This window comes from Antechinus flavipes, chromosome 1 (genome assembly GCF_016432865.1).
Source record: "Antechinus flavipes isolate AdamAnt ecotype Samford, QLD, Australia chromosome 1, AdamAnt_v2, whole genome shotgun sequence".
In the NCBI taxonomy this organism is placed as follows: Eukaryota; Metazoa; Chordata; class Mammalia; order Dasyuromorphia; family Dasyuridae; genus Antechinus; species Antechinus flavipes.
Genome location: NC_067398.1, coordinates 381,228,046 through 381,372,224, shown reverse-complemented (window position 1 = coordinate 381,372,224; position 144,179 = coordinate 381,228,046). Strand labels below are relative to the sequence as shown.

Sequence of the window (144,179 nt, the reverse complement as noted above, 5' to 3'; positions counted from 1 at the left end):
CGATATTGTATGAGGACATATTTTGATGGAAGTGGATGTCTTTGACAAAGAGACCTGAGTTTCAATTGATAAATGACGGACAAAAGCAGCTACACCCAAAGAAAGAACACTGGGAAACGAATGTGAACTATCTGCATTTTGTTTTTCTTCCCGGATTATTTATACCTTCTGAATCCAATTCTCCCTACGCAACAAGAGAACTGTTCGGTTCTGCAAACATATATTGTATCTAGGATATACTGCAACATATCCAACATATAAAGGACTGCTTGCCATCTAGGGGAGGGGGTGGAGGGAGGGAGGGGAAAAAAAATCGGAACAGAAATGAGTGTCAATATAATGTAATTATTAAATAAAAAATTAAAAAAAAAAGAAAATTATCTATGCATATGCTTTGAAAGTAAAAAGCTTTAATAATAAAAAGTTAAATAAAACAATTGGGAAGATTTATCTGCTTACAAAAATTGTACAACATAAAGCAAATGTAAATTATATGAAGGTCATTTCATTGTTAGGTTATTTATATTGCTGCTCTCTTTAATTATATAGTACCAGGTTGACTATTGAAATTCAGAGCAAAGCCAGCAATACTGATTTTTCTCTCTTTTTTATTAAAGCTTTTTCTTTTCAAAACATATGCATGGATAATTTTTCAACAATGACCCTTGCAAAACCTTGCAATACAGATTTTTCATTTGACAAATGTCATTTATATTAATAAAAGTCAGTTTTCTGTAATATATTATTAAATACAAACCTAGATTTTCCCCAATCTAGCTCTAGAGTAGACAGTAATGTTGACTTCTGGGCCACAATTAGGAAAGTTACACCTCTCTTTGAACTTACTCTAAAACCAAATTTGAAGAATTGGGTTTCTTCATTCTGGGATCTGTGTATCTGTTATTGCTACATTAAATTTTGCATCTTATATCCATCTAATACCTCTCTGTCATGGATAGCATATTTCATCATTAAAATGGAAACTGTTTTTGCAATGTTCTTCTTTTATAATTCTTCTCTTCTGGTACTTATTTGTTAAAACTTGTAAGAGTACATCATAGTTGATAAAGACCCATAATAAGTGAGCACCACTGACCTGCTGACCACAGAGTATCCCAACTTTACAGAGCCATGACTAAAGCAAAGGGGACTTTGGGCCACTTCCTCCCTTTATCAAACTTCATCTTGTGGTTTTCTGGTCTTCATAAGTGTGGGTACTTCCAGCTGCTATGCTGCCTCTAAGGCACTCCTCTCACAAGAGCTCCCTACTTCCCATCTCCTCTTGAAAAAATCTTAAGCCCTTACCACTATGGAGTAAGAAATAGCGGGAGATAAGTCCTGGGAAAAGAGTGATCCACATCCTCCCTCACTGCACTTATTGTAGGACTTCTCTATTTCTCCCTACCCCAACTTTTTAATTTGCATGTTTAATTTCAACCAGTCATAGCTCTCTGCACAGGATCCCCTGGACCTATTCTTAACTGAGGTCCTAAAACCAATATGATCCCTAAGTATAGATGCAGAGATAATGTTAAGAGCATTTTCCATTTCCTCCCACTTAAGATCTTTGGGGCATCTCCCTCAGCACCTTTCATTGAAGGTTTTGAGGGCCTAACCAACTTTTTGAAGTCTCATTGGCCAACCACTAGCTGTAATAGTTAACTCCCACAAACTATCAGTTTCAAAGTATAACTGTATTACCATTTTTCCCCTTTAACTCCACCCACGCTTTTTTCTTAGAAGGATTACTTGCTCCAGATTTTTCCAAGAAAGTCATGCCCCTCGGGGAAAATCCTACAAATCTTTAGAAAAGTTATGAGTACAAACCTGTCAGAGACTGCAACCCAAAGATAACAACCAAAAAAGTTGTAAAGTGTAAAGGCTGAAGAAAGGAGCCATTTTAAGGAGATCCAAGTGAGATGGGTCACTTCTATTAAATCTACCAGCACTTTTGCTTTCTTAAACTGAGTGATAGCTATTTATCACAATTGGTCTAGTCTTACACAACTCTTGGCTTTTTTTTTTTCTAGGAAGGATTTGGAATCCTTGATGTCAATCATCAAGGACAGAAAAAAAGAGTTTGGGGAAAAAAGAAATTTTCATTATAACTTTATTATATATTTTAAATGAATAGCAAGTTAAATGTAATCAAACTGCAGTTTAGTGTGCAATCATTATTTTTACTATACTATATTATGTAAATGTTTGTTTCATTCCATAAAATAAAAATTAATGTGGAGATGAAAGAAATTGATAGGCATATGATTATTATCAGAGAGGAGTCAGTAAGGGGAAGGGAAAGGAGAATAAAAGTAGGCAACTTATTAAAGGATCATAAACATGTCTAGGTAGGAAGGTCATCAGTGTTAGGGAAATCTACTATTAGGTTGCAGTAGTACAATTTCACAGGCTATATGAGACAGAAGGATCCCAACTTTCCAGAATCTCTGAGTTGACTCTCTTAGAGTATCTCTGCTTCCCCTATACATCTCTATGTTGCCTAGCAGTGCAGCACAATTTCTCACTAGAAAGCTGCCAAAGGAGTTGAGGGAGAGATGCTCTTAGTCATTGTTTCTCAATGTGTGGTTTAGGAACCTCTGAGAGTCCCTAACACCCTTTCAGGATATTTACAAGATCAGAACTCCTCATTTTTCATCAGTATCCATGCTTATTTGACTCCAGGGAGCATAATGCCTCTCCAACATAAGCTAAAAACCTGAAATTTCATTACCATGCAGAGTGACTCAGCTTTTGATGCTCAACACCTTTTCAGTTTCCTCAATTACCACTGTCTTCTGATTGGAGGACTGGGAGTTAGGAGCAGTAAACATTTCCCAAAGTCTTCTTTATTCAAAAGGCTTCAAAATTTCAAAACTTCCCAGGCAACTCCATTTTCCATTAGCAGTTCTGTTTGATTTTGAATCCATGGAAAATAATGCCTCTGCTCTGGCATTTTACCCCCTTTTTAAAATCTTTCTTTTGTATATTGTCTTCTTCCTTTAGATTGTAAGCTCCTTGAAGTTAAAGACAATATTTTTTTTATTTGTATATAACAATGCTTGACACATATAAAGCACATAATAAATGTTTACTGCATTGAATTGAAAACTGTTTTCACAATTATATTAAGACATTTTCATTATTAATGTTATAAATATACACACATATGTGCATGTGCATGTGAATATATTCAACATAAATAAAAGTACTAAAGTAAAGGGAAGAGGATAAAAGGTCCTCAATAAATTTTAAGCGTGTAAAAAGAGTCCTGAGATGAAAGTTTAAAAAGTGCTTTGTTGTTGTTGTTCCAAACTAATTTTTTACAGGTTTTCTTGGCAATGTACTGAAGTTGTTTGGCATTTCCTTTTTTATAGTTCATTTTATAGATAAGAAAACTAAGGCAAATAAGAGTAAGTGACTTGCCCAGGGTCACACAGTTAATTTGTGTCTGAGGCTAAATTTGAACTCAAGAAGATGAGTCTTCCTGACTATTGGTTTGGCACTTTATCTATTGTACTACATTTTGTATGGACACTCAGTTCTGGCTCAACTTCTGAGTCATCTGTCTTTTTGGTTCCTCAGCCCAAAAGAAGGCTTTATCACAGAGTATTAACCTTGAGGTATCATGGTCAAAACTGGCCCCAAAGTTACACTTATTAGATTGGTTGGCAGAAGGCAGGGAATACTGTATATATTCTTCATAATCAATTGGGAAGGACAGATCTGAGCTTCTTCTAATGACTGGCTTTCATTGGCTAGTCTCCCATTACACTGATAAAAGCCAAAATACAGGCCATGGTACTGGGATATAGGGATCAGAGCTAGGTTAGGTGCAGAAGAAAGAGAGAGCTGTGTCTCTGTCCAGGAAAGAGTGCTAATAATTGGCAAAACAAAATCCTAAAATGAATGTTCTGCAAGACCAGAAGGAAGTCTAGTGGTTGATATTTTTTGTATCTTTGTTTTTGTTTTCTTTAGGAGGAAAGGAGATTGTTTGATAATATTTGACTTTAAAAATCAGTCTTTAAAAGTTAATCATAGGTCCATTAAGCTGAGAGGCAGACTTAAAAAAAATAGGGCAATAGGTAATGGGATTTTATAAGGAAGTTTTATACTATACTATATAAATTGTACTACAGAAAGCAACATAGCATAGTGCAAAGAATACTTCCTTTAGGTCAGGAGAAATATGTTTTCAAATGGCAGGTTTGACACTCCCTGTCACTTCAACACCTGGGTCTGTGGTTTCCCACTAGCCATCACCCATTCCTGGAATTCAAACCTGCCTCACCTCTACTCCCTTTTTCTTGATTAATGCAATATAGTTGTTGAGTTTACCTTGTTTAAGGCACTCTCACAGATTCCATGGAACTACCAGGACAAGTGAGGTATAGTCTTGGGAGCCTATATTGCAGCAGGAGAGAACATGCTCAGAAGTAATTATAATGCAAAGGATTATAGACAACAGCCATAGTAGTGACAGAAATATTAAATGTTATGGAAGCACAAAGGATGAAAAAACTTATTTCTGATTTGAGTAATCAGGAGGTGTTTTATGGAGGAGAAAGGATCAGAGATGTGGCTTGAAGAATGGATAGGATTTGGATAAGCAGAAATTAAGATGACTCTTAATACATACATAAAACTATGTTTTATTTGTAACAATGTGTTAGCAATGTGTTAACTCTATATTAGTGGGAGAGAGAGAAGGCAGGAGCATACCTAGTCAGATTATTGCAATAACACAGAAGAGGTGATAATTGATGCGGACTTGGGAATATTACATAATAAAAATGGGAAGATGGATATGAGAAGCATTTTAAGAAAAGTACTGATAGATTTTAAATGATTGGGTATGGGGAATGCTTTGGAAATTCCATCTTCATTTCAAATTGTTACTTCTCCAGTCTATCAATGCATCCTGGTATAAACACTGACATGAGAGAGTCATGGGTCATGATCATAGGATCATAGATTTAAACTGGAAGAGATCTCAGAAGTCTTATTTTTATAGAGGGAGAAAATACAGTTCAGAAATGTTAAGTGGCTTTGCCAAGGTCAGATTGGGATTTGATGCACTCCAATCTTTAAACTTCAAATTCAGCATTCTTTCTACTACTCCCAGTGCTTAGCTTCAATAGGTCTTCAAATACCAAAGTTATAAACCTTTAGAGAAATATTGAAGTGAATATGAGTTAGAAGATAAAACCCAACATTATTACAAGTCATGCTAGGACTTGGAGAGCCATCATCTGTCTGTCTGTTTGTTTGTTTTCCTTCCCCTAGCCCAATTTGGTGAATAATACTGTTTCTGCCAGCAATTCTAACATATCAAGAATCAATGACACTAAGTTCACATGTTTTTTTTTTTTTTATTGGGGGCTGGAGATAGGGATTAGGGAGAGAATCTAAAACTCAAAGTTTTAAAAACAAAAATAAAAACTTTGTTTTCTATGTAACTAGAAAAAATAAAAATATTAAACTAAATTAAAAAGAAAAGAATCAATGGCAAGATATAGCTACCCTTGGTTATAGATAGTGTTCAGGGTTCTATCAATATGGCTGAGTCCTATCTCTCTTCTTTTGAAGTTGGAAGCTATGTGAACCATTTCTGCTGTTTCTTTTTCAGAAACTCCTATATTTCTGACCTATTTATCTATCTATCTACCTATCTATTTATCTATCTTTCATATAGCCAATGCCTTCATTATGCCTTTCATATAGGGTCATCTTTATATTATCTTTACACATGTGTCCAAACATAGCATTTGAGTTGTATATTCTCCTGACTTAGCTATAAAAAGAGTAGACAGAACTTCCTTTAAGTTTACTCTGCAGAATGAATTGTATACTATTAAGCTAGTTCTTATTTATTACATAGGAGATGTAAATATAATATCTGATTCAACTTACTCAGTGGGTATGGTACAAAGAATTGTCACAGCTCAAATAAAATATGTATTCTCTAACACATTTCAACTTTTTAAGTAACTTCAGGAGCAAGCAAGAAACCATTCAAGTATTACCTCTTACATGTCCCCTCTCATACTGGTCTTCCACGACCTATTTTTTATGGAAACTCAAAGGTAGATTACCTTCTCACCATGTTAGCCAACACTCCTCTATTTCAGGCCCCCCTGAAATCTCATTCTAAATATCAGGCTTCACAAGCTTTATGCCTGCAGTTTGAGATAACAAAAAAGAAAGCCATAAGCAAAAAAAAAAAAAAAAAAAAAAAAAAAAAAAAAAAAAAGCCTGTGCAACTTGCCTTCCTATCCACACTCTTATGTTCCATCCAGGGAAGAACCCTCATAGTTTGAGGCCCAATGAAATCTGACAGATGAATGTAACCCATTATAAATCTTTTGGCCATTTGACTTTTATCCATATTGTCATGGATACCTTTTCAGGATTTACTTTTGCAATACCAGCAGCCAAAGAGACAGCCCGAGTGGTCACTGAATTCCTTATACAAGCTTTTGCAGTTATGGGTGTGCCACAACCAATAAAAACAGATAATGGACCTGCATATACTTCAAATATTTCATGCACTTTTGTGCACAGTATCAGATTTCACACAACACTCGTATACCCTTCAATCCTCAGGGACAGGTAATAGTAGAGAGGAGGAACAGAGATATCAAGATGCTCCTCCAAAAACAAAAGAATGGGGGAGTCACAGATAACTCTAAAGAACTTCTAAATGTAATTCTTTATACTATTAATTTTTTTTTTATTTTTTGATGAAGATGCACTGGCTCCAACAGACAGTCTTTATAACCTGCCAAAAGGGCAGTGTCCAGTGCGAGCAGCTCCACTATCTTTAGATAATTACCAGATGATGTGGAGAAATGCAGAGAATGGCGAATGGAAGGGACCAGATAGGTTAACTGTTTGGGGCAACTGTGTCTCTACAGATGGAGAATAAATCCAATGGGTGTCAACATGCAATACCTGCCTTGTCCATTGGAGAGAGACAGAAAAAGAAAAAAAGACCCAGGAAACATCAGGTAGTTCCATCTATGTCTGCCACTGAAAAAGTATGGCTGTTAGCCCTAGGTATATGGTAATTGACTAACAAACATTACCATGACCATAAAGATATTGCTAATGAGACTGATGCAGAACTTTGAAACCTGCAGGAATCATTAGATTCCCTGACACATGAAGTGATGGACAATAGATTGGCTTTGGACTATCTCTTGGCTGCTGAAGGAGGTATATGTGTGGTTGGGAATTGATAGTTATTTTCTACACCTTCCTTCTGGGACCCATGAAAGTCTTTTATATTATCTTGTTTATTTATATTGATTGTTATATTACTGCTTGCTTGTGTGATTCCTCCCATGCTGATGGATTTAACTATGGATATATATCTGCTTCAATTAAAACAAAAGAAAGTGGGAGATGTAGAGGGTCATAGTTAGTGGGGAACTCTGGGTGAGGTATAAGAGCCTTTAGTCCAATAAAAGGAATATTGCTGACATGTCTGGTTTGGCTCCCCATCACCTCTGGGGGTGTCTCAGCCTTCCTGTGAAGTCTGGGAGCATGACAACCTATGTTGTAATTAAGGCAGAGTTATACCAAGTGGCAAGGAAACATCTGCACACAATAGCAAGTTGTTTATGTGGTTTTGCATGCTCAATGTATAGTTAGCACATGCACAGTATGCTATGGTTATATAAGTATATTAGGATATATAAGGCTGAGAGAATTTTGAATAAATGAACTCTTCATGTTTGACCATCTTCATGAGTTCCACTCCTTCACTCCTCACTCATGATCAGGATGCGGGCTGGTACCAAAATCCTCTAGTGAGCAGGTCTAGACAATCCCTTAATAAATGTTTGTGGATTGATTGACAAACATAGCCAACAAGTAGATAGGGTCTATCAGAATTGAGATGTCTGGGGAAAGGTTCATTCCACAATCAAATAGATTGTAGGAGTTCTTGAGACTAAAAAATATCTCCAGAGTCCTGGGGAGGGAGCTCTGACTCAGAGTCTAGTAGGCCATAGCTAGACACAGTATGTCTGCTCATATAAGTGCTTGTGAGAGGACTGGGAGCAGAATGTGACCTTCTGTTTAGTAATGGTTGGATTATGTAATGAATACAAATCAATAGTTCTCTACTACCACTGGGAAAGAGGGAAGAGTATTTTGAACTATCTTTTCATTCTGATCCAGAGGGGTGCATTCTCTTCATTGAAAGGTTCCATTCAAACTGACTATCCAAACTGACTGTTTATCAGCCCAGAGTGAAAGAATGTTGATTGTTTTCCTGGGCAAGGAGATATTCTATAATATTGATAGAAATCTAAAATCTACCAAAGTTGGGACATGTGGATTTGAGAGGTTGGAGAGATCATAGGAACAAAAGGAGAACTGAATGGTAGCATAGAAGAGAAATATTGAGGTTAGTTGTTCTAAAACCCTTTAGACATCATGAAATAGAGGATAAGGAAAAGGACAAAAGGAGAAAAAAAATTTATATATATATATATAATATCAGCTCTTTCCCTAACTTCCCCTCAGACACAGACAGTATAATATAATATGTTTTGTTACTCAAATGTTTACTTTAAGTTGAATTTTGCCTCAACCACAAAAAGAACCAACAAATTAACTAGAGATAGATATAAATGAAGGTTAGGCAGAGAACTGAACCCCTGCTTAGATATTAGGAATTTTTCTTTACTGAGAGCTCAGAATAACTATTATTGAACTCAGAATTTTTCCTCTAGAATAAATTCCCTAAAACTGAAGAGGGAGCCAAATGGACCTTAGGGGCCATTATAATATTTTCTGGGTTTAAAGCTATCAAATCATTGTAAATAGGATATCACAGTTATTAATTATTACCTATAATCTCTGTCAAAAATTCAGTTTTAGGGACAGGAACAGTTGGACCATGAAATGGGCTATGAGAAATGGTTGGCTTGGGGATGGATAGGTAAAAATTGCTATCATTACACCCTAATCTTTGATGACAGGTAAGCTAGCCAATAGAAAGTTTTATCCTCTCATTAATGTTTGATTATGCATACCAACCATGACTATTAAAGTTCTCCTGTTAGAGAGTTTGAATAAAGTTGTAGGACAGGGCCTTGTCAGGCTTAAAACTCACATGTACCAATAAGGACTTCTGACAGCAACAGAATGAAGCTGACTCTGAAACTTTGAAACTCAAAACCTGGACATTATCTCCTGTTAAGCTCACTTTGTGATCTTCTTATGTACTTCTAGTTTTGACTCTGGTATCACATTCTGCTTCTTGCTCTCTCATGCTTATGTATGCTTAGTTCCTAATATAAGCTCAGTGGATTGTAGCTCTAATCTTCAACCATCTTCTCTCTTAACCCTTAACCTTTAACCCTATTCTCTAAGCAGGAGGAGAGCTCATTCAATACTATGCATCCATCATAGATAACATTCTCATCAGCCCAGCCCAAACCAACCCTGTTCAGGGGCAAAGCAGTAGTGACAGTATAAGGACCTAGCCACTAAGGGCAATGGTAATTTCCCATTTCTTCCCACTCCCAGGCTACAAAGGTTTTGTTTGACTCTTGCCTCTTATCTCCACTTGTTCCAGTCCACTGAGTTACCAGTTGAGAGGAATTAGAGAACTAGTTTTCTCTATGGAAGGCAAAAATCAATACAGACCTACTGCTAAATAAGGTTAGAAAGGTGAGTGGTTACCTTAAACCAGGCTAATTCATCATGGCTAGACCTGCCATTAACTGACCCTTCAAGGCAGGAAGACTATTACAAATTGTTGCAGAATTAGGAAGGAGCTGATACATTTTGCCAGCTGGTAAGGGCCTTGTAAAATATACCATTTCAGTTAAAGGTGAAGGGCTGGAAAAATATATCAATCTTTTATCATTATATGAACCATCAAATCCAGTTTTGTCTTAAATCTAGACCATATCCATTTGAATGAGGGCTATTATCTTTTAAAAGATTGCTTTGGCAATTTAAAAAAATAAGTTATTTTGAATTCTTCCAGTCATTTGACAAACTGTTAATAATTTCTCACTGTCACTAAACTCCCAGACAACAACAACAACAAATTCCATGCACAGAGAATCTGTTTAGGCCTAGTGAGCCCAGTTATTTTATACTAGTTACTTTAAAGGCTCCACCCCCATCATCCACATAAGCCATCCTCACCCTCTGGGCCTGAAACACCCCTTTTCTTCTTTCCTTCTATCTGCCAAAAAGCTAGAAACAAGTGTGCCCCTTCTTCCCCCAGGAATCCTACTCCAGTGGGCTGTGTCAGCCTGCCCTTCTTTGCTTTGTTCCCATACAAGGAGTGAGCACATCAAACTCAGACTCCTTGAAATGTGGTCAAAGAGGTTCATGTGTACATTTGTAAGGGGCTGCATGGGTAGCATCATCTTTATTTTCTCAAATGTGATAGGCAACTTTGTCCAGATCTTGATTTGTGCTTCCATCATAAAAACTATTTCTTAATATATGGTGCTCATAGAGTGAAATTTATCTTGGAACCAACATCTAAAGTAACTGCTGGCACTCCATAATTCTCTGTACATTTTCTTTTGGTAGATGTCAACCACCGAAGCTCAGCAGCTTTCCAAATATTATGACACTACAATGGAAAGGCACTTCAGCTATACTCAAACAATAGCAACTTGATCTAGCAATGACTTCTTCATATGCAGTGAGTAAAAGATCTAGTTCTGAATGCCTAGAAACCAATTAGTATTCTTTTCTCCCATCAGTACCATTCATATGTGATTTTACAATTCAGAGACTTATAAGAGTCCTAGTGAGCAAAAGATCTGGTTCTGAATGTTTTAGATACCAATTACTATTCTTTTCTCCCATCAGTACTATTCATATGTGATTTTACATTTCAGAGACTTATAAGAGTCAAAGACCAAAATGATTACCTTAAGAAAAGTGTTAGGTTTCAGCATCTGAAAATATCTAGCCTATAGAAGGAATTCTAGACTTAAACCTGAATTGAATTTTCGCTAGTTGTTCAGTCATTTTAATCATTTTTAACCCCATTTGAGATTTTCTTGGAAAAGATATCAGAGTGATTGCCATTTCCTTCTCCAGCTCATTTTACAAATAAGGAAACTGAGGCAAAGAGGTTTAAGTAATTTTTCCCAGAATCATGCTGTTTGTAAGTATCTGAGGTCAGAATTGAACTCAGGAAGATGAGTCTTCCAGGCCTAGCACTCTGCACCACAAAAACAAACAAAAAAATTCCTGGCCCACATTTGGTCAGATACAGAAATATAGAAGTAGTTAAATAGCATAATGACTAGACTAGAGTTTAGAAAAACTGAATTTCCATCTTGCCACAGAAACTATGTACCTGCAGGCAAACAACTTAACTTCTCTAAGACTCAGTTTTCCAGTGGGAAAAACAGAAAAAAACAAGAATAAAATTCAAGTCAAAATTCAGAAGCACTATATATCCATTTGATATCATATATATCATATATAATATACACACATATACTTATACTGTGACTCCTATGTGTCCTGAAGCATAAGTGTTTGGTAAAGGCAATATAACATAGGGCTATCACTAATTTTGGAGAAAGGTTCTGGATTCCTCTGTGACTTTGGACAAGTCACAATTTTTGTGAACTCAGTTTCCTTGTCTGTAAAATGAAGGAGTTGATTTGGATAGACTATGTGGTCCTTTTAAACTGGAAATTTGTGAGCCTGACTAGAGTCTTCTGAATTCCCTTCCAGGAATATTCTTTCTCTCTTCCCAGATTTCCATTTTAATACATTTCTTATTTTTTTTCACAGGAACTGGTTTTTTTCCAGTCAAGATATTTTTACTTTTTAAAAAAATTTCAGTTTTTTCCTTCTGTGATATTTCTCACCCACATTTGACACATTGTATTTCAAAGGATTACAAATTGATTCATTGCGGCTGTTCAGAAGACACAAACTTTGAGGAGTCAGTGCAGAGCCAAAGTGAACTGTAATAATGCTTATTCAGCAATCTTGCAAATGACTTTATGTTCTGATGAGGTTTAAGGATCAACTTTCTGGGACACTTTAAGAGTAGTTATGTTAAATTGTAAAATCCTGTTTTAAGTTTTTCTATCAATTTTCATACTTAAGAAGGAAAAATTAAATGAAATCAAATAACATCTGATGATTCTCTATATACAGCAATGATGGTGTCTATGTGAACACTTAGAAATATTCCAAATAACAATTTGAGCAGCTATAGCATCAGGAAACAAGCACAGAGACTCCTGAGCCCACAAGAATACGTGTGACCTAGATGCCAAGCCTAGAATCAAGAGGACTCATCTTTCTGGTTCAAATCTAGCCTCAGACATTTACTAGCTGTATGACAGTGGATAAGTTACACCACCCTGCTTACCTCAGGTTTCTCATCTGTAAAATGAGCTAGAGAAAGACATGGCAAACCATTTTAGTATATTTGCCAAGAAAACCCCAAATAGGGTCACAAAGAGCCTTTCTCAATCCTTTGTATGTCCAGCGCCTTCTCTCTGTTATTTCTAATTTATCCCACTCATAGCTTGTTTGTAGGTAGTTATTTACATGTCAGCCTCTTCCATTAGACTGTGAGCTCCTATCGACAAGGACTATATTTTGCCTTTCTTTTTGTCTTCATGGTTTAGCACAGTACTTGACACACAGCAGAAACTTTTGTTGTTTATTTTTGTTTTGTCTTATGTTTTTGTTTGTTTTGCTTTTTAATACAATCTGGTTTAAGTGACTTGTCCAGGATCACACAGCTACTAAATGTCTGAGGTCAGATTTGAACTTAGGTACACCTGACTCCAAGGCCAGTGCTCTGTACCACCTACCTGCCCTAAAAGTAGACACTTAATAAATGCTTGTAGGTTGACTGACAATTTGTAGCACTAGAGTCCCCACCCGACATCTGAGAAATCTAGCTCAAGTTCCTCCTTTATTTATATTATGTATGCAATCAGTTTTGTGCAGCCAGATAGTTTATTCAATTTAGCAAGGCTGCCAAGAAAACTGTTAGGTGCCCTCCTCAGGGAGGACTTCACTGAATTTCTTTCTGCAGCCTGGTCCTGGCATTGGTTTTCCTGATGCTGGGGAATAGTCCCAAAGCACTTGCTGCTCTTCTTCCTCCTTGGCTTATGGAAAAACACAAATTAAGAGTTATTTAGGTATGGGACTCACCTGGAGTCATCTGGGCAAGTAAGGGAGAAATAAAAGGTAAAAAGATATATTGCTCTGTTCCGATCAATGATCACTCAGAGTCTGAAGACTGGAATAGATAACCTTTTCAACAAAAACATCCAACAACTCTCAGCCAAAAGGAAATCCAAACAACAACCCAACAACCCCAAAACAAACTAGTGTAAAAAAAAAAAAAAAGCAATCTAGGAACATAAACACAGATAAAAGCTGCCTGGAAGGAAATTAAAAATAGTCTTTGAGACAGTTTCTTGGACTCTTTTTACCAACATCCCAAGAACTTTTTTTATATTCTCTTTGAGCAGACTGACAGCTGACAGCACTTGAGGCAAAGTTAGCTCAGAATGTTCCAGGTCTGCTCCATAGCTTCTTTGTGTCCAATAGCCTTTGATGCCATTGAGAGCACAGGAGTTAACTCAAACCTTTCTGGGTGTACAGTAAATCTTCTTTGCTTTCTTAAAGGCAGGCTGGATTCTTAACAGCCAGTCTTATCCTAGACAGATCCCATTAGCCACTCAAATCTCTGGTCTTAGTTTGGTACCCCATTACACCAGTAGCTTCAGAGTATTTATCATTAGCAGTAGGGAATATCTAAAATATAGTTGCAGCAGTAGCATCCTACCAACCAATCAATAAATATTTATTAAGTTCCTACTATATGGCAGACATTGTGCTAAATGTTAGGAATTCAAAAAGAGACAAAACATAGTACTTAGCATGAAGGAACTTATAATCTAAGGGGGAAAAAATATACAAGCAAATATCTACAGGACAAACTATATATAGGATAAATAGGAAATAATTATTAATAAATAAATTTAATAATAAATAATTAAGAGAAGGCATTGGAATTAAGAGGGATTGGAGAAAGCTTCCAATACAGTCACTTTGAGGTTCCTCAGCACATCTCCCCCTTCCCTTTTACTCTCTATGCCCAAAGCAAAGATTTACTGATAGGAAATCGATTTCTCTTGGGCAGCTGCCACTACGTCCCAACAATCCTGGCTCTCCGTGTCAATGATAATAAACATACATTATTCTCAGCCCTGTTGGTTTCATGAGGCAATCACCAAATGTTCCTCGTATATATATGGTAATAATGGAGGAAAGGTTCCAATCCCAAGGACAAATGATGGGAAAAGATGGTATCCAATCTGTAGAGGGTCACAGACAGTGGGGGAACTCTGGGTGAGGTATCAGACCCCTCAGCCCAGAGGGAACCTGCTGACAACATCTAGTTCGGCTCTCATCTTCCCTTGAGGGTGTCTCAGCCTTCCTGAGAAGTCAGAGGGATGTGACAACATGTTCTACTTGAAGCAAAGATACTTGCAGTAAAAGAGGCATTTACATAATAATAGCAGGGTGTTTATAGTTAGCACACGAGCAGTGTGTTGTAGTGATGTAATCATACTAGAGTTAGCACATGCCCAGTGTGCTGTGATGATAGTTAGCACATGCTCAGTGTGCTGTGGTGATGTAATTTTACTAAAGTATTTAGGGCTGAGAGAACTTGAAATAAACAGTCTCCATGTTTGACCATCCACATGGGTCCCAGCCTCTTCACTCCTCCTCTAAGACCAAGGATTTGGGCTAGTTCTAAGATCCTCCAAAGAGCTAATCCGGGCAGTACATTTTGGCACCCCAACTTGGGGGCTCTAGAAATCATACTACACACTCATAAAGATTTTGTCACTTTTGCCTTTTCATGCAGGTACTTCTTACTAGGAGCATTTACTCATAAACTACTATCTTCCATAAGCTCCAAGGCAAGTAATAATTCAGGAGATATAAAAGCATGTAGTAGGAACATCAGTTATACTTCCAAAAAAATTCTCAATATATATAAATCTAAAGTTAATTTAAACAAATTGTGTTAAACAATCTTATGCCACAACCCCTAATTCTCCTAGTGAGCTCTTCTTTTTCATTTAGTGATTTCTTCCTTTTCCTAAATCTAGTATTCCTTTCCCTAAAGCTCTGCTGTCAGTCTTCTCTTCTCTGTAAATACTCTATTTCTTGTAGATCTCTATACAAATTCTTGCCAGCCCTGTATGTAGGATGACCCAGAGAAATGAGAGGCAGGACCCAGCTCCAAAGTATCAATCAAAGGACAGGTGGGGCATGATAGCAGCTGAGGTTACACCCAGAGAGACTTTAGAAATTCAGGACTCTGATGTCATCAACCAACAGAAAAGCAATCAGGACTACAGTTGGGAAGAATACAGGCCTTTTAAGACAACAAGGCAACATTCAGTGCAAACAGCTCCAATGTAATTACCAGATGATGAGGAGAAATCCCAAAAGTGGTAAATAGAAGGGAATTAGATGAGTTAACTGCTTGGGGAAGAGGGTCTGCTTATATTTCCACAGGTGGAGAAGGAATCAGATGGCTGACAATGAGACTGTCAAAAGAAACTTTCACCAAATACCTTCAGTAAAGAAGTCAAAACATCTCTAAGTAGTTATCAGGCAAATTTCTTATATGGCTTATAGTTTACCTTTATAGAGCAAAATAAGAGGATGATGTCATTCGGGAATGTCCAGCTCATCATGACCCCATGGATCACATCATTCTAATACTGTCCAAGGAGTTTTCTTGGCAAAGAAATTAAATGACTTACCCAGTGACACAGCTAGTAAGTTCCTGTGGTTGGATTTGAACTCATCTTCCTACCTCCAGGCCCAGCTCTCTATCCATTCCTCTCTCTATCCACCTAGCTGCCTCTGTATATTATATATGTATATTATATATATATATATACATATATATGTGTGTGTGTGTGTATAAGGAATGTATGTATTGCATAGTACAAAATATATGTATTATATAAGTAATATAGTAATATTTGTCATATGAAATATATATGTTGCAAATTATGTGCACATATAACATATATATATATATAATGTATATGCATAAGTATACGAATGTATGAGAAAGAAAGAGAAAGAGAGAGAGAGAGAGGGAAGAAAGGAGAGGAAAAGGGAGACAGAGTATGTGTGTGTGTAAGAGAGATATAGTAGGAATATCTACCATGCCCTAAAACATATTTACCCACAAAAAATCCAAGTTGAACGAATATGGGGTATAAAATATAATCTATAGACATGAGCCTAAGAAAACTATATACTAAGGCAGGAGCATCTGGGTTGATAGTTCCAAAATACTTGAAGCTATGTAATAAAGGCTTTCCTGCTGAGGGAACAAGAGGCTTCTTAACTAAGACTTCGAAGAATACAGGCAGCTTATTCAATAAAGGGGGAAATGACACCCAAATCTGAGGGGTTCCTTTGGAGCTTTTTGTTTGTTTTCTATAAAATAGGTGCTAATATGATTGGAATGTTGAGCTCATAATCAAGAAGATCTTAATTCAAATCTTGCCTCAAATACTTAATTGCCATATGATACTGGACAAGTTATTTAATCTCTCTGTACCTTCTTTTCTTTATTTGGAAAATGGAGTTGTAAATGGCAACTACTCCAAAGTGTAAGTATCAAATGAGATAATATATGTAAAGTGCTGTGTTATTTATATATAGTGCTTTAAGTGAAATATAAATGGTAGTAATTTTATTATATTTATATAACACATAGTATATACTGTAAATGTTTCATATCTACATATTTACATGTAATAAATACAAATAATTTGTATCTAAATACCAGCATAAACACATATGAATATATACCTGTATGTGTGTTACATGTGAATATAGCTTTTTATTTTACTTATTTTTTGCTGGCCTATACCTGGGGACACTGTTTTTCTAAAAGAGCTATGAAAAAAGATTCTAGCTTTGAGCCAAAAGAGAATGGAGATATTCTTATATCCAAAGACTTCATTCAAAAGCCAGAAAACTAGAGCAGCCTTCACCATAGCCAAGGAGAGCAGAGACTGTCCTTGTAGCAGACATGATACCTTTACCAGCATCCAGTGAAGCAGTGTTTTGTCAAAATTGTACATCTAACTAAGCAGAATCCTGAAAGTAAAAGAAACTAAATGTTGGCTAGAGCAACGTGAATCCAGGAAAGCAGTAGCTGGCAGACTGGCAATAAATGGGGAACAGTATGACATCTCTGTAAAATATCAGCTTTTGAAGTCTGAACTGTTCCTCTGCATGACAATTCTGACCACACATAGTCCATATGAGTGCATAACTCTACCTTGTGCTCTGGCCATATATGTTCCTTAGACAAAGTGTGCCTCAGCATTATGGGGAAAATGTTTTCTTGCTCCTTTTATTAGTATGCTATTTCATTATATACTTTTGTTTTAAACTAGCTCTGTCCCCTGATTGAGGAAGGAGAGTGGAATGAGAACAAGAAAGGGAATAAGTTTTTATATAATACCTAGCAGGAGCCAGGTTCTGTGCTAAGTACATTAATATAGTATCTTTTTTGATTCTCACAACAACCCGCTGAGATAGATGCTGTTTTTATACCCTTTTAAAGTTAAGTAAACTGGAGCAAAGGCTAATGAACTTGTCCAGGGTCATGCAGGTAGTAAGTGTCTGAGGTCACATTTGAACTCAGATTTTTCTGACTCCAATCCCAGCTTACTTTATCCACTGTACCACGTAGCCATTATTTCAGTTATATAAGCCTATCAGTGGGGGCAATTAATTATGGTTTTGAATAAATACAGATCTACCGAGTATTAAACTTGAGAATCTTCTTCTGGGAATTTGCCTTATGAGTTGGGCATACTCCCATTTGTTAAATGTTCAAGCTGTTGCTAAAAAGAAAAAAAAAAGTAACAAGATTCCTAGTATCTTTTGGGGAAAAAAATATACCTTTTAATTGATGACTTGTTTCACATTGTCATAGTTTTCCTGAATAGCCTTTCCCTCCTTTCTCTCAGACAATCATCCTATATAATAAATAGTATTTTTTTAAACAAAAAGAAAAAGGAAAACATCAGTACAACTAATCAGTGCATTGAAAAAGTTTGAAAATACATTCAGTGTACAATACCTATGGACCATTCATCTCCACAAAAAAAGTGGGTGGGAAGTTTTCTCCCATAGTTCTTCATTTGAGTCATGCTTGATCTTTAAAATTTTATTTCATTCATTTTTGTCTTTTTGGATATGGTTGTGCATTCCATATATATCTTTGTAGTCATTGTGTATTTTGTTTTTTTGGTTCTACTTACTTCACTCTATATCAGTTCACATATTTCCACACTTCTCTATATTTATCCTGTTTCATTATATCTTGAAACTCAGTAATATTCCATTACATTCATGTAGCAAATTTTATTTAGTCATTTCCCAATCAATGAATATCTACTTTATTTCTAGTTCTTTACCATCACAAAGTGTTTCTAAAAATATTTTGAAGTATATGGGGATTTTCTTATCATCAAAAGTTTTCTTGAAATAAAATCAGGAATGGAGTGTCTCTATTTACATAATTTCAAATCATTTCCAAAATAGTTATGTCATTGCTCTGCTCCACTAACAATATATTAGTGTACCTATCATCCCACAGCCTCTCCACATAGATTATTGCCAGTTTTTGTCATCTTTGCCAATTTGAAGAGTTAGATAAAACTTTAGCCTTGCTTTGATGTGCATTTCTCTCATTAATGATCTGTAGCATTCTGTCATGTGCTTGTGAAGACTCTGCAATTCTTTTTTTTTGAGGATTGTTTGTTCATCTCCTTATAAAACCAGTCATTATCATTATATCACTTAGAGGATTCTTAATTCCTTGTATGTGTGTCCTGGACCCTTTTGGTAGCCTGATGAAGCCTATGACCTCTTCTAAGAATAATGTATAAAATAAACTATAAAGGATTACAAGAAAAACCAAGGATTTGTGAAAATAAAAGTGTAATTTTTTTCCTATTAAAGTTCACAGGCCACTTGGGGATCCATGGACCTTAGGTTAAAAACCTCTGAATGAGATTCTAAATTATTGATCTAACTATTTAGGATAAATAAATAAGGAGGTCACAGAACTAATTAGCAACAGAAAAAAATAAGAATTGTTGATGCCTATTCATTTATTTTATTCCTTTTGGAGTTGATAGCATAATTTATTTTCATTTTTACTTACTACCACCCAAACCAACTTGTCAGAAAAAGCCAATGAAATATTGATTTTGTCAGCAACACAAAAGTCAAAGGAAACACATAAATTTAAATTCATCAGAAAACTGTGCTGTAATGGAGATAATACTGATTTAGAGGCAGAAGATTTACCACCTATGTAACCCTGAGCAAATAACCAAATTTTACTAGGTCTCAGTTTCTCCATCTGTAAAAGGAAGGAGTTAAACTAGGTGTTTTGTAAAGTCTCTTCCAGTTCTCAACTTATAAGAAATAATGAAGATAAATTTAAATTTAAAATAAAGTTTTTTGTGGTGTCTAGAGAAAAAAAATATAATAAGCTAATTTCTTAGAGTTAATGGTATGATTTTCTAATAATAAAAGAGATATCAATGGAAATAGCAGGTCTCCCCTTACCTGGAGTGTTCAAGCAAAGAATTATAATCACCTATCAGGAATGCTATATAGCAGATTCCTAAGTTGAAGAATTTTGTATGACAGATTCCTCAGTTATCTCTAAGGCTGGAGGACTTCAAATGCAGGCAGAGTGATATATAATGTGTCAGCTTGTTATAAAGAAAAAATTCACAAGATAATTAGGGTTGTACAAAAGTGGAATGGGGTGCCTCAGGAACTAGTGATTTCCCTATCTCTGGAGGCCTTCATGTAGAACTTGAATGGCCACTTGGGAATATAGAGGGAACAGATATTTCAAATTAGAGTTAGAATCAGATGACCCATGAGTTTTTTCTACCTTTTGATTCTATTACCAGTAAAGCTAGGTTTTAAGAAGACTCATTACTAGAAGACTGACCATTAGTTTATTATTTATATTGACTATACCAATTCCGCAAGACTTTTTTCTAAGGCATGAAAGGGTTTTAAACTGTGTTGGGGAAGGGAGTATTCACACTGATAAAATCACAGGTTTTTAATGTATTGATATGACTAATAGGGAATGGGTATCAGGAAAGAGGTGTAGTTTGGAAAACAGGACCATAGATTTCAAAACTGGACTATATGGTTGTAGTCCAACCCAGGCCATAGATGTAGTCTAAATCCATTATTTTACAGATGAGGAAATTGAGGCCTAAGTAGGTTAAAAATGATTTGTATAAAGTCACACAGTAGAAAGTAACAGAATCAGGGTCTGAACCAAGGACCTTTGATTCTCCAACAAGTGTTATTTTGACTGGTACCATGTTGTCTCTCACTACTTGCTGAACATAGCAATTTGCTCTTGGGCAATTTCCATGTGTCTCCTGGGATTTTTTTGACCCAGACTGTGTAAATAACTAGAATTTATTAAACCTCTTTAAAACTTATCATGCTATATAAGGAATGATCTTAAGTGACAATGTTTATTTTTAGCCAGCAAAATCCCTGAGTCAAAAAAGTCATATTGTTAACTGGGAACTGATTGTAGTGATCATATAGCTTTGAGTAATAAATATCTTCTCCTCTCATAAACACAAGCATGCTCAAATTCATACATAACTATCATGGCCATGAAACTAAAATAAAGAAAATAGAAGGTCTTTCATTTTGAAATTAATACATTAGGGAAAGTAATGGGAGGATTCCTCCCATATTGCTCAGTTTGAGAAGGGGAAAGAAGAAAGAAGGGAAGGATATTATTATGGCCATGATTTTATATTTATTCATTTTTTAATGGTACTTCTAACACAATTACATAAGCACAAATATGATGGCCACAGGACTGTCAAAATTCACATAGAACATGGACTCTTAGAAGTCAGTGGAAGCTGGAATTCATCAAATCTAACATATCACCTGAAACAACATACCTAGACAATGTTGAGGCAATTACTATCTTAATCTTTAACTCCCACACCCACATAGCCCACTCATTTTTTGGACAGCTCTATTTTTAGGAAAGTTCCCCGGGGTCAAGATGACATCTGCCTTCTTACACTTTCTAGTTACTCCTAATACTGCTTTGTGAGAACAAATAAGACAAATCTAATCTTTCTTTAATGTAACAGCCCTTCAAATAAGAAGATAGATAGATAGATAGATAGATAGATAGATAGATAGATAGATAGACAGACAGATAGACAAAAAAAAAAAAAAAAAAACCTTCTTATCTTGCCCTCTCCCAAATCTTTTCTCCAGGTTAGAGATTTCTAGTTCACAAGATCAATGGTCCTTGGTTACCATCTTGATCACATTACTTGGACACATCTAAGTCCAAGTACTCATTTTGAATACTTTATATGAGTGAATCTTAAAATTGAATCAACTGCTGAAATGAGTTTTCACAATGGCAAGTTCTCAGAGTTTTTTTCATATGAAATGCTTTCAAGTCATGGTTGTACTCCAGAAGGTTTGTGTGAAGATCATCTTCCCTTACTCCCACTGGAATGACCTATGAGCAATGTCACCTCAGACAAACCTGTGTCTGGGACAGGTGTCCTCCTATCTGGGACTCGCATACAAGACCTGATAAAATTTCCAAAGGTAACCCGGTCTCTACCTTTTCCTGTTTACCTAAATCTTAGGATATCAAGAGTCTGAGCAGTTACAGCAGAAAAAGCAACAGTAGCAGAGTCAGGGCCAGGTGGAGGAAGAGAGAAAGTCAGATGGCCCAAAAATAGGATTGACCACAGAAAGATAAACCACCAAAAGAGCTCATTTTGCATGATCAGGCTACAATAAGCAGGATTGGATTATAAATTAGCTAACAGATCTGTTGCAAATCAATGTCCTGCATTATTTTCTCAACTAGTGATTATTTTATGAATATTTTAAAAAATTCTTTGGCATTCCATTTCAGTGCAGAAATAAAAACTGCTTGTTTTATGCTTGATTCTTTTTTGCACTACAGGTATCTTTGAACTTCTCCCCAATGCTGGGGAGAATCATTTAGCCTAGAGGTGTTCTTGGGGAGTCGGATGTGGAGGTAGAATTGGGAAATGAGGGAGTCTAATTCCCTTATAAAGAGGACAAGTTAATCCAGAGCAATGCACCCAGGAAGGCTGGCAAAATTCAGGGATTGGTGAAGGTCATCACCTTGGTGGTTGTTAATCAACTACTCTGATACTGAAGAGAATTCTAGGTTTAGATCTGGAACGGGCCCCAGATATGAACCCAATGCTGAGAGAGTTTATGTGATTTTTCTAACGTTCCACAGGTAATGTCAGAGATGGGATTTTAATCCGGATGCTCTGGTCCCGGGACTGTGAACCTGGCTCAGTCTTTGCTAGGCTGAATCAACCAGATCAGTTCCCACTACTGCTCTTCAGACTCAGTTTTTTGGTTTTAGGCAATATTTTTTAAGCTAGGGCAAGATTTCAGTAGTTGGACCTCCTGTGGTTCTTCCAAACTTCAGAGATTGTTCCACCTTTAATATTCATTATTAACCCAAAATCAGAGAAGAATAAATATAAGAGACAGGGGAAACAAAAGTGCTTTATTTTCACCTCTCATATATTAAAAGTATAAATTGTATATGATAGATTCATGATTTCATGTATAATCCTTTTTCTATTCTTTGAACATGGAAATGTTCATTTATTGGTGTTTTTCCACTTCAGAATAATCAATTTTTTTTTTAATTTGGAGGGTGGTTTTTATATAGATTTATAAGCTTGTACATATACATGTGTATATATAGTTAGTATTTTCCCCTATAATTTGTATATATAAAATTGGTTATCTTAATTGATGTTTATTTCAACCTCACAAATATTTCTTTTCCCACTCAAGACACTTATTGGTTTTTCATATTTAAATGTTTTTCTTGGTTTGGGGGATTTGTTTGTTCAATTTCATAATAAAAAGATATCAAAAATAAAATATGTCAAGTCCCTTACTGAAATCCTTATGTGTTATGCTCATGGAATTTCCATGATCTCCTATTCTAGAAACTCTCTCAAAAAATGGAAATGAGGTTAATGCAGCATGATATGTCTTTAATGTTCACCTCTTGACTCAGGAATTACCTCTTCCCTTTTCAATTGTTGCCAAACAAACCCTTTAATAATTTATTCTAGTTAAGCCTGTTACCTTATAGTTTGAAGAACTCATCTTGTTTTGGAAACCAGGACATTTGCTCATTTTAAGAAGTGTACGTTCCTTTTCTCCTCAAACACACACACACACACACACACACACACACACACACACACACACAATCTCTCATGGTAACTCAGCAGTTAATAGTAGCAATTTCCTTTAGCTTCTATAATTTATCTGGGCCATGGCTAGAGTTCCCGAGTTGCTGCTCCTCCATTATCTTTGGTTTTGGTTCTCTGTTGGCCATTCTTGCTCTTGGTCTAAAGAGCATTTATTGTTTTTGATATAGATTACATGGAAGCTACCTGCCATTTCCTCTGTTCTCTATCATCTTCTTATCCATTCCTAATTTTCCTCATTTCTCCAATAGAATTCAAGAAATCTTCTTCAATCTTTTGTACGTCTACACACACACACACACACACACACACTAAACAAACAACTAATTTCTAGACTTTTACAAACTCTCACTGGCAGGATCAGCCCTAGGTAAATGATGAAGTACAACATACTACTTTACTTCTACTACTAAGACCCCAAGAAATACTTAAGAATTTAAATATTCAAATATAACACTTTTTATAGAAATGATGTGTTTCTCTACCCTCCACTTCTGGAATTGAAATATCTAATATTTACTATGCATTTTGGGAGCTGATGGTAATTTTTCCTTCCATATGATTCTAAGATTCCCAGAATATTTGCTTTTGTATTCTTCATTTAGAAGCCACAACTGTTTTGATGGGCATCAAGTGCCAGATATTTCTGGGGATATACTGTCCTCTAGTGGCCTAAAGTCCAAGATCAACTTGCTCTCAGGATTTAATAATTTGGGAATATACAGAGCTCTATCATAGTTGTTACACTGACCTTTAGTCTCTCACTCTTATTTTATTCTCTCTGGGTATAGGCTCCCTCTCTGCTCCTAAAAACTTTCACCAGACACGCCAGTCTTAGACAGAATTGGGAAGTAAATGAAATTTGTGTTAATTATCCCCATTCTTAATTTTTCTCTTGATGGTACACATTTCTTCAGCTATGTCTAATGTCTTTAGCATTTCTCATCTACTTTTCTATTAAAACCTGTTTTAAACCTAAGATGGAAATGATAGACTTAAAGGATGTTAAATTTATGTGAGGTCTTAGAAGAGTGGTTCTCAAAGTATGGTCTAGAGCAGGGGTCCTCAAACTACGGCCATCAGGCCAGATGCAGCAACTGAAGACGTTTATCCCCCTCACCCAGGGGGTATATGAGGAGTTATGAAGTTTATTTAAAGGCCCACAAAACAGTTTTTGATTTTACTATAGTCCGGCCCTTCAACAATCTGAGGAACAGTGAATTGGCCCCCTATTTAAAAAGTTTGAGGACCTCTGGGAATCCTGGGGATCTCTGAAACCCTTTTCTGTTTACAAATTCAAAAATAGTTTTTATTTCCAATATGGTAAATGTCTATAAATATAATCCAGATAAGCAAAAATGCTTTGGAGAGATCCTCAATAATTTTTAATAGGATAAAGATACTGAAAACAAAAGTTTGAGAACCACTGCCTTAGAGTATATTTACTCCAACTTCCTATTGAATACAGGATTTTATCTACAACATCCCTGGCAAATGGTCACCAGCAAGGCAACCCTTCGTGATGAAAATTGTGTCATGCAAGGCAATGCAGTCTATTGCTAGATAACTACCTGGTTAAGAAGTGCTTCCTTATATTAAACTAAAACCTCCTTCCTTTCAAATTCCATCAACTAGACTTAGTTCTACCTTCTAGAGAAATGTGAAATAGGTTGAATCTTGTTTCCAAATATTAGTCCTTCAAACATTTAAAAGCAGTAATCATGTACCTCTGTCCTCAAATTCCTTCTTCTCTAGGCTAACTATTCCTATTTTCATCCACTATTTCATTAACACATGCTCTCCAGGTCTCTTCCCAGTTTGGTTGACCTTTTCTAGAAGAGTTCCCACTTGTCAACAAATCTCTGAAAACATGGCATTTAAAACTGAATACAACTCTGTTAGCCAGGCTGTTCTTTGCTATTATAACTGTTAGATTTAACTCGAATTATCTCCTCTTTGTCATTTGTGTTCAGCATAGAAAAGATAATGAACTTTGGGAACCTTTCAACCAATTTTGATGATCAGGTTCACTTTATTATCTGACATGAGTGTACAGCATCATTTTTATTCTTGTATGATTGATTTGTTCTCACAAAAACTATTTCAAACTTTTTTCCTCCCTACTTGATCCTTCAGACAACCATACCTCTTACTTTGCCAAGAAAATTAACATATTTTTCTTCATGTTCAATACATCAAGAAATCAATGAGCATTTATTAAGTGAGCTCAGGATGCAAAAACAGCAGCAAACAATCCTGGACCTCAAGGGAGGCTTTTACTCTGCCTCTTTCACAGAGTTCTTAGAAATACTGTTATCTATATTCATTGCCTCTACTCCCCTCTCACCCATTTCCTTGACTTTCTCCTCTTTCCCTCTGAGGCAGACTTATGTGACTTGCCCAGGGTCATAGATCTAATACATGTTTGAGGCTGGATTAAACTCAGGTCCTACTAATTTCAAGGCTAGTGTTCTACCCATTACACCACTTAACTAATTGCCCCTTTCTATTTACTTCCCTTCAGTCTGGTTTCCAACCCCATCAACCAGCTGAAACGATTTATTCCAAGGTTATCAATGATTTTTAAATTGCTAAATCTAATGATCTTTTCTCACTTCTGACCTTGAAGGTTCAGAAGCATCTGACACTGCCAATTGTCCCTCTTTGCTTTTTCCAAATTCTCCTCTCAACCTGGTAACTCCTTAGTCTACTTTCTGGTAATAAACCAGAAAGAGCAATTAGATGAGTTTGAGAAACAGATCCCAAGCCTAGCAAAGAAACATGGTATATTGAATTTCATTATCTGTATATTTGTCGGAGCTTTGTTGGAAGCCAATAACTTCTTCACTTACCTTAGTGATAGTTTAATTCTTCAAAAAGTAGAGGAATGAACGAAGTAGAGAGTGTTTATTGAGGTGAAAAGGATGGGAATTTGGGGAAGAAATGACCATTGAGAGTTTATGATAGAAGAGAAAAAAAATCTGAGTATAATGACATGTACTTGAGATTTTGGGAAAGTCCGTTTCTAAAGCTTCACAGGAGTGCTTGGTGGGATTTTATAAGGGGAAATGAGATGTTCATGAAATTTTGGATACAAAAAAAGTAGCAATTTCAATGAAAAGGGAGATGGGATTTGAAGAGATTAATGTAGGTATACACAGTAAACTCAAAGTGCATTTTACATTTAAACTTTTAATTTTAGACTAACCTTTAATATGGAATCTACATAGGGTTTTATTATCTAGAGTATGGTATATTATTATTCTGAGAGACAGATAACCAAACTACTACTTTTCACTCTAGCACTGAATAGTTGTGCCACCATAAATGAATCCTTTAACCTGTTAATTGTTAACCAAAAAATGAAAAGGTTGTACTAGATTATCTCTAAGCTGCCTTTTGGTTCTAAGTTTCTATTGCAGATCACATCATAGCCAGCTGTACCTAATAAGAAAATAATTTGCCTAATTTTAAGCTCCGGAAGCAGGCAATTACCACAGTCCAGGAATAAGGAGATAAGGACCTGCACCAAGGAAATGGGAGTATCAAAACAAAGGATATATTTTTGAGAGTTATTACAAAGGCAACATCAACAAGATTTAGCAACAATTGGATATAGGAAGTCAGAGAAAGGGAGAACTCAAGGATGACACAATGTGAGACTAGAGAACTGGGGAATGTGTCCTCAATAGGACAACCTATTCAATATTAAAAAACTATAGGACATACAGTCCTATTTCTGGATTTTTGGAGATGTGAAGTCAGCAAAGCGATTTGGATTGGATAAGTAAATTTAAGATTCATCGGCATAAACATAATTGAATCCACGAGAGTAGATGAGATCACCAACTGAAGTAGTACAGAGGAAAAGCAGGGCATAGGACAGAACCTTTCAGAGTGCCCAGTTAATAGGTATGAAGATCCAGCAAAGAGCATGAAGGGAGCTAAAATAAGAAAATCAGGAGAGTGTCCTGAAAGCCTGTAAGTATTAAGACAAGGGTGATTAAATTCTAAAGACTGCAGAGAAGTCAAGAAGGATAATTGGGTTCAAATCCTTCATTCTCATGTTTACTACTTGTGACAATGGGCAAATCACATAACTAAATTAATTATTTAGGCTCCTCAGTTGCATTACGAGGAGATGGAGTAGATGGTCTCTCAGGCTCCTTCAACTCATTATCAACAAGTTGTTCTGCTTATATGAAAAGAACAATAAAATAGCAAGATGAGAAATCAAAAAAATTTCCACAATGTTTTAATAAACAAAATAGGTTTTAATGAAGTCAATATCATCTTTAAGAGTAGATATTATATAGAACACACTAAATGAATCTATCTTATCCAGAAGTGAAAGTGAAATATAAAATTTGTAGAATTCACAAAGTCCACTTTACATTCATAATTGAATTGTTTTTTTTTTTTAACATGGCACATAATTTGTCATTTAATCTTTAAGAAGTGAAGAGCATTTATTCACATAAAAATAAAATTACCAGCCAAAATTATAGTGTAGTTGCAATAAGGTTATGAGGTATATTAGGAGTAATTACACATGTTTTTTATGTTAAACATTTTCACTTTTAAACTTTACAATTATCTAATATACTATGTTTGAATGCAACAAACAATAACACATTTCTCCCATTTCCTATGTGTGGGACTTTTGTTGTTTAAACATACTATATATAGCACCTGTGCATTAAATAAGAAGATTAGATAAATCAATATCATGCTATATCCTGTATGATATATATTTTTAAATGCTCTAACTATACTTATAAGTCAAAGACTTAAAAACTATTAGTTAATATACAGTATGCCCAAAAACTAAACTGTTAACTAATTTTATTTTAAATTTGCAAAGGAAAGTAAAAGAAGATTCATCAGAGAAAGGTGATTCTTTGGGTAGGCATGAACAAAACTGTCCGTATATACATTCTAAATTCCCCCTCAAAACAGTGAGCACAATAGGACATTTGTCTTTCTAAAGAAATTTGACAATGATGTGTGTGGAGTGCACACTGAGTGTGTAATGCTTTTAAATAAAGGTTAAGGGAACAGGAGTAATTCTGACCCCCCAGTTTAATTCTTCTTTAAAGATGGAATTAGAGGGGCAACAGGTGTGCTTAAGAATATTACATCAATTACTGTATGTGCAATTAAGTCAGATACAACAGATTATTCAATGCAAGTTGAAAGCTTCTTTCTTTCTTCAAACTGTTTGTCCACTACAAGTGAAAGGGCCTGAAGGAATCCTTCCACTGAAACAGTCGGTGTCTAAAAGCAAATAGAGTACCATTAGATCAAAATATAAAAACACAATGTTTTTTCTGGCAGTCACTCATCTAGCAAGCAACCTTAACATTCTAGAATATAAGTGAGAAAAGCAAAAAAGATTTAAAATAGCCAAAATATATTTTATAAACCATATTTTTAGTTAAATAACTATTTTTTGCCATGTCTTAGACACTGGGGATACAAACACACATATGACTCAAAGAACTTATATTCTCATGGAGGGAGGGAACACACAATCTATTCACAAATAATTAAGTACAGGCTGCATACATATATATGCATAGATACTTGCATATACAAATATGTATATGACCACTCCTATATGAAAGTATGGGGTTGAGGGGGGAGAGAGAAGGGGGTTGGGAGTTGGATATAGTAACCAATAACTGGGCTAAATATAGAAAGGTCTCGGGGAAGAAGTCATGACTTGAACTAGGCCTTAAATGAAACTAGGTATGAAGTGACTGCTTTGTATGGAGAAAGTATGGAGTAAGGAGATAGGATATTGTCAGGGAATGGCTAGTAAAATATTATGGCTGGAGTGCCCAGTAAGACTTGAGGAATAACATTATCAACCTAGAATTTAAGATTATTTCCCTTAACAAAAACAAAACAAAACAAAACAAAAAAAAATAACAAAGAGTGGGGGAAAAATTGGTTGGGGATGGAGGTAGATAACAAATTTAGGTTTTGGACATGCCAAATTTGAGATATCAATGGATCTCAGAAAAGAAATGAGAGTTGGCTATGTAAATACAGGAGTCATATGCTTAGAGAAAAATAATGAATCTGTGGGGAGTTGCTGAAATCAACAAGAAAATGGAAAGGGAACAAATATTTATGGAGCATCTACTCAGTGATTGCTTTACAAACATTATTTCATTTGATCCTCACAACCACCTTGCAAAATAGGTAGTGTTATTATCTTCATAATAGGGGAAATTGAGACAGAAGAAGAGAAGTGACTTGAGTTACAGAGGCCAGATTTTAACTCTGATCTTCCTGATCCCAAACCCTATGCTCTCTCCACCGTATCCTCAAATGACTGGAGAGAGGCCAGAAAAGAGCTCTGGATTACATATAAAATTAGGGGACGACACATGGATGATGATCCTTCAAAAGAGACGGAAGACTAGGAGGGAAAGGATATGACAGAGGACTACCCCAAAAACCCAGGGAGGAAAGGTCAACTGAACTTCCTGGTGACCTTGGCAGATGGGAAAACCTGCCAGCAAAGGGATTAAGAAGACAAGGGAGGTGTGGGGAAGTAGAAACAACAGAGAGATGGCTTCTTCCAGGAGTCTGTCTATGAAAGGCTTTTTGTGTTTTTGTGTTTTTTTAAGGACAGGGAGAAATGCTTGTAGGAAAATCACTTTATAAAGAAGGCTGAATACAAAGAAGGGAATGAGAGATGATTAAAGAAATACCAGCAAGGTGAAGATTCATCTCATTTTCTGAGGCTGAAACAAAAAGAGAGGATGAGAGACTATGTTGAGATGATTTCAGGTGTGGAACTGGGAAAAAGAGAATTCATGAAAGATCATCTTAATTTTTGCAACAAAAGTCCTCTCCTAAAATGGAAGGGAGAAAAGGGAATGCAGCAGGAAGAGAGGAGAAGGCAACAGAATAATAAAATGACTAGGATAAAGCAATGACAACCCCCATGGATGATTTAGTTTGGCTGCTGGACCCAGTCCAAAAATACATAGTGTGACCATCTCTAATCTATTCTACAGTAGGTGAGCAGGGATGAAGGAGGATGAGGGAGCAATAAGCTACTGGGATGTGGAAAGAGATGGGTGGCAATAGGATGCAGCAAAGGATTCAAGGGAGATAAAAGTCAGGCTGAAACTAATTGATAAAGGATGAAAATAATGATTAAATTTAAAGTACAAGACAAAGAAAATACTTTGTAAGCAATATTTAAGTGAGCCATCTTTTCATTCTTAAGCTACAGTTACTCAGGGCACACTAGCAGATAGTTATGCAAATACAACTCCCATAATGGCCTGACAAAGTAACTGAAAATCCAGCACCAAACACTTTTATCATTGGATTATAATATTATATGTAAGAACCCCATTTAAATGCCTGGGAGAAGGATGGTAATTCTAATTAACAACTATTTGCAGAGTTCTTTCTATTTTCCAGTCCTGAACTAGGCCCTTTGAGAGTATTAATAGACACACAAGAAAATTAATTTTATTGTTAATGGCACTTAGTAAATATTTGATGACTCGAGGAAGAGGTTCAAATAGGAAGTCATACATGAACCAAAGCCTTAAAAAATGCTAGAGAATGCATCCAGATTACAGAGGAAGGAGGGGGAAAGGAGATGAAGTTTCAAATTCAGGGAGCAGTTCACATGCCAACTGGCTAGAACCTAGAATAAATGGTGGGAAAGGGCTATGAAATGAGTGCAGAGAAGGACTATACAATAAGTCACAAAAGAAAGCCAGGAGCCAAATCATGAAGGGAGGGGATTAAAATTCCAATTAGAAACTGATAAAGAAGGAGAAGGCAAGCCATAGACAATGCTAGCAGCCCTTCTGGTTGATTAGAAACTATTACAGGAGGTATCATGGATGAAAATTGCAGTTGAACATAAGGTTTAAATTTCTAACAATTAGAACTGTCCAAAATCAAAATGGGCTGTCTGAGAGATTTGAATTTTCTATCTTCAAGGAAAGGCTACATAACAATTTATCAGAGATAGTATAAAGGGTTCACAATTCAGGCAGGGATTAGACCAGATGACCTTTAAAGCTGTTTTTCCATCTTTAATATTCTATGATTCTTATCCTAAACATAAGATACTGTGGAGAGGGCAGACCCTGTTATAGGAAGAAAAATTTATTATAAATAAACTTAACTCACTTCACATTTTTCTGAGGGCCAACCTTGCTGCCAGGCATGACTATTAAAAGTTTTTACATTTGGCAGAATTATTGCCTTTGCCATTAACATGTCTTCAAATGGCCTGACTGTTTAATATCTTTGGCATATATCCTGTAGTATAGTTGCTCCGAGTTAAAGCTTTAAGTGAGAAGCGATTGAAGTTAAGGCTTTGTGAGTGGCTAGTGATGGTTGAGAATGGAAACATCAATTGAAAAAACAGTGAGAACAAAAACTTACTTGTATATATAGTGCATGTGCTAGAAAAGGAAGTTTCCTCAAGACTCGGCCACTAAGTCCTTCACTTTTCCTGTTTAAAAACAAACGCAAAATATTTCTAAATATTGTTCTTCCAAAGATTATACTGATGGTTGTTTTTTATGAATATTTTTCAACATTAATTGCAGAGCAAAATTCAAGCACAAATACATCCTCAATTAAATCATGATTGCTTTCTAAAGCCAAAGACTGAAAACATCCCAGAGAAGGAAAAGTATGTAGGTGAGAGTTTGAAAACAATTCCATTTATTTATTTCCAAGAATCTTGAGCTAGACTGCTTTGCACATTTACTTCATAATAAGCACCCAATGAATTTACTGGACCTAAGGATAAACTTACTAAGTCAACACATTCCTGACTACTTCTTTCTTCAGTCATATAAATAATAATTTCACTTAATACTATGGAAGGAATGATGAGCTTAATAAGTACAAGGAAATTCTAAAGATTGTCAATTATATAAACAGTCAATTGAGATGATTTAGGCCAAAGTTAATCCATTTTTGGTTTTGAATTATTCACACTGATTTATATATAGGTAGGTCCCAATTAATGTGAACAAAGAATTCTGTGACATGACTGTATTATTTGAAACCACACTATTCCAAGGATAATTGCATGTAAATATAGTAATTGGTTCAAGATCAATAGAAATATGGAGTGCAAACTCAAATAATACAACTTTATCATGGAATTCATTAATTAGGACCTAACTGTATAGTCATCAAATTAAATCTGATAACTGTAAAATCTCTCCTTCATTCTGTAAATGTAAACAAAGGTATAATGATTTCAAAAGTAAAATGTCACATCTAAAAGCTAAATGTATATTACAAACAACTTTATTAAAATTTAAACAATTATGAAAATTCTGTACTTGAACTACTCGACCCTGCTGACCTCATTTTTTCTCCTTCAAATTTCACTGCTAACTAGAGGAGTCCCCACTTTTCCTTCACTTATTTCCAAGCTATCTTTTCTTTAATCCTCCTGCATTCTCAAGAATATCCTTATTGAAAATGCATCCTGTAAGGTCATCAATGACCTCAGTTTTCATTTTCCTTAACCTTCTTGCAATATATAACACTATTGACAGCATTTCCTTCTTGATACTTACTCCTTTCTTGGCTTCCTTTGACATATTTCTGTATTACCTTAGTTCATTTGCTACCTTAATTACTCAAAAGCATAACTAGACTTTCTCTCTTCTACTTTAAATGCAGGTGCTTCCCAATGTTCCTCTATCACCTCTCTAGTTTTTATGCTATCACCACAAAATTTCATCAGCTTTCACTATTTCAACTATTATTTCTGTGGTGCTGATTTCTAGTCCTGAATTTCCAACTGTCTGATGGAATACTTTTTTGTGAATATCTTGCCACCATGTTAAACTTGCAAAGTGCATCACCTTCCCTGCCAAGCTAATTTTTCTTTCATACTTTGCAGTTCTCATACATACTCAAGTTTCAAATTTCAATTATCTCACCTTCTCCCTTTCCCTTAATCTTTATATTGGCACTAAGTTTCCTTAAATTACATGTCCTAACCCTTCACTCCACCTTAGCCATACACACACAGGAAAGGTGACATCTATGTCACCATAAGCACGATGTTAGATGTTGGACAAAGCACCTAAGACAGAGATGAAAATCCTGTTCCTCAAAAAGTTTTGCTTTCTATCATTAAAGCATTTCCTTCCTTACTCGCTCACTTTCTCCCCCCCCCATATGCATGCATGCACACACGCACACATTATGCCCACACATACACATAAGTATATCCACATGCATTTAATTTATAAAATTATTAATAATCATTAATGTCAGCCTTATAGCAAAGATATACTATAGTTATCAAAAATATATAAATATAATACAATGCAAAAAGCACACATTTATGTATATATCACATGCATATATGTATATATATGCATATATTGCACACAGACATACACACATACCTAAGACAATTTTTTTTTTTTGCAGAGGGGACAGAAGCCATTTGGGAGGGAGAAGCATGTGATTTCACCTTCCAATTATAGCAAATTTCTTGAGGAAAAGGAAAAAGTAAGTAAAGACTTAATAAATCATAATAATTGAAACAATAATTTTTATGTTGTCTTAGCTTCTAGCTGTTCATATGGAAACTTTCAAAATGAATACCTTTAAAAATCTTTTAAAAATCTTTAAAAAAATAATTCTGCTCTAGATAAATATGCAAAATTTAGGTTTAAATAGTTTTGAAACCTAAATTTTGCATATTTATCTAGAGTAGAATTAAAATTTGATAATCACTATAGCTCAAAACATTAAAAACAATTTTTTTGTTTCAAAATGAAGATTCTCACCTTGAAATTTCACTTAACAGTAGACTCAGCTTTGATACATTATTTTCAACATAACCAATCATTTCTAATTCTCGAAGAGTCAACAGTTGTTGCCGTGGATATATTATTTGACACTAATGAAAAGGAAATATTAGATTAGTATTGTCAAAATTTTTGAAACACTTAAATCATGTGACTCTTACAGAAAAATGTGAACAGTCGTATTTATTTAAAATATTTAAAATAAACTATTTTGAATTAAAAAAATATTAAACCCTCCCGACTGAAGGCTGGGTCCTTTTGCCCTATTCCTGTTTAAATTGGTCATTGGGAATAAGAACACATTTCTATGTGAACAATGTTAGAAGTGGTGATTAAGTAATGAAGTCATCTCACTATTTAACCTATAACTTGGCTGAACTAAGGTTCCTTCAAATGTTAGCTCTATAATTCTATGGTGAAAATAGTATTAAAAGTTTAAAGATTTTGTTTCAGGACTTGTGAATAGGATGGGGCAGGAGTAGTTTCTTCAACTGGATAGATTTAATGTGCAAGTTGAGTGTCTGTAAGTATGGAGATGACTATGTGGAAATTAAATTGTTAAGTGGCTAGAAAATGCTAAGATGTAATGCCAAAATTTCAAACCTATGTCCCCAACTAGGTTACACACACTCTTTTGAGCTGTATATGAATTACTGACACTAAGAAAATGAATAGGATTTCTCTTTATATAAAAGTGGTAGAAGGTGTATTGATTTAATAAAAATTAAAAAAAAAATAAAGAGTAACTACCTTCTTAAATTCAAAAATCTATCAACAACAGCTCAAACTGTGATCTACCACTCCCTTCATCACTCAAAACTCTGCATCTGGAAGTTTTCCTCTGCCACCTATTCTCTACAGACTATTTTTCTCTTCCTTCACTCCCATACAGGCTTCCATAATTAATTCAAACCAGTTTGGCTGCCAAATGGTGCAAGAACTTCACATTCTCCTAACATTTACACAAGTAGCCTATAGTAATTAACTGATGAAAGGTTATTTCTTTGCATTTCTTTTCATGTGGTCGTGTGTGTGTGTGTGTGTGTGTGTGTGTGTGTGTGTGTGTGTGTGTGTGTGTATCTTTATATGCATCTTTATAATTCGCCTTTAATACAGGGACTATCTCTTTTTTTAAAGCACTTTGCACAATGTTCTACATTAAAAGTGCCTGACCATTGTTTCTACCCTCATCTCAGGCTTCATAATATCTTCCTTTGTCAGTGAATCTAAATTTTGGATAACGAAGAAATTTCTGAACCTAGATACCATAAAAATTTAATAACTAGCAGTAATTCACAGTTAACATACAAGTGGTAAAAAGATTAACAGCTTAGAGGAGGTGATGACAAAAAGAAAATCTTAAAAAAAAACAAAACAAAAATCCTAGACAAACATGTCAACTAAAAAGATGATTAAGTGGTAACTTTGATATTCTACAAATATTTGAAGTACCTCAGCAATAAGGGAATGGATGGGAAAGGAACTGTTTGGGTTGGATTAGACACTCATCCAAGGCCAGAAAGTGAAAGTAAGTGAGAATCAACTAAGAAGCAAGTGTTGCCTTCAGGGCACAAAAACAAAAACAAAGGATTAATCTATTTAGATCTTCAGTTACCAAATGCTTCAAATGGCACAAACTAAAATTCTGAATCAAATCAAGGTTATAAAAACAAGGTGAAGAAAAAAAAAAAAAATGGAACAAGCATGTTAAGAGCCAGAACTTGAAACAAGGTGTTAACTTACTAGAGTTGATAGAAACAATGCTTATGTAATTGGTTCACACATTAGAGCTCACATCTTTAAGAGAGTTTACACATTAGAGCTCACACATTAGAGTTCACAAGTCCTGGAGATTGACAAAATTTACACCTCCCACAATCCCACTCTCTCAGAGAAGGAGTCAACCTTTGGGTTCACACCTTCATATATAAGAAGCTCTCGGTCTCAGCGAGGGTCAGTTGGAGATACTGAGAGCCAGGAGTCAGTGGGAGAGTCAGCTGAAGAGATTGAAAGCCAGAAGTCAGTCAGTTGAGGGGATTGAGAAGCCAGGAATCGGAATTGAGCTAGAGGCAGAAGCTGGCAGAGGCAAAAGACTAGCAACGAGAGCTCTCAGAATCAAAGAAAGCTAACTGGGCTTTTTTGGAAGAGACAATAAAGAACTGGATTTTAACTCCTGGCTGCATTTGAGGTGATTATTGATTTGAACTGAACCTAAGACTGCCTCCAGAAGCCCCCCAAGAAACCTGCTCCCAGAGAACCATCATATTCTAGAAAAGAACATTACACAAGCAGAAATTCAAGTATCGAAATATGATCATTAAATATGGTTCCCAAAAGGGCAAAATAAGTTAAAAATGTAATTTTGATTACTGGACCAAATTGTAAGAAACATTAAAACTGTATGTCATCCTATTTTAAGACTAGGGAGTTACTAATCCTACTACTTAAAAAACTATACGGGAACAGATTGTTTTTAAGCCAAATCAACACAAACAAAGCACTACTGAAAAATTAATGAACATATAAAAAGACTACCTTCATTAGTTCTTCTAAACAAGAAAGATAAATTTTGAAAATGGCTGCAGTAGATGGAGGTCCTATGTATTGTTTTATATCAGCTCTGTCCACAAAAGCCATGTCAATTTTCTCAGTAATATTTGAAGTTGTTAATATAACAACATTTGAATGCCTGTTAAGAAAAAGAAACATATGATGTCACATCTTCTAACATAGTAACAATATATGCCTAACATTTCACATTTTCAGAGAATACTATTTAGTGTTTATTTTAATTAGCCCAATTTTAATGAGAAAACACAGAGGGAGGGTATGTGAGACTATTAACTATGTCAATGAAGTTGTAACTAACTACCAGAAGTTAAGACTCCCAAAAAGTATTAGATCCCTAGGGCTGAGAGGGATCTAATGTTCTCAGATGTCCTCAAATATTATCATTACAAGCAAATGTGGAGGTCCTTTGCTGCCCTTAAAAAAATAAAATATTTCACTTAATGAAACTACTAGGTTTCAATGCTCTTTTACATGGTGCTGGTTAGCATATTTAAAAAATCAAATAAATCAACAAAAACTTTATATAATCACAAAAAGAAGAATTTCATCTTAGCCCATTTTAAAGTTTCTCTATAATAGTAAATAAGTTATCTCCAATTGTAGAGTGAAAATTCAGTCCCCCATTAAAAAAATTTGAAGCACTAAAATGGAGAAATACTTGCTGAGGGAAGAAAGGGATTTTGTAAATTGGCCCATGAAGTTATTCACATCAGGGAAGCTAGGTGGCCCAGTGGATAGGGCACTGACCCTGGGATCAGGAGGACCAGAATTAAAATCAGCTTGTGACACTTGATACTAGCTGTGTGACCCTGGGCAAGTCACTTAATCCTGAATGCCGTGAAACATACATACACAAATAAATAAGTAGTATCAGAAAAAACAAAGAAGGAGGAAGGAGAAAGGAGAAGGAGGAAAAGGAGAGGAAGAAGAAAGAAACAATTCACATTATTAAATGACAAACCTGAAGGTAAAACTGTTTTGGAGTCATGAAGTAGATTCAGAAGAGAAAACCTATTATCAATCCTTGCCAAAGTACTCAAGTTTTTCCAGGGAGGCCAAATATAGCTGTTCAAGATTAATTTCACAGGTCCAACAGACTCATCTCTCTGCATATGGGTCGCTTCTTTCCTATCCTTAACTTATCCTGCTCTCCCTTTGTCTTTTTGCATTTGCTGGAAAATATGCCATTAATTAAAATTCAATGATATTTTATCTAACTTCTTGGAACACTGTCCTATCTCCTCTATTGGTTTTACCTAAAATAATATACAAATTGAATTTTAAATCTTGCTTTGCAAATATTCTAACCACAAAATAAGTAAGTCAGTTACTTGGCATTGAGTGCTTAGTGTTTGTTTTTAAATGTTTGTAGTAACACAGAATAAATAAATGAACCCATCATCTTTGTTAATAGTGGTTACCATGGACTAAATTACCATCAACAATGGCAAAAAGGAAGTCCCCACAATAGAATAATTATAAAATAGAAGCTTTGACTTCTGACAGTTAAACTAGAAAGATTCACATGGCACAGTAGTGTTAGAATTTACTTCCTTGAGAAAATGAGATCTTAACTCTATCAATCATGAAGCTGAGATCAAGAAAAAAAACTAAGAGGCTTCCTTCTCCACTTCAAGAGAGAGAATCTGTCAAGTGTGAAAAATAATGATATGATCATTATATACTTCAACAACGATACTGTATGAGGATGTATTCTGATGGAAGTGGATTTCTTCGACAAAGAGAAGACCTAATTCAGTTTCAATTGATCAAGGATGGACAGAAGCAGCTACACCCAAAGAAAGAGCACTGGGAAATGAATATAAACTGCTTGCATTTTTGGTTTTTTTTCCCAGGTTATTTTTACCTTCTGAATCCAATTCTTCCTGTGCAACAAGAGAACTGTTCAGTTCTGCACACATATATTGTATCTAGGATATACTGTGACATATTTAACATGTATAGGATTGCTTGCCATCTAGGGGAGGGGGTGGAGTGAGGGAGGGGAAAAATCGGAACAGAAGTGAGTGCAAGGGATAATGCTGTAAAAAATTACCCTGGCATGGATTCTGTCAATAAAAAGTCATAATTACTAAAAATAAATAAATAAATAAAACAAATGAAGTTAGTTTAGCTTAAAAAAAAAAAGAAAAAGAAAAATAATGAACTGAACATCATTACATCATGATCATACATAAGTGGCAATGTCAACTCACTTAGTTTGGAGTAACTTGGTTTTTTGTCCATAGTACTAATAGATGTCTCCCTCTGAATCATCTATTTTCTACTGTCACCAACAACATGATTATATACATAATATGACAAGGTAGGATTAAGCATAGATTTTGTAGCCATGGAAAATATTTTCTATGTAAACTGAAATGACCTATATGAGGATGAAACAGAACTCTCTAATCAACAACTCTAACAGCTTATGCTATAACTTGAGCTTATACAAGCACAAGAATGTTCATAAATTAGAAGACTTAGAAAGTACATTAACCTCCTCAGTTTCCTTATCTATAAAAATAAGGTAGAAAGATTAGATAGTCTCTGAGGTCCCTTTCAAGATGAGGTTTTTGATCTTATAATCTCAATCCTGCTCCCAAAGATGCCAAGAGAAATTTTATAAGTGTAAATACAACAAAATATTTTTGTTAGCAGTTTCTATCATGAGGCAATCTTATGAAACATCTCCAGTAGACCCCAAGAGAAAACAAAATTTCCAAATGTGCATCACATCACTTTACTTATATATTTACACATAAAACTATGATATTTCTTTTTACCCTGTATTTTTTCTCCTTGCTCTATTAGTTGGGTCAAATTATATTTCCTTTAAAAAAAAAAAAAAGGCATATAAGTGGAAAGGGCACTATATTAAGCATAACAAGACCAAGGCTTGAATCCCAGTTCTGCTTGAGATAAGAGTTGTGTAGCCCTGGTTAAACCAAGTCACTTAACTTTAACTTATCACTAATATGAGAAGGATGAACTAATAATCTGAATCTGATGAGATATTTTGCTGTAAGAAATAAGGAAACATGATTTCAAAGAGACATGGAAAGACATGAACTGATGAAGAATAAATAGAACCACTGCAACAATTCCTGTTACAAAAGCAACATAAAAATGAATTTTGAAAGATTTTATAAACTGATGAAGAATGAAACGAGCAGAAACAAGGGAACAATTTATACTATAACAATGCAATAAAAACAACTTTAAAAGCTGCAAAAACTAAATCAATAGAATAACCAATCATAATTTAAGAACCAATGAATGAAACATGCTAAGATACATAAATGAGACAGATATATTTTTGTATAAGGCATTAATTTTGCTTGACTGCATATCTGTTACAGGGAAATTGTTTTTCTTTCTTTTTTTTCCTCCAGTGGGGTGAGAGGGAGTAAAAGAATCTGGATTTGTTAGTTTTTTAAAAAAATAACTGAAAAACTAGTCACTGCTGTTTTAACTCACTTTATATAGCACATAAAAGTTTATAAATCCTTTTCCTAAAACAACAACCCTTTGAGATAGACAGTCCAAGCAGAACTGTCCTAATTCACAGATCAATTAAGGGGCACAGAAGTTAAATGATTTGATGATGATCATTTTGCTAATAAGTACTTGAGGCATGATTTCCAGAATCATGGAATTAAAAAGGGGAAAGGGACTTTACAAATCATGGAGTCCCATCCACACAGGAAAGGAATCCATTCTGTAACAGGCCTAAGAAGTACTTTTCCAGTCTCTGTCAGGTGAGGGGATCTTGCCATCCTTTTAAGCAACCCACTCTTCTTTTAGGCAGCTCTAAATGTTGGAGAGGTTTTCTTAGTTTTCTAAATTTGCTTTCTCCTCCCTCTCACCCCCCACCCTTAGCTTCTACTTGCTGCTTCTAGTTCTGCCCTCTGGGACCAAATAGAAAAAGCTAATTCTATCTCCACACAACAGCTCTTCAAAAACCTAAAATCAGCAGTCATGAACTCTCTGAGTTTTCCCCTTCAGATCACACACACTCAATTCCTCTGAACACTTTTCACTTTAAAATATGCTTCCTAGAACAGAATAAAATCTTCTGAATGAGGTCTTACAAAGGTAGAGAACAGTGGAAATATAGTTCACCATTTCTGGAAGTTTTGTTTACTTCTCAGTAGAAACTGAAATTGCATTAGCTTTTCTGAATACCATATCACACTGTTAACGCACCACACTGACCCTGAAGTCCACTAAAATCCTAGATCCTTTTTAAAACTAAAGCCTATCTATGCTTTCCCCATCTTAAGCAGTTGGACTTTTGAACCCAAGACTAAGACTTCACATTTATCCCTACTGAATTTCATTTCAATTAAATTCAGCCCAGCAATCTAGCCCATCAATATCATTTTGGATCCTAACTCTGTCATGTACACGTTAGAGAGCCTATAAAAATTCTGTGTTATGTTCAACTAGAATAAGCCTACCATCTATAACTTTGTCCATGTCACTAATAAAACCATTAAGCATAGATCCCGGGATACTAGAAATTTTCTGCCATACTAACAATAAACCATGTAAAATACAACTATTCTTTGTGTCCAACTCACCAGCCAGTTCTAAATCTATCTAATGTCTAATGTCTAATTAATGGTAATGTCCAAACTACCTCTCTCCATCTTCTCCACAAGAAGAGAATGAGATAATTTATCAAAAGTTCTACTAAAATCTAGGTAAACTATCCACAATATTCTTCTCACCTACTAACTTCAATCCTATTAAAATGAAACAAGGTTAGTCAAGTATGGCCTACCTCTGTGCAAAGTCAAACTGGCTCTCCTTTCTAGATGTTTGCCAACCATCTCTGTAACGACCAGTTCCAGAATTTTCCCAAGAATTAAAGGCAAACTCATCGGTTTATAGTTTACAGACTTTAACTTCTAACATTTTGAAAATGAAGAAAACATTGTCATGTCCTTTTATTTAAACTTATTTGGTATTACTTCTACCTTCTGTATATTTATTTTTGAAGTCTAAGCTAGTGGGTGAGTTCCCTGTGTATCTATTTACATTAGTATCTTAAGGCAAATTCTATTTTTCTTTCTTATTAAAATTAATTCCCTTGACAACTTCAGAATTTTATTTATGAAGTATCTCTCATCCTTCCTAGACAGACTTCTCCTGAAGTTCCTATCTATCTTTCGAAAGAAGCTTTTCAAAACTGCTTTCCTCAAATCTAAGGGGATCTTGATTTTCCAACTTCAAAGTACCACATTTTCAGATCTAACCATGGATGAGATTCTATAGTCAACCTACAATAAGAGTCTGACAAAATGCAGTTAAACAAAAATATCAAAGTTATTTCTGCCTTCTGACTTTAGTGTTTCAAAAGTAATCCTAAATTCTGAGAGCAGCATTTGACATTTTATACTTTTTAATGATTTTTAGAACTGGGAACATGAACAAATACAAATTCTTCAGAAAAATCACATTGCTATAAACACCACAGAACATACAGTGCCAAACATTTCACTTTATTTTTAATGAGAATATCTTGAAAGCAAGGTTTCAATTCGTGCATTTATAAGGAATTTTTCTGGAATAAATGCTTATTTATTTCATTTTACTGATTTCTCTGGATCTCAGTTTCCTCATCTGTAAGATGGAGTTGGACTATATGGTCTCTGAAGTTCCTCCTGCCACTAACTCACATGAGTAAAATCTGAAATCTTGTCCTGCCTTTGCCACTAACTTGCTGTATGACTTTGGCCAAGTACTTTCTCTTCTCTAGGCTGCACTTTTGCTATATGTAAAATAAAGTTATTGAACAAGATGAATTTTTCAGCTCTAACATTCTACATGCCCATTTTACCTTTTAATCTGATCGATTTGTGTCAAAACAGCATTGACAACCCGAATTGCATCTGATGGTTCAGTGCCTGCCCTACAGGCATTACGAGCTGCAGTGAGACTTTCTACCTGTAGACAGGAAAAAAAGAAATGCCATTATGATCAGATTATTATGTTATGATTTTTAATGGTCCATATAATTACTTTAATCCCAAAAGGCTTTAATCATATGTTTACAACAATCTATTCTTAATACCAATAAGATGATGAATTGATTTTCTAGAATTCCCACTTTCATAATGACTCAGTAACTAGACCCATACCTCATCAATCAGTACAAACACCAGTGCTTCTTTATCATCAATTAACTCTTGAATCTTCTGGAACATCTTTGTTACTAGTTTACCACTCTAGAACCAAAACACATTAAGTTATTTAAATGCTGGCTTCTAGAAGCTTACAAAATTTAAAAAGTACTGTAGTGAGACACATTTATATAAATTTCTATAGTTAATAAACTAATGTTTTCATTCCTATTATGCTCACACTAGGGGTCAAGTTCTAGCTGAGTAGTATGTTTGGCCCTTTCCAGTGTAATTCAGTGTTTCCTCACAGAGATTTATATACAATTTCCTCATTTTGTAGATGAGATCATTGATTCTCAAAAAGCTCAGTTATCTGTCCAAAATCACAGAATTAATAGATGCCAGAGCCAAAACCCAAACTCCAGGCTTCTGACTGTAAAATCACACACTTTTCACCATCATTGCTACTCCTTGTTTTCTGCCTTACTATCTATCTCTCAGGTTTGTTTTTCACCTACTTAAGTTTGGAACTTTATGTATCTAGTACATAACCTCCTAGACTCACAAATTCTTAGCTGGAAGAATCAGGAGAAATCAAGTAAGATACCTTCATTTTTCAAGAGAAAACAGAGTTCTACAAAGTTTAAATAACTTGCTCAAAGTCACACCCCAAAAACTTTAAGAGCTAGATTTCTGATGCTCTCTTTTCCTAATTCTCAGTTCAGAGCTTTTCCCCCATAACATGTTATCTATCTATATTTGGAGAGGAAAAAACTAAGGGATACTATAATCATAGCATAAATCCAAATAAGACTGTAATGTTACCTAATAACTATTCTATATTTATTCTCCTAAATTTTATTTGAGTTTTTATTGTATAAAGCATGTCCAAATTAACAGCTTAACTGTAAAAACAAATATGGAGAAATTGCACAAGGATTCATATTTCAAGTCTGAGAAAACCTGATACTAAATCCACTTCTCTAAAAGACTACCATACAAAAGCAATACATTCTTCCAGGGCACTGTCCCAGGTTTTTAAAAAAATAACTTAATACGTATGCACAATTATTTTTCTTCCAGATTAAATCATCAAGCTTAGAATTTAATGCTTACCTCTGAAAACCACTTAGAGAAAAGGCTATGACTATTTATCTCAATTAATTGGCCATACTGATACCTAAAATCAGAGAAAGAATCAATCAAATTGTCATAATATAATCAGTCCTAAACTACTTCTTTGGTGGTAATCAACTTTTAAGAACAAAGTGTCAATTTCCCAAATATATAAACTAAATAGCAAAAATGATAAATGAATTTTAAAGTTTTAAGAATCTAAAGATATATAACTCCCATTTTGCATATGAGGAAATTGAAGGTCAGAAAAATGAAGTGAAGTAAGACCACACAGAAATCTAAATATCAAATTCAAGGTCAGAACCTGAGCATCTTGACACTCAATCAAGTATTCTTTATACTATACAATCTGTCTCACTAGGTGCTATCTAAATGTAAAAACTAAACAAGAAACATCTAACCTTTGAGTCCTTTAAGTTTAACACACACACATATATATAAAATAAATTTAAAATACTTTTATTTTTAAAATTTAACCAACAAGAAATTAATACAAGAAAGCAGGCACTTTGCTGTGTGGCTGAATGACCGTTGCGAAGGAGCAAGTGTTGAAGCCTCTTCCTCTACTGCTCTGCCTCTTGACCCTCAGAGCTACACCTACCTCAGGAGACTCCTAGGATTGATTATTTATTCAACTTTACCCAACTCAGTATCCAAAATTGTTGTTTAACTTTAATTTCAAAGCATTTTTAAAAGGAAAATAAATTATTACATTCCTAAGAGTTCACTGTTTACTATGAACTCATATTGAGGAAAGATCTCCTTTTTCCTTCTTCATTATATTTATAAAACTTCTCTCCATTATAGTAGCATTAATACTAAAAAACCCCGAATTGAGAAAGCAAGTTACAGTGGACAGACTTTGAATGAGGAAGACCTGTCTTTAATTTCTGCCTCTTTAGTGCTCTGGATACATGTAATTATTTTTATGAATTTTGTATTTATTTATTTGGATATGTGCTGTTTTCTATCAGAATGTCAGCTCCCTGAGGGTAGGCGCTTTAATTTCTATCTTTATGTCTCTGGTGCTATGTCCTTGTATTGCCCTGTCAGTTCAGAATGGTTCTTATATTTTTAAATAAAATAAAACTTTTTTTTTTAATGCAAAAATTATTTTCAGCATGGCTATACAAAAATAGATACAGGTCATTAGTTTGCCAACCCCTGCTCTAATGCTAACACATAGCAAGTACTGAATAAATTGTTGTTTTTGAATTAACTTTTTCTTGCAAATTATATAATCTCACTGAGGCCAAGGGGGAAAAAAAGATTAAAATGCTGTCTCTGATAAAGTGTCAAAATATCAAATGAAAAAATCAGATTATGATATATTAAATCTATTTGTTCCTTCTTTGAAGGTATTTTATAAATTTTTCTATTATTTTGTAAAGTCACTAGGACAAAATTGGAAAACAAATCTCTTTCTAGAAATATCTTCTGGAAAATTTATTGCACTGTTATGCATAGTTGTAAATATGGAGTAAATATTTATCCAATTCACCCCTTGTATAATTTTATAATTTTTAATTCAATCAGTATCAAAAAAAATTCTATGAAATTAGATTAAGGCAAAGTGAGAAAAAAACGCTTGCCTATAAACTTCTTGGTAGAATTTTATTCATTTCAAAAGTCACCTGAAACAGGTAAATACACACACCACTCATTCCTTTCCAAAAAAACTTTCAAGCACATAGGACTTTTAAATCAAGGTAGGAACAATTAGTCATTTGCCTAATGATGCAAGATTACATCATCAATATGAAGACCAAGAATACAATTTACTTGTAATATTCTTCTCTGAAAAAACTGCAACTCTTTCAAACAAAATACAAGGGTAAACAAAACAAAAATATAAAACTTATTTTGGCCATAAATGGAAACAAGAGAACACAGGTTGTTTAGTTTAATTTTTTTTTTTTTAAATCCCTCATTCCATTTCTAATCTAGAAAAATATTCTTATGGATCCAAAACCTAGAACATTTCATTTTTATTAAGAGAAGTCACCTTTCATGGAATATTATTTCTATCTTACTGGCTTTTATGTAAGTTACCATTCTTGCTTATTTGAAGTCTGAGGGCTTTTTTTGTACCCACAGAGAATTATAATCAAATTTTAAAGATGGAAAAGACCCTATAGATCATCAAGTTCAGATTTCCTCATTGTAGTTATGATAAATCTTAGTGGTATATACTTTTATCTAGGAACTTTACACTTCCAACCTCGTTTCCATGGATGATTTATTCCAAGTTCCAAATAACTACGAAAGTAGCATGGCAGTATAGAAAGGACTGTGGCCAATGCTCAGAGCCCTCCTTCTGCTCTAACTCACTACATGAGATTGGGCAAGTTACATAATATTGATGGGCCTCAGTTTTTTCATTTGTTGATGAGGAAGTTAAATTAAATAATTTCTATAATCCCTTTACACTCTAATATTCTGAATCTATAAACATAGTTAAAGAAATTTTCTAATTCGATTGAAAACACTTTAAATTGATATAATTTCAAAAAAATAAATTTTGCTAATCCAGGTTGTTATAACTTAAAAAGCAATTATGTTAACCATATATATAATCTTTAATTAAATTAGATAAGCCAGATAATCACATTTCTACTACTCTCTTCTTCCTTCCAAGTTACCTGCATGAAAGTCTAATTGTCAATTTCTGTGCTAATGCTTTACATAAAGATGTTTTCCCAGTTCCTGGAGGACCTATAAAAAACAAATTAATGAAAGTAAATTTGATATTGATATAACTGATAATCATTGACATATTAAGACTATAATACAATGTTGTAAAAAATAAATTCAAAGACAACTTATCAGAACTATATACTGTGTTAAAGCAATTGGTAGAATATAAGATTTGCAACCTGGAGCTTTAGAGAAAGCATTTAGCTGATTTCAACAATATAAGTATAACTCCACTAATGCAGAAGACAACACTTTCATTCCTTAGTATATGGTTTTATGAGTTGGTATGAGCATAAAAATTTATCACTTGCTAGCCAGCCTTCTAGTGATGTTCCTTACTAAACTTAGCCAGGTTGGTTTACAGGACAGATGTACTGCCCTGTTTGTCCCATTTAAGAAGCTTTTCCATTTCAATGGGACCCTAAAAGAGTTTGTCCATCACTGCCGTACCCCTTCAAGACCTCAGCTAGGGTTAACCCTGATACAAACAGCCATTAGAATGTAAAATAAATATTACTTATTCTAAATAAATGTTAGTGGGATCATGGGAAGTCAGGCACATTAATACATCATGTTGGAGCTGTGAATTGGTCGAATTGTTCTAGACTTTTGGGAATTATACAAGATAAGTAACTTAAGAGTTAATATTCTCTGTCCCAGCAATTCCAACACCAGGTATATATTCCATATAAATCAAAAATAGAAAGATCATATAATTACCAAAATATTCATAGCTATACTTTTTGTAGTAGCAAAAAAAAAACAAAAAAAACAACTATAAACAATGTGTGTCCATTATCTAGGGAATGGCAGAACAAATTGTGGTGTATATATGAATATAATAGACTAAACATTGTATTACAAAAAATGATGCATGAGAAAATTGAAGAACTATGGGAAGATCTGTATAAAGTAAAGAAAGTAAAACCAAAAAAGAACACTATAAAAAAATTATAATATTGTAAGTTAAAACAACAAAAGTTACAAAAATTCAGTTTGAAAGTAGTGATCAATCATTCCCAAAGTACTGATGATGAAACATTCTTTCCTCCTCTCTGAGACAACATGGACTGCCATTATGTAATATTGTATATACTATTTTATATAATTGCTATGCAAGATATTTTGCTTATAACTTTTTTTTTTTTTTGGTAAAAGTTTGGAATGTGTGTACGTGTGCACATGTGTACACATTTATGTAAGCATATATTTATAAACTATAATGTGAACTGAAATGTTTCAATACATTATTTTTAAAAGTGCTTATGGTGACACTTTCACTCCGAAAGCTACCAACCCCTCTTTTTTTCACCTTAGAACTTCTGAAAAGAGTGTTTGACTCCTTGTCATTAGATAAATTCCCACCAAGAAACATTATAGATAAGCAGTATGATGTACTGAAAAGCATTATCATTAGATGAGCACAATTAAGTTATAGCCTCCCTAAGTCTCAGTTTCTTCATCTGTAAAATGGAGATAATACCTGTAGTACTTCAGAATATTTATAAATATCACATAATTATACTCATCTTCCTTGAGCACTGAGGCTCCTATTTCTTCTGACTACCATTCTCTCTCTCTTTTTTTTTTTTAATAAGTTTTTATTGATAGAACCCATGCCAGGGTAATTTTTTACAGCATTATCCCTTGCATTCACTTCTGATTTTTCCCCTCCCTCCGTCCACCCCGTCCCCCAGATGGCAAGCGGTCCTTTACAAGTTGAATAGGTTACAGTATATCCTAGATATAATATATGTGTGCAGAACCGAACAGTTTTCTTGTTGCACAGGGAGAATTTAATTCAGAAGGTATAAGTAACCCGGGAAGAAAAACAAAAATGCAAGTAGTTTATATTCATTTTCCCGTATTCTTTCTTTGGGTGTAGCTGCTTCTGTCCATCTTTGATCAATTGAAACTGAATTAGCTCTCTTTATCGAAGAGATTAACTTCCATCAGAATACATCCTCAAACAGTATCGTTGTTGAGGTATATAATGATCTCCTGGTTCTGCTCATTTCACTCAGCATCAGTTCATGTAAGTCTCACCAGTCCTCTCTGTATTCATCCCGTTCTGACCACCATTCTCTTAAAATCTTATCTCTCAGTGACTGTGGCACAGCACAATCCTCATTTCTTTGTCTGCTTCATATCTATCTCTTTTTCCTACTTCTGTCCTAAGTATGGGCACTGGCCTTGACTCTCCTTCTTGCCTCCTCTGGCTCACATATCTCTACTATCTCCATCAACTTTGTAGTAACAACTCTCAAGTTTTAACTTTTCTTTTAAACTTTAGCCCCACATTTCCAAAGCTCTGACAGATATTCTGAGAGATGCCCTCCCACAAGACATCTTCACTGGGCGAGTAAAGAAATGTATGATTGAGAAAGGTAAAATAGATTTAGGAAAAAAGAATTTTGTTTCTTTCTGTATTGAAAAAAATTTTACTCCCTCACATAAGTACAGAGGCACAATAAGCATTACCCTCGTATTTTACTTCTCATAAAATATAAAACAAAATACTCTTTACCATGTAGCAAAACAACTCTGTTCCAGGCTATTAGGTTGCTATCAACGTTTTTGTCAGAAAACAATAAGGTTGTCGTCACATAGTCAAGCAACTGGTTTAGGAGAGAAAAAAAAAGGCACACATAAATATAGGAGTTATGATAAGAATATGGCATAAGTACTACCTTACAAATAAAAATGAAAAATATTGGAAACAAAGAGGATCAAGTGAGGCCTCTAAAATTCTACAAATATTTGTTAAATCCTTTAGACACTGTGCTTAGGCACCAAAATGCATCTCATTCCACAAGGCAAGATTCATGTCATTTTATTTTACAAAATATAACTTTAAATGTAGGTAGGTAAAAACTATTTTTAAAGTACAAAATAATGTTTTATTAGAAAACAAAACAAAACACTACCACCATACTAGAAAAACTATTTTACCAAATTATTTATCAAGTAGAGCAATTAAGTTGGGAAATGTAAATATATGCTCTGTTTAACTCAACAAATCCTACAAATTTATCAAAGAAATCTCTAAGCACGGATTTTCTGATGTAAGTATTAAGGGAAGCTATAAACCCTACTAATTTGCTCATTGTTTACTTACTTTGGCATATCTACCAACATTACTGATATTGAATTATAAGGAAAATATCCTTTCTGGGTTCACATCCTACCCTCACTTCTGCCCTTTTCCAAACATGAAAGTCAATTCTGTTCCATGTGAATCCTGGATATGCAAGTCAAGGATAAAATAGCTCCAGGTTGCCTAAAAAGTCTAAAGAAGAACTTAACTAGATTTGGGGCCCAAAGGAAGAATTATTATAAAATAGAGATACTTTCATATAAAAGAATATTTTTCACTTACATGTGACTTAACTTCAACATCATACACAAGGCTCTCCCAAAGGCCATGAAATTCAACTGTAAGATAACAATTCCAAAATGTAATTCTAGAGACTATTCCTATAATCATAAGATTTGTAAAGTTGAAAGGGACTTTAAACATAATATGCAGTCTGACCATGTATTTTTACTGATAAGGAAACTAAAGCATAGATACAATGAGTTGTCCAAGGTCATACAGCAAATATGGCATAATTTATACTCAAAACTAGGTCAAAAAACTTGATTCAATATTAGAATGAGAACCATAATGCAAAGAATCAAAGAATGAAATAGCCTGAGAGCTGGAAAAGTCCAATCTCTTCAGCCTCTGTTTGAAAACCTCCAGAAAAGGAAAACTCATTACCTCCAAATGTTACCTATTCCACTAAGTTTTAGTGATTTTTTTTGGTCTCTGTTCTTTCAACCCACGGCTCCTAGTTCTGATCTCTGGAGCCAAGAATAAGAACCCCAATCCCAATCCTACCAATCACTGTCCTCTCTGCCTCAGATTTTTGTGATCCTTCTCTTTTCCCAAAATAGTTTCAAATTTTTTTTTTTTTAAAGCTTTGTGAAGTTAGCTTTCCTTCCCAGTTCCATGTCATTCTGACCTTCAGTACTCTTGATCAAATCCATGTAGGCTCATGTATTCATTCTACATTACCTAACTATCCTTTCCTAAAATTTATAGTCTGGCAGTTGGGGTTAAGTGACTTGCCCTGGGTCATAGAACTAGGAAGTGTTAAGTGTCTCCTGACTTCAGGGCTGGTGCTCTATCCATTGTGCTACCTAGCTGTCCCTTCACCTTTTTTTTTTTTTTTTTTTTTTTTTTTAATCAGAATTGTTTTTCTTTATGTCTTCAGAATCTCATTCTTGGGTTTCCCATCTCTTGTGGACTAACTTCTTCCATAGGATATTAGGCTATTGGAATCCTTCCTATCTTTCCTCAGAAGTGTTTGAAATCTGCTCCTTCAGAATCTGGGATGTACTCCAGACTCTGTTCAGCTTTCCTTTTCTGTATCATAAACTCCAAAATGGAACTGTCACTATCCCATAACATTCTAATTATTCCTACCTTAGCAAACATTTCCTCCCTTCCAGATTACAACTTCCTTTTGTGGATTTCCCTATCTTTTTAAGGAAAAAATTATCATAATACAAGTCAAGAAATTCTTAGTCACTCTGCATTTGCCAAAAAGAGACAGCTCAAAAGCATGGAAAGATAACAAAATCTCCTATCGCTTCTACATCATGCCCTGCATCAGGCTAATAGCCCATTAGCTATTATTATTATTATTAGCTCATTCTAAACACCATATCTAATTCCTTGCTGCTCAGGGTGATCTGTTCATACAGCAAAGGTAAATTTGCTTCTTTTTCTGCCCCAATTCATTATTATTCAAACACTTCCTACCAAGCATACTCTCCTTTGGTTTCTGGATTTCCTCATATATTATTTTCCTGATAATGCTACTCTAATTCTCTCCCAGCCTTTTATCTAATTTATTTCTTCTGAAAAAGGTATGAGGTGCCAGAACCAATCATGAGTCTTGTTAAGTCTCAATGATACCTTAAAGGTCACATTTTCCTCTTTCTGTTAGATTCTCCACTTGTTACACATACTTAGTTTGGACATCTATGGATACTGGTTCCACTGTTGGATTCAAATCTCTGTTTTGTCTCAGTTTACTAGTTTACAAAAATGGGGATAATAAACTTATGACATATATCACATGTTATCTCAAAGAGGTCAAGAGAATGACCCAGAATTATAGTATGTTGAAGGAAAGGAATCAAACTTATGTTTCCCAAATCCAAATTCAAAATTTTCCCTCTAGATGGGTAATTTCCTTGGTGATCTTTGAAGTCCTATACAAATATATGATTCCTTGGTTGGGATTTTTCTCTTTCCAATTTGTACAGGACACTATATTTTAAAATATATATCTCTGTACACAAAGTTCTACTTTTTGTTAGGTGTGACATCAACATGTTTAATAAAACACTCTTAAAATATAAATTGTGTCTTCTTTTTAGATACAAGTATACCTCATTTCATATAGATGCTCATGAAAATTATGTATGCATTAATTTTTTAAAAAGTCCATCATATTTTAAATGATTAGGATGGTTAAGGAACATCAGAGGACTTCATGCTAGAAGGATGAATGGAATCAATAAATGTTTGCTAAAATGAATGAAATTACATATAGTAGTTTCCCTGCCAAGATTCCAACAAGACTGCAGAAAGGTATTCAGGAAAATTTGCATAAGCCAGGTATATGACAATCATCACTGTAAGAAAAATAAAAGTACCTGGTAAGCATTCCCATAATTATGCATTTATTTCTAGAAGTTTTTTTTTTTTTTTTCCCTACATAGCAAAGGAAGAGTATAATTCATGTGACATAAAGAAGGTGGAGAGGGCCAAAGTCTACCTCAGCTATTCATATACCATATTATACCTGCAGGCAGCACCCAATGATTTGCTGCAATTATATTTTCTGATTCTTCTTCCAAATTTTCACTGCTGGGTCCTTCTTCATTCAGTTGGAAGACATGAAGGGCAAGAGTACACTTGCTCAAGTCAATTGGCTATGAAAAAAAAGAAAACCACATTAACAATAAGTCTACAAATATTCAGATATTTCACTTATATTACTGTACCAAAATAAGAAGATATGAAAATAGAAGTATAAAGGATAAAATATCATGTGATTATACTATTTATATTCAGCTGATGATTAAAGTTCAAAGTTGGCTGTATTGTAGACAACACCATATTAACATTAATGTTGAATAGGCTTACAGGGAAGTAAGACTTCAATACCACACCAAGTAAAAACAATCAAAATTTATTCTTTTTAACATTCATATAATGTGCAATATACTTCATGTGTGAAAATGTTAATGAAATTATAAAGTATGTGGTTCATTTTCTTTTTTCAGTAGAGCCCTGTATAATGCTAAATAAATCAACTGAGTGAACTAGTCATAAACAAGACAAATTCAAAAACATCTTTTAAACAAGAATTAGGATTTACTGTACTAATAGCTAGATCTTAAGTAGCCAAAGGGTTAAACATTATGAATTATTTAGGTACCTGTCGTTCTTTCACTTTTAACTCTGTATCAACAATAGATACAGACTGCACATTTCTGGACAGAAAAGCATCATCGAATTCAGTCCACGTGTAATCTCCAAACACGATGTTATGTCTATTTAGTAGCTTTACAACACTCAGCTTTATTTCTTCTTTTTTTGCAGTGCTATTAAACACAAAAATAAAAATGTTGTTGAGTTGAAATTTATATCTTTCTATAAGCAAATGGTAGGAATGCATCCATTAAAATGCAATGCTGACAACTTACTGAAATAATAGCTCAATAAGAAAACAAAATTTATGTTTAACTTTTCATAAGATTAATAAAATAAAATAAATTGATTCATAGAATGTATTCTTAGAAAAATTGTTTTAAATTCCCAGGGATTAAGAATCACCTTAAACAAGTTTTAGAAACATTTGGCATAGTATGAATGCTCAATAAATATCCATTAATGGCAATGAATGATATTCGTCCTATTTCCAAAGTCAACTATTGAATTCAATCAGCCTAAATAAGGAACATAATGCTATTTATTCTCAGCAAGATTTGTAAATATTTCAATTAATAAAGCCTCTGCTTTGTTCTGGGAATAGTTTACATGAAACACAGAAAGGAGACACAATGCACAGAATTTCAGAGACAGAAAGAACCTTATAAGTTATTTAGTCCAGCATATATATCTAAAAAAGAAATTTCCCTTATAATCTACCCAAAAAATGATCATATAGTTTTTGTTTGAAGACTTACAATAAAAGGGATGATAAGTAATTTCAATTTAGAAGAATCTAAAGCATTAGTGAATTTTTCCTGACACAAAGTTCAAACATGTTTCTGCAACTGCCTTCTATTGCTATTAGTCTTATCCTTTGGGATCAAACACAACAAGTTAAAACTTTCTAATTAATTACATCCCTTCAACTACTCAAAGATAGATATCTCATCCCCTCCCCAGCCCCCTAAAGTTTTCTCTTCCCTGAGCTAAGCATATCTATTTCCTTCCAACTACTCCTGACATAACACAAATTTAAGGCCTACCCTTCATGATCCCCACTTGCCCTAATTGAGAAATTCACTTCACAAATACTGATGAAGCTCCTACTCTGCAAAGGCACTATGTAAAGTGCTCAGCATACAAAAAACCAAAACTTCTTTTGCTATTAAGGAACATAAATTTCATTATGAGGTACAATACATACAGATATGTAAATACTAGATAATTTAAGGAAGGACATTATCAGAAGGAACTTGAAGGAAGGCAAAGATCTAGGGATTCTAGAAAGTGAAGATATAGAGACAATGCATTCCATCCAGCAGACATTTGGTAAGATTGAGTGGGAATTTAGAAAAGAGATTTTGGCTTGATAGGGGAGTCAAAAGGCATAGAGATGTTTATAGAACCCATTAATACTTAGAATATCACACAAAAAATATTGAGAGAAAAGAAAGACAAGGACAGAGAGGGGACACTCATCCTTAATGGGCAAGAGAAAAATGATGAATCAGTGAAAATGACTGAAAATGAATGGTCAAACAAGCAAAAGAAGAAAGAATATTGTCACAGAAGCCAGGAAGATAAGAATATCCAAGAGGAAGGTGTGATCAACAGTGATAAAACTAGAGAAATAAAACTGAGAAAAGGCCACTGGTAACCTTTGATAGAACATTTTTTAGTTAAGTAAAAAGTTTGGAAGATTTCCAGCAAGGGTTTTGAAGTTAGGTAAAGAAATAGAGATAGATATTGAAATCTTTCTAGGATTTTGGCTAGAAGAGGAAAGTGAAAGAATACTAACATGAGAGAAAGTTCAAGTAAAAGTTTTTTAAAAATGAAAGAGACCTGAATATGTTCATATGTATCTGGGAAAAAATTTAATGTATAAAAACAGGGGGGAGAAAGGACATGATCAAGAGCAACAAGCTTTTAGGAGAGAGAGGAGAGAATAGGATCAAGATACAATAAAGGGATTGTCTATGGCAAGCAAAAGAAAATGAGAGATGATGCAGTTTATCTCAATTAGGAACACACTGCCCTAAAGCCAGGGCCTTCTGCAAGAAGGAATAGTGACAGACTAGTATAGAAAACCTGAGAAGGATATGAGGTTTTTGTCCAATGAAGCTATGGAAAATTTGGTCACAAAAGGAAGTATAAAAGAATAGTCATATAGCAGAGTTAAGATTGAGATAGGGACAGAGACAGGGACTATGATTTTGCTGGTACCAGGAATTCTCAAATGAGGACACTCTCTATTCCAATGCAGGCCATCATCTTCTCTTCTATTTAAAGTTACAGTTACCTAGAGTACTAAAAAGTTAACTGAATTGCCCAGAGTCACCCAGCCAATATGTTTTGAAAGCAGGATTTGAAACTAGGGTTTCAAGGCCAGCACTCTATTAACACCTCAATGTCAAGAAAAGTTAACAAATGTGTGGTAGTCTCACTGTGTCACTTTCTTTTTTAAAAAATTAATTTTAGAAGTAATTATTTTCCTAATAACGTGTAAAAATAGCTTTCAGCATTCTTTTTTTGTAAGATTCTGAGTTCCAAATTTTTTCTTCTCACTTCCTTCCTTACCTCCCTCCTCCCAAGGCAGCAAGCAATCTGATATCCGATATATATGTACATTCATTCTTAATATATTTCCATGAGTCATGTTCGGAGAGAAAAAGAACAAAACAAAACATAAAGTCTGTCTCCACAGTTCTTTCCCAGGATACCATTGTGTCGCTTTCTCTAGCAGGAGTAAGTAGAAGCAGAGAAGGTGGGTAAAAGAGTAACCCAGGGTTGCAGTTTGGTAAGATATGAGCAACCATGATTCAAAAAAGGTAAGAAATTCAAGAGTATAAAATGATACTAGAATCTAGACTGGCTAGTTTAACATTTCGTAAACAAAGCAGCATGATATAAAAGAGCACTGAATTGCAAGCCAGGACATCTGGGTTCTAATCCTGATCTTACCACTAAATAGTCACATGACGCTTCACTTTAGCATCACAGCCATTAAAATGCAGAAGTCTGATTAGACATCTCTAAGGTTTCACAGAGCTTCAAAATTCCATCATTCTATATGAGTTCTGATTCAGGTAAGAGTTGAGGGTGAGAAAAGATTGTAGTACAATGCATGCCCACATGGTCAGTAGTTCAATGCTGTCCTCATTACCATCCCATACTTCTTGGACCAATGGATGCAATACCTGCAATATCAATGCTCAGCTCTTATTCATGGGCAACAGAGACAGATCCAAATGATGAAGACCTTGATAATTACAAATGGATCTGATTTCTAACTCTCTTACTTCAAATAAGTTGTCATTTTTGTCAATCTTTTCACTCGTTTTATACCAATTCCCCCACTGTTTCTTCAGTGAGGTAATAATAATAATTATATATATATATATACACACACACACACACACATATATATGTATACATACATATACACACACACATATACACACACATATATAAGCACACACATACTATATAAATATCCCCAGTGACAGGTATTTGTAATACTGTTAAGATTTTAAACCTACAGGATGACTAACCCCACTACTGACTTTGTGAGTCACTTAATCTAACCTTGTTTGCCTCAGCTCCTCTCATCTGTAAAATGAACTAGAGAAGGAAATGGCAAACCATTCCAGTCTTTGCCAAGAGAGAGTTGGACAGAACTGAAACAACTAAATAAACCAAAAAAATTGTTTTGTATATACTTTGTATTTACTTAGCTGCTCACTGAACTGAATTCGTCACACTACTCAAGTCCAATTTTCCCAACCTCATCCTCTAACAGTACTAATCATTAGTAAGTTTTTTTTTCCTAATATCAAGCATAAGTCTACCTTTTATTTTATTACTTTTTAAAAATTGAACCAAACACAAAATAAGAATAGAAAAATTAAGATAGAAAAGGAAAAAAAAAAAAAATCATGTGCCCAGCAGGGATTAAAGGATTCAAAATATAACAATAAATTTCCATTTCAAGAAAGCATATCCAACAGAAGAAATTATATTCATGAGTAAACATCTTTGTTTCCTTGTAGGTTATTTTTTGTTCTCTGCTATGTATTTTTTACTTTATTCTTTTTTCCCTTTCTCCTCCCCTCACCCCACCCCCACCACTTCTCCCAAGCACTCTATAGTTAAGCATATATAGCTCATAAATTTATCTCCAGTACTTCTGTTCCTGTCCTCTGGGGCTCAAGAGAACAAACTTAATCCCTTTTTTAATATGATAATCCTACAAATACTTGAGTCTTCTGCTCAGGTTAAATATTCCCAGTTCCTTCAATTAATATTCATGATATGTAACAATTAAGGCCTTTCAAAGGCTTTCCTCCTTTGGATACTCTCTACCTAACTGATTGTATGTTAAACTGTGATGATCAGAATGAACATAATACTCCACATGTTGTTTAAGCAGGGCAAATAGGACAGCTATTTATTCTTAGAACACATCTTCCTTTTAATGTAAGTCAGTGTCATATTATCTTTTTGGCTACCACACTACACTATTAACTCACACAGAGCTTGCAATTCATTAAAATTTCCAGATATTTTTCAAACTAACTATTCTAACCATGTTTTAATCTTATATTTGTGAAGTTTATCTCTTGACTTCATATCAATCTTCATGATCAATCATCGGGCTTAATCTAATAAAATGAAATTCATGAGGAATATATGTGAAGATTGATATCTTAGGCCCAGCAAGCCATGCTTTTAACCTTGCATAAAAACAATCCTTTGCACACTGTCTCTGGATGATCTCAACATCAGCAAAGTCCCAAAATCGAGATTTATGATTTTAACTATTTAGCCCAGTTTCCAGGGGATCCTGACTTGAAAGCTGGAGCTACAACTAACGCACTGCAGCAGAAAGTGATCAATCACATTTTCTGATATTCTAACAATTTTAACTGCTAAGTAAACTGAACAGGTGCTGCACTCCTGTTTCTGCCACACTAACTTTGGTTCTGTATCCAGCTGAATGACCCTTGAGGATTGAGACAATCACAAGGCTCATTTAATAACTTGGAGACTGTTCCCATGGGACCCAAAAATATCTGTATTGTCCCAAAAATGTCTGCACGATGGGCCTATCATGAAAACTATATTCTCAAGACCTAAGAATGACTGGGTTGTGGCCCCGCCTTCTGTGGTTTTCATGCTTAAAAACCCTACCCCTGCCAAAAGTCATATGCCTTTCTTCTCAGGACTTCTTCTGCTTGTATTTTTCTCACTTTTGAAATTAAACTTGTTTGATTTATGACTGTCCCATCTCTAGACTGATTTGTATAGCTCCAGGCTAGATTACAAACTGGTTCTGGTTCAGTTAACAAGCTCTCTACTCTAGTTTGTCAAGAATTCTTTCAGATCCTAATTCTGTCTTCCAGTCTACTAGTTATGCCTCCTAGATTTGAATTATTTGGAAATTTGAGGTGTGTGCTCTCTAGGCTGATAAATCCAAATCCAGATTCCTAGGGCACTCCAACACAGACTTCTTGGTTAAAATTACAATGAAAAATTAACTGAGTCAGGTTATTTAACCAATCATTTTTTAACCATTTAATCCACATCTCTCTATCTGAAATGAATGAAAAAGAATTTAAGTATTCACTGTGAAAGTACCGATTATATACTGAATTCTATGGATACAAATGAAGGATGTCCCTGTCCCCATAATACCGAAGAGATAACTATCTGTTTCCCTTTTCTCTCTCCCCAACACCAAAATCTTAACCAGGGAAGACAACACATATGAGGTGGCTAGGGAAAGGATTTCTGGTCTGGAATTATCTCAGGAGTTTTCAGTAATCAAATGACAATACTCTCTGGAAATAATACTATCATTGATTATGATGCCCAGAGCAAGAAATAGAGCTGGTGAGGCAGAAAGCAAAAAAAAAAAAAAAAAAAAAAAAAAAAAAAAAAACAGGTCTTTTGACTTGAAGTCCAGTCATCTATCCCCTATCCTCATGCTTACTGAGTATAGAAGTTGCTATACATCAAAGGTGACATACTACTAAAATGCTTCCTTTAGACTTAGACTTCCTTTGGAGTATCATTTCACAAAGGAGAAAAAAGCCTAAGGAAAAAAAAAATATTACAATGTACCCCATTTGCAAAGTGACTAAAATGTACAGAGATTCCACTCTTAGGCATTTACTCCAAGGTAGTCAAAAGTATGAAGAAAAGCATCATATCCACCAAAATATCTATAGTAGCATTTTCAGAGGAACAAAGTTGGGGTCCTTGAGTTGAGGAATGACTAAACAAATTGTGGAATATTGCAACCCCCATAAGAACAAGGGAAGAATGGGAAGAACTGAAAAGATACAAAGGGTAGTAAGCAGAATCAAGAAAATATTACACAAAAGATTTATCTGAAGCAAAAGGGGATCTGAGAGAGGATCTAATTCAATACCTGCCTTTTACACATGAGGAAATTTGAGGCCCAGGAAGACTGAGTGATTTGCCCAAGATTTCAATGTACTATTAAAGTTGGCCTCTGAACAGAAATTTCCTCTAATTCCAGAGTCAGTGCTCTTTCTAGTATTGCCTCTGGAATACAACCAGTACAGTCTAAATGTAAACAGCATTAATAGTCAATTAATAAACATTTATTAAGCACCTATTAGGTGCAAGCATTGTGGCATTGTGCTAAAATTGAAATAAAACAGTCACTGACCTCAGGGAGGTTACAATCTAACAAAGGAAAACTGAATACTGTATAAATATAATGTGCCAATATAGTGACCAAACATGGATTCTGAAGAAAATATATGAGAATGCAGCCTCTGTTTTGCAAAGAGAGTAGTATCTACAGATGTTCACTGGCCTACAATGTCAGATCCTATTTGGTATATTATTGGTCTCTGCAAAATACAACATATTAGGAAATAAAGATGACGTAGGGAAAAAAGATATTAGGTGATATATTATTCCTCTTTGCAGAAAATACATTAAGAAAAAAAATTATTGTTAATAGAAAACATTAATTGATGTTTTGTTGTTCACTGCAAAAAAAAGATGTTAGGAAATAAAGGAGATGTAGTAAGAAAAGACATTTGTATTGTATTATTGTATTCTGAAAAAATATATTAAAATATATTAATTAACCCTAAAAGCAAATTAGGAAATAAAATGATGCAGAAAAAAGTTTTAAAAAAGTGTACTGAAATTGAGATGCTCAGCTGGAGGTAGGAGGAGCGGGCTAAGCAGCAGGTATGGGGGGGCTTCATGGGGCGGGGCTCTGACCTGTTGCAGCGCAGATGCACCTCCACGTTGATCACGGGTAACTCCGACACGCAAGGAAGCGCCTGCTTCAGGTCCCCGACTGCCTCGTCCATCCCGCCGCCTCTGGGGGAGGAACCCGGGGAAAGAAAAGCGGGCGGGCTCTGTTCAACCCACCGGCGCAAGACTGCCCAGCCAGGCCTGATCGGACCTCGCGCTGCCCAGCTCCGCCTCGCGCCCAGCCGCGCCTCGCGCCGTTCCCCCAGTCCCGAGCCTCGAGCCCCGAGAACTAAGTGAGCCCACTCTCACCGTCCGCCCCAAGCAGCTCGAATCTGCCGCCAGCGACAGCTTGATCCCGCGACCCGGAACTACTAGCGTCGTGCCCGCCTCCCAACCCCGCGGGAGGAGGGGTCACTTCCGGTCCTCGCCCAGCGGAGCCTGGGCTTTCCCCCTCCCTGCCTCTCTCCCAATCCCCGCGGCGCGGAGGGAGCCCGAGGGGCGGAGAAAAGAGCCAAAGAGCCGGAGGAGGAGGTGGGGGGCAGGCGGGCAGGGAGGAAGGCCGCCTGGGGGGGAATCGGCGCCGCCACCTTCTCCTTGCCTCTCCCGGGTGCTGCGGGGGGCCGCGGGGGGCGCCTGAGCCCCCCGCCCGCGGCGGCCTCCCCGCCATGGGAAAGAAGCACAAGAAGCACAAGACCGAGTGGCGATCGTCGTACAACGGTGAGAGCGGGCTGGGGCCGTGATGCGGGAAGGGGCGCAGAGTGGGGGAGAGATGGGTCAAGGGGGGGGTTGTCCTGGGATGGGGCGGCCGGCGTTCTTTCGGCGCGCTCGCCACAATGCCGGCTTTGTGACGACATAGGGGCCCGGGATTCCAGAACCCCCGGGGGAGGGGCGGCCCGAGCGGGCTCCCCTAGCCTCGGGCGCCGCTGGAGGACTCCCCCACCCCTCACTGAGCACGTGACCTTGTTTGGAGGAGGTGCTTGCCCCGGGGGGGCGGCCCCCAGAGGCAGGGGGAAAACGAGTAAGCCAGGGGAAGAAAGTACGGGGTGTTTTGGCGGTCGTTTCCACTGAGAACAGGAATGGACCCTTGGCCTCCATCCAAGCCAGCTCCTACCTTTACAGATAAGGACACTGAGGCCCGGTGAGGGGGAAGTGACTTGTCCAAGGTCACTCTGGTAGTAAGTTTTCTCAGCACTTCAATGTTTATTGATTATTGATTGATTCATTAAATCTTAAGTTCCTTGAAGGCAGAGACTAACTTTTGCGGTTTTGCTTAGCACAGTAGACTAGCACTTAGAAGTTTAATAAATATTTGTTGTATTGAATTGAATTTTAATACATTGTGCCAGTGCTTGTAGAGTATTTCTGTAAGCATCTTTCTCTTAAAATAGTGTCATCTCTAAGTAACTCTGTTAGGTAGCATTTGCCTGTACCTTATTAGATGGAATAGGTGGCATCGTTCATAGTCTAAGTGGTACTGGTTGGTATTGCTCATATTCTGCTAGGTAGCATTCATTGCTTCTGACTACACTTGCTTTTGATCAGAGAATAATTTTTCGGGCTACTCCTAAATTCTGAAGGTTATTGCTGCTGCATTTGAAAGACTGAGAACTGGGCTCCAGGGATTCATTGATTTAGTATTTTACTCTTGCCTTCCATTTGTTGAGAAGGTCTTTTACAAAAGCTCACTCTTATGGTTTAGTTGTTGCTTGTGGCTTTGACAATTAAACTGTTCCACATGGTAGTCAATCAGGAATCTCGAGTCACCACAGAGAAGGGAGAATTTCTTGATTTCTTAGGAATCGAGGAACGTGTTTTACTGTGTATTTTAGCCACTGCTCTGTTTTGTGGCAGTGAAATGCCTCTAGACCAAGACTTTTTAAACTCTTCCCACTGGCAACCCCTTTTTGCCCAGGAAATTTTTGCATGACTCCAGGTGTATATAGTTCTACAAAATGGGGATGCAAATCAAACATTTACTGAAAATAAATCATAATTTTGTGACTCCCACGTTCATTTAGGAGATCCCATATGGGGTCGCCAGTCACAGTTGAAGAAGCTGAGTTCTAGATCATAACAAAATATGTCCTATTTCCTTTTACATCATATTCCACCTACTTGGACTTACTACCCCCTTTTGGTTTTTCTTTATAATCAAAGAATGAAATATACAATGCCTTTGTTAAAATAAACAAAAAACTTGTAGAGGTTAAGTGACTTGTAGTAGTATTTCTTGCATCTACTTTCTTTCTGTTCAAGCGGCCCTTGAGAGCTCTGAGGCTTTCTCTCTCCATTCTTAGTTATTTTCCTGGATTTGCTCTGACTTGGAGCTAAACCAAGTAGAAAGACATGGTTTTGCAGACTTTATGAATATCTTTATTTATTTCTTGTTTTCTTTAAATGGAGAAGAAATTTGTGTTCTTTAGCATCTAGGGAGACCCCAATGATTTTAAATGATAGGCATCGGAGGCATAGAGGTAAGATGTATCTTAGAAGTCATTTTAACTAGCCTCTTTATTTTATGTAATTATAACCGTATTTATAGAAAAGAATTGTATACCTTATCTCTCAACTAATTTTATTATATACAACATTATTGATTTGTATATCGTAAGAATTCACATATAGTTAATATCTCCGTATTGATGATTTCTTTAGAGCAAAATTGTAGTTATTTTCTCAGGTTGAACTCTGCTGACAGACCAAGAGGAAGGAAAAAAAATATTACTGTAATCCTGGCTCTGCTAAATTTGGTTATTAAAGACTGTACAGCTAATGAAAACTGGTTGTTTCTCCTTCCCTTCAACACACCTAGATTCTTTTAATAATTAATATTCTAAATTAGGACTTCTTAAAACTTTTTCACTTATGACTCCTTTTTATCCAAGAAATTTTTATGCCATTCTGGGTATATATATAGGTATATAAAATAGGTATACAAGTCAAACATTTACCGATGATCATAGGTTTTTGACCCCCCATGTTGTTACCTTATACAGGGTTGTGATCCATAGTTTAAGAAGCTGAGTTCTAAACAAACTGACTTGTTCTTCCCCCATATGACATTCTATTTCTTTTTTCTTTTTTTTTTTTGCAAAGATATCCCCTCTGCTTAGAATGCTTTGCTTATCTTTGCTTTTTGGACCCCCACTTTCCTCAGGGTTCATTTCAAATGCTATCTCCTGTAAGACTTTTTCCGAGTCTCTCTAATCAATTGTGTTCTTCTGACTCTCCCCAACTTTTTACTTATTTTACATAGATTTTGTATTGATAGGCATGTTTGTTTTCTTCCCAAAAGTATATAAGCTATTTGAGGGGCCCTATTTAGTTTATCTCTGAGTCACCATTGTCTAACACTATATTGTACCTAATAGGCACTTAATAAGTTTGTTGAATTGAATTTTTATCATATTCTGTCAAAAATCTTTTCCCTGTAACTTTGCTGCATCGTATCTAATTCTGCCTTTGATAGCTAACTTAAAATATGTTTCATGTCTTCCACATTGCAATCTTTGTGTCCCATAGAATTCCCCAGACCAAAAATCTTAACTCTGGCCCCTGTGACCTTGAATAAGGCATTTAGGCTCTCTGATCTTAGTCATTTTATCTACAGAATAATGTCTAAGTTCATTTGTCAAGTGGTGTCTAAGGTTTCTTTCACCTTTAAATGTTATGTTCCATGTTTCTTCAGTTGAGATCAATTCTTTATTCTAAGTCTTCTCACTTTTCTTGCCACTCATAACTCTACTATGCTCCAACTTATTAGTGACCCCTTTGGGTCACTATTAGTATATTAGTTTGGCCTAACTTGCAATAGCTCTGTGGACTGCTTTATTCTACTCCTGAGTTTTTAAAGTTGCATTCAACTATAAATCTCCAAAGGCCTTTTCTTGTTAATCAAACCTTCCTCATTTCTATCTTTTTTGTAATATTTTTTGAATCCAGGTATAGGATACTTATTTTGATACTTAATTTAACCAGGTTAATGTTCATTGATTAATTTTTAGCTCAGTATTCTAGCCTGTCAAAAGTCTCTTTGAAACATGATTCTATAATCAAGGGAGTTCTATGCATTCTTCCAGCTTTGTATCATTTGCAGATTTGATAAGCTTGCCTTCTTTTTCTTTGGCAAATTGTTAAACAAATCAAATCAAATAATCACTCTGTGGAACCCATTGGTGATCTCCCTCCATGTAATGTAAATCATTTAATCACTGAGTCTTTGGCTCTCCTCAACTTTTTTGTCTCCTAAACTAGATGTGTTGATAGCAGATTTCCCCTACATTATCTTATATTTTCCCTTTATTTTGTTTAACCATCATTTCTTGCTTTCATAAACTCTCCCGACCCCAGTAGAGATGATCACTTGCTTTTATACTATAGGTTCTGGAGCCCAGCATTGTTCCTTCTGTGCTTCATCATGTCAGTGTGCTCGGTTTGGTCTAGTCCTGCACTTTTAGCCCCTCTTTGGGTCATTGCCTAGTTATCTGCCTTTATGCCAGTCATTCCAGATTGGTGGCATCTTTGGTGGTGCAAGGAGCACATGCTGTGAGGAGGAAGGCAGATAAGACTGATGAATGCTAGTGCCCTAACAAGCCTTGCCATTTCAAGCTGGGCCTAGCCACCACACCCTCCCTTCCACTTCACCCCATCTCTAGCCTGTGAGAAGTGTGGAGTAGAGAGCTATCAGAATGTGGAAGGGAGAGGAGATAGCTGCCATCCTAGAAAGGTAGGAAAGAGTTTGTCAGCTAGACAGTACTTCTCTAAATAAAATCTTTGTTATGAATTTTTAAATTATTTCTGTAAAGAGAATTTATTTTGTTTTAGATTATGTAGACAAGCCCTTGGAGAAGCCATTGAAACTAGTCCTTAAAGTTGGAGGAAGTGAAGTTACTGAGCTCTCGGGATCAGGCCACGATTCTAGTTATTATGACGACAGATCAGATCATGAGCGAGAACGTCATAAAGAAAAGAAAAAGAAAAAGAAAAAGAAATCTGAGAAAGAAAAAGAAAAGCACCTTGATGATGAGGAAAGAAGGAAAAGAAAGGTAAGGAATGCCTGCATATGCAATGATAACACTGTCTTTTCAACATCTGGAAATGTCATTTCTCCCTCCATTTTCATCAGAATTTTTTCTTCCCCAAAAATATTTTCATAGAAACTTTTTTTTTTTAACTAGCTACTTCAGCAAGATGTCTTGGCATCATAGAGTTAGAACTAGAATTGATCTCAAGAATTGATCTGACTTAACCCCTTATAGATGAGAAAACTGATTCTCAGCAAGAAGAAGAAGATTGTGTCCAAGATCATATAAGCAATAAATGGCAGAGCTAGTCATCTCATCCAGCTCCTCTAGTTCCACATTCTTCACTGTATCGTTAAATTATCTCTCTATAATATAGTTTTCTCCAGAGGAAATTCTGTTCTTCATATTAGATAAAAGTACTTGCTTTTATCATTTGTGATGCCAAATTAAGTTTCCTCAGAAAGAGTGATATACACTGTTGAGTTTCTGGATTAAGAGTTACATAACTTGGGATCTACTTCAAGTTCATACAGTAGAAACAAAAAATATTTTGTATTTATTGTTTTTCTATATTAAATGCTCAGTGAGATGATCTAGTATTTAATTTAGAAACTGCCACTAAAAAGAGAGCTTCAAAGTCCTACATGTTTATCAACACCTCAAAAAAGTAAACATTTACTGAGTTTTGGGCTCCCAGTATATTTTGAAAATTTGAGGCTTTCTTGACTTAGCATCACACTTACAATAATTGCTGGTATTGAGAATAAAGAGAGACATTGAGACTAGTTAAAGAAATGGATTTCTCTTACCAGAATATTTTTTCCTCCCCCAACTGATGAAATCATGTCCCTCAAATTTTACCAATCCCGGCTCAGCTATTTGAGGTTAATTATTCTTAAACCTCACTATTACAATTAGTCCTTCCCTTTACTTTTTAGGAGGAGAAGAAGAGGAAGCGAGAAAAGGAGCATTGTGACACTGAGGGAGAGACTGATGACTTTGATCCAGGAAAGAAAGTGGAAGTTGAACCACCTCCAGATAGACCAATCAGAGCATGCCGAACTCAACCAGGTAAGAAAGAAAGATTGTATTTCCTTTCATTATCAAAAATACTTCTCAGAAGAAATTTTTCTGGTACTCGTTATTTTCAACTTAGCTTTGACAGTGATCCAAAATGAAGAGAGAAGAAAAAAATTCCCCAGATTCCTTTTTCTCATAATTTTCTGGTCAGGAGATTTTACCTAAATCTGACTAACAGTAGAGTTCTTGCAATCTTGTCCCTCTTTCCAGAAGGGAGAACATTTGTAATTGATTTTTTTTAAAAAATCACTAGCCTTTCCTGTCCCGGTCAAAACTTTTTTCATAAAAAGGAATGAAGTATATTTTTTGAAATGAAATGACCTTTCAAAGTCACCTGTGGAATTTATAAAATATGTTTGAAAGGAAAAGCTGTACACAAAATAGACATTTGAAATTTCATATACCTTCCCTTTTTTCTGCCCTACTTAGTTATGGAAATTTTATTATATTTGACATTTATTAACAAAATAATAAGTATTAATAAATCCAGTCAATAAGTATTTAAGATCCTATTGTATGCCAAGCCTTATCTTGGTTCCTCTCTTCCTTCTATACTATTTCACTTGGTAATTTTGGCTTCCATAGTCTCAATTAGCATCTCTATCTTGTTGATTCTCATATTTACTTATTCAGACCTAATCTCTCCTAATCTTCACATTTCACATTTATAACTGCATAGACATCTTAAATTGGATGTTCCATAGACATCTTAAACTTAAATTTTGAATTCATTTTCTTTCCCTTCATACCCACTTCCTTTCCAAACTTCCCTGTTACTGTCTAGGGCACCATCATCTTCTCTATCCCCCAGGTTTGTAATCTAAATGTCATGCTCAGTTGCTTATTCTCCCATACCTATAATCAAGCTGTTGCAAAATTCTGTCAATTTTATCTTTGCGTTATCCCCTTCTCTGCCCTGCCACCACTCTAGTTGGGCCCTTAGCATCTCATCCCTTACTATTGCAATAGCCTCTTTATTGGTGGTGTCCCTGTTGCCACCCATATGTCAAATTAATCTTCCTAAAGTGATGATCTGACTATATCACCTTCCCTCGACTAAAACCCCCATTTAGTAAACTCCAGTGTCTCCCTGTTACCTTGGCATTCAAAACCCTTCATAATCTAATTTTTTACCTTTCCAATTTTTTTACACCTTCTCTCCACTCCTTCTACTCTTAATTTGCTCTGTGATCCAGTGATATTCACCTTCTTGCTGATCCACACAGAAAATAACATTTCCAGACATCAGGCATTTTTCCTGGTTCTTCTTGGAATTCTTTTTCTCCTCACCTCTGCTTCCTGGCTTTCTTTTAGTCCCAGTTAAAAGGAAGTCAGGGAAACCTGAAAACTGAGATGAGGAAGGAGAGAATTCCAGGCTTAAGAAACAACCAGTTAATGCATTTGCATTAACAAATGCAAAGCCAAAAGTAATGAGTCCATGTTTTAGACATATTAAATTTGAAAACGTCTTTAGTACATCCATTTGTAAATATTCCAGTAGGTAAAAACCAATAGGACTTGGTTTATGTAGACCTTATAGTCAAAGAACTTATCTAAAGCACGAATATAATAGTAATATACAAATATATTCGAAGTTATATATTATTTACTTTGAGTTAACCAAAAGTGTCATTTGAGGTGTTAAGGGAAAGAAAGTCACCAGCTGTAGGAGGTGGTAAGTTTTCTTGGAATAGATTACCTTTCAGATGGACTTGAATAAGGGAGCAATTTTCCCCTCAAATTATCTTAGATTTATTATCCATGTCATATTATTCCTCATAATTCCCATATACCTTAAAGTCCTTGAGGTTAGGGACCATTTTTTATTTTCTTTTTGTAGCCTCTGCATCTTGCACAGTCTTACACATAGTAGGCATTTAATCATTGTTGAAAAGTTGGAAAGGATTATATTCCACATGGAGAAAACTGCAAAAAAGGCACAGAGCCTTGAGATTATAAAACATCAGTAGGATTTGGGGAAGGTGTTTAGTTTGGCTTTTATTTTGAATGTGTGGAAGGATGTAATCTAGCTTTAGGCTGCAAAATTAGGGCAGTTAAAGGATGTATAAGAACTTGAATGACAAGAATAGATGTTCAGATTTTACTGAAGAGGAAAAAGGGAGCCGCTGAAGAGTATTAAAAAGAATATTGACATGGCTACTTCCATATGAAAAATTATTCTAGCAGGAGGAGTATGAAGAATGAGACTAGAAAGCAATGATAGTGGAAGGAGGAATTACCTGTTAAAGGCTATTTCAGAATTCCAGGTAATTTTTAATAAGGTCTTGCCTCTGGAATCATGGTAGCAACAATAGAAATAGAGATTTGGAAAGACATAATCATAGACTAGTGTCCAATGTAAATTGAAAGGAAAGGATAGATGAGAGAAATATTGAAGAGGTAGACACAGTAGGACTTGGCAGCTAATTAGATGTAAGTATGAGGAAGGAAAAAGTCAAAAATTTAATTCACCAAACATTCGTTAAGTATATACTATGTTTGTAGTGCTGAAAATACAAAAATACAAATGAAATTGTTCTTTCAGGATCATTTTACTAGATGAATATAACATGGACACAAGTAAGTATATACAAAGTAATATAAAACAATTTCAGAAAAAGTTTTGGGTAGAATGTGAGAGCTGATTCATGAAATTTAAGCCAGGGATTTCAGAAGCAGAACAGCACAGAATTTCACGTATAGGGAATGCCTGGTTTCATTTTGGAATGGAGAATTTATGAAGGGGAATAATGTGATGAAATAAGTCTATAAAGGTAAATGGGAACCATATAAGGTTTATCCTAAAGACAGGGGAGCCACTAAAGATTTTGGTAGAGAATCTTTTTAAAAATTATATTTCCTTTCATTATCAAAAATATTTCTCAGAAGACATTTTTCTGGTACTCGTTATTTTCAACTTAGCTTTGACAGTGACCCAAAATGAAGAGAGAAGAAAAAAATTCCCCAGATTCCTTTTTCTCATAATTTTCTTTTCAGTAGATTTTACTTAAACCTGACTAAAAGTAGAGTTCTTGCGATCTTGTCCCTCTTTCCAGAAGGGAGAACATTTGTGATTAATTTTAAAAAGAAGCAGTCAGATGGGAGAAAGGGATTACAATTGGGGAGAATACAGGCTTTTTAACCCAACAGCCTTCTGTCCAGCAGTGTCCAGTGCGAGCAGTTCCAATGTAATCGCCAGGTGATGTGGAGAAATCTAGAAAGTGGTGAGTGAAAGGGACTAGATAGGTTAACTGCTTGGGAAAGAGGGTTTGCTTGTATCTCGCCAGATGGAGAAGGAATCAGATGGGTGCCAGCAAGCACCTGGAGAGAGACAGAAAAAGAAAAACCTGGAAACAAAGGAAGAAGACCTAAGAAACATCTGACACTGAAAGAGCATGATTAATAATGAGATTGTTACAGAACTTCAAAAGCAGCAGGAATCATTGGATTTCCTAAGATAAAAAGTTGTTTATAAGATTGTTGCAGAACTTCAAAACCAGCAGGAATCATTGGATTCCCTGAGACATGATAAGACTGATACAGGATTTCAAAGTCTACGGGAATCATTGGATTCCTTGGGATGAAAAATTGTTGATAAGACTGTTGCAGAACTTCAAAGCTTGCAGGAGTCATTGGATTCTCAGACACTTGAAGTAATGGACAATAGATTGGTTTTGAACTATTTCTAGGATTTATGGACATGTATAATTCCTCATGTTGATTCATGTTGTTTGTTTGTAATACCTCCAATGTTGATGGATTTATGTATACCTGTTTCAGACCTTTTTAGAAACCTGCTAATCTGATTTGATTCTCCACTTTCCTTTGGTTTTCATCTCCCTGAGATATCAGGGAGGGTGTGGTCACCTCCTGTTTTTTGGTGTTTTCACCCCTTTTTTGAGCAGTCAGGGAAGGTGTTATCACCTCCTTGAGAAGCCAGGGAGGATGTGACTACCCTATGTTCTAAAACAAAAGAAAGTAGGAGATGTTATAGGCCAGAACTCTGTACTTAAAACAAGGATTCTTACAAGATGCTAATTCAGTGGAATTGATGAAACAATGGTTATCTAGTTTAGAATGGTGCTTAATAGTTCTCTAAGTTCAGTATGATTGATTTAATCTTACAACAAATAATGGTTTTCTAGTGATATAATGATTGGTTTACACTCAGTGTAAAGCATACAAGCTGGGAGGGAGAGACAGATTCATAGCATCTTTGTGGTAGCTGGAGGCTGAAGCACAAACCGTTGGTTTCCAACTCACTTCATCTCACACCACAGTGGTGGCCTATCTAGCATTTTCTCCACTGAAACCAAGTCCGCTCTGAAGGTCATGAAAAAAGCTAGCTGAGCACTAGGCGAAGGATACAATAAAGACTTTTGGACTTCAACACCTGGTTATTCTTGTGGTGATTAACCTGCTGAAATGAAGGCTGCTCCCAAGACCCCCAGGAAAACCAAACAAAACATTACAAGTCCCCACAGTACTCTCTCTGGGTACAAATGGATCTCCCATTTCAAGTCTATTGGAACTGGCCTGAATCACCTCATTGTTGAAAAGAGCCACACCCATCAGAATTGATCATCATCAAAATCTTGTTGCTGTGTACAATGTTTTCTTGGTTTTACTCACTTCCCTTAGCATCAGTTCATGTAAGTTTCTCCAGGCTTTTCTAAAATCATCCTAGTATGGATTTTAGTGATCCTATAATCAGTCATAAGTTGGAAGTATGAGAGAGAAAATAGCCAGCATTATACAAGGTGGCAAAAGAAATTCTTTTTTCATGAAAAAATAAGTTTAAAATCAGGACCAGCAGATTAAAAGGATATATATTTTTTTCCCAATAAATCAGTGACTTGATGATCATTGTTTGGAATGTGAGGAGTATATTGAGAGTGAAAGGGAATTTGTATATCAGAAATTCCAAAGGGCACATTAGAAGGAAGATAGGTATCAGGGGAATGAAATTTGTCTAGGCTGCCATCAGTTTCTGATATTAAGGAGATCCAGAGAAAAGCTTGTAGAATAAAATTAATTAGAATGTTGACTTCATGGTCATGTGCTAATTCCATCATCCTAGTGGTGCCATTTTGCTTGATTGCGATGGTTATCTAGGTTATCATAACCAACTAGAGATGGTCAGGAGCCTCTGAGCTACAGTTCGGGATTGTAAAGTTAACTGATTAAGACTAAACCAAACTTGACTTTTTTGACCCCAAAACCTGCACCAGTTTTTTAATTCCCTTTTGGTGGATTACTTGGGAGTAGTGACACCAGTCTTAAAATATAACTTCATTTTTAAGCATTCTTCCCTACTTCTCCTTTTCTTTTCCCCAAATCCTGTCAGTTCTACTTCTCTGCTCATTTCCTTTTCATTCCACCTGCTTGGACTATTATCAGAATCTCCTGTTTCAATTCTTTTGTTTATTATGTACCATGTTATTTTCTAAGAATAAAAATATAATATAATTTCTGTGGTCAAGGAGTTTACATTTTATTAGAGTCGAGGGGATATAACATGTACAAGGTTTAGTAAATGAGTGAAAATTTGAGGAGGGAAAGCAATATTTATAGTCTCTTCTCTCTCCATTCCCTCCTTCAAGTTTAAGGAAGTCCTCTTCCTTATCTAATCTCATCATTTCTCTGCTGGAAAACCTACATTGACTTCTGCTAATTATAAGCATTTCCTTCAAAACATTCTACTAACTCCTTTGACTAAACCTTCCACAAACATTAATCAGTTTTCACTGTGTAAGATTTCCTACTCTTTCCTTTAAAAAACATACACGTGCACACGACAACCTAGCCAAACTCGTTTGGCTGTTTCTCAGGATAAGAATACTACTATATTTAAAGTTTTTATAAATCATTTTCTTAGAGTACATATTTCTATGCAGCAATTAAACTTTTCTCAGTGCTAGTAGTTTGAATTTTTTTTTTTTAACAAAATAGAGAGAAATTCTTTGGATCTTATAGATTTGGGTTGTAATTTAGCAGAAGATTTATGTCAAAATACATTGCAAAGGAAGCTCCTGTACATTATAAATCATGTTAATGCTCATTTAATGAGTCTTTAAAATTCATTAGAGCTCAGACTTCATTTAAATTCAAGTGAGTTGATGTTCACAAATTGAGAGTGTATTGTGAAGTGACACCAAAGTTGTCTGGACTAACTACATTTAACTCTGCTTTTTTTTTACATTGGCAGCTGAAAACGAGAGTACCCCTATCCAGCAACTGCTAGAACATTTTCTTCGCCAACTCCAGAGGTAAATCCTGCATTTGTAGAAATAGCCAGTATCCAAAGGCTTAGAGGATTTTATGCCCTCTCAGTATTGATTCTTCTACTTTTGCATTTTATACACAGGTCATTTCAAACCAACTTTCCACTCTTGAGGGAGAGGGGAGGAAATTACTTTTACTATCATTTTGATTACTTTAATAATGAAACTCCTTGGATGTGAACCCAAGTAAAACCTACTTTTACTGAATATTGTCTTAGTGAGATCCCATTCTACTTTACTCCAAAGTATAAGGATAATTTTAAACTCACTTTTACTTTCTAATTCAAACCAGAGTTTTTCCACATATTGCAATTTGAATTCTTCCCCCTCTTTTAATGAGATGTCCCTAAGTATAGCATGCACATGTGTTTATGTTTCTTTGTGTGTGTGTGTGTGTGTATACACATATATACATACATGTATATATGTATGTGTGTGTGTATATATGTATATATGTATGTATGTACGTATATTAGATAAGCATTAGACTTTGGGGCATAACTAAATGTTTTCTAGCTTTGAATTGAGATCCTAAGGAAATACCTGCATACCCAAGGCCATGTTACTTATTTACTTGGAAACTAATCCCTTCATCCTCCCTCACATGAGGAAGAGGAAGAAAAGAGTGTGTACAGCTTCTGCTTGGGCATCTTTCAAGTGCCAATCCTTGTCAAGACTTCTTGATTACCTTACATATACTGAGAGTGAGTCTGAACATTTAGGCATTGTTTTTTAGAGAGTGCCATGGGAATTAGTTGACAATTTATTTTCTGCCAACAAGCATTTATTAAGTGTCCACTGTGTTCTGGTCAGTTTTTTAGTAAACATTTTTTAAGTGCCTCCTATATGCCAGACACTATGCTAAGTTCTGGGGCCACAAATGCAAATGAAAGCACAGTCCACTGTAATGGGGGAAAACCACACACAAAAAGAAGTTGTAAAATGGGGTAGGAGGAAAGTATTCCCCTCACAGGACCATGATGGAATTTTTCAAAGACATCCAAAAGCAGTGTGACTGGTAGAAACTGAGAAAAGAAATATTCTAGGCAGTGTGTTAAGTACTGGGAATCCAAAGATAGAAGTGAAACATCTCCTGCCATTAAGGAGTTTGAAGTTTAACATTTCAGGAATAAAAAGTAGTGAAATATTTATACTGATTGGAACATTCATAGTGTCCTTACCATAGAAGATAAAAGTTTTGGTTCGTTTCTTTCTTAAAATCTAATTGTTATACATGAAACTTCCATTTTGGCCAACACAGTTGCCTAATACAGTTCTGTATTTTAAAGTATTTTGCCTAATTTACAAACAGGGACTTGGGATTCCCTGGTGAAATTACAGGTGTGTTCTTCATTTTTAGGAAAGATCCTCATGGGTTTTTTGCTTTTCCTGTCACGGATGCAATTGCTCCTGGATACTCCATGATAATAAAGCATCCCATGGACTTTGGTACAATGAAAGACAAAATTGTAGCTAACGAGTACAAATCAGTCACAGAGTTTAAGGTAAATTGTTTTGGCAACTGAATGTGTTATTCTAAAGCACTATCCTTTTTCATCTTTTTCTGGTTAAGAAACTTGAGTCATTCTGTCAAGTTTACCAGTTGAGAGAATTCATTATTTCACTTTTACTATTTCCTGGCTACTAAACTTTCCAGTCTTTACTCAAGTTGGAAGTTGATTTTTATAATATGCCTTAGAGATTATCAAGCTTTTTACATTTGTTACTGCTTTTATTGTCCAGCAGCTCAAGTTTATAGGAATTAGAAATATTGACACACCTATTCATGTAGTGGAAATAGCCTGATGAATTTTATCTTTAGATTTCTGACTTGTCTTCTCACTCTTGGACTTCTGGTGTTAAATATTAATGAGGGGCAAAAGAATCTTGGTCTGCCAGCTAAAATGCAGACCAACCCCTTTGTGAGTGTTGGGTGCTGAAAAAAACTGTTGCTTTAAGGTAAATAACAAGACTGGTTCAAGGTGGTGATTGTATAACAGGCAGTCTTTATAAAACATAAGAATACCACACTTGGAGGCAGGAAGCCCAATTTAGAATACTGGCTTGGTGATCTTGGCCAAGTCACTCATCTCCTTTTCAGTTTTTCCACCTGTAATCTAATATAATCATACTTCAACTATCTACCATCTATATTTGTGGAGGCCCACATACAAATAATACATGTAAATGTGAGCTGTTATTGTCTGGGCCCACATAAGAAACAACATTGTAAGAAACAAGTTTTCTTAGATGAGCTTGTACAATTAACTGGATGCATCTTTTCTGGTTATAATTAAAGGTTTTGAATATAGGTTGACAGTTGCTTTTTTAGATGAGGAACCAAAAAAGTATAATTTTCTTTGGTTTTAGACATGATCACATAGCAGACTACAATGGTAGTGTTTTGAAAGCCTCTAATCCATTTTGTGGATTAGTTAACATTTTAGAGATTAATTTTTCTCATTTGTTATTAAACTTAGAGCTTTTAATGGGCCTTTTTTCTTACTATTAATTATTTTAGTTTTATGTGATTTAATTTTTGAAAGTTGTATCTAAGTGTATCTTCTAGAAAAGATGCATATTATTTACTCTCTTTTTTAATGAAAAGATTGGAATGATTGTCAACTCATGTTGGAGTTGGGATTCGAATTCAGATCTTCTAACTCCTTTCCCTTTCCTCTTTATACTAAATCATGCTTGGTATGCTAGGAATAGGGACATGATGTAATATTTGGGTTCTGCCAAGAGTCAGTCACAGTTAATTCCATGCTGCTCTGTGTGAGGCAGGATTTTAGATAGAGGACTTGCCTTGAAATCAGAAAGATCTGGATTCAGGTTCTTTATCAGATACGTTCTAGGTGTGTTGTCATGGGCAAGTCAGTTAATACTGAGTATCTCAGTCAACTCTCTAAGAACTGATGAATTGATGCTCTGGATCAGTGTAGGAAATTTCTAAATCAGGCAGTTTCCACGTCTCAAAAAGAACGTTATAGTAATATTAGACAGTTTGCTCATTAATATTACTTAAAAAGAATATACCTGGACAGGATTGTCTGAATCCAGTAGAATCATGGAATCTCAAAGTCAAAAGTGACCTTCGGCTAGTTTAACTCCTCAGAGTGGTGATTTGTTTAAATACCAGTGATAAAGAACTCATTACTACACTGGACAGAATTTCTAAATGTTTTCTTTTTTCTTTTTGAAGGTTAGGTTCTTTATTATAAGCAAGTAATTTTAGCATTTCCAGTTTTTATACTTAGCAGCTACTTGACTAATTGTCCTATAATGAAAATTAAGAATTGTTTAAAAAGGAATTGCCACTTTTCATTACAGAATTTATTTGTTCTATTCAGAAAAGAGTTAGGCACTGGGAAAAAGCTAGCTACTTTTACTGTTGTATTTCTCTTTTTAAAAAAAGTTTTAGGAAAAAATGCCTCTGAAAATAGATTTTAGCAGATAGTTGAAATATTGCCTGACAACCATCCATTATCCTTGCAAAGTGGGGTATCTAGAACTGTGGTTAGTTGCTATTTTGTGGCCTTTCAAACTTGAAATCTTTCTGTGTTTTGTATTTTTCAGGCAGATTTCAAACTGATGTGTGATAATGCAATGACTTACAACAGGCCAGACACTGTGTACTACAAATTAGCCAAGAAGATACTCCACACAGGCTTTAAGATGATGAGCAAAGTAAGGAATCTATTAAAAACAAAGAGCCAGAAAAAGCACAGACTCTTTTTAAAATTTATATGTAGAAGGAAAAATTCTCAATCATAGTGATTAACATTATTCCATCCATCTATCACCTCTTATAATTCCAGTGATCGCTTCTGCAGTGTAGAATTAGCCTCATGGCTGTCACTATCAGGCCCTTCCCTCCAAACACTTTTTTTTCTTCTTTACACACCAGCTTTTGATCAAGCTGGGATATTTTACTGGGAGGAGGGGGAAGGAGGGGGGGAGAAGAGGGGGAAGTCGAAATTTACAGTTGATGATTTCAAGCATGGAAGTAATTCATGTTGGATTTCAATCACCTCCTCTGGGCCTTTAGTTTATGGGCCTGCCAAAATACCCAGCAGGCTTCAGGCTCCTTTGACATTCTTGGAGCTCTAACTCCACTGTACCAGCCTGCAGTGTAAAAACCACGTTGCATGCATACGACATCATTTACTTGCGACTGATTAACATGTCAGGTAAGATGAGGTATCTGTTCTTTTTTTATTTTCTTATTTTATTTCTTCGGAAGCACTTTAGGCAGTATGCTAAACAATTTGGTGCCATGATACCATGATCAAATCATGCTGCATCGCCATGGAACATTAGCCATTAGGAATGAAGTAAGGGCCATGGCCATTCCCATCCCATCCCATTATCATAGCGCCTTGGCTATGCGGGAAAGGTAAAGTCCCTGCCGCTCTGTCCTTTCTGATTCTAGGAACGGCTGTTAGCTTTGAAGCGCAGCATGTCGTTTATGCAGGACATGGATTTTTCTCAGCAGGCAGCTCTTTTGGGCAATGAAGACACAGCTGTTGAGGAACCTGTCCCTGAAGTTGTTCCTGTCCAAGTAGAAACAACCAAGAAATCCAAAAAGCCAAGTAAAGAAGTTATTAGGTAAAGGTTTTGATGAAAATGTATGCAACTGCTTGCTGAAGTTTGGTGCTCATAAGTAAAATAACAAATCAGTGTTAGTGTTATGAGTAAAGTAGTAGAAGCAAAGTTTTTTCTACAGTAATATTTTCCAAAGAAGTTATGTGCATACTCATTTAAGGTTTTATGGCGAAGAGCAGTAGACTGAGAATTCTTAGACCTTAGTTTTAGGCTTATCTTGATTTGCAATTCACAGGGTATCTTTGGCTAAGCCATTTGGCCACCTCTACTGGATGATGTGAATGTTATTTGCCAGGTTCTTTGAGCTCCTCTGAAGAAATGCATATCAACATATAACATTATTATTTGTTATACAGGTAAAATTCCAACATAGACAAGATCTCTAAGTAACAAAAAATTTTCAACTACCTGATTATTCATTTCAGATGCACTTAATTCAACCAAATACTGGCACAACAAAGGATTTGAAAATTCCCTTCAAATTTGTCTTAATTTGATCTGTGTTAGAAATAAATGGTATTATTGCCTTGTAATCCTTAGTACTAATAAGTCTGATTTCTTCACTGTTTTGTGTTCTTCCTCAGGAACTCTTCTTGAAGAGATAAAAGATTAAGTCATTGATTAACATAATGCACCAAAGTTTGATCTGAAATAAACATCTTTGCACATGCTTGGCTAGATGTTGTCAGTCCCCAACACACATGCCAGATGGGCCACACAGGGCTTTTCATTTGGCATGTTGGTCTGAACTAAAGCTGTTTACTGTTGCCTGCTGTCACTGTCATCCTAGCATTCCCACAGGTCTCCTGATTAGAGCACAGGGTATGGCTGACGGGCATAATTCTGAAAGCTGAGCTGCTGCTGATCCTTCTGCCCCCTGCTCTACCTTCATGTGTACAAAGGATAGTATGTGTGCCGATGATAGCCCCATCATCAACTCTTAGTTTATTAGCACATGTTAAGTGGACATTCTAAAAATTGTACATTTTAGGAACTTTCTTCTTCAACCTTCTTTCAGGCTGGCCCAGTGGCTTTCTGATTCTCCAAATTTTCCTGGCCCCCCCCTCTCCTGCCTGCTTTCTCTAGCCTTGTCAGCCTTTTTTGTTTGCTTTCTCTGTCTTTTCACTCTCCAAGCCTAAATGAGCATTCAGCTAGTTGGCCACATGTGGTTAATGGAGGAGAAGAGGTCAGGGGGAGTGATGACCTCTTCCCTCCCTCCCCATCTCCCATGATTTTTTCTTTTAGCAGCGTTAAGCAACCTGGTCTCCACTGATGTCAGCACCAATAATAATAGCAATTTAGTCAATTCTTTCTCTTTTCTTTTTATGCCTGAAGATTGCTTAAGTCAGCTCTCTGCCTCACTTCCTTCATAGCCATACAGTATCTTATGGGATCAAGAGAGACAAAAGTCATCAATGCTTAAATGGGTTGGTTAACACACTGACCTCCCCCTGCCTCTCAGTTATTCCTTACAATAAAGGGGATAATTGAGAAGTAACACTTTCTTGGTACCAACACTGCCTATAAATGTCCATTGTATGGTTCCACAGTGGTCTTAAGTATGTTCCACAGGGCACAAGAAACATGTTTATTATAGCAGTTTACCAAACTGGATTCTTTAATTCTCAAAAAATAACAACTTAATTGATCATTTCAGACTGCTATACGCCTTCAGTACATATCCATTGTCATTTTTAATATCTCCTAATCTTATTAGGAGTATTTTAAGTAAAATAGTGTGTATTGTAGCTATTACTCTATAGCAATCTATGCCTGAAAATATGTAATCTTATTTATCTAGGTCAGTTGTCCATTAAACCATTAATACCCACTTGTTGACCTCATTAAATATGTTATATATCCTCTGAAAATATCAGCTGCTTTTCAGTGCTTTTCTCTTTCTGCCTAATGGTGGATTGAAACAGGCATAAGGAGAACAGTACGGGGAATAGCTTTCATCTTTAAAAATCTAGTTGCATTGTTTTGTGTGAGCTTGCTAGCAGTAGATTAGTGGAGAAGACATTTGAGGGCTACCATTTTAGTTAATTCATATTAATGGTATGGGTATATAGGTGTTCTTATTGATAAATGCATTTAGATATGTTTGTACATATATGCACCCATATAAAATGCAATTGTCCTTATACACTCAATCTGTTTTTCTGCCTCCATAATAATCTTTTTGTCATACTTCTCTCATATAATCATAGAGCTGAAAGGGACCTTGAGAGACCATCTAGCCCAGCCCCATTCCTCCAGGCAGGACTGTATTCAAACCATCCCAGAAAGATACCTGCCCACCATTTTCTTAAAAATCTCCAGAGAAGGAGACTCCACAGCCTCCCTTGGTAATGCATTCCAATGTCTCACAACTCTTCTAGTCAAGAAGTTCTTCCTACTATGTAACCTAAGTTCCTCTTGCTGCAGTTTAAGTCCATTCCACTTGGGTTTTTTCTCCTTTGGTGGAAGCAGAGATAAGGTGCTCCCCACCACTCAAACAGTGACCCATCTTCTACTTGAAGACTGTTAGACAGTCCCCTGTGAGCCTATAAGACTAGCCTTTCTTCTGAGGGGCTTTTGCTTAAATTGTTAATTTGTGTTTGTCACTTCTCTGCATTAGTGCTTTCAATGGCTCTAAAATGTTTGTGGCTTTTTATCACCCAATGTGTGTTTGTTATGTTCTCATGTGTATTGATTGAGGTGGTGTACTTAGGAGGCCTCAGTTATTTCTCACTTTTATAATCAGCATTTTGCTTTGTTTTTGTTATGATAACTTCAGAGAATGCATGAAAAGTCAATAAATTTTGAAAATGTGATTTGGAACATTCTGAGTAAATATAGTTCATGTTTCCAAATAAAAGTTGATGTTAGGACCTGTTTGTAGCCAAAGTGTAGTGGGGAGGTGGAAGTTGGGGGAAGAAGGGTGAAATTATTTTATATCTTAATGCTTATCACCAAGGTGCCATGGTATGAGGTATGTTTGTTGTGTGATCTAAAAGTTATTTCATGGGATTTTCTCTGTATTTTAGCTGCATATTTGAGCCAGAAGGAAATGCCTGCAGCTTGACAGACAGCACAGCGGAAGAACACGTATTAGCCTTGGTAGAACATGCTGCTGATGAAGCCCGGGACAGGATTAACAGATACCTGCCAAACAGCAAGGTGGAACACCCTGTCATTTTGGATACAGAAGGGATAGCTTGGATTTTTTTACTTTCTAAGGGTACCTTAATTAATCCTCTGGTTAGAAGTGGTACAATAAGGAATGTATTGATTCATGATTCTATTAAAAGGCGGTCCTGGATTCCTCAGAAACTGAGACTAATTGTTTGCTGATTACATTATCTAGATAGCTAATGGGTCTTAAATGTTTTGGCTTCTGTTCATACTTGAGAGCTGTTTGAAATTTTGCCTTCTCTGGTTCCTGCATAAGAGGGTGTTTGCTTTTAGAAGAGATAAGAAATTCATAATATCCAGTGAAAAGAGTTTATTTCATTCTGATCTTATAGCTCTCCATTGGCAACCTTGTTCTCATTGGCACTAGGACATCTCAAGATAAATTATTTGTATATATGTGAAATTTGAAGCTTTTATTTTTAGGCTCCTTGGTTACATGAATAGAAAGATAGGAATTTTTTTTTCCCTCAGATCAATAAATACTTGTCTTTCTTTTTGTGTCTTAATAGTAATTTTCAATTTATTAGTGAAATCACCTCTTGCAATTCATGCAAAGTCAATTGGTGTTTTATCTATCTTTATTATCTTTCTTAATATTCTCAGCACTTAGCACAGTGCCTGGCACATAATAGTGCTTGTTGATTGGTTAATTGATTGTTCAATCTACCTCTTTACAGATGGGCTACTTAAAAAAGAATGGAGATGGGGCTTTACTGTACAGTGTGGTCAACCTGTCGGATCCTGAGGCAGAAGGTAAATCTTTTACTACTTCAGCACTAAATCTCATCAGTTATATGTGCAGTCTCCTTTTCTCTTTCCCTGTATAAGCATAATCCTCATCTGACTAGTGAGCATTCATTATTGATTTGCTATACATTTTATTTCTAGTTTTTTGAATAAGATCTTTTATTTCATTAGTATCAGCAACTCTCACAACTTTTTAGTATCAGAAATTGCTGGAAATGCTGGTGTTCCATGATTTGTTCAGGGTCACACTGTTTAAATGAATCAGAAGCAACTCTTCTATCTGGCATGCTACACTAACTCTTATCAATATGTAGCAAATTTATTTGTTTGTTTTTAAGTTTAATTATTTTGCACATAGCAAATTTGTAGCAAGAAGAGCCGCATTATGCTTAGGTCATGTAGAGGTAATAGAAGTCAGAAGATCATAGATTCAGTGACAGAATAGACCAAAAAAAGTCATTGATGTTTAACCCCCTATAGTTCCCACCTAAAGGAATAGTTTGAGTGGTTAAATGATGGGCCTGAGCTCGTCAGGCTATAGAAGCAGAGGAAAGATTAGACTCTCTGGGGCAGCCTCAGAGCCTTACTAGAAATAGGAGGAATGAAACCTTAGCCATTGTTAGATCCTTATGTATTATATATAATTATGTGTGATCGCTTAGCCAAGAAAAAGAAGCCATCTTTAGGGAAAGGGGTTATTTAAAGTTCAAGAAAGCTTCCAGGTCTTGGCACATCCAGTAAGGTTAAAAATTAGTTAAGCCAAAAAGAGAATTGAAGATACATTGTGCAAAAAATTAAAGGTATAAGAAGATCATTGGTATATATAGAATCATAATTTGAATTAGAAGATAGAACAAAGTTAGGATTTTTCAATTTAGAGGATTAAGAAAGAGCTCTGATTAATGAACATGTACACACATGATCAACACGGGCTTGTTCATCAAATCCTAGGTATTAGACATTAAACTCCTCCTTGGGAACTTTGGAGAGCTTCACACAGATAAAGTAAAAAGAAGTGCTTTTGCAATAGATAGCAAACATCAGCATTTGTATCCCAAACTGTTTGCATGCTGAATGTTGAACATAATCAGTAATACATATTTTATCAGCGTTGAAGTATGTCTTCGTATGCTTCTTTGGGGAGGGATTATTTTTTAGTTATTACAAAATCTGTCACATAATATTGCAGTAAATTTTTTTAAAAGGAGGTTTAATATGCTAAGTTAAGTCAGAATCATTTTTTGGTCAAAACTTTATAGATGAAGAAACTCACCCAGTGGATTTGAGTTCCCTCTCAAGCAAATTGCTCCCTGGTTTTACTACTTTAGGATTCAAAGATGAAAGAAGAAACAAAGGTAAATATGTAATTAAACATTAAAGTAAATTTAAGCAATTTATGAATTTCCCCCCAAGACTTTGCTTTTTAATTTCTTTTCTCTCAAATGATTCATTTGTCATTGCTTCTGAAAGTGAATTTTAAAACCAATAAGAGAAATGAGGTAAAGATGATAATTATGGCATTAAGAGTTAAATTCTTATGAGGCAAAATCAGGGTTACTTGTGTTTGGAATAAGTTAATCAAATATTTGCAGTTTACTATTATTGTATAGTTACCCATTTTTCTCCTTCATGTGCCTTCTTCCTTTCTTGAGTTTGAGGGGAAAAAATCAAAGGTGTTTTGGGTTTTTTTAATCTCTATCTCCTAATTTCCTCCTAGCTATCTGTTGCTATCTGTAGTAGTGCTCCTGATCCTTGGAAATTATGATTGTGTGTAATGACTATAGCACTTTCAGTATAACAAGTTTATAGTAGTGTTTATTCATTTGAGGATGTTCATTGTGCCTGAAGTATTTTAGGATGGAATGTCACATGGTTAAAATACATACTATTATTCAATTTGTTTTAAGAACATCTTTTTGCATGCTTTCTTTATCGAATTGATTTCTTGGAAATCACATTTAAAGTGTGGGGTTATTTGGGAGGGAAGTTTGGTTTTGGGTTTAGTTTTTTTTTTTTTTTTTTTTTTGAGATTAGATTGAAATAAGGGCATAGATAATTTTAAAAGTATGGTGTTCTTTGGTAGTTTTTCTACTAGAAGGAAAATATTGGAGTGGGGGGAAATCTGTGGGAGTCTCCTTTTCAGTATTTTTTGTTTTTCTTTGATTTTGGTCCAACCTACTACAGTTGCATTGGTGTGGAGAACTCCTGGTGAGAAAACTCACTCTACCTGTAGAGATGAAATAAAGCAATGCCAGTTCCCTTTGACATGGGAGCACAGATTTAGAATTAGAGGCCCTTAAGAAGACATTTAATCTAGTCTCCTCATTTTAAAGATGAGCAAACTAAAACTCAGAGAGAAGTCATATTCCTAAAATAGAAGAGATTTAAGATTGTTCTACTTATTAGGAGTTTGGGTGTCTCATCTGTGTATTTTACTAAAACATTTTAGTGTCTTAGTGTACTAAAAGTACATTCCTATTGTTTTTCATCCTTTTTTTCCCCTCACTCCATTCTCATTGTCATCATCCTATTGCAGGTTGTTATTATCTCAGCATCTAAGTTTTCATAATAGTTTATTATATAGTTTCCCCACATCTACTTTCTTTCCATAGTCTTCATCTTGATCTGCATATTTCCACAGTTCTGTTCATATCACCCTCGTAGAACCTTTTAGTAACCTCCTTTTGCATCTCAGATTACATCCAAATTCCCAAATCTGGTACTCTAGACCTGGCTTTCCTGTTCTGACTGTCTTACCTTTACCTCCTCTTGCTTTGCTTGGTTTGCATGCATGTCTTGTGCTCTTTCATTGTACATATTCATTCAACTTCTTGTCCCAGATTCCCCTCCCCTCTTTCTCCCTATTAAAATTAACCTATCCTTTAGGGTAATACTTAACTATATGTTATATTGTAAAGGACACTGATCAGAATTGAGTTCCATTTCCAGTTCTAGAATTTTTAACTTGTATCTTTTAATCAGCTCATTTAACTTCTCAGTTTTGCTTTCCCTATATTATGCTTTATTGGATGTGATCCTCTCTGAACTCTAGAGTTATTTTTTTCCTTATGGGATCTAGAATCAAAAGGAACCTTAGAGATCACCCATTGTTTGTATTAAAGTTTTTAAATTCTTACATAAATTCATTTGATCTTCATAACAACCCTCTGAGATATGTCAGATAGGTGGTCTTATCTCCATTTTATAGATGAAAAGCTCATTGTGTAAAGTGATTTACCTATAGTCACACAGATGAGCCAGGATTCAAAAACAGGGCTTCTGATTGTATATCTCTTTCCAGTATAATTGTTTGGACAAGTAGATCATCTATGCTAAATCATAAGTCTAGTTTTCCTATTTCTGTACTACATTGTGAGCACTTTGAAGATTTAGGGAATAGTTCTTACTTTTTTTGTTTCCCTTCAGCAATCCCTGAGCAAATAAGTGATCAGTTAATTCTGTTTGAATATAAGAATGGGTATGGTTTTACAATTTTCTTTGAAATTCTAATTAATCCAAATGACCCCATAATTTGCAAATAAATAAAATTAATAAATATTTTTTTTTAAGTTTCATAGCTTACAATGGAAAAAAATAATGTTTTCTGGTAGAGTGACAGAAACTCCATTATTTTTCTTCTCCTAACCTGCCGTGTAACTAAGAAAAAGTAAAACTAGATATACTTTTTAAGGGCTAATCTATCTCATTATTTTGAGGTAACATAGCAATTTTAATATAACTTTGAACCCAGAAAATTATGTAAAAATATTTGATTAAACAGAAAGACGAAAAAAAGAAGTTTACTCTTTGTCTTAGATGGAATTCACTCTAAAACTAATATTGCATCTTTTCTTTTTCCTGACTTCCTTTTAGTCACATTTCTTACAAGTTCAGGTACTTCACTTTCAATGCAAAATAATTCAGTATTTAGTGACCTGAAATCAGATGAAATGGAACTCTTATATTCAGCCTATGGAGATGAGACTGGAATACAGTGTGCCTTAAGGTGAGTATTGGCTATTGCTACAGGATCACTTAATATCTAAACAATGGATTGGTTTACTTCCCTATAATGAAGGAGAAGCAATTTGCTGGCTTGTTGGATGGAACATAGTTGGGGTTAACTAGCAATAATTTCTATCATTTGGTACGCTATCTCACAAAAGAATTTATAATTTATCCTGAGGAGGAGTCAAAGAAAGAGAATAATTTACTCTTCTTAAAGAACATCATTCTGATAATGTCGAGTATGGATTGAAAAAATGAGACACATGAGTCAAGCAAACTAATTTGGAAGCTAGTATTGTGGTCTAGGTAGAGTGTAATGAGAACCTGACCAGGGTGATGGTTTTGTGAATAATTTTTGTTTGTTTGCAAAAAAAAAAATACAGAGATAAAAAATGACAAGATTTAGCCATTCTTTGCAGTGACAATGAGATTTCAAAAATGACCAAAGATAGTTCCCTCAGCAGAAATAAGAAAGTTTTGAAGGTGGAACAACAGTGGTAGGAAAAGTTTGGGAGGAGAAAAGTAATGATCTCTCTTTGGGACATGTTGAGTTTGAAAGTGCCTATGGGAGATATCCAGTTTGAAATGTCCATTTGGTGATGTAAAATTAGAGTTCAGAACAGCTTAGTAAGTGGAATAAGTAACACGTTCCTCCTCCACTGCTCAGAAGGCATAATTTAAAAGAAGTTGTGACTTTATAAAAGATATCACCTCAACACTAATTAAAGTAACAAAGTAAAGAAAGATAAATAGAAAGAGGTTTAAAAACAAAAGGTTATACAATTACTACCAAATATTCTCAACCTTTGTTCTTTGTAGCCTACAGGAATTTGTGAAAGATTCTGGGAGTTACAGTAAGAAAATAGTGGATGACTTACTAGATCAAATCACGGGTGGTGATCATTCTAAAACCATTTATCAACTAAAGCAGGTAAGTCCCAGTTTTCTTAAGGACACATGGGCATGTTTACTCTTTGACCATAGATAATGACTTGTCTCTTCTTTAAGATTGCTATTTTCCAAGTGTAGAATGAGTTATTAAAAGAAAAGTATATTAGCTAGTGTTTATGCTGACTATTATTTTTTACTTTTTTTTTTTTTTAAATAACTTTTTATTGACAGAACCCATGCCCGGGTAATTTTTTACAACATTATCCCTTGTACTCTGTTCTGTTCTGATTTTTCCCTTCCCTCCCTCTACCCCCTCCCTGAGATGGCAAGCAGTCCTATACATGTTAAATAGGTTACAGTATATCCTAGATACAATATATGTGTGCAGAACTGAACAGTTCTCTTGTTGCACAGGGAGAATTGGATTCAGAAGGTATAAATAACCCGGGAAGAAAAACAAAAATTCAAGCAGTTTATATTCATTTCCCAGTGTCCTTTCTTTGGGTGTAGCTGCTTCTGTCCATCTTTGATCAATTGAAACTGAGTTAGATCTCTTTGTCGAAGAAATCCATATTTTTTTCCAAGATTATTGAATTAGTTTTTACATACTTAACTAATTACAGCTTTAGTTTATGTCATTGGTTTCAATTGGATTTCTTTTTAGAAAATATAATTGATGGAAAATGATTTGGAGATAATTTTTAAAAAATTTTCTGTAAAGTCTTTAGTCAACATAATTTTATAGCTTTGTGTGCTTATTACCAGAAGAGAACAGGTATTCAAGGAATTTTATCAGAGATTTTAGATGAAACTGTAGATTATATAGTTATCATATTGCAGATGAAACAAAGACTAAAAGAGAAACCGATAACGTTGGACAGCAGAGTAAATATCCCCGAAAATGCAGGTAGGTAGAAAAAAAAGTGAAAATTTGCCAAGTTGGAATTTAACTGGGATAAATGTTAAGTTCTACACTTAAATTCAAATCAGCTATACAAATACAGGAAAGAATGGCTAGGTGACAGTTTATATGAAATTGATCCAGGGGTTTGTCATGAATTAGCATTTAACAGTATGAGATAGAAGTCTCAAAACCAGTCATTCTTAACCTTTTTTGTCACAGGCCCCTTTGGCAGTTTTGTAAAACCTGGAATTTCTCCTCAGTGTTTTCAATGCATAAAATAAAATAAGTATATTACAAAATTATACTGAAATGGAGCTACCCTGTACGTCCTTCAAGAATATTATAGCATCATAAATTTCAAGACCCTAAACCAGGTTCACAGATCCTAAGGCAAGAACTCCTGCTTAAGACCTAACTTAATCTTTGGAGTTTTGTACTACTTTAGAATATAAAATGTAAGAAATAATAACTGTACTCTCTTCTACCCTGATCAGATCATATTTGGAATATTGTTTAATTCTGGATGCCACAAATTAGGAAGGACATTGACAAATTAAAGTATATCTAGAGTCAAATAACTAGGATAGGGACTATAAGCCATACTGTAAAAAGATTCATTTAATGAATTAGACATGTCACTTTAAAGAATAAAAGATTAGGAGAATGATATAATAATCTTTCTATCAGCAACAGTCAAAACTTTCAGAGAAGTAGTTTCGGATTTTGGTAGAAGGAAAAATTATTAAAAAATAAAAGCTACACAAAAATGACTTAAATTTGAGGGGAGAAAAATGACCTCTATTAGAGATTTTAAGAGGAAGCTGAATTTAATTAGAGTAATTAAAGAGAGGAAGCTTTTTAAAAATAGCACAGCAATTATTTTATAGAAGAGGAAAAAGGCTAGAAATGTTGAGTATCTTCTTGCACTTTATATGTTACATCATGTGTCTCAATTCTAATGCTTTATGATTCTGTAGAGACAATGAAATGATTATACAATTTTTAACTGTTGAAGCATTTTTACTTACTGCACCCATGCCCAACCTTTTTCATAGAAGATGAATAGACTTTTGTGTTGCCTTTTCTCTATGATGTTATTCATAAAACTCTAATGGCTCCATATTCTTATTCAGCATTGCATATACTCCCATCACCAATATAAATCACTAACATTCTCATCTTTCTATGTATTTTCTCCAAAGAAATATATTCTCTATATATTCTTCACCACTGAAGGCTTTTCTCTGATCATTTTAATATTTCAGCCATATTTGTGTAGAGTAGGAACTGTCTGCCTTTTGTCCTGTAGTCTCTCTCTGTAACTGGATTGGTGTAGTGAATAGTGTGGTAAGCTTGGAATTAGGAAGACCTGAGTTCAGATCTGGCTTCACACACTATGAGGTGTGTCACCCTGGGAAAGTCACTTAATCTTTGTTTGCCTCAATTTCTTGAGTTTTAAAATGGGAATAATAATAGTAACTTCTTTGAAGAGTTGTCATTTTTCTAGCCCAAAACAGTTTGGGAAGAAGAAGTCGTAGGCCAATGGAGTAGAGCTGGTCATAGCAGCAATAGGAAGCATTCTAGTATCCAGGAATGGGTATGGAAACTGGAATCGAACATTAGGGCTGTAATTATCAAGGCAGAAAAAACATCCCTGGGACAGCTTTTGTCACCCAGGTTACAATTCCAGGTCATAGAATCGAATGTTCACAAGCAGCAGAGGTCCCAGTAACGTCTAGAGCAAGGAATAAGTTCCAAAAACTTTGTGGAATTTGTTTTAAATCTACAGGGGGATAATCATCTGTTCTAATCATTAAGCCTGCAGTAGAATGATTAGGGTAGGAAACAAAGACCATTGTCTTTCATTGTTACTCACTCTGAATCTATAAAACTTCTCAGGAGACCTAGTCAAATACTTCCAGTGCTTCCTTCTAAACAACTTTAAAATAATACCTTATTGAATTCTGGAGCAGTGAAAGGTCAGGATGAGACATCTTTCTAGCCCAAGACAATTTAGGAGATCAGCAAGAAAGGTCTGTTCTCCTAAATGGGGACCAGCCCAGGGTGCACACAATCACCACATCAGCCAAGGTACATACAATCACCATATCAGCTCTGGGCCTTGCTGGTGGTGGTGACAGCAGAAACAGTAGCTTTAAAAGCTCTCAGCCCAGAGATGATAAGGGGGGTTGGACAACTGGACAGAAAGAGATTACAAGGAATCCTTTTCTGTCACTGAATACAAGTTTTGATATTTTTGGCAACTCTATTGCTTGTATGCATTTCTGATTCACAGTTTCAAGATGGAATTTTATAATGAAAGTCCAAAATTCCCAGGTCAAAGAGAAAATATTGCAAACATCCATAAGGAAACAGTTTAAATATCTTAGAGCCAAAGTGAGGATTGCATAAGATTTAGCAGTTTCCTTATTAAGGAAGCTGAAGAACTTAAAATATGATTTTCTAGGATCTAAGACTACAACCAAGAATAACCTGCTTAGCAAAAATGAGTATACTGTTTCAAGGAAAATAAATTGGATAATGAAATACAATAATTTTCAAGCATTCCTAATAAAAATACCAGAACTGAAAAGAAAATTTGGCATTCAGATATAAAACTCAAGAATTTCATTAAAAGATACATATTAAAGAGAAATTGTAAGATTAAACTGTTTACATTCTTATATGGGAAAATGATACATGTAACTCCTAAGAACTTTATTAGTCAGTGTTAAGAGTTAGGAGTCAACATAGACAAAGGGCATGGATATGAGTTGTTAATGTTAGAATGATCTCAAAAAAAAAAAAAAAAAGGATTGAAAAGAGAAAGTAGAAGAAGAATAGGAAAAGATGTCTCACATAAAAAGCAAGCAAGCAAATAAAAGAGGTAGAAGAAAAAATGAGAAAAGAAATGAGAGATATGGAAGAGAGAATAAATAGTTTGGGAAAGGAAGGCAATTCCTTTAAAAAAAAAAAAAAAAGTCCACTGAAGAAAACAACACCTTCAAAAGTAGAGTTAACCAAATGAAAAAAAAAACATTAAAAGCTAACAAAGAAAATCACACATTAGAAACCAGAATGGGGCAAATGGAAGCTAATAATTCTATGAGATAAGAAGAATTAGTCAAACTAAAAAGAATGAAAAAATGGAACAAAATATGAAATAACTTCATTAGTAAAACAGCCAACCTGGAAAATATGTCCAGAAAAGACAATTTAAAAATTATTGGCCTACTTGAAGGCCATGACCAAAAAAAGAACCTGGATAGTATTCTTTAAGAGATCACCAAGGAAAACTGCTGCGATATTCTAGAAACCGAGGGAATATCTCATTGAAAGACTCCATTAATCACCTTTGGAAAAAGATCCCACAAGGAAAACCCCAAGGAACATTGTTGCAAAACTCTATAACTACCATCTCAAGGTAAAAATACTGCAAGCTACCAGACAAAAACAATTCAAATATCAAGGAAAATAATATGTTGTTTACTAGAAACATTAAACAAAGATACTGAGTTAAAATAAGGAATTAAAGCAGAATCATAAACATAACATTTTTTTCAAAAATGTTGTTTAAAAGTGTATGGTAATCATGATCCTAAAGAGAAAGCAAAAATATACCTAATTAATTAAGAGATAATCAAGAAGCTGCTTTTGCAAACAGGTACTATAAATTTACATAAATTTTGAATATGTGCCTATCAAATGGAATAACACACAAATTCTTTAAAAAAAAAATTAAATGATTTATAGAAGGAAATAATAAAATTCTGATAGTGGGAGACCTCTATCCCCCTCAGACCTAAATAAGTAACCATGAAGTAAATAAGAAAAAATGTTAAAGAGATGAATAAGATTTTTAGAAAATTTAGATATGATAGTTCCCTTGAAAATAAAAAATAGAGATAGGAAAGAGCACATATAATTTTTAGCAATATGTGTCTCCTTCACAAAAATTGACCATGTATTAAGGGATTAAAACTACAAATACAGAAATATAAAATGCATCTCATTCAGTTAGATCTGACATATTGTGACTCTGTGGACCATCCTGCCCATAGGGCTTTTTTGACAAAAATGCTGGAGTGGTTTACCATTTTCTTTTGCAGCTAATTAAGGCAAATAGAGAAAATGATTTTCCCAGGTTCACACAATCTGTAGCCAGATTTGAACGTGAGTCTTTCTGTGCTCTAGCCACTGAGCCATCTAGCTGCCCCTTTGTGAGTGTAATACAATAAAAATTACAAAGAGCCTTTGAAATCTAGGTTAAAAATTAATTGGAAGCTACATGATTTCATCCTAAAAAATATGTGGGTCAAAGAATAAATCATATTAATAATAATTTAATTAAGATAATAACCACAATGAGAAAACCTGGCAAAATTTATTGTATACAGCCAGAGCAATGCTTAGGTGAAAATCTTATCTCTAAATGCATACATCAATAAAAGAGCAGATCAATGAATTAAATCATGTAGCTAATAAAAAATCCTATGGGAGAGGGAGAAAAAAACAGATTAAAAATCTCTTTAATTAAATACCAAAATGGAAATCCTGAAAATAAGGAGAAATTAATAAAATTGAATTTTAAAAGCCACTGAACCAATAAATAAAACTAGGAACTCGTTTTATTAAAAATAATAATAATAATAAAATCATTAAACTACTTTGTTTTTTTTTTTTTGATAAAGAAAACCAAATTACCAGTATCAAATTTTTTTTTAAAAAGTGAATTCACAATGAAGAGAAATTAGAAGCTATTATTAAGTTCTATTTTACCCAACTACATGCCAATAAATAGATGAATATTTATAAAAATACAAGTTGTCCAGATTAACCTAAGATGAAATAGAATATTTAAATAACTCTATCTTAGAAAAAAAAGTCAGACATTGCTGGTGGAACTGTGAATGGATTCAACCATTCTGGAGAGCAGTTAGGAACTATGCTCAAAAAGTTATCCAACTGTGCATGCCCTTTGACTGAGCAGTTTTACTACTGGGCTTAGATCCCAAAAAGATTTTAAAGGAGAGAAAGGGACCCACATGTGCAAAAATGTTTGTAGCAGCCTTTTTTGTAGTGGCAAGAAACTGGAAACTGAATGGATACCCATCAATTGGAAAATGGCTGAATAAATTATGGTATATGAATGTTATGGAATATTATTGTTCTACAAGAAACGATCAGCAGAATGATTTTAGAAAGGCCTAGAGATAGACTTACATGAACTGATGCTGAGTGAAGTGAGTAGAACCAGGAAATCATTGTATATGGCAACAATTCTGATGGATGTGACTGTTCAACAATGAAATGATTCAAACCAGTTCCACTTGTTCAGTGATGAAGAGTGCCATCTACACCTAGTGAGAGAACTGTAGGAACTGAGGACCACAAAACTCTTTTTAGTTGTTGTTTGCTTGCATTTGTTTTCTTTCTGGTTTTTTTTTTTTTTTTCCTTCTTGATGCGATTTTTCTTGTCCAGCAAGATAACTGTATAAATATCTATACATATATTGGATGTAGCATATTTTTTGACATATTTAACATGTATGGGCTACTGCCATCTAGGGGAGGGAGTAGGGGAAAGGAAGGGAAAATTTGGAACAGAAGATTAAAAAAGAAGTCTAAATAAATGAGCTCCCTAAGGAAGAATCACAGAACAATTACCAAACATTTGAAGAATAACTAATTTTACTACTACAATATTGGGTACAGAATTGAGACCCAACTTTTAAAAAGAGCCAAAACATAGATAAACTATGACTCAATTTTCCTTATGAATATTGATGCAAAAAATGTGAATAAAATATTGATGTAACACTATATAATAGAAATCATACTCCAGAAGGGATTTATACCAGGAATGCAGGACTAGTTTAATATCAGGAACAGTATAAGCATGATTAACTTTTTTGACACAAACAAAAATAACATTTTTACAATTTTTAGTAAAGATAGGGGAACAGAAACTTTTGACAAAATGCAACTTGTGTTCCTGTTAAAAACTCTAAAAGAAGTACCAATTCATACCTATCAGATTGGTTAAGATGCCAAAAAAGGAAAATGACAAATGCTGGCAGGGATGTGAGAAAACAGGAACACCTAATACATTGTTGGTGGAGCTGTCAATTAGTGCAGCCATTCAGTAAAGCAATTTGGAACTATATCTGAAAGGAATGTATACCCTTTGACTTGGCAATACTGTTATAAGACCTGTACCCAAAGAGATTTTTTTAAAAAGAATGGGGGGAAAGACCTATTTACAAAAATATATCACCTTTCTTTGATGGCAAAGGGTTGAAAACAGTCAAGATCCCTATTATTTGAAAAGTGTCTGAACAAATTGTGGCATGTGAATATGCTGAAATATTATTGTGCAATTAAAAATTATAAAGAGGATGACTTCAGAAAAACATGATGAGAATTATATAAATCTATGAAAATTGAAGTGAACAGAATCAAGAGAATAAGCTATGTGTATCTTAGATCATCACAGTGACCCATCACAATTCCAGAGAACTCATGATGAGACATGCTACCATCCCCATATAGAGAAGTAATTCACTTCAATTCACTAAATATTTATTTTTAATGTGTGTTATTTTTCCACACTGACATGTTAAAACTTTTTTTTTTTTTTTCCTGAGGCAATTGGGGTTATGATTTGCTCTAGGTCACACAGCCAAGAAGTGTTATGTGTCTGAGGTCAGATTTGAACAGGTCCTTCTTACTAAAGGGCTGGTGCCCTATCCACTATACCAACTAGTTGCCCTTAAAATAATTTTTTTAACATTTAAAAAAATAATTTTTGAGTTTCATATTCTGTCCTTCCCTTCCCTCCCCCCCCCCCCTTTAAGATGGTAAGCAGTTAGATGTAGCTTATACAGATGCAGTTATGTAAAACAGTTTTTGTTAGTTCATTTATACAAGAAAACTTGAATAAAATAAAAAGAATAAAAGTAAAAAATAGCATGTTTAGGTCTTTATTCAAACAGTCACTTCTTTCTTTGGAGGCAGATAATATGCTTCACCATTAGTCCTTTGAGATTGTCTTAAATCACTATCTCTGAGACTTGCCAAGTTATCCACAGTTCTTCATCATACTCTCTTGTTTCTACTCATTCCTCTTTGCATCAGTTTGTGTAAGTTTTTCCATGTTTTCCTAAAGTCATTCTGACTTTAGAAGAAATTTTCATTTCTTCTAATATAATAATATTCTATCATAATCCTATACCACATCTTGTTCAGTCTTTCCTCATTTGATAGGAAATTCTTAGCCACCACAAAAAGAGCTGCTGTATTTTTGTACAAATAGGTCCTACTTACCCCTCCTCCTTTTTTTTTTTTTAAATGTTTTTGAGATGTAGACTTAGTGTGTGTATTGCTGGACATGCACAGGTTTATAAACCTTTGGACATAGTTCCAGATTGTTCTCCAGTATAAACATTTATTAACTGCTTACTATGTGTCAGATATTGAGTTAAACAATGTAAATAAGAAAAAAGAAGACATACTTTCCCTTCAAAGATCTTACAGTTTAATGGGAGAAGACATCACAAAATAAAGCTGAAAAGCAGGGTGCACAAGGAGGCACTAAGAGGTATTAAATCCATAGAGTTGAAACCAATCACTGCAGCTGAAGGAAATAGGATAATATGGAAAATTGATGAACAAAATGTGGACAAACTTTTTTGGGGGAAGAGTTGGTGAGAGAGAATAAGGAATCCAAGATTATTCCTAATGTTAGGCTGAGGAATTGGCAGGATAGTGATGCCTTCTAGAGAGATAGGGAGGAAGGGTTTACGCATAAAGATAGTGAGTTCTGTTGTGAACCTATTTAGTTTAAAATATCTACTGAACTTCTAGTTTGAGATGTCTGAAAGGCAGCTGGAGATGAGAAATTGGTTGGGCAGGATAAGTAAATTTGAGAGCTATCAACACAGGGATAGTAAATAAATACATGGGAGCTGATGAGATCACCAATGAAGTAGTGTAGGGGAAAATGAGAAGAGAACCCAAGGCAGAACCCCGAGGAGCACCAATGGTTATAGATCTAGAGGAGTAGCCAGTGACGGAGACAGAGAACAAGTAGTCAGATAAGAGGAGAATCGGGAAAGAATGTGGAGAGGAGCAAAATAAGGAGGAGAGAATATCAAAGAGAATGAGAATTAAGAAAAGGCCATTGGGTTTAGTAACTAAGAGATAATTAGAAACTTTGGAGAGAGTAGTTTGGTAGAATGATAACATGAGAAACTAAATTGTAAGAGGTTAAGAAGAGGATAGAGGAAAGAAAGTAGAAGCGTGCCTAATTGTAGATGGTCTATCTGTGGATTTCTGAGTTGTAGAAGCGTGCCTAATTGTAGATGGTCTATCTGTGGATTTCTGAGTTGTTCAAGAGATTTTAGGCCCCTTTTGGTTTCTTATTTCTTGATCCTAAATTGTGCTTTCCAGTAGTTTTCATCATATTTTCCTATTTACATCGATACAGAATAAATTCACTTTAATGATCTTGTCATATTCTCATACAATTTCTTTTCATCTCTTCTGCAACAGATGTTAGTTCATAAATTGCAATTATCTTTGTAGTAGTCAGGCAGTTCTCGTAATCACTGCAATTGCCTTTTGGCATTGAAAGAAACCATATCCAGATCTTTTAGTTGCTCTTTAAAGGGGACTTGTAAGCCATATTTTCTGATTCATTTATAACCTCTCTCCCCAGTTCCAGTGTATTGTAGGTCAGTTTCCCCATCATTATGTCATTTAGTCACTGGACAGAGATCATATGTTGATCAATATATTAATTTTGTAAAAGGTCTTGGAATTATAGAAATATAAAAGTCTGAAAGCTGTCTTGTATTTCTATTTCAGAGATATTATGGTCAAAAAAATCAGAATCTATGTTAGCTTTCTGATGAAAGAATCTTTCACATAGATAGAAAACTGTCTCACTGTACATTTTAATTTAAAAAATTAGAAAAGATGCATTCCTTCAGTAGACAGTTTTTAAATCATGTACAGCAGTATTATCAAGGAAACATTGGAAGAAATTCATGATACATTTTAAAAGAAAATGAGAGCTAAAATGTGTTTCTAAGAGGATATAAGCATATTGCTGATAATGCTGGATAACCTCTCATATACTTAATTCTTTCATATTAGTAGTGCTAAAATTTTTATGGCCTTCATAAATACTTAATTGTCAATAGTAACAAATTGATGGAAGCTTTTTCTAAAGCTGTAATCTCTAAGAATCTTTCAGCTATTTTAGATCTTATAATGGTTGCAGATTCTTTTGGATTTCTAATCTGCCCTAAGAATCTGGCCAGAGAGCCACAGTTTCAGGTCCATAACCCAATGAATTTTGGCCACTTCAAGTTATAAAAATAACATTAGATACTCCTCTTCCGTTTTCTTGTAAATGTGAATTTACATGATCATGGCCTGAAATATTTAGGGATTCTAATGCATAATGACTTGAGGACAAGGGACATAATGATTGTATCAGTTCTTCTCTACTTTGACCTTTATGTAATTATCAGTAGATAATTACATATATATACACACACACACACACACAGAAATATAGTATATTTCTACTATATCAGTAAAAATAATAGAAGATCATTTTAAGATCTAATATAGTGGTTTTGCAGCATGTAGAAAGAACATTGTATTTGGAGTCAACACAGCTCTGACACTAATTGTATGAATATGGTCAAATTACTTAACCTCTTAGTCTCCATTTCTGCAACTATAAAATGTGAATGATACTCTAGTCCTGATTGTATATCAAATAAAATAATATATGCAAGAACTTTACAAAATTTAAAGTTTTATAATAGATGTTTTTGGATAGCGCTAAGAAAAAGTAGTAAACTTTGTATCATCAAGAAAACTTTCAGTCATTTTCATGGAATATCTGTATATTGCTAACTAAGTTTCTCATCATTTTTGTCTTCCAGAGGAGGAATATTCCAATGAAGCCACCAGATGAAATTAAGGTATGATATAACGAAGCAAGTGAATGACTCTTCCATCAAGTTTTAGTTGGAAGAGCTGACATCAACTTGAGGATCAGATTTATTTTTAAATGTGCTAATATATATTATTTTGCCTAGAAATGAATTAAAATTTTGACAGGTCAAATTGGATGATGCTCCATCTGCCAGAAAGTTGTTTTGCCCTTTGCCCTTCAGTGTAAGAGCATGTAAAAGTCCTTGAGTTACTGTAGCAGAGGCTAAATATTTACCAACATGTTTAGGGAAGAGTAAAACAAGGAGAGTCCAACAGTAGGCATGAGATGGGGAAAAAGGACTTGGTATAGAATGCTAACAGCTAGTATCGGCTTTGATGCTATAGGTCCTACCCGTTATAAAGGAAGAACACAAATTGCGCCCTACCTGTCCAGATTCCTCCAAACAAATGATGGTAAGAGCACATGTGTCCTATGGTTCTTGTGGGGTTTTTTTTTAAGCTAGCAAGAGAATGTCTGATGATTGTAGTATTCCATCTACTACAGATAGTCCCATGACCATCTTCATTCCCTAATGCCATTTAGTCACAATAGCTTTTAAACCACTTTGGTCCTTCATGCATGTATCATATAGTGCTTTTAGTATTCATTTTCCCAGTATTGATGTATCTGCTGCTTTGTTTCTGTCTCTCTTTCCCTCCTTCTTTCCCTCCCTTTTTGTCTCCACATACACACATATATATTATTTATATTTATATATATATATGTGTGTGTGTGTGTATATATATATATATATATATATATATTTGAGTGAAATTATTATTATTCTTTTCAAGTTATACTAGAGTTTGAATTTTAAAAATTTCCACTTTGGTCTTTAAGTGTAGTTAAGGCACTTCTGAACCCAGTTTTATTGCATTTCTTCAATTGAAATACATCATTTTCTTCCTCCTTCTGCTATAAAAATGAAGTTACATTTATTCAGAATGCTTGAGGAATGGTGTGTTGTGATATAATTGAATATTATGGTTAATTGAAGATTGACTATATTTACTAGATATTAGTGTCCTATCCTTTTGACTGTAAATGTGTTTTCTTTTGCTTTTTATAGTTACTTGGAATCTTCATAATTTCATATTTAGTTTGCTGAAATCTGTGTTTCACAGAAATCTGTGATTGGGTATTGCAGTGTTCTATTGATTATAACAGATACTCCCATTAGTTTGCTGCTGGACATCCAGAACAGTGCTAATACTGACATTTTTATTCTTCCAATCTCATTTTTGTTGTTGTTTTTTACTCCATAACTGTTATTTTGTTTCACTATTTCCAAGTATGCAGCAGTTTTACATCTTGATTAATAATAGTAAAAGCCAATATTTATAGTACTTTAATGCACTATTTAAATATATAAATATTTATAAATTAATAATTATTTATAAACAAATATAATATAAATTTGAGCCTCACAACAATTACAATCCTAACAGTCTTTATTTGCTTTACACAAAACTATTCTGAGCAACATTCAGTTTTTCAGAAGGTACTGAGGAACACTAATTTCTGAAGCTCATTGTTATACACATATAACAACAGTTATTATGTACAATTATAGATGTACAAGTTTGGCTGAATATTTATTGGTTCATACATACCCTATTAGTTGTATATAAGACCTGATAACAATCTTGTTTATTTATCATTTGTCCCCTTTTTATAAAAGTATGGCTTCTAATATGATGTGGCTGCCTTTTTACAAACTTAAATTTATGCATCAGAAACTTGAACAGTCATTTTTTAGATTACTAAGTCCCTTTCACTAAAATTGCTTGATCTTTATTCATATCCTGTGTGCTCTTTGACTTTTCAATATTCAAAATATTTGCTAATTATTTCTGTACTGTAATATGCCATTACCTTCTCTTTGTCTCATAGTATCTCTAAATTTGTCTAGAAATAGGATTGTTTTTTCTATCTTCAAGTAAGCCTATTTTTCTAAAATCTTAAGATCAATGAAATTAGAAAAATTATGAAACCAAACCCCCCAATATTTTTACCTATCCACAAATTGCCTTACTTTTTTATAAGTTCATTTTAGACAATATTTTTGAACACTTTAAGATGTGTGTGTATATATATATATATATAGTCCATTCACCAATAAGCTTCATTTTGTGCATGCATCTCGTTTTATCTCAATTGAGAACTTCATCTCATACTGATTAATATGATTAGATGATTAGAAAATCATCACCGTTTTCCGTGAGCTGCCTTTTCTTCCTTTCTGTATGTATCAAAACTCTTAATATTTTAATCTATATTATTTCTTTCTTTAGCACCAGTCCCTGGTTAGCTATTGCAAATTCAAAACTGCCTTTCAAATGCAGCATATTTAAACAATGTACTCTCTTTCTTGCTAATTTTGTTTTTATCAAAGATGGCCATCCTTTTAGTCACTCATGTTTGCTATGCCAGTATCATTCTTAACTTCTTATTCTGACTAATCTTTGTCTCTAGCGAGTTGCTAAATCTGGTTGTTTTTACCTCCACGGTATCTCTTCAACCATTACCTTCTCTCTATTCACTTTGTCACTATTGTGGTTCAGGTCTTTATTCTGTCTTAACTGGACCATTGCAGTATCCTCCTAATTATTCTATTTCTAGTCCCAACCCATCCTACACAATAGTAATTACACTGATTTTCCTAAAGCACATATCTAACTGTATTGTTCAGTAAATTCTACTGGCACCCTGTTATCCCTAGGGTCAAAGATAAGTTCTGCTCATAAAACCCTTCACAGTCTTCTTCCATCTGACCTTTCCAGCCTATTGCACATAGCTACCCTTCCTGTAATCTTTGGAGCAGCTGTTCTGGCTTTCTTGTTTTTCTTTACACAAGACACTCCATCTCCCACCTCCCACTTTTACACTGACTGTCCCTCATATATAAAATGTACTCCTTTTTTCATCACTGCCTCAGAGAATCCCTAATTTCCTTCAAGACTAAGCTCAAATGCCTCCTCCTCTGTGAATTTCTTAATTTTCCAACTAGTACTTTCTCTGTGATGAGAACAAGCACTGCTTATGTATCTCTGTGGCTAGACTAGAATATAACAGAATAAATGGAAAGTGAGGCTAAAAGAGTAGGGTAAAGTGAAGATATGAAAACTTTCAAGTCTCAAAGGGCAGTTTATAATTGATCTTAGAGATAACAGAGGATCCTAGAGGTAATTGCTAGAGTATATTGAGCAGGCAATTGATGTCATATCTGTGATTTAGGAATATCATTTTGGCGGCTAGTACGGTACAGGATCTATTGGAATGGGGAGAAACGGGAGATAAAAAGAACAATTAGGAATTCATTACAATAAGCAAGTCCAGAAGTCATGAGGACCTGAATTAGAAATTGAGATTATGTCATTGAAGAGAAGGGGAAGGATTTAAAGATCTTGTAGAGCTATAGTTGGGTTAGTCTTGCAACTAAGGAAATATAAGGAGTGAAGGATGAATACAAGATTGTAAACCTGAATGATAAAAAGTATAGTGGTGGCCTCCACAAAAAAAGAAATTAAGATGGGAAGTGGATTTGGGGCAAAAAAGAAAAGAAAAGAATTCTGTGGTCTAAGTTTGTGATACCTGTGGAACATCTAGTTTGAAATGTCTAATATGGTTGATAATGCCCTTCTAAAATCAAATTACATATTTAAATTCCATGGAGTCCCTTCTACAATCAGTTCAATTCCATAGACATTTATTTATTAAGGACCTACTTTGTGCAAGGCGCAGTTTTCATTACTGGGGATCCAATATTTTATTTTCAATATGAAAATGGCCCTAGGAAGCTTACATTTTATATTTACAGGTAAGTAAAAAATATAGGATCATTTTATGAAGAAGCACTAACAAAATTAAGGAAGACTTTACAGAAGAATGGGCCCCTGAGCTGATCCTTTAAAGAGATCCATCTTCTAGGAACCTAGATGAAGATAGAATGCATTCCCATTCATGAGTTAGGGTGGCATGTGTAAAAGTGTAGATGTTGGAGTTGGCATGTTGAATTTGGGATTTAGTTGATTAGAACATAAGAATATACAAAGTGAAGTTATCTGAAAGAAATCTGGAAGGGTAAGTTGAGTCAAGTTTATGGAAGGTAGTTCCAGACTAAAGAGTTTGTATTTTATCCTATAGGTAGCTATTATAGGTATTTTGAATAGAAGAGTGGCAGTCAGGTTTATTACTTAAGATGATTATTTTGGCAACTTTGTGAAAGAGGAATTGAGAGAGAATGGAAGCAGGAAGACCAATGTTATAGGCTCCCCCAAATTTCCATAACATCCCCCATATTGATGTTCAATCTTGGGGTAAGAGAGGAATAAGAAAGCCAATCTATACAGATTGAACTTATTAGCTTGGGCATACTAGAACTTGGAATAAATATAAAATAACATTGTGGTTATTTACTAGCCTTTTAAAAACTCTTAGATAATGAAAACTTGAAATATTAATAAGGAAATTCTAAATTTTGGTTGCTGCTTTCAAGTGAAGTGTGGTAAAAATAATAGATAAAAATTTGTACTAAGAAAGCTTCTGAAGGCATTCTAAGACATCTTCCCCTCCAAGAACATAGATCTGAACATCAGGAGTCATTTATCAAGTTAAAGTTCATTGGAGCTACATCTACATCATCTCATTTTCTTCCATTACTGTGGGGTTTTTTGGCCTTAAGTTTGTGTCTTATGGTTCTTCATAATTTTTGCTTCTTATTGTGTTTTTAAGCAGATTGGTGATTCGGTTGGAGAAAACAACAGCTCTGTTTTGGACTTTATGTCAATGAAGTCATATTCTGATGTCTCTCTTGATATTTCCATGCTCAGTTCATTGGGTAAGTTTTAAATAGCTAAGCTATTTAGCTTATTCTGTATTGCTTCTCTTAAAAGAGTTTCCCCAGGAGCTGGTTTTTTAAACTCCTTTGTACAATTAAAAAAAATTAGGAAGCAAAAGTCATCAATATTGGCAGTTTGGGGACCATTTTTAGTGGCATGAGGATTTGCTGCTGCCCCATACTCCCATCCATGAACCCCCAAATTCATTGCTCCCTACTCCAAGCAGTAATTAGTTGTCATAGCAATATAACTCACCATCCTAACTCCACCTGGATTGCAAGTCTGGGTGGTTGAGAGAGTTGTGGCATTGTTAATAGTAATAGGAATTAAAAAGAGGGAGAGCTTATAGGAAAAGATAATGAATTCAGTTTGGAAAGTGTTGAGTTTAAGGTGTCTAGTCTATGGAATATTCAGTTTGAGATGTTTAATTGGCAATGAAGTGGACATTATGGGGCTAGATAAGTAAATTAGAAAATCATCAGCATAGAAGTGATCATTGAATTCATGAATTGGAAAAATAACAAAACCTATAAGGATATGAAAGAACTATCACATTTCTTTAAAGGTTTGTAGTAAAATGTTGTTTGTCCTTCGTTTTTGAAGAGGACTGTGAATTCATGGAGGTGATGCCATGCCATGCAAGTTGATTAGAGGGAGGGCTTTGCAAGATCACCTGCCTCCCTTTTTCCTCCAGAGGCATCTGGGTCCAGTAGTAAGATATAGATCTAAACAGCTGGATCTAGCTGAAATGGGAGACTTTGGCCTTTTTAAGCTAAAGTCTTCAACAGGTTTTATTGAGGCCCCACCCATTCAGTGATTCAGGCTGGGTAGCAGTTGAGGCTGAGAATCTCATCTTTCAGATCTAGATAAATGAATGAATGAATCTGGGAGGGCAAGATTCTCAGGGTTTCTGACCAAAGCAGAAATGATTGCTATTTACATTCAATCTGAGTCAGTCAGAACCCAATATCAAGTGGGACTTAGCCTAGGACCTATTTCTTTTGTGGATGTACTAATGTGTTGAACAAGCTACTTTAATTTCCTCAGCTTCAGCATCTGTAACGTGAGGGTGTAAATTTAATTTGAATATCTGGGTTTGAGATGTTCAGTAGGCAATTGGTACTGCAAGACCATATCTCAGGGAAAACCCTGGAGATAGGTGTTTAGATTTATGTGTCAATTCTATAAAGGCGATAATTAAATCCATGGAAATTGATTACAGAGATGAAGAAGGAGGGCCCAAAACAGAATCTAGGGAGAGAATGCCCATAATTGTAGGCAAGATATAAATGGGGAAGCAGCAAAAGAAATTAAGAAGGAATAGTCATAGCAGCAGGAGGAAAACTTAAAAGAGAATTTTTTTTTGAACCAGGAAATATCCAAGAATTTACATTTCCCCTGGGTAGGTGAGGAGAGTTCAAAGGATGAAGATTGAAAAAATATCAGCAGTTATAGCAATCAAGAGATTATTAATTACTTTGGAGAAAGGAATATCTCTCTCTTACTCTAATTCAATTAAATTCAGCAAATGTTAGGGCTTATGTAGAGAGTGTGTCAGGGTTACAAGAAAAAAAAACTAAAACCTTTTTGGGGAACTTATTTCCTACTGAATTAATTTACCATGAATAGAGATAAGTAAATATGAAATAAAGTATTTTCAAGAATAACCTGATGTGATCAAAAAAGACCTTTATAGAAATAAAAATCAACTGTGCTTTGAAAAAAAAATAGGTTAAGAAACAGACAAAAGGCATTCCAGACATGGGTTACCTAGCTTAGGCAAAGACATGGAGATAGGAAATGAAATGTCATTTTGAAGAAACCAATGTATTAGAATGGAAAGAGCACAACAATGAAAGTATGAAATAAGGGAGAAAAGGTAGGTGACAACTAGATTATGAAGGATCTTAAATGCTAAAAGAAAATTTTTGAATTTTATCCCAGAGGCAATAAGAAATCATTAAAGATTTTTGAGTATGGAAATGATTGTAGTCATATCTATGTTAGTAATAGAAACTGGTCAGCTTTGTGGTTAATGAACTGAAAAAGAGAACAGCTGATATCATGGAGTCTAATTAGGAGGCTGCTGCAATAATCTAGTCAAGTGGTTGTAAGTGCTTCAGAATAGATTCTCTGGTAATGGAGAGAAATGCAAAATATAAAAAATGTGGATTGAATCTGGGAAAGTCAGTGAAGACCCCAAATTCTCCACTTAGGCATTACATTTCAACCACACTATAAGCCATAGTGTTGTCTTTGGACTGTGCTATATATTGTAATGTTTGGGCTAGCTTTCTAGAAGACCTCAGCCTTGATCTTAGTGCAGGAGGCAGGTGAGCCACCAGGAGGATGGTCGAAAAGGGAATCTGGCATCTGAAGTCTTTGTGCCTGTGGCTGAGAGAGCCTTCTGTGTCTGAGACTCCCTTAAAAACCTCAGTAAGATTACATCACTACAGCACACTGAGCACCAACCATTACATTACCATACTAAGTACTAAGTATATGCTTAACTATAAGTACCTTGCTGACCTAAATTCAAGTACACTTTTTCAGAGTTCCTGCCCTCTACAATATATCCTTCTGGGCTTTACTCAGACTGGTAGGTGAGATCTGATATGGAATGAAATGAGGCAGTGAGTTATTTTGTAATCCAGAGGAAGATTTCTGAACCAAATCATAGAAAAGTTACTCAGTAGGCTACATGTAGCACTTAACTTAGGTAGGTTCCCCTTATCTACATTCAGAAACTACTCTGCTCAGCAGGACAAGGATGTACTGTAACTTACTGACCCCTAAATTTCTTAAGTCTAAAAAGTAAGGTCCTGTATAATCAGGCCTTTAAGCAACCAGGAAAATATTTAACCTGGAGCTACCAGAAAGCAACCAATAAAGTCTTGATGATAATTCCCATTCAGTCATTAGAGGGGGAAATGAGTGAGCTATGTAGGAGTAGGAAGATATTGATCCTATCATATTAAGTGACAAAAGATTTGGGAAGAAACATGAATGTTGACTTGGTCATGTTGAACTTGGCTACCTGTGTACACCAAAGTAATGCTGTTTAATAGTTGGTGGTTATTTATGTACAACTAGAATTCAAGAGAGAAATTAGTGCTGCCATAGATAAGATCACATAGCATAAAAGGAAGAGATTCTTGGGACATGCCTATAATGAAGGGGTAGGAAGAGAGTGATCAAGAATAGGAACAGGCCCTTCAGGAAGAAAGAGATCAGTTTGTCAAAAGCTCCAGAGAAGTCAGAGTGTGTGCACTCTGAGGAAAGACTCTTTGATGTTGGAAATTTTCATAATGTTGGTAACAAAAATAGCTTGCATCTACAAGTACTTCAGTTAAATAAAGTACTTCATATACACATCTCTTTTTGAGCCTCACAACAATCCTGTGGGTGGTATTATTATTCCCATTTTAAAGATGAAGAGTAAGCTAAGTGTCAAAAGTAGATTCCAAACCCATATCTTCCTGAACTTAACCTCTAGTGTTTTGCCCATTACACCTCACTGCCCAGTAAGTGGTAAGAGCAAATAGACTAGATTGCAATTGGAATATTAGATTCAGTTCTGGGTATTCAGAACAGACTGACCAGAGGTGTAAAAGGCCTTGAGATTATGCCATAGTGGAGAAACTAAAGATACGTAGCTTAGAGAAAAGGAGACAAGGTATATCTTCAAGTATTTGAAGGATTATCATGTGAAAGAAAGATCTGGTTCATTGCTCTGCTTGAACCTGAAGAATTTAAGAATCAGAAAAAAATGAGAAGTCATGAAGCAACAAGCAAATTTAAGCTTATTGCAAGACAAAACCTTCCTAAAAATTAGAGTTAACTAAAAGTAGACTTAAGAAGAAAGTCATCAGACTTAGTCAACTTTTTAATATGAGGAAAGGTAAAGTATAGAGGAGATGGTGCTAATTATAAAAACTGAGCACAAATGTCTAATTTTATTTATTTATTCTAATTTAAATTTTATTTTAATTAATAATAACTTTGTATTGACAGAATCCTTGCCAGGGTAATTTTTTACATTATCCCTTGCACTCACTTATGTTTCGTTTTTTTCCCCTCCTTCCCTCCACCCCCCCCCCCAGATGGCAAGCAGTCCTATATATGTTAAATATGTTGCAGTATATCCTAGATACAATACATATTTGCAGAACCAAACAGTTCTCCTGTTGCACAGGGAGAATTGGATTCAGATGGTAAAAATGTCTAATTTTAAACAGAGAACAAGAATCTAGTCTAATTGGAGACAAATATCTTTTTTTAATATTTATTCCCAATTACATGTAAAAACTATTTTAACATTCCCTTTTTTTTTTTAGTTCTAAATTTTCTCCTTTATTCCTCATTTAGAAAGTAAACCATTTGATAGACACTAGCTATAAAATGTTTTCCCCAATTTCCTGCTTCCCTTCTTGACTTCATTGGTGATGTTTTTGCAAAAACTTTTTAATATAATCAAAATTACCCATTTTATATCATAATGCTCTGTGTCGCTTGTTTGGTCATAAATTATTTCCTTATCCAAAGCTATAACAGTTTGATTATTTCATGTACCCCCAATTTACTGATGATGTCACCCTTTATGGCTAAATCATGTACCCATTTTGACTTTTGATATAAAATGTGAAATCTTGGTCTATATCTAGTTTTCCCTGCAGTTTTTGCCAGATAGCAAGTTTTTGTTCCAAAAGCTGAAATCTTTGGGTTTATCAAGTGTTGTTTCACATAGTCATTTAGTACTATGTATTGTGAATTTAATTTCTGGTACTCTTCACCATTCTTCTTAGCCAGTACTAGCTTTTTCAAGACCATCTTCCTTCATATTTCTTTTTGATTCCTATGGTATTCTTTACCTTTTATTCTTCCAGATAAAATTTATTTTTTCTAGCTCTACAAAATGATTCTTTGGTAGTTTGATATGGTATTTATAAGTAAATTAGTTTGAGTAGAATTGTCATTTTTATTATATTGTCCACTTCTGAACAATTCATGTTTTTCCATTCATTTAGATCTGACTTTATTTGTGTGAAAACTGTTTTGTAATAATGTGCATATATTTCCTGGGTTTGTCTTGGCAGGTCCACTCCCAAATATTTTTTATTCTCTATATTTATTTTAAACTCTTCTAAAATTTTATTCATCTCCCTTTTTTGTACCTACTTTTTACCAAGCAGTTTACTGTTTTTTCCATTATTTTCTTGCATCATTTCTTTTCTCAATTTTTCCTCCAGTTCTCTTATTTGATTAAAATTCTTTTTGAGCTCTTCTAGGAATTTTTGGGAAGCCTTCTAATAGAATTTTCTTGGCCTTGAAATTTTTTTCTCTACATCCTTTTGTTGTTTTTGTTGTACTAATGTCATTTGGAACAGAATTTAGGCAAGTCCTCCCTGCTTTTCCATTGCCATTCTGGCAATGGCTCCCTCTTCCCCCCATCTTCTATCTTTAGAAGTTTTGGAGATTTGTATCTTCTTTTACACCCACTCCCTGCAGTTCTTAGTAAAATAGATTAGGAAGACTTAAATTTGTTTTTGAATGTCTTTTGAATAAGGGGGGATACACAGAGTATTGGCAGTGCCTTATTATTGAGATGTAAAGTACAATGCCTAACAGCCCTCTTTGTAGTGGCCAGAAACTGGAAACTGAGTGGATGCCCATCAATTGGAAAATGGCTGAATAAATTGTGGTATATGAATATTATGTAATATTATTGTTCAGTAAGAAATGACCAACAGGATGATTTCAGAAAGGCCTGGAGAGATCTATACGAACTCATGCTGAGTGAAATGAGCAGGAACAGGAGATTATTATATACTTCAACAACAATACTATATGATGATCAATTCTGATGGACCTGGCCATCTTCAGCAATGAGATGAACCAAATCAGTTCCAAGGGAGCAGTAATGAACTGAATCAGATAACACTCAGAGAAAGAACTCTGGGAGATGACTTAAGGACCATTACATTGAATTCCCAATCCCTATATCTTTGCCTGCCTGCATTTTTTTTTTTTAATTTCTTTCACAGGCTAATTGTACAATATTTCAGAGTCCGATTCTTTTTGTACAGCAAAATAATGGTTTGGACATGTAAACTTATTTTGTATACTTTAATATATTTAACACGTACTGGTCATCCTACCAGCTAGGGGAGGGGGTGGGGGGAAGAAGGGGAAAAATTGGAACAAAAGGTTTGGCAATTGTCAATGCTGTAAAATTACCCAGGCATATAACTTGTAAATAAAAAAGCTATAATTAAAAAAAAAAAAAAAACTACAATGCCTAAGGGACATATGAACTTTCAGGAAATAACTATGATTTTTCTCTTCCTTTTGAATGAGAGTGATAATGCTTAGTAATTATCATGATACATAAAACAGAACAGTTTGCAGCATTATTCTTTGCTTCCAAGAGCATTTGACTATATTTTCAGTAAATGATTATAAATTTTGTTCTTGGATGTTTTGCTTGACTGGAAACACGTTTATAACTAAAAGGCCTCTTACTCCTTGCTTCCCTCTGTCCCCAACACACTTCTGACAACTTGCAATTTTTCCTTCTTGTTATATATTTAATTCAGTGCCCCCTTTCATTCCACTATCATTGTTACTTGGTTCTGCATCATGATGCCATTTGAACTGAATAGGTAGAAGTACAAAAAACCTCATAGGTTTCATCAGAACTGTAACAATGTGGTGTTTGGTTTTCAGGGAAAGTGAAGAAGGAGCTTGACCATGATGATAACCACTTAAACTTAGATGAAACAACTAAGCTCTTGCAAGATCTTCATGAAGCCCAGACAGATCGAGTGGGCTCCAGGCCATCTTCCAATCTCAGTTCTCTTTCTAACACTTCAGAAAGAGATCAGCATCATCTGGGTAAGTTGGTCTAGGAAAGGTTTTGTTCCACCTTTTGATCAGCTGAAGCTTTCACTATCAGGAACCTGGAATCCTTCTTCTGTTTGAGTAGTCATATTGCTGGAACAGAAGTAAGATACTCTAATCAATAGTGCCAGTTAATTAGAGCCAAAGACTTTCACTTGATCAAACTAACAGTCAATGTTAATGCTACTTAAAACAATAGAAAATTTAAATAGGACACTGTAGAGTCCACTAGGTAAGTGCCCATGAACAAATTGTCTAGCTTCTCCAAAATTTGAAAAGCTCTTCTGTATAATGAGAGTAATAACATTTTTAATACATTCCTTACAAAGTTCTTGTGAGAATCAAGTAAGATGTGCATAAATGACTATAAGCATTAGTGCTTGATGTTGTTATTATTTTATTTCCATCCAACGGCCAGAGAAAAACCATATGAGGTTAATGAACAGTTCAAACAATTTGGTGCCAAATTGTCAAAGAGTTTTTTTATTCTTGTTTTTTTATTTTTTTTACCTGCTACATTGTTTTTTGCTACTTCCCTAACTGCCTAGCATAGTGCATCGTGTTGTTGTATCATCTGATAAACATGTTTATTTTGTGAATGAAGCAATAATGTCACTCTACATTTTTGCAGCCATTAATTTAGAGTAGTAAAATGATTTTATGTAAAAGATTTAAGTCGAATTCTATATCTGCTACATAACCACCAGAATATTGATGAGAAACCTTGGAAATGTGTGATCTCTTCAGTGGTATTTTTTTCCCCATATTTACAGGAAGCCCTTCTCATCTTAGTGTTGGAGAACAGCAAGACATGGTTCACGACCCTTATGAATTCCTTCAGTCTCCAGAACCCGCAACCTCTTCTAATAATTAATCTGATGGATATGGATTTTAGAGGGGTGTGTGTTTTGCTTTTTTAAATAATTGCATGTACTGCTTTTATAAAGTTTTTGTCAAGGGACAAAGACTTCCACTTTATCCTCTTTGGAATGAGGAAAGCAGCTGTATTATACTGCCACGGGGGATGGGGAAATTGTCTCCATGATATCATGTCAACACACCACATACAGCAGTTTTTGTATATAGTGTAATAGATGAATCTTGGATAGTGAAGATATTAATGGTGTGTTCTACAGCCAGGTTTATAAAGGTATGTTTGATCAGTTTCTGAGCATCATGATTTCTGTCCTAAAAGCTGTCTCTAGTCAGTAGTGTTGTACCGTTCTGTTCCTTTCCTCAAGAGAAGCAAAGGTCTTCAAGAAGTGGTACGTACGACACAATTTCAGAATTTTTATTCCCACGTTCTCTATTTCAAACCATCCTGTGTTATTCTGAATCTGAAAAATGAAGTTTCTAAGCCTTCTATGCACGCCTTCCCCTGTCCTCACAAGGCATTTGATTTGGAAACCTAAAGGGAATAACTTGAAACCTGTTTTGTGGGTGGGTGGCATTGTCGCTTCCCCTCTGCTAATAAATGCTGATATACTTGAAGTTAAGGGAACTCACATCCTATTGTCTTATTAACCTGTATGCATAGGAAAGGAGTGACAGACACTATGCTGGAAGAGCGTACATTTTCCTGCATTTTTTAATGAAGTGTTAAGTTTCAGCATTTATGTGACAAGACTTTTTTATTCTTGATATGTTTACTGGATGACTGTTAATATTTACAGAATATTGTAAATACAGCAATTAATAAAAGATATGCCAAAAATTATACATGGAGTTTGGAAAAAAATGTTTTGTCCTAGGAAAATTGAGCAGGTTATTTTCAACGGTTATTTTATTGTTGTTGACATCTTTGTCCTAAAAATGTAAGAATATCTTCCTAAGAAGAAAAATCATAAAATTTTACAAGTGGAAGAGGCTTTAGAAATCATTTCGTTCAATTCCCAATTTCAGGTAACTTGGTTCCCTTTAATTCAATGAATATTCAATAAATGTACTTGTACTAATCATTGACAATATATAGATAAAGATTACGTACTTGTCTCTTGTCTCAAGGAGCTTACAATCTGCTGAGGAGGGACAACTCATACATAGAGGACTGAATAAATAAAAAGTGATTTCAGAAGAGAAAAATAATTCAGAGCTTCATTAAAGATCTCAGTGGCACTGGATCAGATTCTTAATTAGGTATCTGTCATGCTGATGTTGAGAAGGAAGAGAGCAGCTTTTTTTTTTTTTTTTTTTTGTCCTTTTGGTGCTTTTCCCTTGGCCAAAAAAGACTTTTGTTTAAAGTTGGACAAGAGAAGAGAACTTTCTTTTCCCTAGAATGAAGGATGGGCTTGAGGGAAAATAGTAATGTCAAATCCTTCTCCTCTGCATACATTCTATTTTTTCTGCTCTTTCCTTCTCCAACAATAATACTGGGCTAGGAACGAAAGCATCTCTTTTATTTCTTCTGAATACTTCAAATTATTTATCCTTCAAAAAATTAATAAAATGTCATTTGGTGCATTCTGACTACCCTGTGGTTATAACTAAAATTTATATAGTAATCTGAGGTTGATCCTCATGACAACCCTGAGAGATTGGTGTCTTTATCCCCATTTTACAGGCAAGGAATCTGAGGCAAACACAAGGTGAGTGACTTAGCCAGTTACACAGCCTTGGACCCTTGGATGTCACAAACACCTCCCAGTTTCCCATATGATATCTATCTATATAGTCATATTCTTAATTCTGAGGAATGCAACAATGAATACAATTCTTTCTTCTAGAAATGGTAGGAAGATTTCTCTTTCTCAGTATCCAGGAACATTAGTCCTCAGTGTTCCTTGAACTTCTGGAATCACCCTCTTCCTATCTCCCAGCCTTCATTCTCTCTCCTCTCCTATCTGTCCTTTGTAGTCTTTCCATCGATCTATACTAATCTCATCACTCCAAATCCTTCAGGAGCTTCCAAATTCTACCTGAATCCTTATTCTGGCATTTAAAGTTGGCCCCAAGTCTAGCTCTAACATTCCTTTCTAGACTGTCTACACTATTCCCTTTCACATTCTCTGTGTTCCAACCAAGCCTGATGACTTTTTCCCATTCTCATCCCACTCTGTCCCATCTTTGTGCTTTTGTTAGTGCTATCTTCGTTAGCCTGAATGAACTCATTCTTCCACTCAACTCCAACACTACTTGTTAAAATCTTATGGTGTCACTAACTCTACTCATGTGTAATTGATATATTACTTGTCTTCTCAGTGGGTAGGGTGGGGAGGAGAGAACTTGGAACTCAGGATATTTACAAGTGAATGTTAAAAAATAATTTTTTTTGTAATCTTATGTCATGTCATTAAGTTTACAATCCACTATGAAGCTATCATCAACCTCTCTACCATATAAAAGTTATCTCATTCTCTTCAGATTTCTTATCACTTCAAATTTGGCTATGTATTTTGGATTTCTAGATAAAAGAATTCTTTTTGCTCCTCTTTGCACACATGTTCTCAATAACTTTTTTAGGAGGTGAGGACTTCTAAGAAGAGTTGTTTTTAAACTACTTTTTTTCCTACCCCGCCTCCCCCAGCTGCTAATATGCCATCTTTCAGCTGCCAAATATTTGCGATTAAATATCTAAAGTGTTAGTAGTAATATTTTTTATAGTTCATCTTCTTAAACTGCAGTTTAAGACCACATGTGAGGGTTGCAAAATTGTGATTTCTTACCATTAAGCATTTGATTTGTATTCCTATTTTGTATATCTATATATCTGGGGTTATTTAAAATTTCTTAGGCTAAGAAGGCATGACGAGTGGAAAAAGTTTGAGTAGCCCTCTTTTATAGTAACAAAGAGCTGGGAACAATGCCCATCATTATTTAGATGTCCAGGTTGGATTGCCCAAAAGCTCAGGAATGCTTAAGTTCTGCATGGATATAATGGAATGTGTTAAAGAGATGAATATAGTGGATGTAGAAGCATGGGAAGGCTTTTATGAAATGAGGCAAAGTAAGAGAAGTAGAACAAGGAAGACAAATATACTCAAGGACTACAAAAATGGAAAGAAAACAGAACTATCAAAACTAAATGTTGTGAATATATGATGACTAAACTTGACTCCAATGAAGAAATATCAGAAGTCTCCTCCCTACACCATTCCCAATCAACTGGTTTCTCTGCCTTTTTCGCCAGTTCCAAGCTTGACATTGCCTGCTGTGATACTGGTGTTGGGAAGAAGGTACTACTCAAAGATGAAAACATAAAACCATGAGATTGTTCACTACCAGGAATATCTTTGTCTGCATTCTCAATCCTGCTATGGCTCTCCCTTTAACATTTTGATTTGTCTCTAGTTTTCCTACTCTTAAGATTTCCTTTGATTTTTTTTTTTTAATCTCCTATATTCATTAGCTTCTCCATTTCTGAGTTTGTATTGCCCTTGATCTCTGAGGCAACACAGTGTTTAGAGTGCTGGACCTGGAGGCAGAATGACCCGATTTCAAATTCCCAGCATTTATCAATTGTGTGACCCTCAGTAAATCATTTAATTGCTGACTTACTCAGATTCTTTAGCTTAATGGCACATTGCTCTGGATTGTTGTGAAGATATTTATAAAGCCTTCAGCATTATGCTTGAACATGGAAAGTTTTTAATAAATGCTTTTTTGAAAACAAACTTCTGAATTCTTCCTCACTCAACTCTAGCACCTTGCTTTGCCCTCAGCTCCCTTTCAGGTTAGGAGTCCCAGTATGATCCAATCCTGTGGAAAGCTCTATTTGAAATAATCATTTTTTCCTTAAATAGATTAAACCAACTTTTCTGATTGTTCAAATAATTTTATCTTTCAGAGTTTCTTATCAATTTGTATTTTGAAATTTCTGCTCAGATCTGTTATTTTCATCTGGAATGGCTTATATTTCATTAAAGTTCATTTCTACCCACCCCTGAGATTGTACCCAACTTTTCTGGATAAATTCTTGCTTGCAAGCCTATATCTTTTTCTCTTTGGGAAATTGTTTTCCAAAATCTTCCCATTTATGTATAATCTTTTAGATCTTGTGTATCCTAACTAGACTCTTTGGTCTTTGAAGTTTTTCTTTCTGACTGCTTCTATTCTGTTTTCATTGATGTGGGAACTGTGAATTTTGGCTATGACATTCCTAGGACTTTTCCTTTGAGGCTTTCTTTCAGAAAGTGATGTGGATTCTTTTTACTTTTACTCTGCTTCTAGTTCTGCTAGATCTTGGCAGTTTTGTTTTATGATTATTAAAAAATTGTTTTCAAGTAGTCTAAAGATTCTTAAATTTAAATTCTTTAATTTTTAAAATTAAGGTTCTTAAATATCTTTCTTTGGTCTGTTTTCTAGGTCATTTTTAACAGTAGTTAATTTAGATATTCTATTTTCCAGTCTTTTGAAAATGAATTCCACTAAACTGATTTTCTTAAAGTCATTGCTCTTCTTGTTTCTAGACACAAAGCTTTGGAGCTTATGGGTATCTTTAGTCTACCTTTGTTCATATTGGGTGAACATTTCTTGATCATTGGCTTTTAGCTGAATTTTTGTGCAGTTCTGGAGTGAAGACATTCTTGTTCCTCACTGAATTTCTTGATAAGTATTTAGTCTAGTGATAATTGTGATTCTTTTTGCTAGAGTAGATGTGTTCAGGAGCTGGATTAGCTGCTTTCATGTAAGTGATCATCTTAGGCAGAAGTGGTTTGTCTTGTATTTTAACCCCATAGCTGAATGACTGGAGTGGGCTGTTTTAGATTTGGCCATAATAGCACCTATCAGGCAATATTATTGTGAGGATAAACAGATAGTATTTGCTAATTTTGCAAACTTGAAGAAACATCCAAATATCCTAGCCTATCCTAACCCTAACCCTAAATCTAACCCTAACCTCAACCCTAACACTATTCTGGTGGTTATTTAAGCTTTTTATTTTTGTATCTCCTCTCAAATTAATAATGCCTTATCTATAGTAGGAACTTAATAGTTTCTGAATTGAATCAAATCACTTTGTCTTGGTCCTCCTTTCCCCCCATCATAGCGTACCTTGTATCATATTTATAAGTATACATATTGTACTCCTGATTAGATTATCAACTCTTGAGGGAAGGAACTAGATTGTTTTTCTTTTTTTTATTCCCTGTCTCTTGTACATAATAGAGAATTTATTATTTATATATCAACCATGATCTCAATTACAGCCTAAAGCATGCCATTCATAAAATACATCTTTTTATATATTTTTACATAAAATATAGTAATTTTAAAGTATTTAAAAGTATTTGTTGAATTGCTATGTGAGGATGTATTAAAAGAAGCATAATATCCAATATGAAAAAGATGATATTCTTGTTAACGTAGGCCTTGAACAGTCGAGAGAGATCAAGGACGATAATGAGACTAAAGAAGATGGTACATAAGGATATTTATGTTGGAGAAAAGAATTGGTCAAGGATATGTGATGGTTACCTTGAATATTTGAAGGACTGACATGTGACAAGTTATTCTGCTTGGCTCCAATGGGCAGAGCTCAGATAAATAGAAACAAGTTTCAGTATTTGTGGCCTATGCGTTGTAATCAGCAGTCAATAAACATTAATTAAGTGCCTGTTGTGTGCCAGGCACTCTGCTAAATGCTGAGAGTAGAAATATGGGGGAGAGGAGGAGACAGACTCTCCTTGTCCTCATGGGGGAAGGTAGCACGAGGAGAGAAAGCTGAAGGGTGGGATGGAATTGTACCTGACGTCAGGGCTTGATGGAAAAGGCCCCCAGAAATACACCAGGTAAGAAATGAGATATTTTGATCAGAGATCGCTCCTTAAGTGGAGTTATCAGCCCCGCCTTCCAATCAGCAGGACAGAAGGTAAAATAAGGCTTATAGGATGGTGAGGTTTTTCATAATAAGCTTCCTGGGACACAGGAGAGATAGCATAGAAGTTCCAAAGTGATGCATCCAGAAGGGAAATGAGAGTATGTAAGCAATAATAGTCAAATTAGTAAACACTTATTAAATGCCTACTCTACCAGAGCTGGGGGGCACAGCGCGGAGAGTGCTGGGCGTGAAACTTGGAAGACTCATCTTTGTGAGTTCAGTGTAGCCTGGGACACTTAGTGTCTTGTGACCCTGAACTAGTCACTTCACCCTGTTTGCTTCAGTTTCCTCATCTGTACAATGAGCTGGAGAAGAAAAGGACAATCTACTCCAGTATCTTTGCCGAGAAAGCCCAAATGGGACCACAACAAGTTGGACACAACTGAAGTGACTGAACAGCAGCAAACGTGCCAGATGCTGCTAAGCACTGGTGATAAAAATGTGATAAAGTCGTACCCTCAAGGAGCTTAAAATCTAACGGGTAGAAAGTATACAAAAGGAAGCTGAAAGGTGGGAGTGGGGCACAGCATCTGGTGTATTAAATAAATGGTGGATATTAAAAGAAGTATCTTCAGTTATGCCATGTAAAAGAAGACTAGGACCAATGGATAAAAGTTAATACTTGCAGACAGCAAGGTGGCAGAATCAATGGAGCAATGGGCCTGGAGTCAGGAATCCTTAAGTTCAAATGCAGAATCAGACACTTAATAGCTATGTGATTCTGGGCAGTTTCCTCATCTGTAAAGTGGGCATAATAATAGTACCTACCAGGCAGGGTTGTTCTGAGGATAAACATAATTCCAAAGCATCTTTGCAAACCTAGTTTTCAAAACTATCATTATCATGAATACATAAATCATAAACCTCCCTGCCTGGAAGGTGGTGGTGGTGTTTTATTATTATGGCCAAACCTAAAACAATCCATTTATCAACCAGAGCTTAAAATGCCATTTCCTTCTCCAGTTTATTTTACAGATGAGGAAACTGAAGCAAACAGGTTAAGTGACTTGCCCAGGGTCATACAGCTATTGAGTATCTGAGGCTGGATTTGAATTTCGGTTTTCCTGACACCAAGCCCAGCACACTATCCATCTCACCACCCAAATTCCCTATAATTAGCACATAAATACTGATTTAATTGATTGATATAAATTTGGACAAGTATGAGGAAGATGAATGTAAAGTATGGCATGGTTATAAAAGGGATGTTACAAATATTTTTGCACAGGTGGGTCCTTTTCTCATTTTTAGAATCTTTTTGGGTTACAGACTCAGTAGAGACTCTGCTGGATCAAAGGGTGTGCACAGTTTTGATAGCCTTTTGAGCAAAATTCCAAATTGCCCCCAGAATATTTAGATCAGTTCATAACTCCACCAACAATGTAGTAGTGTCCCAGTTTTCCCACATCCCCTGCACCATTCATCATTATTTTTTCCTGCATCTTAGCCAATCTGAGAAGTGTGAACTGGTGAGATATTGCTTTTGTATCAATACTCTAGCCCCTTTTTCCAGATGAAGGAAGTTATATTTACCTCTTGAACTTCTCTGAAAGGCACTGAGGTGGTTTTCTCTAATGCTTTTGGAAATGATGCATCCACTGTTAATGTCACTGAATAGTGCCCTAGTTCCATTTCCAATTAGTATCAATTAGCTTTAACAAATATTTTTGTTTTTTACTTCAAAGATATATCAAGAGCAGAAATATTACAATTTTTTACCAACACCTAGGAGACACATTCTCCCCTAGACCATTTCAGTCCCTGGGGAAAAATTGGGTCAGAGTTAACTCATTTTGTAAATAGTATTTGTTCCACCATGTTCATATCCAAATGTAATATAGCAAATAGATGAGTCTGTATCTCTGCAACCACTGGGGTGGGTCCTGAAGATTTCTCCTTGGAACATCACTGGCTCCAACTTCATTCAGAAGCATCTATGTAAGAGCAAAGGCCACAGTGAATGGTGGGAGTAATTAGTTAAACTAAAAGGGGGCTAGGGACTCAAAAAGGGAGAAAAGAAGAGACTTGAGTTGGTTTACTAAAGGGTTAATATGGAATTTAATGATAGGGCAGGGGAACTGGCTTAGGAGGTAATTTAGGAACCATTTGGATATGTAGATCATGTGCTGATGAAAAGCAGAGTTTTTTAAGGCAAGGAAGAGAGGGAGAGGAGAAAAAAAGAGGTGAGAAGCCAGTAGATTGGGGATAAGGGGAACCCATGTTCAAGGTGGTACATTGGTGGGTGATGGCAAAATCAGGAGTTTGAGCATTTTTGTGTGTGACTGACATAGAGTGGAAGAGTAATTCATGGGAAATGAGTAGGTTAAGGGATTGAGGAGAGAGATTACATTCCTCACATTGGTTATTCTTAACGGTTTTTTTTTTTTTTTAATCTCCTCAAGTCCATTATAATACCTGCTCACTTTTTTTCTGTCAGTGGATGTCTTCATCTCATACTTTATTGAGAAAATTGCTGTCAATTACCATATGCTCCCTTATCTCACCATCCCATCTCAAACTGCCATTAAATCTTCGCTAAATTCTCTCCTTTCCTAACCTCTAAGAAAGAGGTTTCTAAATAACCTTTCTTTTTGACGTTGCCAGCCCTTCTCTTGAGCTCTTGATATCATGCACTCATTCCTCTTCTTGAAGATATCTGCCTCAAACACATTCTGTTTCTATGTTTCTTTGTCTCTATTTCTGTCTCTTTGTCTGTTGCATTTTCTATCTTTGTGTCTGTTGTTGTTCTCTCTCACTTTAAATATCTTTTTATCAATTGCTTCTTTCCCTTATAGCCTTGAAATGTTCTCCCCATCCTAAAAAAAAAAAAAAGAGAGAAAAGAAATAGAAGATACAAGACTTATTTATTCCTGTCATCTTTTAAACTTTTATTAAATATCACTTTTTATTTTCATAACCAAACTTAAAGGAACAACTTATCTATACTCACATCCACTTCTTCAACTTCAGTTTTCCCATTCCTTTCTCAATCCCTTGCAGTCTGGCTTCCAGTCTCTTGAAATCTAGTTTCATATCCTTGACTATCAGCTTAGACATTTCCACTTATATGTTCCATAGGCATCTGAAACTCAATATGTCTCAAATTGAAATCATTATCTTCTCCTTTGAATCCACATCTCCTTTACATTTCACTATTTCTGTTGAAGATGTCTTCCTCCTCCTGATCCTCAATCACCTTCTCTTCTCTCTTTGGTCACCAGGAGAGTCATGCCCTTACTTGTGGGTGCTCTGTCCAAAGGAGTATTAATTTTGATCATTTATACTTGAACTATCTTGGGATTTGGGGACTAGATTTTTTTCTTCCCTATTTATTTAGTTTATATTTTTATTAATGGAACAATCAACTCTTTTTAAGGGTTTTAGAGGTATTTTTTTTTAATATAGTTCTGAATTTTGATAAAGCCCATTGAGATACAAATGGAGCCACTTGACTATGCCTTTAAGTCCATATTCTGGCTCTCATTTACTGGCCAATAATATGGCCTAGCCCAAGCCTCATTTGTTCATTGATTGGTTTTTGATGGCTCAGAGTGACTAAATAGCAATCGTTTCTGTTCTGGGCAGAATCTGGGTCTTCCCTCAGATTTATTCTTTTGAGAAGGCAAGCTAGGTTATCTTTGCATCAATTCTTCCCTAGACTTTAAGCACTGAATACATGTTGCCTCTGACAAACTGGGACCTGGGAAAGATGTTCCCTTAAAAAGGCTAAAGTCTCCCACTACACCCAGGACAATCACCAGTTGTTTTGATCTGTGTCTTGCCACTGGACTCAGATGACTCTGGAGAAGAGAATGAAGCTGATAACTTTGTACAGCTCTATCACAGATCCAATTCACTTACAAATCAAGACATCACCCTCCCAATGTCATTGGTTCTTTTTGAAAACAAAGGGTAAACAACATCCTTTCCATACTCTCAGAATCATCATTGGCTCTTCTCCATCACCTTTCAAATTTTATAATTTGTACCTCTACAACATTCCTTACCTCCATCCCCTGTCTCTATCCACACACCACCCAACATGGTCCCAGCCCTCATCACCTCTTATCTAGACTCTTGAAATAGCTTCTAGATGGGCCTTCAAATTTCCATCTTGCCCTCTCTACTTCACAACTGACAAGTAACATACCTCAAACACAAGTCTGACTATAACCTTCAAAAATCTTTAGCAGCTTATTACTTCTAGGATAAAATCCAACCTTCTTACCTTGACATTTAAAGTTCTCCACAATATAGCTCCCACCTACTTTTCCAAATATTTATTTCCTATCACTCCTGTTTGAGTTCATTATTCAGATTTTACTGAACTTCACGGAAGAAATACATAAGCTGTCCAACACTAAAATCAGCAGGTGCTTTTTATTTGTTTTGTGTAAGGGAAGGTCATGCGATACCCAAGGGAAGGTAGGTTCAACAAGGAATAGGTACTGAGACAATAATTACCCCAAAACTGGGGCAACAGCTGATACCTCTGAAACTAAGACAGTCCGCTCAACAGTCCTCAAGATGGGGCTCAGAACGGAATCTGAAACTAGAGCAGCCTACTGACCTCCTCTTCTTCCCCACAGCCCGAAGAAGAATGGTTTGGATGACCTTGGTAGTTGGACTTGGACCTGAATGATTTCTTGCCCGGTTCTTTGTACACTATACACACTGCTGTTTTTGACAACAAAACAACAACAACAACAAAAGAATCCCATTTTGAAAAGAATACAGACATTGAACCTGATAACTTTAGAGCTAATACTGATACTTCCTAAAGGTGACTGGGAAGAGCAAGAAAAATATAAATCCAGAAATATCTCCAGGGAGTCTTAAGTGCAAGAATCTTCAAGTAACAATAGGAGAATAACCTATAATGTTCTTACCAGAGGCAGCTCCTAGGACTTGGCTTAGGATTATACTAAGTTTTCATTGAGACTTGTCTCAATAGACATTGAGAAGTCTAAGTTTACTTCATGCAAAAGGATAGTTCAGGATCAGAGTAGCCCTGATACTCTACAAAGAGGGATAGGATCTACCACGAGTGCATCTGATTGGTTTCTTATCCCTGAGATTACAACCAGGGAGTTGTCATTTAGCTTTGTAATAGGGAATTTCTAGACTAGAATATTATAGGCATTCACCATACAAATATTGGAAGTTTCAGAAAAGAATCAGGGGAAGAAGTAATTATTAGATAGGAAGAAAAGATTTTGTCAGGGCATAAAGTTTGTTGAATATATTTTTTAAAAAAAAAACTAGAAAAAATAAAGAGATTTTTCTGTATTTCAATGTCTCTTTCATTTATTCTGTTACAGCCATATAGCTGTATATAAGCTATTCTCCAAACTAAGCATTCTCTCTTCTCTATTCTTTTGCAAAGATAGTACTTCATACCTAGAATGCAATCCCTCCTTACCTCTGCCTTTTTAAAAAGTGAAATACTGTACAATAAAGCTTCTTAAACTGTGGGTCTCACATATATGGGGTCATTAACTGAATTTGGGAGTCACAAAAAATTTTGCAATAGTAAAAGGTATCAAAGATTCCACTAAGATGTAATTCTTCATATATAAAAATAAACAAGCACATCCATCTCATTAGGATGAAAACTTGCTTTTATCTTTAATAAATGGTAAAATTATATATATATATATACATATATATGTACCAAAGAATTGTTTTAAAATGAATTTCTTTATGATTTATTATTAGTAAATGTATGGTTTGAATACCTATTTACATACCTATATACCTGGGGTCATGTAAAGATTTCTTGGGTGAGAAGGGGTTGTGAGTGGAAAAATTTAAGAAGCCCTTCTGTATAGATAGATAGTAATGTTATGAATTAGATTAATAGCCCTTTCTTTTTTCTTTTATTCAATTTTATTTTTAATTTATGAAATAAAACAAGTTATTTTCATAACACAGTAGAATAAAAAAGGATTACCCATATGATTATAAATCTATTGTGTACAACTTGCTATTCCTTTTAAATAGATAATATTTTGTTTTCCTTTCCCTTCCTTTCCCTACCCTAGAAATGGCTACCATCAGACATAAAAAATATGTATATGTATGTATATATGTATATATGGATTTGTTATAGATAGGTATGTATATATATATATATATATATATATATATCATTCTATACATACTTCTATTTATCAGTTCTTTCTTTAGATACAGATATGTCTCTCAGTTAATTTGGGTATTTCTAGAAGTCAAAATGACTTGGTTGCTCAAAGTTGTTCTTTAAAGAATATTGGTGTTCCTATGTATAATTTTTTCTTGGTCCTGTTCATTTCACTCTTCATTATTTTGTGCAAATCTTTCCATGTTTTTTTAAGTTCATTGAGCTCATCATTTCTTATAGCACAATAATATTTCATCATGCCTATTAATCTCTAGCTTTGTCAAGACAACTCAAGTGCCACTTTCCAGAGAAAACCTTTTTTGAAGTATAAGATTCATTCCTTCAAATTATACTTATTTATCTGCCTACATAGGATCATTGTTATAGTGTTGAAAGAGACTGCATGGGCCATGTAGGGCAGTCCTTTCATTTTACAGTTAAGGAAATCACTAAGGAAAGTGATTAAGAGGACTTACCCAAAGTCACACAGGTAGTAAGAGGCAGACTAATTTGAAGTCACTTGGTATATTGCTTTGAATGCAGGGCTTCCAATATCTATTCTATCATATTTCCTACCATTGATGTCCTCCCACCAGAGACCTTCAAACAAAGGCTTTTTTTGTTTAGTATCAGTATTTAGTATTAGTAAATGTATTAGTCATATTAAAAAGTGAGGATTTTTTTTTTCAGACAAGGGATAGGGTTATTACCTCTGAAGTCCTTTCAAATTCCGAAATCCTGTGATAAACATTAAAATCTCATATAAATATATATATGTGTGTGTGTGTGTGTGTGTGTGTGTGTGTGTGTGTGTGTATTTAAAGAGGATAGTGTAGATGATAAACTTAATTTCAGGACACAAACTGCACTCTTCCCTAGCCACTCATATATATAAATCCAGAGGACTATGGTAAGTAGGATCAGTAAATCACTAAACACTTATAAAGCATCTACTATGTGCCAGGAACTGCACTAAATGCTAGGGATACACAAAGAGGCAAATGACAATCACCACCCTCAAGAACCTTATAATCTATTTGGAGAGAACTGGCTAGATTGGAATTTATCACCCTAAAGGAAGTGCGTTATTCTAGAAAGTAGTGTTTTTGATCCCTTGTCGCTGTTTAGTAGTTTTCAATCACATCCAATTCTTTGTGACTCCATTTGGGGTTCTCTTGGCAGAGACACGGGAGCGGTTTTGCCATTTCCTTCTCCAGTTCATTTTACAGATGAGGAAACTGAGGCAAAGAGGGTTAAGTGACTTGCCCAGGGTCACACTGCTAGTGTCAGAGGCTGGATTTGAACTCGGAAAGATGAATCCGACTGAACACAGCTCTTCTCTGCACCACTAACTGCCAAAGAGTTTGATCTGGTCAGTCTTAGCAGTAAATAAATATTTGTTAGTCACCTACTATGTCAGGAACTATACACTAGGGATTCATGGAAAGGCAAAAGACGTTTCAAGGTGCTCACAATTTAATGAGTCAGAAAAGATTGTCAAATTGGTGGGGCTAGACCTTACAAACAAATCCAGAACTGGGATTTGGGGGGACTGTAAGAATCAAAGCAAAGAGACTTATGCTGATCCTAAATGGAGGGCCACTGCCCCAGCTAAAAGAGTACTCCCTCCAACTAGAGAGAATGGGGAGCAACCAGCCAAACCAGCTAACAGTGGGAAAGGGCATCAGCTGCCCATCAAAGAGCAAGCCAAGGAATCCAGCCGAACCACCCATCAGGTAGGGTGTTGTGCTCACTGATGTTCTAACCTAGTTAAGCAATGGAGTAAATTCATCCATCACAGATGTTAGGACTATCTGCAAAGAGGCAGGACATCAGGAGTATAGGATCAGAGTTAAAAATTGCCTTTGACACATGTGCTTACTATCATACTTTAAACTCTTGCTGAATCTACTGGCTAATTAATGCTAGTTGGAGCTCATTAACCAGTGTTAGAATGGAAGCCATCCGCAGTAGTAGCCACCCCATTGGAGATCTAATCTACCAATGACAGTAATTGGATAAATGGGGAAAGAGAAGCAAGATATTATGTACTTATATGCACATATAAGATTTTTCTTAAGTTTTTAAAAAAAATAAAAATATATTATATTTCTCAATAGTATATTAACGCCTTGATAGCAAATTTTTGTCTTTTTATCTAGTATAGTAGGCTGTCATGTGCACAGGAAGTATTCATTAATATTTATTGAATTGAATAGAGCAATCTTCTGAGATTTCCTATCTTGATCCAGATGTTCTATCCAAACTTATAAAAAAAAAAAAAAAAACTTAAGATCATTCAGAAATATAATCAGTAGTGATTGTACTGGTTCCCATTCTTCTCATAATTTGACTGCCAAATTCAGGATATCTCAGGCACCAAGAACCAGATGGGGACTTCATCCCTTGAACCAAATTCCTAACATCTGCAAGATTATACTTCTGAGACCAGAATAATATACTCTAAAGACTGTCGTAGACTTCAAAACTCCTTGGACCAGTGACCCTCAAACAAGAATAGTAATGCCCAAGAGGAGATCCAAGTAACTTAATGAAAATTCTCCTTCCTTCTCATTCCACTTCTATGCTCATGTCAGAAATGGATTCTTCCTGCTGACATATCAAGTCTTAATTAGATGTCTTCATAGAGGATACCCAAACCCAAATGCTTCATCAGTGACATGTTTGCTACCCCCTAATCACTGTGGACTCCATAAAACATTACACCCATTCACTTGATATTTGATTAGAGTGGATATTTTTCCCAGAGAAAGGAGAGGAGGTAAGTATATATAAATGTCCAGATTGGCTGATGACTGCTTAAGTATATCTCTAAAAACCAAAATAATTTTGCCAATCCCTATATTTATCCTTATCTGACTTAGGAATGGCATACTAAAAGAAATCTGAGATCCATCTTTTGCATTACTTTGTATATGTGTCTTCCCTGACAGAACATAAGCTTCTTGAGGACAGAAATTGTCTTGAGTCTTCAGCATCTAGCACACCAAAAGTGCCAATAAAAGTTCATTGAGTTTGGAGTCTGCTCCTTCTATAGTGGTACATTTGTTAAAGGCCCTAGCCTTCCTTTGACTACCTCAAAATAAAAATACCCTTATTCCACCCTCCACAAGCTACTGAAAATTGTCTTGTACCTAGAATTTTGGCTATATGTGAAGCTTTATTTCCTAGAGCCAAGTCATATTGGAAATCAAAGATAGCAATGCAATTAAGGCATATGTGTTCTCCTATCGGGTTATGTGAATGAATGTTCCCTAGTGTTTAGGAAACTACTAATAAACCCCATAATTAGATGAGAACTGGGTATGTCTATGTTTATGCTACTTGAGATTCACAATCAGAATACTAGAAACATCAACTTATATTTCTCATTGTGTTTCCTGATTTGCATACAACTCCAACACCAAAAGTCCTCATGCAGAAGTTGGGTTATTACTTGTAATGGGAATTGATTTTTCTTAGAAAGGGTTAGACCAAACGATCTCCAAGTTTTCTTCTAGTTCTGGAATTGCATAATTTTATGATTTTTATAGAGTGAAATATTGAATTATTTTAATAAGGACTAGGACAAAGAACCTTTATGGATGTCCAATGAGGCCTTAGGGCCTAGATTTAATCATGATAAACTTCATTTTATACCTTTTTTTTAGTGGTTTTGGAAAACAAGAAAGTCCTTTACCACTCATTGATAAATAACAGATCTCAGCTTAAATAAGCTCTTTATTCATACTGCATTAATTAAAAAATCTGATTTGATTCAACTATTAAAACACATACAAAGTCGAAGCCAAATTTAAAGAAGTTCATACACCGTCTCATTTCCCATTAGCTTTCCAATCTGACTCTGTACACACAATGATTTTGGAAAGAGTGGCTTTTTCTTGATTCCATCTTTTATATTGGCAATTGCCTACCCGAAAGTGCCAGAACATGCTTTGAGTTTCCTGCCCACAGATTTGTTTCTTGTGTTTTGGGAGGTTTTTGTGTGTGTGTGTGTGTGTTTTTAAACTCGGAGCTTTAACGCTTTTGGTATTCTATTGAAACAGTGGCTGAGAAGATAAGAGGACTTTTCATACTAAGAAACAAATTACTGTCAGTCCATAATGTCAAACAAGAAGATATTTTTCTCTTTTCCTTTTATTCACATATGCACAGAAAAGTCAGTAGGATCTGAACTCCCATTAACCTCTCACCAAGTTTGAATTCTGCAAACTACAAAAATCAGTAGTGATGGTTAGAATCTGGAACAGCCCATCTATTTTACCTGGATTGAGATGGTTTCTTTTTAAAGAGGCAAGGAGGATATCCATAGAATTTAATTAGTCTGTGGGAGTAAGACCTGAATCATTGGCATAGTATCCTGGTTGCCTGGGGCATAAAAAGCCCAGCTTGAAGGAAGTTGGCATTTTTTCAGGTTTGGTGGAAATATCTTTATCTTGCTTAATGTTTTTTTTTTTTTTTGGGGGGGGGTTGATGTAGAGAAAAAGGTGTGTGTGTGTGTGTGTGTGTGTGTGTGTGTGTGTGTGTGTGTGTTAGGGAGTGGGGGGGTGTCTCATACACTTGAATATTGTATTTGTATTGATCCATTATATATTGAGTAAATCTTTTTGAAGTTCTTTTAAAATTTTTTGTGTGTTATGTGTCCATTGCATTCTACTTCTGATCCTAAATCAGCCGAATGGACCGTCATGATTGAGATTTTAACAAAAGAGTAAACTGAGGAAGATCTCCAAGTAAGATAACATTTAATAGCAGGGGGGCTGCTACCTGCCAACAAATGGATCCATGGCTTGCCTCCATTAATGTTAAAGACCCCAGTAGGAAGACAGTTCCCTTTAAATAGGTTTTGGGTACTAGAGAATAGAGTAGGGTAGACACATCATGGAATTAAGGGCACCATGCTTCTTTACAGAGATGACATGCTGTTACGAGATAATGGCCTAGACTTTTGGACAGCAAACTGGACTTTTTTTAGATTTTTTATGTAGAGTTATACATCCATACATACATATATACAGCTCTCCCCTTCTTCTCCCCCCCCCCCAATTGTTCCTCTCCTTGCTGACTAATTAAATTCCACTTCATAACTTACCTTATTCCACCTTAACCTCCTTCCACCCAAGGATCACTTCCTTGTCTTCTTCCCTCACCATTTGCTTCCCTATTAACTCATCCCTCTCCCCTTATTACTTTATAGATTTTAAAGGGTACTATACCCTTCATGGTATATATGTTGTATTGCCTATTGAACCCATTCCCAATGTAAGTTTTCACAATTATGAGCCCTCCTCTTCCCTCTAATGCCTCTATAACTATTCTTCCTCTGCACCTCATTTGTATAATTGGGAGACAATCTTTCTTTTAAGCTACCCTATTATTGATGTAAATCTTAAACATACAGTATACATTTCCTTTGTTTAAAAAAAAAACATAAACAATTTATCCATGTTTAAATAGTTTGTCCATGTTGAGTTCCTTATAATTGATCGTTGATATTGGCTCTTACATGCTACATTTTCTGTTAAGTTCAGGTCTGGTTGATAGAAAGTCCTGAAAATCTGCAAATTCATTGAATGTCCATTTTTTCTCATTCAAAATTATAATTTTGCTAGACATGATATTTTTGGCCACAATTCTAATTCTCATACCAGACATTCTTGAAGGGTGGCTTGGTGACATAAAGATATGACACTCAACTTCATTTCTGTTCAATACATTTCACAAAATTAGCAAAATTCCTTCAGGCAAGACTAGATGGATTTTTAAACAACCCTTTGCAGGCCAGTTAAATTTTGAACTAAGTTCAGAGATAAAGAATATCTTTTCAAAACCAAGTGTTAGTGAAAGTCATCCAGTATTTGTTTTCAAGTTCCATTTATTTCTTTAATAAAATGAGCCTTTGGACAAATCATGGAGTAAACATGACATGATTGAATGAAGTGAACAGCATTCTGGTGAAACAATTTCCTATAGGTTCTACTCAGAGAAAGAAAATAAACCACATGCTATTTTCCAGGAAACACAAATTCTCCCATGGCTGGGGGATAGGGGAAAGCAGAGACCCAACTCAGGAATTATGAGAATACCTAGGTTCAAGTCCTGGCTCTGGCTCTAAATAGCTCTATAACTTTGAGCTAGTTTTTTTTTTTTTTTTTTTTTTTTAAATGAGCCTCAGTTTCCTCATCTATAAAAGTAGAAGAACTGATCTTACAAGGTTTCATTCCAGCATTCTATTGCTCTAGCTATTCTAACAGGCTTAAGTTGGAAAATAAGGGAATAAAAAAAGCCATAAACAATTTATCCATTGAGTTCCTTGAAATTAATCATTATATTGGCTTATATGTTAAATTTTTTCTTAAGTTCAGGTTTGGTTGATAGAAAATTTTGAAAATCTGTAAGTTCATTGATATCCATTTTTTCTCATTCAATATTATAAATTTGCTGGATAGGATATTTTTGGCTGCATGTCTAGTTCTTTTGATTGTCAGCAGTTATGATTCCAGGATGGTCTTTTATTGTGGCTAATGCTAAGTCCTGTACAATTTTAATTGTAGTTTCAGTATATTTTAATTTTTTTTCTTATTTCTTGTGAAATGTTCTCTTTTGCCTGAGGGTTTTGAAATTTGGCAGCAATATTCCTATATGTGTTTCACAAAGGATCTCTTGGAGGTGATCAGTGGATTTTTTCTATTTTTACTTTCCCTTCATGTTTTATCATTCCAGGACAATTTTCTTAGATTATTTCTTCCATTATTTTATCAAAGTCCTTTTTTTGGGACCAACTTTCAGGCAAATTCTTAAATTTTTTCTTGATCTGTTCTCCAAATCTGTCATTTTTCTTATAAGATGTTTCACATTCTGTTCTATGTTTTCATTCTTTATATTGTTTTATTATTTCTTCATCTCTCATAGCTTCTCTGGCTTCCCTTTGCTCAATTCTAATTTTCAAAGAGTTATTTTCACCTTTGAGACTCTATATCCTGCTCTAATTGTTTAACTTATTTTCCCATAATCTTGTTTTTCTTCTGTGGTTTTTATTTATTTTTTAGTTTCTCTTCAATGTCTCTCATTTTATTTTTAAATTATTTTTTGAGTTCTTCCATGAATTCTTTCTGGACAGGGAGCCATTTCACATTACTAAAGTGTCCTCCTTTAAACCCTAGTCTTTCCTGTTCCCATATGTTTCTATGGTGAGTTTCTTTTTTTCTTTGCCATTCATATTTTAATACATTTCTAATCATGGGATAGGGGGGAAATGGTGCCTCAAGCTTCACTTCAGATCTCCCCTCTGACCTGGAACCCCAAACCAAGAGCTCCATCCACCAGCAAGTGCCCATAGCCGAGGTTCACTCAGTCTTCCCAAACTCAAACCCATGAAAGTCTCTGTGGTTCCTGCTGAGGCTCCAACCTCAAGCAGCTAATCCAAGAGTCCTCACTGGATGTTTCTGCAGAGAGAGTCCAGAGATGTTTGTACTTCACATGGATTAATCCACAGCCCAGAGTCTTTCCTTGGATCTTCTCTGGTCTTGTTGGGCCACAATTCTCTTTTAAAGTCCTGACCCAGTTTCCCTAATTGTCGTATTCAGTTACTCTGCCTCAGATTATAACCATTCCCTCTTAATGTTTGATAGGATAAAGGTCTTATATCTTAGACCTTAGGCTATAACAATTCCCTCTTAATATTTGATGGGATAAAGATCTTTATCCTTTTTAGACACCATTAGAATATCAGAAGCCTCTCTGGTACCTTCCTCCATTATTTCATCCTAGGTGCCTCCCCCTATTATGTCACCGTTTTTGTTACCCTATAAAAGAATCTTGTATCCGACATTCTTGGAGATGATAGTCTCATTCAGTCCTGGGACCAAACCGTGGATCCATTTGGTCCCAGTAAGTCTCTCCCTTTCAAATAAATTATTAAAATGTTCTCTTATCTCTATCCTGCCTCAGTTTTCCCGGCATGTTATATCAGGACTCCAACTGTGCCCCAAGTCTTCTTGATTTTTTGCCAGTATATGTTTACCCTAAAGTGAATATTTGTTTTATTTGTGGGGAAATCGGGAGAACTTGAAATTTACCAACCTACTCTGTTATCTTCCCCGAATCCTATCTCTCCCCCCCAAAAAAAAAAACAAAAACAAAAACGTGGAACTAACAGGAAGTTTGAATTAATGAAGAGCAAGAAGCAAGCAAGATGAAAGGAAATAAAGACATCAAATGTGTTTTCAAGTTTAGCTGCAAAAAGGAGGAAAAATGATATAATTACTAATTAGGAATGGATGGATCAAATGAAGTTTTTTTGAGGTTGGGAGAGAGCAGGGAAGCAGCTACTAGATGGAAATGATGAGGTTCGGATCCCCTCAATTCCTGGTCAGGGAACCAAATGATGAGGTTCGGTGCAGGGCAGAGAGTTGTGGGAACCTTTTCTGGTCGGCGCAGATCCTTCCTAAATGAATTTACGAACCCAAAAAGTTAGACCGGCAAAAAGAAGTTTATTGGCACTGGGAAGTCAGCTTTTGCTAGGAGGTTGATTCCCTCAGTGGCAAGGTCCCTACAGAGAAGTAAAGGTCTAGCAGAGAAATCCTAGCAGACAGATAAAGAGGGGCTAACGCTAAGAAAAGGGTGTCTTCGCAGGCTGCTATGCAAAAGGGGGGAAAGGGAGTTCCTTGATAAGGCATGTTATTGCTTTGAGCCTCCGCAAAGAAATGAGTGAACAGAAACTTATTTTATCTTGGCTGGGAGCTGGGGGCAGTTTGAGTTGAAATCAGACCTAGATCTTCGAATTGAATGAGGTTACTGCCCCCAGACCTAGGTTTCCAGTAGAATGGGCCCATTTGCTTCGAGTGGTCCATAGAAATCTAGATCTCCAGCTAAACGAGATTACTTAAATTTGAGCTAAGTAGGGAGTGGTCCTGGACTCAACTAGTCCCACCAAGCTAACAGAATGAAACCACTTTATCTTGATGCCCTGAGGCAGGCCTCTCCCAAGAGAGTTTCTCAAGCATTACTCCAAAGTCAGGACAGTTTCAGGGTTCCCCTATCAGAAAGATAAATGAGGGAGTAGGAATAATAGTGAGTGAAATCTGCAGGATAAAAAAGGATGTTATGGGATCATTTGTGCATGTAGGAGGAATTGGCTTGATCAAAAAGACAGGAGTGAAGGAGGAGATAGTAATGGAAACATCTGAATGATATAAGTTGAAAGAAAGGGAGGACAAATAGCTCTCAACAAATGGCTTCAATGTTTTAACAAAATATGAGGCAAAGTTCTCAGGTGAGAGAGTATGAGTTGAAGAGCCATGGTAAATTTGACAAGGATTAAAAAGGATTAAAAAAAAAATTGTGAGGTATAAAATAATTGCCTTGCAGCAAAGAGGGCCCAGTTTTAATTGTGTAATACTTGTAATGGACCCAATCATCTTGGTTTCATGTTTCTTCAGCTTCCTTCAGCAGTATGTGAATAATAGTGAGCACTGAATGGTGGAAATAATCCAAATCTGAGATGTGGCAGGGCAAGATTGATGATTGGATAAAAGAGCAAAGGCCTTGAGAAAAGAGGACAGTATAAATTGAATTAGTTTCCTCAGGGGGTCTAGATGGGAGGAGAAGAGGGGGCTAGCTTAGGGAAAAATATGTGGGATGGAGAATTTGATGGTCAGTGTAAGGACAAAGAATAGAGTTTGATTTTTGGAAGAAGAGGAAAAGGTAGAATAATAACAGATTATGATCAGATTAAGGAATTTCAGAATTCCTGAACATGGGATATTTTGAGGAATTGAAAAGATCAAAAGTATGATTATTACCATCTCTGTGATGCAATGTCAAATAAATAACTGGTAAACTTTACTTCCACTCCACCCTAAAAATAATCTAGAATATTGGAGGCTTTATTGTTAAATAATAGTGTTCTCTACCTTCTAAATAGAATTTTTAAAAATTTAGAGATATTTTCATCATTTTCCACTCCTGTCCCCTATCCCAATTTTAGAGTTGGATTTCCTTTTTAGTAGCAACATTTTCTTTATCTATTAACTAATATTATTTATGTTCAATCTATTTTACAAATTGAGATCTTACTATCAAAAAACAAAGTCTATTTTCTGTGATAAAATCAATTATTCCTTAAGTAAAAATTAGAATCAAATTTAAAATTGTTTGAATAGCTTGAATTTAATTTGATTCATATTATTAATATGAGTAATGATTGGGCCTAACTAGCAAACAGTACATTGCCTATTGTACTGTAAAAATAAAATCATGCTTAATTGATGGTTGTAAAACAACTGGTCTTTTCAAACCATTACACAAATTATACCATCTAGTAGTAACAAGACAGGTTCTCTGAATCTACTATAAATCTTTAAACCATTCTTCAGAATAACAATTACACACACATACACATATATACATTTTGTTGTTATTCAGTCCTTCAGTCAGATTTGAGTCTTCATGACCCTATGAACCATACAGTCTGTGGGGTTTTCTTGACAGATACTGGTTTGCCATTTTCTTCTCCAGTGGAACAAGGCAAATTGACTTGACCAGGTTCATGAAGCTAGTGTCTGAAGCTAGATTTTGATTCAGATTTTCCTGAGAACAGACATAGTGGTCTATCCACTGACCATCTATCTGCCTACAGATATAAGTGTATGTATACATGTATGTATGGGTATGTGTTTACACACATGTACACAAATATATAAATGTATGTATATGAGTGTATTTATTCATGCATATGGGTATTATGTAGCTATCACCTAAGGATTAAGATAGCTCAGAAGAGGAAACCAAAGTAAATACTAGAAACACTAGAAACAACTCACAACTACTTGAAATCAGAAGGTTTGAGAGAACTGATAAATGTTGCCTCGGAATTATGAATCTTCCCTCTGCATTGTATGTTGCCTTCCTCCTCTTCCTTTTTTCTCTCCTTCCCCACCCAGCTCCTTGACTCATATACATAGCTTGGGAACCCTTGCATTAGGTTCCTCTTACCTCTAATGTACAGATTATTTTCATCATTCACAAAGTCTTTCAAACACCTATTTTCAAAGAGGATACTAGTTAAGAGGTTTGTTGACTCCCCCCCCCCCCTTCAGTTTTAGTTCTCTCAGTAATTTAAATGGACTAATTCAAGTTACATCATTGTGAGAACATCGAGAATAGAAACCTAGTTTATTTTATAGAAGGACCAAAAAAGACATATTCAGGCTTTGTTTGCACAGAAGAAATGATTGTGTTCCAAATAGAAACCAGGCAAGTTGTTTTCCTATAAATGGTCCTATTGCTCTTTTGAGTTGTGCTGCTGCTAAATTAATCTTGTGTTAACTACAGCCCCAAAAGCAGCTTTAGCAACTCACTTTTCTTGAGTGTTTTAAGGTTTCCAAACCAATTTCCTCACAATAGCAACAGCAACAACAAACCAATAAGGGTTGTTCAAGGGTGACCTAATAAATATTGAATAATTGATTCTTCCTGGTATCTCAAATGTACTCATGATGCACTTTAAAGTTTAGTCTATGTTATTAATAAAGCACTATGTATGTATAAAAATATTCATAGCAATTCTCATGGTAAAGAATTGGACACCAATGGGTTGCCAATTAATTAAGGAATGGTTGAATAAATTGTGGTATGTGATTACAATGGAATATTATTGTTCAATGGGAAATGATAAACAGGATGCTCTCAAGAAAAATCTGAAAAGTCCTCCATGAACTCAAGTAAACTTCAAGTGAACTTCAAGTAAAGTGAAAGGTACTGTGTATAAAGTAATCTCAATGTTGTAGGATGATCAGCTGTGAATGACTTTGCTATTCTAAGCAATATAGTGATCCATGACTATTCTGAAGGACTTATGCTGTAAAATGTTATCTATACCTAGAGAAAGAACTGATTGTGTCTGAATATAGACTGAAGCACACTCTTTTTTATTTATTTTTTGAGGAAAAAAAAAGAACATGAAAGGGATATGGGCAAAAGGAGGGGATCAGAGGAGAGAGAGGCAGAAGGAGAAAAGAAATTCAGTGTGATAATACCCTTTGGACAATTACCTCAGGTTCTCCAAAGGGATGTGAGTTTATGCTAGTTTATGTACTATAACTTAGACATAATTACAGTAATGGGACATTAAATGATTTGCTCTAAGCCAAGATATGTTTGAGAAGTTACTAATGGAAAAGCCCTCATGTTTTCTAACACTAGATATTAATCTTGAGGATATACTTGGTAGAATACTAGATTAGTCAGAAAAATATAGAACTGCCAATTTATGACCTGAATGACCTCTTGAATAGTAATTTTGGTTCAAAACTATGAGGTCCTCTTTTAGGTTTACACTGGGAAAAAATGGAGTGGAACAGATATTTGGGAGACAGAGAAAAAGGGGATGAGAACAATTTATTTTTTCCAAAAGAAAATTATGATTGATTTGTAGATTACTTGGACTTATGAGCAGGAAAGAAAGATAAGTCAAAATGCTTTTAAGATTTCAAACTTGGCATGACTGGAGGAATTTTATGCTTAGATTAATCTAGTCTAATGTGTTATTTCACATAGGCTTTATACAAGTATAGCAGTCTTCTTATTATTAATAACATTTACATAAAGTAGCTATTGTTTTCCTCCTACAACCATCTCCATCCTTCAGTTGCAATTCAAAACACATTTTCTAATTTAAAAAATGTACAAATAGCCATAGATTGTTTGAATATTGAATATTCAAAAAAATTGAATATTTTGGTATTTGGAGAATTTTGTTAGCATTGGTACTTTCTTCATTGATGCAGATCCCGTGATCTTTCTTCATCATCTTATTCTTTGTAATTCTGGACTATATTTTCCCACAAATTTTCCATAGAAAATATATTCAATTCTCTGGAAGCTTTCTTTCAATTTGTGTGTTGGTGACTACAATGTAACACTTTAGCCATATTATCTCTATATGACTGACCAGCATTTTTCATCATTCATATCCTCCGTATTATCTTTTATGCCATCTCTCACATATTAATCATAAAATGTTTGGATTTAAAGCCAGAAGTGAAGTTAAAAATCCTATGATCTGATCTATTCATTTTAAATTATACTTGGTAACCTGTTAAAAACAATTTATGCCAATCAGATGCCTTTTTATTACCTTTTGATATCATTTATAGATGATCATTTTAGATCTTCCAAAGTCAGTGTTCCAGAATGTACTTTAGTTACTTATTCTAATATTGAAAAGCATCTGTGATCTTATCAGTATGGGTGGTCATTCAACAAACATCATAGGATTCTTTGAAGAGGATCTGCTTATTGGAGGCCCTTATTTTCTAAGGTTTTTATTTGAATTTTTATTTTTTTCTTAGATTCTTTAAGACAATTTTCCTTTTTTATTTTGTGAATTGTGCACTTCCAAGGGGAAATCTTAGCAGCTCCTCTGGCAAAGATATAGTACAAGGTCCTGAAATGTAATGATTTTTTGCATGAAGCCTAAGAAGCAGAAAAAAAAGAGAAATTGTTTATAATGAAAATGAGTCTTTCTTACTGTTGACAAATTTGAATGCGATAAGCTGTAGAGTGATGTGGATACAAGAACCATTTTATAAGATGGTACAAATGTCATTTATATGATCACAGACAAATTGAGATATTAATAATTAACCATAAACTAAGATGGGGTCATTAGCAGAGAAGATCCAGATCCTGAAAGAGGAGAGAGAGAGAGAGAGAGAGAGAGAGAGAGAGAGAGAGAGAGAGAGAGAGAGAGAGAGAGAGAAAGAGAGAGAGAGAGAAAGAAAGAGAGACAGACACACAGACACACAGACAGACACAGAGACACAGAGTCATTTATATGATCACAGACAAATTGAGATATTAACAATTAACCATGAAACTAAGATGGGGTCTTTAGCAGAGAGGATCCAGATCCTGAAAGAGGAGAGACAGAAAGAGAGAGAGACAGAGAGAGAGAGAGACAGACAGACAGACAGACAGACAGACACAGACACAGAGACACACAGACAGACACAGAGACACAGACAGACAGAGAGGAAGAGAGGGAAGAAGGGAGAGAGGGAGGGAAAGGGAGAAAGGGAGAGAAAGAGAAAGGGAGAGGAAGGGAGACAGAGATAGAGAAACAGATTTTAGAAACACACTAGCTAATATTGAAGCTGGCAGCAAAGGACATTACAATGGCTACTGAAGAGAAAATACAGAAGAAAAGCAACTTGAAAGCAGAGAATCAAAATGTGGATCACTATTTTGGCTGAGATAGCTAGCTAGGCAAGTTGTAGGCAAGCAAAGCATGGATCAACTCAAGTTTAGCAGTGGAAGATTCTATTCAACGTATAAGCATATTACTCAAAGAACTTTGATGGACAATTCTCAATTCAGAAAAAGGACACAAAAGTTTACAGTTAGAGTTGTGAGGTACCTTTAGCATATGAGTTTGTTTCATTTAGAAGTCTTCTTGTTAAGATTTCATGTGTGCTGGTCCACTCCCTGAGTGGTGGAAGTATGTGATCCAGTTATGAATTTTATTACTCATGTACCTCTTAAAACATATGACTGCTTATGAAGTTAGTACCTCTTTTTCTTTATGGCTAAGTGAATGGTTAAATGGTTATGTATAATATCTCAAAATGTCACCACTATGAGATGCAGCTTTATTATATAAATTCCCATTTATAATGGGAATTCATCAATGGAGACTCAAGAACTAGAGTGGAGGAGCTACTACTAGAGTGATGAGTAGGGCTAGCATATTACACTATAACATTCTTATCACAACGAAATTATTTTAATGTTACCATGTAATAGCCTTCTTTTAGAGCCTAAATCTCATAGCATGAGAGTAGAGCAGAGAGAATGAACCAATTTGGTGGTGAGTAGATATCCACACTCCCAGTGTGAGAGAAATAAGACACTATAATGTGTATACATACATACTCCTGCTAATTATATGCAGCATGGCTTCTATGAAAAATCATTTTACATAGCAAACAAATAATTTAATCATTAACTTCTAGAATATAACAGATGGATAAGTAGGGTATTCTTTTTGATTTTTGTTTGTTAATATTTCCCCCCAATTACATGTCAACACATTTTTATTTATTATTATTATTTTTTTAAATTTTTTGCTGAGTCAATTGGGGTGAAATGACTTGCCCAACAGCTAGGAAATGTGTCAGAGACCAGATCTGAACTCAGGTCCTCCTGATTTCAGGGCTGGTGCTCTATCCACTGCGCCACCTCACTGCCCCTCAATACAATTTTTTAACATTCATTTTTACAAGATTTTGACTTATAAATTTTTGTTTCTCCTTCCCCTCCTTGTCTTCTCTCCTTTTTTTTTTTTAATGAAAGGCAATTTGATATAGATTATATATGAGCTATCATGTAAAAAGTATTTCTATGTTTCTATTAAAAGAAGAAAGATCAAAAGGGAAAAAAATTTTAAAATGGAAAAAGTATGTTTTGAACTGCTTTTATCAGTTCTTTATCTGGATTTGGATATCATTTTTCATTGTGAGTCCTTTGTACTTTGGATCCTTGTGTTGCTGAGAAGAACTGAGGCATTCATAGTTAATCATCACACACTGTTGATGATACCATGTACAGTGTTTTCCAGGTTCTGCTCATTTCACTTTGCATCAATCCATATAAGTTTTATGAAATCTACCTGTTCATCATTTTTATTGAACAATAATATTCCATTACATTCATATACTATGCTCATCTAGTCATTCCACAATTGATGGGCATCCACTCAATTTATATATTTTGCTATCACAAAAAGGGCTACTATAAATACTTTTGTCTGTATAGGTCCTTTTCTTTTTTTAATGATCTTTTGGGGATACAGATCTAATAGTGGTATTGCTGGCTCAAAGGATATACACAATTCCATTGCCCTTTGGACATATTTCCAAATTTTTCTCCAAAATGATTAAATCCGTTCACAATTCACCAACAGTGCATTAATGTTCCAATTTTCCACATTCCATCCAACATTTGTCATATTAGCCAATCTGATATATGTGAAATAACATCTCAAAATTGTTTTAATTTGCATTTCTCCAATCAAAAGTTATTCAGAGCACTCCAGATAGTTTTGATTTTTTCATCTGGAAACTACCTGTTCATATCATTTGATCATTTATTAGTTGAGCATTATGCCCATATTTTTGAGATAAAATCTTTCTTACTATATGAGAGGGATTCAGAAGTTCACAAACTATTTTTCTAACCATATCTTCCCCATCTTGTACTTTTGCAGTGGATTTTTAAAAATTAGATACAGAACTTTTTGTTCATATATTTTAAATTAAATCTGATTAGATTTGGTCTATCATTATAACCAGTCAGAATCCTGATTCTGTTATCCTACATGTTATCTTTTCTTGACTTCTGCATTAATTTCCAGTTTATTTGAGTGTAATTTAATACTTCTCCAGTCAACAGAATACAAATGATTCTACTTTAATGAAGAAACAATAATCCCTAAATTTTTTTCACTGACTTTAACAAAGCTCTATAATAAATTACCACATTTGCTTTCTTCTAGGATGTTCAGTTTCGTAGAAAAAAAATATCATTAACTAATTATATTTTTTCCAAAATACTGCATATCATATAGGAAGTGTTACAGAAAACTTTATAAACATACAATACAACTGAACTAATCCATTTGTTGTCCTATCTTATTTGTCTTATTTTATTTGAGAAGTAGCATAGTATAATATAGTGGATAGAGAGATGGATTCAAAGCCAGGAAAACTTTGGTTTAAATCTCACTTACAGCGCATACTGGTATGTACCTGGGCATGTCCTCCAACCTCTTAGGCAACTTTTAAAGACTTTAAATTGTTAGAAGAGGCTATTTTTGTTGGTAATAATAATAAGAGCCAACAATTACATAGCACTTATGTTCCAGGCACTGTAGTAAGTGCTTTACAATTATTATCTCATTTGATCCTCACAACAACCCAATGAATGTAATATTTTACAGATGAGGAAACTGAGGTAAACATAGTGAAGTGACTTGTCCAAGGTCACAAAATAGTAAATATCTGAGGCCAGATTGAAACTCAGATGTTCTTGATTCCAGGCCTTAGACTGTTCTACCTAGCTGTTTATCAGGAGAAGTGGTTTCCTCATTCAGGATTCTCTCTTCCAAGGGAAGCTCAGCTCCTGCCCCTCTCCCTGTTTTAAAGTTGACTACTATCCTTCTATGTTAACAACTTTATTAATAATATGGCTAACAGACATGATCCATATCTACTAAGATCAAAGCAGAGAGATTTTACTGAACAAGTTTCTGGCACTAATCATCATATTCTCCAGCAATAACATGAATCCATCAACTTCACCCAGACAGCCTGTTTTTATCCTTTACTTCCTCTGGGAGAATGAGATGAGTATGGCTTCAAATTCTGCTATCTTTCTGTTTGCTGGGAATAATAATTCCACATATGTAATAGAAAGAATCATATAATAATTAAATTATATATATAATGAAATCATACATATATATATAAAGAGGTATAGCATAATTAGATTATGTATAAATGAGATCATACACACACAGAGAGAATCATATAATAATTAGATTATATACATAATGAGATTTACACACAGAGATGTATATAATTAGATTACATGTATACATAAGATCATACATTATATGTAAAGAATCATGTAATTAGATTTTTATATATAGATAGATATAGATATATAAAAGTGAATACTTATCTCTTGTATTGCACATAAAGGCAGATGGCACATAGAATTAAGTGTGGGACCTGTTAGGAAATTCTGAGTTTAAATCCTGCCTTAGACATTTCCTTGTGAGACTAGGAAGACCCTTTCACCTTCTCCAGTTTGGGTCTCCTGATCTGTAAAATGGAGATAATAACATCACTTACCTCTTAAGATAGTTGTGAGGATCAAATAAGATAATGTTTATAAAATGATTTGTAAACTTAAAGCTGTAAATCCCCGCTATTATTCTTATCATCCTCCCAAAGTTTTATAACTACTCAGATTTAATTAGATGCTGCATTGGTTAAGTATGTATAGTCTTTATCCATTAGAAATCATATGCTCATTTTAAAGGTACAGTTAAGTCACACAGTGGATAGAGCATATGAACCTGAGTTTACATCCTACCCTCAGACACTAGCTGTGTGACCTTGGATGAGTCATTTAATTCTGTTTGCCTCAGTTTCCACATCTGTAAGAAGGAAACTACAAACCACTCTAGTATCTTTGCCAAGACCCAGATGGAGTCATGACTGAACCACAGCAAAAGCAATCAATTTAAAATATAATTTTAGAGAATTTATGGATCTCTTAACTCATAAATATGGTGTTTTCAAGTTTAAGAAGTTTGTTAATGAACAGTATGGCTTTATAATTGAAGAATTAGAGTACTTGATTGTGGAATGAAATAGGATTCAGCAACAAAATTCGTTGGTGTCCTACAAAGTATCAAGAAGAAGTCTAATTCAGCTACTACTGGTGGTAGTATATGAATTTTTGTCTTCATTACTCCAACCACTAGAGAGCAGCATTGTAACATATAATGCCTTGAGTGCAATTCTGTTCCACCTCTTATTCCACAATAAGAACAGAAGTCTAGGTAATATGCATGCTTAGCAGCAGGTCCCCTCCAGCTTTGGAGAATTAATGCTGGGACCTTAGATTCAATTTCTCCTTGTCTTGCTCCCTGTAGCTACATTCCTTAATAGCATCTCATGCATCTGTCCCTTCTTTTCATTTCCACTACCACAACCAAGGCCAGGGCTCTTATAATCTGGCATATTATACCCTATCAAAATTAACCCCTTTTTCTCATGCATCTACCTCCAGCCTTTCTCCTGTCTAAATTAGCCTGCACGATGCCCCAAAAAACCCTACCTTTTTAAAATCAGAATTTTTTGTTATAATTTTTTTGTTTTTCCCCAATTACATGTTAAATAATTTAAAAACATTTAAAAAAAAAGTTTTCAGTGCTACATTTTATCTCCCTTTCTTCCTCCCCCTCTTTTGAGACTGTAAGTAATTCTAACCCACTTTTGAAAATGTTTCTCTTGAGTTAGTCAGACAGAATTCCTGTTATTCCCTGTTATTCAAGGCTCTAACTTTCTAGTATTCTCTCTCCTTCCTTTTTGCATATCCTCAGCTCAAGCTAAACTAAACTACTTATCTTTCCCTGAAAATGGTTTCCAAGGTTCAGTGTCTTCCCTAGAAAAAAAGAGCTGGAGAAAATCACAAATCAAGCATTTATTAAATGCCTTCTAAATGTAGACACTGTGTTAAATACTGGGGACACAAAAAGGGAAAATCCTGCTCTCTAGGAGATTACAATCTAATGGGAGAGACTACATGCAAACAGCTGTGCATAAATAAGACAAAGACAAGAAAATCAACTGTGGCAAGACAACAAAGAGTGAGCCCTGGGAAAGATAGGTAGGACTTCAGCCTTTGAAGGAAGGCTTCCTTCAAAGCAGTCAAGAGATGAGGAAGGAGGAGAGAATTCTAGGTATGGGAGGCAGTTGATGAAAATGGCTGAGATCAGGTGGAAGAATGCCTACCTGAGGGAGAAAAAGCAAGGAAGCCAATCTCACAGTATTGTATTATATTCGAATATAGTAAAGTGTAAGAAGACTAGAAAGGTAGGAGGAGTCATAGTGATGAAGAACTTTGAAAGCCAAATAGATATTATATTTTGTCCTACAAGTAACAAAGAATTTATTGAATGTGTGGGGAGTCAGATCTGAGCTTCAGGATGATCAATCTGACAGTTGAATAAAGGACTGACCATAGTGGGCAGAGACTTGAGCAACTAGACCACCGAGGAGGCTATTTATTTCAACAGTCAAGGCATGAGGTACCACAGGATGGTAGTAGTGTCAAAGGATAGAAGGTGGTATTCAAATTTAAAAAAATAAAATTTGCCAACTGCTCAGATAGTGGTGATGAGGGAGAATGAGGATTCTAGAATAATAGTTAAGTTAGAAGTTTAAGTGACTGGGAAGATGGTGTTACCCTCAACAGTAACAGAAAAGATGGAAAGAGAAGATGGTTGGTGGGGAAGGATGAAAAGATTTCAATTCAAATAATTTTAGTTTTGGCTATGTTGAGTTTAAGATGCTATGAGACATCTAGTTTAATAGCTCTAATAGGTAATTGAAGATGAGAGACAAAAGATCAGGAAAATGAATTTTTAAAAAGACTCTTTTTTATCTAATATGAATTGCTACACTTGGTGCTTATATGACGTCTGATGCCCTTTTATGAATATCAGTGGTAACCTAGATACAAACTGTATGCTAAAGTTTCCAAAAGGAAACTGACTAAAGTCAAAATAAATCCAATTATATGGACAAACCCAGTCCACATAAAAACAGACTAAAAGTTCCCTGACTCCCAAAATTTTCATAAAAATGAAATTAGATGAAAGTGAACTTTGTTGTCAAAGTTAAAGGAAAAAAGTTACACAAGAGCAACAGACTATCTTCAGAGCGATTGAGACAGGAGGGAAAGCAGGTAATCATTGAATTCTGTAACTTTAGGCCCAGCAATCTAAGTAATCTAAGCTCTGAATTTATATGTATTTTCTGTGTATTTTCAATTTCTTCCAGGAATATCAGAATATAACACGTCTTAAGTAGTCAAAGATATGGGTAAAAATGTCCTAAATCTCATATGAATACTCAATGTAGCGATATATAGTAGATACAGGACAGTCTTTATTTTCTTTTAATGTCACAATACTATGTATAAAATACAAAAGACTGAATATTAGTCCATAAATAATTGATATAATTCCCCCCCTTCTCTGACAAGACGCATCTTTCCTTCATGGACTTATACAATTTTTCAGCCTCAGAAGCATTTTATGAAGTGAGTTTCCCTCAGAAGAAAAACAAATCTTGGGGACTCTAAAAGAGCAGCCCTCCTTCCCCAACATTGATCCCCCATCCTAGAGTCCCTTATAGGCCTCCAGCCTTCGGTTATGACACTAAAACCCTAGACTTCCCCAAGAGGGAAATCCCTTGCTCCTCCAGCTCCAAAGCCACATGTTAGTTTGTCAGTCTAGGAACTCTTGACAGATTTTAGGTAACCCCACTAATTGCCTATGTGGTTCTATTCTCATAACTGTCAATTTTGACAGAGATTATATCACTATCTCTACATAGAGTCTAGAAATTAGGACCTAGAAACTCTCCTCATATTATGGGATTAGCACATACCGTAGCTTAATACATGTTTATTATAGATTGATTGAGACTTGAAATAGGAAATCAAATCAGCCTGTTATTGTAATAATCCAGGTGTTAGGTGATGAAAGCTATGCCAGGAGGGTATCAGTATCAAATAAAAGAAGGAGACATAGGAGAGATGTTTTGGAAGTAAAATTGACAGGTATTGGCAACAAGTTGGATATGGGAGGGTGAGTAAGAGAGAAGAATGGAAGATGACATTTAGGTTGCAAGCCTGGGTAACTGGAAGGATGCTAATACTTTAGACAGTAAGAGAGAAATTTGGAAATGTTGAATTTTTTAGGTGGAAAGATAATGGGTTCGATTTTGAACATGTTGAGTTTAAGATATCTACTAGACATTAAATTTGAGATATCTAATAGTTAAAGGTTAATAAATACTTACACATATATGTATGTTTATATATAGATGATATACACAATACATACCTGGGACAAACAGTACAAATGAACAACTAGCATAAATATGAATAGAAGGAAAGTAGATTGAATTATTTTGGGGAATCATAAAGCTCTTTTACTGAAACCACACTTTCCATGGCAAAGAGGTAATTCTAACATTTTACCAATTTTGCTTGATACTAGTGCAATATGGAACACAATCGTCTCTAAATAATTAAAAAATATCACATAAGAGGATATGTATGAGAAGACTACAACATATAATCAATGAGGATCTCCTAAGAACAGGAATAAAAGATGTTGTCAAGAAATTTAATGAAGGGTAGAGAATCTCAGAAGAGGGGCAGACATAGAAAGGGCATGATCTGATCATTTAAAAGAGCTCTTAACTTGATGATATCACAAATCCATTGAAATATTTGAGTCCACACATGACAAACACTAGGTAAAATGACTAGCCAGAATAACTTCATAGATCAAAGGTGGGATCCTATATAGACTTTAGAGCATTA

General features: G+C 35.1%; 2 protein-coding genes across 10 annotated transcripts; one reads left to right on the top strand and one right to left on the bottom strand.

Moving 5' to 3' along the window:
* Positions 1 to 27,664: 27,664 nt before the first annotated feature.
* Positions 27,665 to 60,865, bottom strand: TRIP13 (thyroid hormone receptor interactor 13). Its single transcript, XM_051969799.1, has 13 exons — positions 60,554 to 60,865; positions 53,292 to 53,457; positions 52,653 to 52,782; positions 50,171 to 50,226; positions 49,319 to 49,409; positions 46,737 to 46,809; positions 44,074 to 44,137; positions 42,976 to 43,062; positions 42,675 to 42,781; positions 36,788 to 36,941; positions 34,232 to 34,344; positions 31,845 to 31,914; positions 27,665 to 28,688 (listed from the first exon to the last, which is right to left on the bottom strand). Exons 1-13 carry the CDS (start codon positions 60,643 to 60,645, stop codon positions 28,590 to 28,592), a joined length of 1,302 nt encoding a protein of 433 aa, XP_051825759.1. The 5' UTR covers positions 60,646 to 60,865; the 3' UTR covers positions 27,665 to 28,589.
* A 215-nt stretch (positions 60,866 to 61,080) lies between these two features.
* Positions 61,081 to 110,725, top strand: BRD9 (bromodomain containing 9). 9 transcript variants are annotated; one of them, XM_051969792.1, is made up of 18 exons: positions 61,081 to 61,246; positions 65,354 to 65,574; positions 66,492 to 66,624; positions 72,842 to 72,902; positions 74,278 to 74,422; positions 76,497 to 76,607; positions 77,416 to 77,528; positions 79,736 to 79,873; positions 80,555 to 80,687; positions 81,380 to 81,455; positions 82,709 to 82,804; positions 85,323 to 85,455; positions 86,277 to 86,388; positions 97,215 to 97,253; positions 97,612 to 97,680; positions 102,002 to 102,107; positions 108,835 to 109,002; positions 109,782 to 110,725. In XM_051969792.1, the coding sequence occupies exons 1-18, from the start codon at positions 61,195 to 61,197 to the stop codon at positions 109,880 to 109,882; spliced, it is 2,007 nt and encodes a 668-aa protein (XP_051825752.1). In that variant the 5' UTR covers positions 61,081 to 61,194; the 3' UTR covers positions 109,883 to 110,725. The 9 variants fall into 9 exon arrangements, with proteins under 9 accessions (XP_051825752.1, XP_051825750.1, XP_051825749.1 ...); XM_051969790.1 differs by having other exon boundaries at positions 77,353 to 77,528; positions 102,005 to 102,107; XM_051969789.1 differs by having other exon boundaries at positions 77,353 to 77,528.
* Positions 110,726 to 144,179: the final 33,454 nt, after the last annotated feature.

What these genes read in the sequence shown, in the direction of transcription:
- BRD9 (XM_051969789.1), top strand. Translation starts at nt 61,195, where the DNA reads ATGGGAAAGAAGCACAAGAAGCACAAGACCGAGTGGCGATCGTCGTAC. An exon ending in AGACTCCACAGCCTCCCTTG is followed by an intron (nt 79,874 to 80,554) that starts GTAATGCATTCC and finishes TCTGTATTTTAG; the next exon opens with CTGCATATTTGAGCCAGAAG. An exon ending in AGATGAAAGAAGAAACAAAG is followed by an intron (nt 82,805 to 85,322) that starts GTAAATATGTAA and finishes ACTTCCTTTTAG; the next exon opens with TCACATTTCTTACAAGTTCA.
- TRIP13 (XM_051969799.1), bottom strand. Translation starts at nt 60,645, where the DNA reads ATGGACGAGGCAGTCGGGGACCTGAAGCAGGCGCTTCCTTGCGTGTCG. An exon ending in GTGCATCTGCGCTGCAACAG is followed by an intron (nt 53,458 to 60,553) that starts GTCAGAGCCCCG and finishes TGTGTTTAATAG; the next exon opens with CACTGCAAAAAAAGAAGAAA. An exon ending in GTTTAGAAGAACTAATGAAG is followed by an intron (nt 34,345 to 36,787) that starts GTAGTCTTTTTA and finishes CCTTTTCATTAG; the next exon opens with TGTCAAATAATATATCCACG.